Below are 144179 nucleotides of genomic sequence, written 5' to 3'. Positions count from 1 at the left end.
GGACCCGCTGGACAATCCATGGATGCGCCCCTGTCCCTGAGTAAATCCGCGCACACGCTGTAAATGAACTTTTTAGTTTAACATCATACGCTTACATTCTTTAGGCGAAATGAAGTTTTTAGTTTAACATTGTACGATTACGTTCTTTACGCGAAATGAACTTTTTAGTTTAACATCGTACGATTACGTTCTTTAGGCGAAATGAACTTTTAGTTTAACATCATACGATTACGTTCTTTAGGCGAAATGAACTTTTTAGTTTAACATTGCACGATTACGTTCTTTAGGCGAAATGAACTTTTAGTTTAACATCATACGATTACGTTCTTTAGGCGAAATGACCTTTTTAGTTTTACATCGTACGATTACGTTCTTTAGGGGAAATGAACTTTTTAGTTTAACATTGCACGATTACGTTCTTTAAGCGAAATGAAGTTTTTAGTTGAACATGGTACGTTTACGTTCTTTAGGGGAAATGAACTTTTAGTTTAACATCATACGATTACGTTCTTTAGGCGAAATGAACTTTTTTAGTTTAACATTGTACGATTACGTTCTTTACGCGAAATGAACTTTTTAGTTTAACATTGCACGATTACGTTCTTTAGGCGAAATGAACTTTTAGTTTAACATCATACGATTACGTTCTTTAGGCGAAATGACCTTTTTAGTTTTACATCGTACGATTACGTTCTTTAGGGGAAATGAACTTTTTAGTTTAACATTGCACGATTACGTTCTTTAAGCGAAATGAAGTTTTTAGTTGAACATGGTACGTTTACGTTCTTTAGGGGAAATGAACTTTTAGTTTAACATCATACGATTACGTTCTTTAGGCGAAATGAACTTTTTTTAGTTTTACATCGTACGATTACGTTCTTTAGGGGAAATGAACTTTTTAGTTTAACATTGCACGATTACGTTCTTTAAGCGAAATGAAGTTTTAGTTTAACATCGTACGTTTACGTTCTTTAGGCGAAATGAACTTTTTTAGTTTAACATTGTACGATTACGTTCTTTAGGCGAAATGAACTTTTTAGTTTAACATTGTACGATTACGTTCTTTAGGCGAAATGAACTTTTTTAGTTTAACATTGTACGATTACGTTCTTTAGGCGAAATGAAGTTTTAGTTTAACATCATACGATTACGTTCTTTAGGCGAAATGAACTTTTTTAGTTTAACATTGTACGATTACGTTCTTTACGCGAAATGAACTTTTTAGTTTAACATTGCACGATTACGTTCTTTAGGCGAAATGAACTTTTAGTTTAACATCATACGATTACGTTCTTTAGGCGAAATGAACTTTTTAGTTTTACATCGTACGATTACGTTCTTTAGGGGAAATGAACTTTTTAGTTTAACATTGCACGATTACGTTCTTTAAGCGAAATGAAGTTTTTAGTTGAACATGGTACGTTTACGTTCTTTAGGGGAAATGAACTTTTAGTTTAACATCATACGATTACGTTCTTTAGGCGAAATGAACTTTTTTTAGTTTTACATCGTACGATTACGTTCTTTAGGGGAAATGAACTTTTTAGTTTAACATTGCACGATTACGTTCTTTAAGCGAAATGAAGTTTTAGTTTAACATCGTACGTTTACGTTCTTTAGGCGAAATGAACTTTTTTAGTTTAACATTGTACGATTACGTTCTTTAGGCGAAATGAACTTTTTAGTTTAACATTGTACGATTACGTTCTTTAGGCGAAATGAACTTTTTTAGTTTAACATTGTACGATTACGTTCTTTAGGCGAAATGAAGTTTTAGTTTAACATCATACGATTACGTTCTTTAGGCGAAATGAACTTTTTTAGTTTAACATTGTACGATTACGTTCTTTACGCGAAATGAACTTTTTAGTTTAACATTGCACGATTACGTTCTTTAGGCGAAATGAACTTTTAGTTTAACATCATACGATTACGTTCTTTAGGCGAAATGAACTTTTTAGTTTTACATCGTACGATTACGTTCTTTAGGGGAAATGAACTTTTTAGTTTAACATTGCACGATTACGTTCTTTAAGCGAAATGAAGTTTTTAGTTGAACATGGTACGTTTACGTTCTTTAGGGGAAATGAACTTTTAGTTTAACATCATACGATTACGTTCTTTAGGCGAAATGAACTTTTTTTAGTTTTACATCGTACGATTACGTTCTTTAGGGGAAATGAACTTTTTAGTTTAACATTGCACGATTACGTTCTTTAAGCGAAATGAAGTTTTAGTTTAACATCGTACGTTTACGTTCTTTAGGCGAAATGAAGTTTTTAGTTTAACATCGTACGTTTACGTTCTTTAGGCGAAATTAATTTTTTAGTTTACCGTCATACAATTACATTCTTTAGGCGAAATGAACTTTTTTAGTTTAACAACGTACGATTACGTTCTTTAGGCGAAATGAGGCTGTGGTTAAAGAAAATAAACTATTATAATAGAATTGGTTTAATGACAATGTTGAAGGAAACGAGAGAATCCTAGAAAACCCACGAAGACGGTGTTTTTGAACACAGACTTACATGACCTAGAATTCCTTCCACCAGATGAGACGGAAGGGTACTACAACTTTTTTTTTTAACAATTCGTTTCAATCCTCCAGTTGTCACCATCCTCCATGACCTTGTAATGAATGTTGCGCAATAATCTATTTAATCCAATACGACCGAGGCACGAACTCGGAAACTTTGAGAGCAAATAAAAATGTCCTTGCTCGTCATCGGAACTCGGACTCAAAACAGGAAGTACGGTGGATCAGTGGTACAGCGATTATCTTTGGTGCGTGAGGTCTCTGGTTCAATCCCCGTCCAAGCAAGTTTGTGATTTGATTTCAGTTTAGCGTTGACTTCAGCAGCGAGGCTATATGAGAAGTAGATTTACTGATTAACGTGGAATCCGAATTACATGAGCTCCGCCGGGAATCGAACCCCGGTCTCCCATGCCAAAGTCGCGTGCGCTAACTGCTTAGCTCCGATGGGTCTTAAGGTAAGTTTGTGGTCGACAACATCGTTTTCGAGCTTTTATGGGGGTATTCTTGTTTCGTCTCACATTCTCATTTTACCAATTTTTCACCATCATTAACCTGCTTTAATCATCCGTCCCCCTTAGCCTAAAGGAGATAATTATGCGATGTTAAACTGAGAGATTCCATTTCATTTCATTTTAAACCCACGGTAGATTGCGCCCTGTGACCAATAGCCATGCCATCCCTGAGTAAAGTGCTTTTTTTTTTTTTTTTTTTTTTACATCGAGTTACATCTGTTTCTAGTGTCGTGATTGGATAATGCGAGATACTGTCCTAGATCCGAACGTCAGATTAACAAACGGTTTTGTCGAATATCATACTCGAATATTGTATAACAAAGGTATGAGGGGAATCAGAATAGGTATGAGGAGAAAGCGTGTATTGGTATGCAAGTTTTTACTCATATGTATTTCGTCTATCAATAAAAACTTGGTACAGTCATTTCTTACCCCCTTTAGTATTGCTCAAGATACATTTGGATTGTGTGCTTTTTACCCGGTGCCACTGAAGAAGGATCCAAAGTTGATGGGAGGGATTTCTGGAGGGAATTTTCCCCGACATCCTTCCAATTTTTCCTGCTCAAGTACGTTATGAGTCCCAATACATAGCACCTCTGGAAAGCGTGTTTCATGTTGAAGTGAATGAACTATAAACCATGACTTTGCATTCAACAATGTTGATGCAATAACTATTTCACAGCGAGCCTTAGACTTTCTTTATACGAACATGGTTAATGGACCCCAGGAACTTACTCCGTTGCCCATAGCACCTTTTTTTTGTGCATGAACACATCTTTGTTATGTTTATCGAATGGACTACGTTTGATTCGGATGTCCATATGACACGTTCATGTCCGTTTCTTGTTAGTATTAAAGTTCGGAGTCGTTTAGTCAATGAGTGTCTAGCAACTGCGGAAAATAATTCATACATTCGTTAATTTCATTTTTCTGTTTCTATTATCCTGTAATGTTGATAAATACGTGCAACTTTACACGGGGATAATAGGCTTCTGGAAAATATTTTAACCTCTTTCTCCGCTAGGGTACATATTTGAATAAAAGTGCAGTGGTACTATGATCTAGTTGTTCTCTTGCCCCGTGTCAGTTTGAGTCATATAAACTGATTTCTATTTTCCTTGTTCTTTTACTAGATAAATGCCCATTTCTCGCAAGGGGAGAACAAGTTTCATTTTGGACACAAAGGGGAAAAAGACTGGCACCAATCAACTTAGAGACCCCAAAAAGTATGAATTCAACACTAATATCGGTCATTTTCAATTACTTTTACATGTCACCATCCCCACTTACGAGTGCTAACGGGGCCTGAATTTGGATTTAAAAGCATTGGAATTGTCACTGTTCGTCTCAGAGAGACCACGAAAACTATGGATTAGACACTAATATATATCGTTTACGATCATTTTTATACATTTTCCCACTGCGCCTCCTCTAAGTTGCATAGCCAAAGTGAAATGATTAAAACAAAATTCTAGGCCCCAATCTCATCTATGTGGAAAATTTGATCGAGATCGGTCAGGTGGTTTAAGAATTATTAAGTCAAAACGTAGTCTCTTTCATTTGTATTTGTATAGAAGATTTCTGTACTTCCTCACGAAGTATACAATATCTAATAACTCGATATACTTTTAAATTATTATGTTAGTGTTCTTTCCTTCTCGTGCTAATCAATCAAGATTATAAACAAAAGTATTTAATCATCATGTATGGTATTTAAACGTAATTAAAATTATTGAAGTGTTTTCACAGGGCATCACATACACGCAACAAAATTTGTCGTGTTTATAGTACTTTCCGCTCGTACTTGCCCGCACAAGTTACGAACCATTATTATGTTCTTAGCTAATAATATTGTAGTTGCGTATTTAAAGCAGATTCATCATTGCAGTTAGAACATAGCCAATGGCTTTAAAATTCTAAAGTTTAAATGTGTCTAAAAAGAAAGAGAAAACTGGTTACTATGTAATTCAAATAAACAATAAGATACAATGTTCGCTAAATTTTATCTCATATGTTATGATTGGACAACAGTTGCTAAGGGTGTTTTCTCCCTGTAGGGAAATGCTAATAAAAAATACATGAACTGGCATAAATTAAAGGGGTAATTCTGGTTGAAATGGAAAGTTCATATTTGGTATGATTGTAGCTTTTCGAGACTAACCTACAGGAAACTTACCCAAAGTGGCTAATTTTAATTTTTAGGGTCTCTAAAGATGGATAAAGAAATTTCCCATGTTATTTATAAATGGCCTTTTTTTAACCTATAATCTCATGTTGTAGGTATTTGGAATTGGAATAAAATCTTGAAATTCGGTATGCTTATTACGTTTCCGTTAACGTTACCTAAGTAAATCACTAAACATTTTAAAAAATCCAACTTTAGAGTGGTTCTACAGGCAATTAAAAATCTCCGTGTTACTTATATGGGACACCTTTTACATCCCAAAATTATTGGACACTTCCTATAGGAATACAATGATTAAATTCGACACAAGAGTAGCTTTCCGGGACTAACCCAGATGATAATTGCCAAAAGTGAATACTTTTAAGTTTTGGGGGGTCTAAAGGAGCGATGAAGAATTTTCCCATATTATTTAAATGGGCCTTTTTTTGGACCTATAATATCATATTTGCAATTGGAATATAAACTTGAAATTTGGTATGCTTATATGTTTCCGTTAACGTTAACTTAGTAAATTATCAAAAATAAAAATATCCAAATGTAGAGTGGTTTTATGGGAAGTGAAAAACCTTTCCCGTGTTATTTGTGTGGAATATCTTCTATAACCCAAAATGTTTAGGCACTTCTGGCAGGATTAGAATGATAAAATTTGGAATGATTGTAACCTTCCGGGACTAACCCATAGGAAAATTGCCAAAAGTGAATATTCTTAGTTTTTAAGGGACTTAAATGGAACATGAAGAAATTTCTGTTATTAAAATACGCATTTTTGGGACCTATAATCTCATATTTTAAGTACTTCGAATTAGAATGTAAATAGAGGTGCGCACGAGAAGAATCGAGACAGGATTTTCCTGACAAAAATCGAGTCGAGACACGGCTCTTCCAATAGTAAAATATACATTTTTCGAGTCGAGCCATCATTTTTACAGCACATTTTTCGAGACGAGACGGCCACAATTCTTGTATCGTGCGCATTCTTAAATGTAAACCTGAAATTTGGTATGCTTATATGTCTCCATTAGCGTTAACTAAGTAAATTATCAAAAATAAAAATGTCCAATATAGAGTGGTTTTATAGGAACTGAAAAACTTTTCCCATGTTATTTATATGGGACATCTTCTATAACCCAAAATGTTTAGGCAATTCCAAAAGGATTAGATTGATAACATTTGGCATGATTGTAAACCTTCCGGAACTAACCCATAGCAAAATTGCCTAAAGTGAATATTTTTAGTTTTTAATGCTTCTAAAGGTGGGATGAAAAATTTCAATGTTATTTAAATAAGCGTTTTCTTGGGATACAACGTTTTATCTTTAGATAGTTGAAATACGAAAAGAGCGTGAAATTTGATAGAATTGTGGGTTTAAGAGGTGCAAGGCCGTAGACCGATTAAACATGGGGGATGCGGGGTGATGCCACAGCTTGGCCAAATTGAGGAAATGTAGTACAAATGCACGATATTCACCCTTGATGGAAAGGCTTATAAATAAGATATGCGATGCCGTAGGCCTAGCAAATGTGGGTGTTTATAGGCGGAGCACCCAGCTAGCCAAAGTCTAGTCTCTCATAAAAACACATCCAATAGAAATCTAGGTTAAGCTATGATCCACTCGTGTACCAAAAATCGCCAAAATCATCTCGGAAAATGGCCTCTAAAGATCGTAATATTCACATTTGTTTGCATAGACTAGATAGAAAATAGTGGCAACAGTGTTCTCACGTGAGAAGGCTGTGTCCCAACATTGCTAGTGTTCCGTAGCTGGTAAGGGATGTGTGGCAATGGAGTGTGGCGAATGGTAACGACTGTGTTTTATTCAATCAAAAGCACCAGTGCCGTAAAGTAGAAAAGGAAAATGGAAACGCCATAACAGTTTGTTTTGGAAAGACTAACAAGGAGAAGGCAGACTTTGGTAAGTGAACTTCGGGGCTATTTTTTGCGAGGAGGTAGTGCATATTTAAAGAGTTAATATTACAAGCTGGGAGAGCGCAATGGGCAAAAATAAGGGAGGAAAACCGTCTACTCGTCACGTATACTGTTCGACGCACAATTTTATCAAATGACGGCGTGCCAAAGTGAGTAAAGTGTGCAACTCCTATACAAAGGGTCCCGTGTTCGATTCCCGTTCGAGTGAATCCTTGTTTTGTTTTTTTTAACTAATAAAGTAAACATTTGTAACTATAAATAAAAATAATAAAATGAAATCTTTGAGTTTTATGTCCCACGGTTATGCCGGTGAGACTAAAGGAGACGGTGATGATGAGTAATGAATGAAAGAATGGAATGAAGAATACATAGGGTCCACATGAAATACATAGGGCCCGTAAAATACATAGGGCCCACATGAACTTGGGGAGACGGGCCCCACATGATCGGCGCCCTTGACGACAGTCATTGTTTAATAATTGTTCTTGACGCTTCGTGTATACATCTGTTGACAGTGTGCGATTTACAAAGGAGTTGAGGGGGGAAATCTCCTTTGCTAATACTGGATGTTGCTATAACCAAAGCAGATTTCCCCCTCATTCCCCTTATAATTCTCACACTGTCAACAGATGTAGACACGAAGCTTCAAGAACATTTTTTACACAAAGACAGCAGTAACAATAATATTTTCGGAAGATATTAAATTTTGTTCCTAGTTAACATGGAACATCAAAAGAATTTACAAGTGATCGAAAATTTATATTTTATTCATTATAAACATATAGTGAATTAATATTTTACTTATAGTTAGAAATGCCTACTTTATCGGTTGAAGCAAAAAACAAGAAAAAAGTTTAACTCGAACGAGTACCGAACATGGGACCCTTTGCACTCGAGTCGCTAAATTCTTCTCACTCTGCCACGCCGTCAATTGATAAGTTTACGCATCATACGATATAAGCGTCGAGTAGAAAACTTTAAGATGTTTTTTCTCCGTCATTTTTACCCATTACGCTCTCCCAGTTTGTAACATTAACTCTTTAAATGTGCACTACCACTTCGCAAAAAATGGCCCCGAAGTTCACTTACCAAAGTGTGTGTTCTCCTTGTAAGATTGTGTGTGTGGATCAAGATTGAATAGTACGTGAGCGTGGTGCATAACAACGCTTTCAGGGACTTTGTGGCAAACTTTTCGCCAAAAGGAACAACTTCGCTGGAAGCACAATGACATAATCCACATAGCACACGGACGTCCAAGACTGATCTGCAATGGACAACGAGACATCCTGGGATCATCTGAATTTTCTCCCGGGACATCCAAAAGACCTCCGCGGGATATCCAGATGTCCGCAAATATCCTGGAAAGCGGGATATTCAACGGGATTTCAAAGGGATGTCCACTGGTAAATCGTGGGATAATGTGGTCCTAGGTATGTCCGGTGTAGGATTTCCCTGGGATCTCCTGTCCTATCCAGGACGTTCCATGGACATCCTACGTGGAAATCATTTAGGACGTCCCATGCAGACTCATTGTCTTGATAATCCCGGGAACTATATGGGATACTTGGGATCAAAATGGGACGTATTAGGGATGTCGTATGCTATGTGGGAAGAGAAACCATCATCAATCTCATATAAGAGTCCCTTTAAGACACCAAAAATTGACACGCTGACTTTATACGACGCCTTTCACACATGTGGCAGACGGTGATAGAGATGGGACATGATTGCACTGTAGAAATGTAACAGATGTTCTTGTGTGCATTAAGCCAGGTACGAATTATAACATTACCTTCTATTCAGCCCTTGCATATCCAATAAGAATTACAGATGTCAAAATCTTTCAGTTTAACGTCTCTCGATTACACTCTTTAGGCTAAGGGAGATGATGATTAAGGTAAATGAATGTTCATAGAAGAATTGATGAAATAAGAAACTAGAAGATAGTGAGCAGTGGCGCACGGAAAGGGGGTTACTGAGTTTTAGTCCCCCGACCCTTTGTACAAAATATGGGAAAATGTATAAATGAAAATGAAATATTTCAGTTTAACGTCCAACGATTCTGCCTTTTTATACTTAGGAAGACGATGATTAAAGCAAGTGAATGATGATCCAAGAATTGGTGGAACGATAAATTGGGAGGAAACGGGAGTACCCCGAGAAAACCCACGAACATGATGTTGTCCACCACAAACTTATTTGGCCGGAGATCGAACCAGGGTCCTCACGCACCAGAAGTAAGCGCTCTACCACTGAGCTACTTCACACATATAGGGTATTAAGAGAGTAAATCGTCTAACTCTAAGTAAAACATTGCACATTTTCACTGAACAAATATATAATTGTTATGTAGTGAACCGTCATAAGAAATAACACAAAAGCAGAAAAGTAAAAAATTGGCACAAAAATGACGGGTAATCCGGTGACAAACCCAAGACAAAATACACAGCCAGAAAAAAAAAATGGCCAATATAGGTGTAGTGCATGCGTGGTGTAGTTATTAAAGTCATATCTTTGTAATTATAGACTCTTTTTCAGTTTGAGTTCAGATCCTGCCAATGCTTTTTAATTGCTTTTTTCTTTGGATAATGAGCACGCATGTATGAATGTGTGAATATTATAAAACATTTTAAGACTATACAACATACAGCTAGAAAGGAATAATATCTAAACTGTATCATAACTCCTGTTCCTTTATACATGACTAATCTAGAATTCATCACATTATGCGTTTTCATTCATGAATGTTGCTGTAACTTTGCTCCTAACAACAAATGTTTAATATGTTCTATTTAAAGGCCAAAAGACTAATTACATATAGTGAATTCACTGCTTAAGATGGACTATAGTTATTCATGTAGATTTGTTGAGCGTTTCGATAGAATTCATACCAATTCGTAAACGCAATAGAGTATTCTTAACTGTCATGGAGCTATGTGACAAATGCGATAGTTAACTTCTAAGCACATTAAAAGTCTTGTATTGTGCCTCTATTTTTTTTCTGTCCAGATTAAGTATACTTGCCAGACGTCCCGGTTTGACCGGGACAGTCCCGTTTCTGAGGGGTCGTACCGGCGTCCTGTCCGGTTTTGCATTTGGTCCCGATCAGACGGGGAAATTTAGTTTCTAGTCGTAAAGTTATTTAACAACTTTTAGCGCTTTCTCAATATAGAAAAAATGAAATGAAATCTTCAAGTTTAACGTCCCACGGTTATGCCGCTTAGGTTAAAGGAGACGGTGATAATTAGAAATGAGTGACATGAAGAAAGTGGGAGGAAACAGAAGAACCCCGAGAAAACCCACGAACACGGTGTTTGTCCACCACAAAGTCCACACGTCGCGAGCTCGGATCGAACCAGCGACCCCAAGCACCGGAGGTGAACGCTCTACCACTGAGCCACCGCGCCCTCTTTTTCAATATAGGAGTTTAATGGAAGATTCAACAGTGAGAGGACTAATGCTCTGCAAAATGAACTTTTCAATTACATGCAGTGAATTCTTTGATAGAATAAAGAACAATAAATGTTTTTTGAGAAAGGTTCATTCGAGTAAGAAGTATTCAATACCTCAGACTGACTTCTGCATTATTATTATTATTATTATTATTATTATTATTATTATTATTATTATTATTATTATTATTATTATTATTATTATTATTATTATTATTATTACTTTGTACTACAAATCAAAATACTGTCGTTGTGCAAGCTAATATTAATGCAGTGTAAATTTGTTTGAGTTCTGAGTGGTGTGAAAGAATAAATTTTACATTAGAATTTTGAAAAACGTCCACTATAAATTTTCATTATGCATGTGTCTTGTTAAGTTGAGAATTTATCACGAGAATTTTTGATGAAATATTGATATTAACAATTTGCTGGTTTGGAGCTTCAGAAATCTGGCAAGTCTAGGATGAAGTGAAGTCCAGGCACTCTTTTAGGATTTATGGTAACAAAAGTTAGGATTTATGGTAACAAAAGTTAGGATTTATGGTAACAAAAGTTAGGATTTATGGTAACTTTTGTTACTATATCGTAGTGTTGTTTTTAACGCTTATTTAGGCCCTATACCAGATATTTAAGCCGGCATTTTTATTATGTTATGTCAAGTCAAACATGAACCAAAGAACACTCCAGATGTGTTTTGAAACCGGATGGTCAACTTGTCGGAGCCAAGTAGAGGCGGAGGAGCGTGACAATTTTTCTTAAGGCAATTTTTTTTTTAAAAAAAAAGTACGTCCTTTGTTTTCAAGATACAAGATTGAAATTTTGCTCACGCATTGTCCACTTAACTACGTATTTTTAAAGAGATTTTCAGATCCCTATGTGAACTCAGACCAGAGGATCGCAAAAATTTTGAAATTCATTTTCGTAAATACTCTCGATTTTCCTCGATTTTCCCATTTTTGGCGTACACTGAGAAAAAAAAGGACTAGGATTTCTGTGTGGATACATCGTATTTACGCGGGTGCGCTCCTTAAGTAATGTAATTTTATGTATAAAAGTACAGCAGGTGGGAACACTGTGCCAAGTCTGGAGTTCGGTGTCGAACTAGACTCGCTGTGATTGGATAATTTTATTCACATGATTGATTTCGTGTTAAAAACTATTACTCTCGTAAGGTAGGGAGTCACAGATTTAGAAAGAACCAAGAAGGAACAGTCGTAGGAAGGTGGTAGCGACATTATATACATAAGTTACCACCGTCGAAATGGGTATGGCGTTAATTCTAGATTTAAAATGGTGATTCTACAATACAAATTTTTCGCTGGACGGTGGTGTATATCGTACTACGGGTGAAACAACATTACTTAATGTGGTGACGCGCGTAACCTCGTAAAAACAGCATTTACATGCCGACTGGATTATGCATTCTTCTACGCGTATAATAGGTCATGGATGCTATATTAAAAAAAAAAAAAAAACGAGGTATGAACCATGATCCTACGACAAACAGTAAGGAAGCATTAGCTGTTTGACTGAAAATCTAAAATTTACCTCAAAAAGCGGAAATTCTAAAAGGGGTATGTTTTACTATAGTTCCGATAACGACAAAAATAAGAGTGCATAAATATGGAGGGAAATTAAATGTCCATGTCCAGGGTAGGATTCGAACCCTCGAGAGTCCACCTGTCGGCATCGAATATTGTATAGAGGAACAGGTAATGCGTGTTTCTCATCAACCTTTCCTTTACATTGCATGGTGTATTACCCTTCAAAACATTGATCTAATTTTCAATTCTTTTTGCTCCTTTGTCCTCGTTGGGCGTTGTTCAATCATTAATTCTTCCTTGTGTTTTGTTCCTCAGTCATCGATACTTCATTTCCTTTCTTTGTCCGCTGCTCTTAATTCCACAATCACACGCAAAACCTTCTGCCTCTTCCAGTTTCTTAAAAGGAACAGCAGCGCCAAAAAATGCCGTTTTGCGTCATCACAAAATTGATTTTTAGGACGGAACTCTTCCGAGAAGAAATAATTCTTTGAACTTTATGATCAAAATACTCACGCAACAGAAGATAAGAAAGCATTACCTTGTATTATTTTTATATGTATGATAGTAACACCGCCAAACCTTTCAACCTGCTATAAATTATGGTTTATAAAAGTATTTAATTAAAATTTCTAAATGTTAACATATAACAAAATTTATTTATTACTATCATCAATTAAGTCGCTTCGCTTTGTTACATTAAGAAAAAAAATAGTAACATGTTCCGTTAGTCAGTCACCTTTTACTATTACTAACGTGCTCTCTGATATCGGTCATTTTCCATCATTTATACATATATCCCCTTCCCTTCTTACAAATTGTGGGACTGAGTTTGGATTTAAAAAAATGAGATAAGAAGTAGCTACCACTGTTAATCTTAGCAACCCCGAAAACTATACATTCGACACTAATATCGGTCATTTTCGATCATTTATGAGTGTCTCTCCCCCTCCCCCAAGTTTCACTGTCAAAGCGATATGACAGAAACCATCCCAGATCTAAACTTCGTCTATGTTAAAAATTTGATCGAGATCGGTCGGGTGGTTCAAGAGTTATTAAGTTGCATTTCTTTCTATATATCTCTCCCTTTCTCCCCCTCCCCTAAGTTCTACCGTGAAAACGATATGATAGAAACCACTCCGATTTGAATCCCACCTATGTTGAGAATTTGATTGAGATCGGTAGAGTGGCTCAAGAGTGATGAAGTCACAAAGACTGTCACTTTAATTTTTTTACGTATATCTGCCCCTCCCCTCCTCTACATTGTACCGTCGAAGTAAAATAATAAAAATTGTGCTAGACCCGAATCTCACGTATGTTGAAAATTTGATCGAGATCAGTTGAGTGGCACAATTAACAGCAGACTTTAACAAACTTTAGCAGCGGACAATGCCAAAGTCACACTGAGCACACTGTTCATCACAGACTGTTAGATGTTGTTCTCCGCAGCCAGCGTCCCACACGTGTAACAATGTTAACAGCACGCCTTTATCCATAAGGACTGAAATGGACATCGCCAGAGGAATGACACAACGTTACATGTTCTGATGACTCACCCCTAGTAGCAAGAAAGCTTTCTGCCAGTTGGCGCGTGCTTGGATTTTGACTTTCTACGCTTGCACTTCGCATATGCCTTCATACAATCTGTCTTTTGTCGTACTTGCAAGCGTTGCTTTAGACCTTTGCAGAGCATCATAGCATCGCTGGCCGTTAACTGGATATTGGCTTGACTTGACTAAAAAAATGCTTGCGTCAAGCTTGAATGGAAGACTAATTGCAAGGTTGCCCCATGTAACTTCGTTACTGGAATCCAGCTAGCGGCATGCTCACACGATTTCCAATCAAGCTGGATGAAAGCTTGGCCGACTTGCAATTCAAGCTTAAAGCAAGCAACTTGCAAGTTGTCACTGCTAGTAGGGAAGATATTGCTAGTAGGGAAGATTTATATCAATAAAAATAAGTAACTACTCCTGAGAAGTCCTGCTCGAGAATCGGAGTAACTACACGTGGAGTAACCTCCTCCCTCAATTTCGTATCAATAAAATAAGCCACTACTCAGGTCTAGACTGCTCCAGATTTATGAACGTTCACTCGCGTTTCCTCTGCGCGTGGCAGTGAGTCGTATCAATGAAAGAAGTGATTACTCATTCCTCTCATCCGTCGCGCGGTCATTTCGTTGTTTTTAACCTATGGCCTAGTATCCTAAACGCCATGGAATGGGCAAGTAGCAACGACAGCTTCAATCAAAGTGCATTTGTGGATGTTATAAAAGAGTTTTCAGTGGTAGTTTCAAAGTCACAGTTACCAGAAAGTGAACGAAGGAAAGCCAAAGCTTTGAAGGCAATTACAGTGAAATGCAACGAAATATCAAATACATCGACGACTGAGACACAAATCCAAAAGAGAATCTTTAATATTCAAACGAGAAATAAAACAAAAATAAAAAGAAAAAAGAAAAAAACAGGAAACAAGAAACTAACACTGAAACCATGGGAACGAACCTATTGGAGCTGATGGATGTTGATTCGAATTCAGCAATATCAAGATTAACACGACAAGTGCATATCACGTGTTGTCCAAGGTCTTTGTAGATCGTTTGGCTTTAAGAACGAAATCTGACACTTGGCCCCTTTGTTTCCTTTTTAAAAAAGTAAAGCCAGTCACATCATAAAGCACGTCCATCTGATTGCGTTTTCCACATCATACGTGTCCCATTTCGCCTTGACAAAAACAAAATACATTGCCATGTATACACCCTTCCTATCAACGTTGAGTTGAGTTGATTTTGGGTTTAACTTCCTTTTTAGTAGCGAGGCTCGCGGGTCTCCCATGCCAAAGGCATGTACGCTAACCGCTTAGCCAGGAATGAACTCTTCCTATTAGTGTATTCGTCTCAAAAATACTAGGTTTCTTTATTGCCATGTGTGTATACTCAAGTGTTCCGATAGCACCAGGAAATCTATATTGTTCTTGCCAGGGCCGGCGAGAGGGGAGGGCAGGAGGGGCCAGAGCCCTGGGTCCCATGGCTCCAAAGGGGGCCCGACGGTCGAGGATAAAGAATTACTAAATGCCGGGTCTAAACAAAATCATAAATAGTGAATTAATGAGTTTTTTTTTTTTTTTTATCCAGCGAATAGTAAACATAGGCTAAATTCAGAATTCTTATTAATCACTTATTTGGAGATATAGCAATACTGTTTAACATGTAAATTAAGCACATTAATGGTCTAATGAAGAGTTCAAAATAAGCCTTAATGTTCATTTTAGTGTATTTCCGTCCAAAGTGGTAAGAACGTAAAAAGTTATAAGGGAACATGCAAGGGGCCCGGGATTGCTCAGCCCCGGGGCCCGCGACCGCTCTCGCCGGCCCTGGTTCTTGCCACTCTGCCTTTGCTGTTTGCATATTACGCACACTTCCGGATTTTCAGTTTTCGCAATAATCGCATCCATTACACTTGTAGTAGTCATAGACACAATACCTTGAGCCACACCAGAATCCCCTGACATTCCGACCTGGAATCCCGGATCACTCACGTAACGCAAGAAAACCCACATCTTTTCCTTATTACGTAGTGCACCACCCCGAATTTCGGTTGATTTTCCTAAAAAAAAAAAAATGTTGTGCTAATCACTCTACATTTTCTTTCATGAACCTATAATGTTTTTTTTTTTTTTTTTTTTTTTTTTTTGTAATCTCCATTTGCAACATTTCTATGCAGTTTACAAGTTTTTCTACGTAGCAAAACAATGATATACTCTGCCATGTTTCGCACGGAGTCACCTATTTAGCTTGCTCCACAAATTTGTAGAAGTTACTAGCATCACAGAGGAGTCTTTGGTGTTTATTGATATTAAACGCGGAGTAGTTACTCGGCTCGAAAATAGAGGTGTGGTTGCTTCAAAAGAGCGGGACTTCTCCGAGGTCAGCCGAGACGAGGAGTGCTCAGTTCTCTTTTTATTGATACCAATGTGAGTAACTACTACAAAATTGGGAATAATGAGTAATTTCTCCGTTTTATTCATATCACCCATTGTCTTCATCTGATTGTTAGCCGGGTCAAAATTTGCCGTCCTCCAAGAAAGACTGCTCAAAACGTACACAACAGGATGACTGTCCGTTGTGGCTACAACATGGTTTGAGCAACCTTTAAATGGTCATTCGTGGCCCTGGTAGTGCGAGTGGAGGAATTATGACAACTTTTGGCTATCAGCAGGCCATTGCTCATAGCGTACACCCATTCATGGTGGCCATTTTTTTTAACTGGGAATGTCATTCTTCAACATGACAAAACTCCTTCTCATAAGGCAAATGTTATGCTGGAGTGTTTCGAGGAGCTCAGTGATGAATTTCGAGTCCTCACCTGATCTTAACCTAATTGAACACCTTTGGGATATAATTGAACACTAGATTCGAACTCATTGATTGTATGTGCGTGATTTACAGATATTAAGTAACTTATGCATTCAAATGTAGTCCGCCATGCTTCCAGACAGTTACCAAGGAATTACTGTCTCAATGCCAAACCGAATGGATGTTTTTCTGCATGCAAAATGTAAGCATGCCAGATATGTGAGGTAGGTGATCATAACGTTCTTTGTAGTTAGCGTATATGTAAATGCTAAATATTTGATATATTTGTCGCATCAAAATTAAGTGTAATTAATTAACCATCATCAGTGGCGAATCGTTTACACAGTATTCTTGTTAACTTTCGTCTTTGTGTGCTGTATTTATGAATGTTTAGACTTATCTATTCCATCAATATTGATTAACTTTTTTTTTGTTAGCGACATTCCCTGTTTCATAGGATATAAATTATAGTCTACTCACAAATTGGTTGCATGTTAACAGTGTTGTGGGATTTAATTGCTCCTAGTATTCCATTGACGTGTAGCAGACGGAGTAGAGGACCGTTGTGTAATATTTAAGTTCCACCGGAATAAACTATATATAAACTTCTTTAGTCTTTGCGCTGAACTTGATCAGGAGCGATAAATTAATGTATTTGAGAAGTAGCAGTTTATTTCAGATGGGTAGCTTGATTAATGTCAGTAATGTCTTTCGCGAATCAAGGTAAATTTCCTCTACTTGACAGTTATTATTGTTTGTATTGCTGAAATGTGTGCACTCGGTAGTGTTTGCTTTTCCTGTCAGTGTGGTTTTCAAAGAAAGTATTGTTTAAGAGATGTAAAGCGTTCCAAACCATACTCAATTTTGTTTGGAAACGGAGGCACAGTGGCTCAGCAATAGAGCGCTTACCTCTGGTGCGTGAGGTCTCTGAATCGATCCCCGGGGAAGTACGTTTGTGGTGGACAAAATTTCGTCCTTAATTTTTCTCAGACTACTCTCGTTTCCTCCGCCATTCCCATTCCACCAATTCTTCCATTCATTATTCACTTGCCTTAATCATCCGTCTCCCTTAGCCTACAAGGCATAATCGTAGGACGTTAAACTGAAAGAATTTGTTTTGAAAGTTGGAAATCCTTTGGCAAGTGTATATACAGGGCGATACCGTTAGATCAGACAGTTTTATCAATACTACCAATTATATATATATATATATATATATATATATATGTGTGTGTGTGTGTGTGTGTGTGTGTGTGAGAGAGAGAGAGAGAGAGAGAGAGAGAGAGAGAGAGAAATTACGTTAAACTTTCACAATAGAAGGAAATCTGTACCATTTTTTTTATGTACGATTCACTTCTGAAAACAACATAGAGGAGACCAAGACCGTGGTCCTCTATGTTATTATTTGGGGGGCGAAAATATATAGTGGGGAACAGCATATAATGTCAGTCATGGTCTTACATGATGAACTCCGCACCTATCAGCTGCACTGGATTCTACCATGTCCATGGATTTGAGCGCACGATAATAGAAGATCCTGCCTTTCATTAACTCGGAGTTGTATAAGTTCATAAAACACAAAAGTCAAATAAAAACAACAGGAGACGCGACGGCTCAGTGGTAGAGTGTTTACCTCTGGTGCGTGGGGTCACTTGTTCGATTTCGAACCAAGTAAGTTTTTCATGGGCAACATCGTGTCCGTGGGTTTTCTCGTAGTACTACCGTTTCCTCCCACTTTTTATATCACCAATTCTTCCATCATCATTCACTTACCGTAATCATCCGTCTCCCTTAGCCTAAAGGACATAATAATGACAAGTTAAAATGAAGTGAAAAATTTTCAATTAAAAACAAAAAAAATGAGATTTTAGTAATAAAATGCTGATCGACAATGTTTGGTAAGTTAACTGGCTACTATTGCATACAGTGCTTTCTAGAAAATAAAATTTTCTCCTCCGCCCGAAAAAAAGTCTTAACAAAATCCTGTCCTGTAATAAATCAATCAATTCAAAATAAGTGAGTTTCTTTTGACATTGCGAACGTACTTTACATTTCCAATGTAAGGAATTAAATACTCAAACTTCAATCAGTACATCTATAACTACTGGTTGCTATACATTTATAACATCAAAGATAAAACCTGTTCTCCCGACGCTGAAAAAATGAAATGAAATTCTTGAGTTTTGCGTCCCACGATTATGCCAGTTAGGCTAAAGGAGACGGTGATGATGACAGATGAATGAAATAGTGGAATGAAGAAAGTAGGGGGAAACGGGAGAACCCCGAGAAAACCCACGCACACGGTGTTTGTCCACCACAAAGTTCACTTGGCGGTCCCGACGCTGAATCCGTGTCGAAAATCCATTACCCGCAATGCCTTATTGCTTTTGTTCTATGGTGATAAAGGCGGGAGCTCAGAAATCGTTAATTTGAATCACTTGCGGATTGAATAACTGATTATAGGAGGAGATAAACATACTCTTGAGAACCCGAATCGATTGCAAAAAAATTGCATCTCGATATCACTTACCGTAATTGAAAGGTTGGATGCAAGAACCAGGTCCATTTTTTAGGGAATTTGACATTTTCACATGTTCCAGTAGGAAAAAATCACTCTACATTTTGTGCAAGAATCTTGTAGATCCAATGATTATATTCAGTGTTATAGTGCAAAGGAGGTACCTACATAAAGTGATCATCGTGAAGTTAGTGCAAGAAGCAGAGCAGCTCCGGAAAAGTTTCTAAAAGTGGACTTACCTAGTTTTTGCATCCAACCCTTCAATTGCTCTATGGAAATCAGTGTTGAAACCGGAAGTAGTAAACTTAAACCACTTCTAGTTTTGGTGTAGTGTTTGCAGGTTATGATGGTATGTACTCTTGAGATCTTGAATCAATTGCAGAAAGCCGCTTGTTGCTATCTATTACCATTTTTGGTTTTATGGCGACAAAGTTTGAAACCGGAAATGCTTAATTTTAATCATTTTTGGATCCAATAGAAAGTTAACCCTACAATGCATAGTGGGACAGATATGGATCATAGTGGTAAATAATCTGTGCTTTCCTACATAACGGCACGTAGTTGCTAATGCATGTTGAACCAGATTGGGAACGTTCGAATCTAGTTGTAATTCCTAAGTTTCCGTATAGATGGTACTATGAAACGTACCAGAACTTCCGTTACTCATTTTTGTTTTCTCTTGCAAAACTATTTTTTTTATCATGCATTGTATGGTTAAGAGAGGAGAGAATGAGGGGAAATGACCAAAGATAATTAATGCTCATGCAACTCGTAAAATAGTACAAACGCTTGGACAAATTTCTAATTGTGCTTTTTATACTAACTTGAGGACACTGAATCTAATGGACTACTTTTAAACATATCTGCCTACGAGGTTGCAATAAAAATGACCTCAAAGTTAGTATATGATATTTGAACTATCAATCGTACGAACGCATCAATAAATGTCGCGGTTGCTCGGTAGTAGACCGTTCACCTCTGGTGCATGGAATCCTTGGTTCGATCGCAGCTCGCGCCAAGTGAGCTGTGTACTGGACAAACACCGTGTGCATAAGTTTTCTAGGTGTTCTACCGTATCCCCTCACTTTCTTCATTCCACCATTTCATTCATTTCTCATCATCACCGTTGACTTTTGCCTAGCCAGTATAATCGTGGCATGAAAAACGTAAGATTTCATTTTTTTTTATCAATAAATATCTAATTGCACTTTTTATACGATTTTGAGGACATTTAATCCAATGAAACTCTCTTTAACCATAATCGTCCCTAGAGTCACAAGAAAAATGACCTCAACTTTTGAATATTTATATTTATTTTTACTGAAGTTTGAGGTTATTTTTATCGTGACGATGTGGACAGATAAGTATCACAAAAGTCAGATTGGATTCAGTATTATCGACTTGGTATCAAAAATGCAATTAGAAATTTGCCTGAGTATTTACACTTTTTAGTACTAGCGTGAATATTAGTTCTTAACACAATATGACATTTCACATTAGCTACAGTAGAGGTAATTTGAAAATCAGGGTAATAAAATTGTCAAATTTGGAGTAGACTTTCGAAAAACTGTTGGAAGACTTTTGGGTAAAACAGGAGGGTAATTAGTAATAATACAGAGATAGAGCCTACCTTTACGATAGCTGCTATTGTCCAGAGGCCAGAATAGCCAAACCTAGGCAGAGGGAAGGAGGAAAGGATATAGATAGAAAAGCCTGAATCCATTGACCGTGTGTCTCAGTTGCAATGTTGGATTGGCTTTGAGTAGGTGAGTACACGATACATGGTTTTGCTTTTTGTTCACAGTTGCGCTTTGCCTTGGCTGTACTTTCCTTCTGTCAATATGCGGTCAACTTTACTAAATTGGATTAATCACGGGAAAGGGTGCAATGAAACTTTTTATTTCTGAGGTAATAAACCTTATTAAACCACAACGTCACTTCGTTTAGAAATTTGTCATAATGAGAAAAATTGAAGGCTAGAAATATTAACATATTTTGATGGCATAATTTCTTCTTGTTGCACTCATTAAAACCAAACTCATCAGAAGGATGTTTTACACGCAATAACAGAAGGACCATAAAAAATGCAGTAGTGCCCTGCCTTTTGTCGGAAGCTAATCAATAGCTAAGCAGCCTATTGAAGAAAGTTTTGTCAGTTTCATGTAACAAGAACTGAAAAACAGAATTGCCACCTTTAACAAATAAATTTTGGTCATACCAAATTTCAATTGTGTATCTTTCAACTGAATATAGTACATTTCAACTAATTCCTATTATTATCTAATAGGACGAGCCAGATAAAAAAGGTCAGATGTAGTAAAAAATTTTGACAATTACTCTAACCATTTATGGGGTACCGTACTATGGTTCAATGGTAGAGCGGTCACCTCTAATTCGAGGATTCCTGGTTCGTTCCCAAACCAAAGCGCCTCCATAAAAAATGTGGTTAGTTTGCTCGATTAGAGTTTAGCGTTCTTTTCAGAAGTGAAGCTACATGACACGTGAACCTAAAGCTTAATGTGAGATCTAAACCACATTAGCTCGTACCGGGAATGGAAGACACTGAATTTCCGATGAACAAAATCGTATCTGTAAATTTCATTTTCTGTACAACATATCTACGATAACGAAACGAAAATATCCGAGAAAGAGGGAAGGTGTATATTGCAATATCCCGCGCATGGATCTGTTGACTAACAGCCACCACGTGCTCATATCTAAACATCAGCCATGTGCGACCTACTACGACTTACTACAGTGGCAGACGACAGGAACACAGCAGAAGCACTGGTCATGTGCAGGGCCGTGCCGCGGGAGGGGGGCGAGCGGAGCGACGGACCCGGGCGCCGAAGTAAAGGGGGCGAAAAATTCGGGAGAAAAAATGAAAAAAGATAGGAAAAATTGCTCGGAATATATGTATGGAAGCGCAGTCGTATACTCTCGCCCCGGGCGCTGATTTTCCATGGCACGGCCCTGATCATGTATCGACGAAAAATCACCAGCGCCACCTGGCAATTTCCCTCTGTGGGCCACTTGTTATTTTGTTTACACCTATTTACATGGCCATATCTTCGTTCCTATGTGCAGTACACGCATGGGACCAACGGCGTTGTGTTTCTCTGCGTATGCTCTTTTATATTATGCATATTAATGTATATCGTTCCATTTAACAAAATATAACTTTGCTCCAGATACCCCATTTGTCGCTCTTTTTCGAACCACCCCATAGCTCCATTTTACGAGCCCCTACTGCTCTTATTGTTTCTCGCAAAACCTTACATCGCTAGTGTTTCTAGTTTCTTCGCTATTTCAGGTGGTATTTTTAGCTGTCTCACTATATATATATATATATATATATATATATATATATATATATATATATATATATATATATATATATATATATATATCCAGGGTGTTTCGAAACAACACCGACAACGTTTGGGACGTGATTGCTGAAACCAAGATAAGACAAAAAGTATAGACCAACCTGGGTACACAAATGTTTGCTTTCGGAGTTATACGCTGCCTAAAACATGAACAAAATGAAGTTTAAAGGCCCAAAGCTCCAAAAGTATGGGACCTACCGTACTCGGGTCGAGACTTCACTTAGAAACTGATATGTGCACTAGGCAAAAATACATGTTTCAGAATCATTGAATCACGCAACAATTTTTGTGAAAGCAGTTTGGCTATGGGCATATAATTTGAAGTACTCACCATCTGCAGCTACAAAAATTGTTGCGGAAGTACCACAGGATTCTGAAACATATATTTTTGGATAACGTACATATTAGTTGCTAAGTGAAGTCTTGAACTACGGTAGGTCCCATAGAGCTATGAACATTCAAAGTTCATTTTTTCATGTTTTGGGAAGCCTACAACTCCCAAAGGAAACATTTGTGGTCTATACTTTTTGTCTTATCTTGCTGTAAGGACTCACCTCCCAAACGTTGTCAGTGTTGTATTGAAATACCCTATATCTATATATTAGGATGGAGTGAAAAGAGGCCAAAAAATTGTTTTTCGAAATTCGATTTTGGATAGGGGGTAAAAGTTGCATCATAACATAGTACTTTACCATGGAAAATTTCAATTCTCTAAAATAATTTTTAGCCGGGGCGCAATGGGCCTTACGTTTGATAGATTATGCAAATGTGAAAAGAGGCGATTTTTTATAAAAATCTAAATTCGAATTTGGATATGGATCAAAAGTTGCATCATATCGTAGTACTTTACCATGGAAAATTTCAGTTTTGTAAAATATTTTAGCCGGGGCTCGATGGGCGTTAAGTTTCGTAGATTTTGTAAGCAAATACACGTTTGTTTTGTATTTGTGTAATTATTAGACAGCTCTTCGCTTGAAGTAGACTGTAATTTGAGGGTGTTAAGATTCGTTGTCGTGACGAGTTGAATTTCTAAAACTACCGAAGTTCATATTCTATGTTACAGGCTACATCAAGCCAAAATTTACCACTAAGAGGTGGCTGCTGTCGAGTTCAATCCCACCCACCCGCCAACATTAGATTAAATGTTTCATAAGTTTCGTTCACGTCTTCCTGTAAAATACTGCGACTTTGTCTCAAAAGTAGGCATATATCTTCTCGAGTAACTTTTGGAACGAATAGAGAAATCGCTCTCTCGTGCCCCACATACTACAAGAAGTTTCACTATTTATTTTCACTAATCTTTCCACTACTTGCGTATGACATTTGAACTCAGGGGTATCAGCACATGTATTTTCTGAAGCGCGAATTTATTGCAATTTTTCATCTGTCACATGAGTCAGTATTAGCGTTTTGTTATATTACACTCATTCCAGTTTACCATTTCTGAGTAATTATTAGTCTCGGAGCTTAATACTGGCACTTCGAAGGAACGAATTTCAGAAGGTTTAGACTGCTTTCTGGATTGGAATATTTTAGCAGCAGCAAGGATTCGTGTAGTTGATCTGTCGACATCAATCATAACAATGAGAATGTTTTAAGGATTCGCATAGAATGCATTTCTGGAAATTATTTCATTGACTGTAGTCTTGTATGGTTCTTGCAAACATCGCGAAAGTTTTATGGTCAGGAACAAATGTTTAACTCCGCATTTGACAAGAGGTTTCAGTTTGATGTTGAACCATACTGGTGCATATACTTTTACCACGAACTTTGATAGAGTTTTGAGCTCCTCTGAAGGACTTGGCATTGATATATACACCTATAGACGCAAAAGTCTGTAAGCCACTGTTAATCAGCGAACATGCCCAAGTTTCCCAGGTTTCTTAATCTGCTAGGCTTTTATCAGTCGCATCCTATTACAGATTGGAATATTTCATACAAGTACTCCTGATCATAACTGAGATCAGGCACATTTAGGAATGTAGGAGGTTCTGAAGAAACCTTTTCGAAGCCGTACACTGAATTTGTTTCACGATTCACAAATGATCTATTAATAGAGTCAAAGAAAGTGTAAGGGCCAGTACTTACACCACCGATTTCTTTTAGTAAATGACGGAGTGGTAGTTCCATGAAATGAAATAAGCATATGCATCACTGCAAGGGCCTCCTTTAATGGTTTTCGCGCACTCTAATCACTCCTCCTTTTGACCCAACATTAATATTGGTGCCATCGCAGACGATGGCTACCACATCTGATAGGTCCACATTATTTTCTTGTAATTCGTGGCAGATGAAACTAGCAATATTCTTTGCTGATGCTGATCCAATCAAAGCATTTTCGTCATAGCCGAGAAATTTGTTACCCGTTTCTACACGGATAGAATAATGTTCTTCCATCTTCATATCTCTGACTTCCGGACATCGTGAGCGTTTGGTCTTTCTTCCAATCAAAATAGATGGCATGGGGTTTCACTTTATTAACAGTTCTTACACTTATACCATTTTTCACAACCTCTCTTTGAATTTTACTTCTGTCAATTATGTTTTGCGACTGCTCTAGACTCACATATTTAAAATCTTCCAAAACCGCAGTAGCAATTGCTACAATTTTTCTTCTAGTCACGCCGGTTTTCTCTTTCACTTTTGCAAATGTTGGGACGAATTTTCTCATTCGCGTGTATCTAATCTGTGCTTGCTCTCTTGTCTTCTTCAAAGGATATTTCCAACTAAAACATGATCTTCTTCAGCTTCAGTGTGTTCTTTATTGCCATCCTATCTTGTTTCCGAAGATGACAAGTAGTCTGAAGATTCGATAATGTAACTAGTAGAGTATAATACTCTGGTTGAAAGCTTCACCGTAAGATCGCTTTTTGGCTTTCCTTCCTTCTCTTTTCGTGAATGTCTTTGTCCAAGTAATATCAATAATACCGAATATCATTTTTTACTCACCATCCAGCGACACAACTAGGCTAGTTATGGCCCGGGGCAAGAGCTCGCCTTAGTGCCCCCCCCCCCCCCCGACCAACCAAACCAAAAGGCTCCCCAACTATACCTGATATTGGCATCAGACAGTAATTCTCCTATTCCATTCTTTCTTCAAGCGATAAAGCTTGATTAACTGATCGACAAATAATCTGAGAGTAGCATGCTTGACACATTCTTGCAGTCTTAACGAAATAACTGCAAATTGCAATGTTTTTGGAATTATATTGCGATGTGGATATGTGTAGAATGAATCAACAGTATTTTGCTTTAAAATATAATATTTAATTATGAAAAACAATGAAGCTGTTGTGTCGAGTGCACTCGAACATTTTACAAATCTCTTAAATCGATGTAAGTTAAACAAAAACACAAAAAGCTGTAACTAAAATTTAACCTTACGGCCTCTTTTGGATGCAAAGGTTTTTATAATATCCTCAAAATATAGCTTTAAAGCTAATTTATGATCTATGGATATGATTTTAAGGTTGGTAAGTCATTGTTGCCCTCTTAAGTTTCTGAAGTAATTTTTTTATCATCTTTAGTTTGCTAAAAACTCCTTTCCTTGCTTTATAGTGAAAATAATTATTTGCCCAGTCTTGCGCCCCCCAATTCGACGCCCGGGGCACAAGCTCCGTTCCTCGTAGTTAGGTCACTGTCATCACCAACCAAACTATTGTACTATTACCAATACTGCCAAAAGTTCATTGTAGGATATCAGAAGACTTATTAAATAGCAAAAAGCTTATTTATGACAAACTCGCAAAATCCTTATAGTTGATCACTTTTCGTCTTATCATTCCCAAGTTTCAGGACCGTTGCGCCCAGGCTAAAAATAACTTTAGAGAATTAAAAATAAATGTTCTTATCCATTGACAAAGGATGCATCTTTTGCCCTCTATCCACAATACAAATTAAAGTCTACTTTCAGCGAAGATTTGCTCAAGAGTTACATAGTAAACGGAAATTGATTTGCAAAATATCAAATTTAAAGCGCCTTGCGCCCCGGCTAAAAATTATTTTAGAGAATTGAAATTTTCTATGGTAAAGTACTACGACATGATGCAACTTTTGCCCCCTATCCAAATTCGAATTTCTAAAAAAAAAATTTTGCTCCACCCTAATACATATATATATTTCCTAGCAGAATAATGTATAAGTTTTGTCTAATTTAAAGAGTTTTTATTAAGTTTTGAAGCTATGTCATTGTTCTTCGCCGCTTCTTTTTCAAACTAACCTACAGTATACATAAAAAGTTAATAAAATATTAGTATTGCAGTGGGGAGATGGAACATACCTCCTCTCATTTTCTGTTATATACAAGCTGTAGTCTTAGAGATTGTATTTTATAATATGTCTGATGAAGGCAAACATACTTTGCCGCTTTATTAAATAGTAAATATGCGAAGGAGATATTCTTTCATATCTACTCCCGGGGCTACAATGATCTACGGAGTATGGTCGATACCAATCTAAAACCGCTGTGGATTTACCTATATTCCGAAGCCATTTTTCGTCCCTAAGAAATTTTGTATATACTGAAAACATTTAGAGATTTACAAGAACTTTGTAAAACATTTATACAACTTTATTTTTATAATAAAACATGATGAGTTTAAATCCTGAGTCCATTATTTAAGACTTTCCCAAACAAAATATTGCAACATATATATTCGGTTATAATATTTTACCAGATTTCCCTACTTTTATAACTCAACCGTACATGTCACGTTAATAATTACCTCATTTTCGTACTTCCAAAATAATAATATTTTTGTATTAATTTTATCTTATCTATATGAACTAAACAATGAAAACCTTCAAAAATACGAAATATTTACATCTTAATTTCTTGAAGACGAACTTTTCAAATTTTAAGTTTTGTTATTCACTCATCTAAAGGAAAATCTGTTAACGATTACCCTAGAAAAAATATATATCATGAAAAGTATTATTAGTACAAGGTGGACATAATTATGTATATGCTGTGTGACTGTTGTAGTATTTGTAATTCTGGACAAAATGTTTCGATATGACAACACTGCGTTGCCTAAGAGTGGGATTAATGGTCACTGGACTTAGAATCGTTAATGTATACCAGGCAGGTTAGCGGAACGCTTGTCTCTGGAGCAGCGTGTGCGTTGTGTGCGTTTGTATTCTATGGAGTGGCCAGCTCGATGTCCCGATTTGAATTTCACTTGAATTTTCCTTATGGGGTATTTTTAGAGATGTAGTGTATCAACATCACATATGCAATTCGACCCAACTACAGAAACTTATAACAGAATACCGGATACCAGTACGGGTCTGTCAAGCTGCTTGCTCTTCGATTCCGGACCTGTATTGATTCGGATGATGCATCACTGATCAACACCATGACGAATAGAGATTAAAATTCCTGTAAGGAAAATAATGAGAGTAATGTGTTTATATTAATTTTATGTTCAAGTTAAGTTGCTAGTTTCTTTACAGCAGTCTTTCAAACGTGCCTACTTAAGTTTACGAAATATGGCGCGCCTACTTAAAGGTTAAATTAAAGTACGGTAAATGGCATATCGCTTTAGTTTCATTTCGGGCCATCGGTTGCATGAGCAAGTTTCAGTATGCCTTTGGAAGCTGAACGAAAAGATGTGTAAATAAAAGATAATTTTATAATTAACTAGCATATATTACCCGCTTCACTGGGTAGAAATGAAAATTTAAGTGCACAACTCCGTGTCTCATTGTTTAGTACCCGTGAAATATGCTGTTTTCGTTTTTAATGGTATGGACTTAAACAGCATCGGAAAGATCATTGATCACCTGACCCCGAAGACCATAGATTCGACAGTATTGGTCGTTTTCAATCATATATATATATATATATATATATATATATATATATACAGTATATATATATATACAGGGTGTTTCAGATAAAACGTCCAGTGCTTATAAATCCGAAACGGCTGAGAATAAAAAGATGAAACAAAAACTGAGATAGGAAAATGTCATAGGGCGCATCACATGGTGTTATTGTGGAGACCCCCAGGGCCCTCCTTCAAGGGGGCCCAGGGGCCAACTTCAAATTTTCAAATAGGAACATGTATTGATTCATACCTCATTCAATAGTACTTGAAAAACGAAACAACTTCTGTAGGAAACAATTTTCGATTTGGGCCACCGTTTTTAAATAGCCGCAAAAAGTGGGTCCTATATCAGATAAAACGTCCAGTGCTTATAAATCCGAAATGGCTGAGAATAAAAAGATAAAACAAAAACTGAGATAGGAAAATGTCATAGGGCGCATGACATGGTGTTGTCGTGGTGACCCACAGGGCCCTCCTTCAAGGGGGCCCAGGGGCCAACTTCAAATTTTCAAATGGGAACATGTATTGAATCATACCTCATTCAATAGTCCTTGATATATGAAACAACTTTTGTAGGAAACAATTTTCGATTTGGGGCACCGTTTTCAAAATGGCTGCAAAAAGTCCTGTATCAGTTTGAAGTTGGCACCTAGGCCCCCTTCACTGAGTTTCCTGAGGGTCACCACAACAACACCACTTGATATGCTTTATCATCGTTTCTATCTCAGTTTTGTGTTTCATCTCTCTATTATCAGCCATTTCTGATTTAGGCCTATAAGCACTGGACGTTTTATCTGATACAGAACCCACTTTTTGCGGCCATTTTGAAAACGGTGGTCCAAATCGAAAATGGTTTCCTACAAAAGTTGTTTCATATATCAAGGACTATTGAATGAGGTATGATTCAATACATGTTCCCATTTGAAAATTTGAAGTTGGCCCCTGGGCCCCATTGAAGGAGGGCCCTGTGGGTCACCACGACAACATCATGTCATGCGCCCTATGACATTTTCCTATCTCAGTTTTTGTTTTATCTTTTTATTCTCAGCCATTTCGGATTTATAAGCACTGGACGTTTTATCTGAAACACCCTGTATATATATATATATATATATATATATATATATATATATATATATATATATATATATATATATATATATATATATATATATATATATATATATATATATATATATATATATATATATATATATATATATATATATATATATATATATATATCTTTCGCCCTCACCCATGTTGCGGGCCATGGCATCAAAAGTGTCACCGTTCATCTCAGCTATCCCAGTAAATGTGGATTTATATACTTGTATATAAATTTTATATATCCTTTTCTCCAATTCCCCTTAGTGGCATGGCTGATTTTGGATTTAAACTGGATCGGAAATGTCACTGTTCACCTGAATGATCCCTAGACACTAATATTGGTCATTCTCGATCATGTTTAAATGTTTATCCCCCTCCCTTACGTTGTACCCTCCACCTCCCCAACTATCAGGACTGAATTTGGATTGAAACAGCATCAGAAGTGTCAATGTTTTTCTCATCGACACCGAAAACTATGAATTCAACATTAATATCAGTCATTTTTGATCATTTTAAAATTTCTCTCCCTCTCCCCCTCCCCTACGTTGCATCGTCAAAGTAAATAGCCTAAAGTAATTCCTGCTCCTAACCTCATGTATGTTGAAAATTTGATCGAGATTGGTTGGGTGGTTCAAAATTTTTAGGTTTTATTAGTTTTTATTTATACGTCCCCCTCCCCTCTCCCTCCCCCAGGATCTACCGTTAAAGTGAAATTACAGAAATGTTTCCAGATCCAAACCTCATGTATCTCGAAAATTTGATTGAGATCGGTCGGATAGTTCAAGAGTTATTAAGTTAAAAAATAGTCACTTTCAGTCTTATATAAATTGATTTTTATATATCTCTCCCTCCTTCTCCTTCCCGACGTTGCTCCGTCAAATTTAAACCACAAAAACAATTCCAGGCCAGAACCTCATCTATGTTGAAAGTTTGATCAAGATCGGTCGAGTGGTTCAGGAGTTATTAAGTTTTATTTATTTTTATACCCCCCTCCCCGACTCCTAAGCTCTACCATCAAAGTGAGTAGCCTGAAACCAGCCCAACCTCGAACCTCATCCATGTTACAAATTTGATTGAGATTGGTCGGGCGGTTCACGAGATTTAGTCATAAACATAGTGATTTTCAATTTTATATATATAGACTAGATGAAAATACCCATTCTTCGCATGGGGACTGTATTTGGTAGTCAACGCCTGTAGAAGTATCACCATTCATCTCCGCGACCGCGAAAATTGTGGTTTTGACACTAATATCGGTCTTCTTTTTATTATTTTTTACATGTCTCGGTAACCCCAACTCCCGCAGAGGAACCCCGGCTCGCATACAATGGTAGATGAATTTGAAAGTCATCGCAAATGGAAGTGTCACCAATGATCTCCGCGACCGCGAAAACAATGGATTTGCCACTAATATGGGTCATAATCTAGTACTTTTACATGTCCCGGCAAACGACCCCTGAGGTCCCCCTGGTTGGAAATTTAAAAAAAGACGCTTCGCCTTGGTCTGGGGTCTGGAACAAGGTACCCGTGAACCAAAATTGATAACGTTTGGTCCACTCATCTGGTCCCCAGGCCGCACAAAGACAGACAGACACATAGACAAATAAACTCTTCATTTTATTTACATTAGATTAGTGTTTCGTTTTGCTTTTGCATTACCATTGCCATATTCTTCTGCTTTGATCATGTGAATACATCATACATCATCTGGCCAATCAAATAATGTGAATATTAAAATGTCAACTGTTATGCGAAAGACGTTCTATTGATTTTTTCTTCTTTTACTAGGTTCTTGCAATATTACAACATTAGACATCAGTTGACATGCAGGAAAGAAAAGATTGAAGACGTGAGACAAATGCTAGATAATGACTCGTTTCAGAAGATCTGTTGTGGCGTCCGGCTCCTTGATGTCGGAAGCGTGACGTCATAAATATGGCTTTTCTCTCGCTACCGTCATGAATAATGTATTGTAAAAGAACTTGCAGTTATCACTCGATAATGGGCATGTCGCGACAATTGCGTTTTGTACGTTTCATTAATTATATATTAGATCTGCTTCTTTGAAAGCTTGTATTTATTGACTATTAGATATTAACTATTATAAGCAGTATATGCGTCACGGTTAAGACTGTACAGAGCAAGTCAAAATGATGGACTCAATTTCAGAAATTTATTCTGTGAAATTTAATATGCATACGAGGGTTGATCAGAAAGTAAAGTTACAAAGCCTGCAGTAATATGTGTATATATTATTTCATAGAACCAATACAGCCAACAGATTGTACATACATTGAATTATTATTTGACATTATCTCCATATCGGTTGAGAAAGTTGTCACATCATGGGATGAGTTTGAAGATTGCTTCCTGGTAAAAATCCTGTCCTTACGTGTTCAGCCACGTTGTCACGAACTGTTTCACCTCCTCATCTGAAGCGAAGCGACGGCCTCCAAAGTGCACCTGCAAATGAGGAAACAGGTGAAACTCTCTTGCAGCAGCAACGTGATCCTCCTGTTGTCTTGAATCAGTTCCCCCACGAGAGTTATGTTCAAATCTATTGATGTCCTGCTCGACGGTGACGTCACCATTCTGGGACATGCTGACAAGACATTACAGTCTCTCAGTAAACGTCTACCAGCTGCCGGTGAATTTCAGCCGCTGTTACATGTTTCGCTTTCCATCTTCGCCAGACCAATTTTCCAAACGAGTCGCCATTTGTGTTTACCTACACATACTGTCGTAGATAGCGAATGGATGAGACCCTGCGTAGTTGCCAACTCCTTGTATTAAAATTACTACACATTCCTCATTCCTTTATAACAGACGAAATTCCAGAAATATCGGTCATGTAATCTTAGTTTCTGATCCTCCCTCGTATATTATTGTGAGGCATGTGCTGAGAAAAATAAACTGTCAAAGTTATATTCAAACATATGACGCACCTAGAATCAAAAGCGGCCAAACCCATTTTGTTTTTTACCGAAATTGAAAATGAAATGAAATCTTTGAGTTTTACGTCCCACGTTTAAGCCGATTAGGCTAAAGGAGACGGTGATGATGAGTAATGAATGAAATGGTGGAATGAACAAAGTGAGAGGAAACGGGAGAACCCCGAGAAGACCCACGCACACGGTGTTTGACCACCACAAAGTTTACTTGGCGGGCGCTGGGATCGAACCCGGGACCCCAAGCACCAGAGGTGAACGCTCTACCACTGAGCCACCGCGGCCCCCATTTACCGAAATTGAGTTTTGTATCCCTTGTCATATGTTTGATCTAAAGGAATTACATGGAAACAGAATTTTGTTTAAAAGCTTAATATTTCATAGTAAAAAACTAGTTCAAATATGGGACTTTGTACGCGTATATACCGGGTGAGGCATTTAAAACTGTTTTGGAAATATCTGGAAAACTACAAATCGGAGTGTAAAAAAGTTGTAATAAAAGTTGTTCGTCTCGAAGGGGGACATCCAATGATACCACATTCAACCCCCTACCCCAACCCCGGGGGCAGGAGGGGGTCAACTTTGAAATATTAAATAGGAACCACCATTTCTTATTGCATATTCTGATTCTCCATAAAAAAATACGTAACTTTTGTTTCGAATATTTTTTTTCGTTGCGTGATAGATGGCGCTGTAATCGACAAAAATCAAGATGGCTTACAAACACGAAAAACGAGGCATTTAAAACTGTTTTTCAGAATATCAGGAAAACTACAAATCGGATTTTAAAAAAAAAATGTAACAAAAGTTGTTCGTGTCGAAGGGGGACATCCAATGATGCCACACTCGACCCCCTCCCCCCACCCCCGGGTGCGGGAGGGGGTCAACTTTGAAATCTTAAATAGAAACCACCATTTTTTATTGCATATTCTGATTTTCGGTGAAAAAATACGTAACTTTTGTTTCGAACATTTTTTTCGTTGCGTGATATATGGCTCTGTAATCGACAAAAAATCAAAATGGCTTACAAACACGAAAAATGAAGCATTTTAAACTGTATTTTTGGGGAAAACGGATTGCATATTCTGATTCTCCGTGAAGAAATACGTAACTTATGTTTTGAACATTTTTTTTCGTTGCGTGATAGATGGCGCTGTAATCGACAAAAATCAAAATGGCTTATAAACGAGAAATGAGGCATTTAAGCTGTTTTTGGGAATATCTGGAAAACTACAAGTCGGATTTTGAAAAGTTGTTGTAAAAATTGTTCGTCCCGAAGAGGGACATCCAGTGATAAGACAGTCGAACCCCCATCCCCACCCCCCGGGGGTGATAGGGGGGTCAACCTTGAAATCTAGAATAGGAACCACCATTTTTTATTGCATATTCTATTTCTCCGTGAAAAAATACGTAACTTTTGTTTCGAACATTTTTTGTTGCGTGATAGATGGCGCTGTAATCGACAAAAATCAAGATGGCTTACAAACACGAAAAATGAGGCATTTAAAACCGTTTTTCAGAATATCAGGAAAACTACAAATCGGATTTTAAAAAAACTTGTAACAAAAGTTGTTTGTCTCAAAGGGGGACATCCAATGATACCACACTCGACCCCCTCCCCCCACCCCCGGGGGCGGGAGGGGGTCAACTTTGAAATCTTAAATAGAAACCACTATTTTTTATTGCATATTCTGATTCTCGGTGAAAAAATACGTAACTTTTGTTTCGAACATTTTTTTCGTTGCGTGATAGATGGCTCTGTAATCGACAAAAAATCAAAATGGCTTACAAACACGAAAAATGAAGCATTTTAAACTGTTTTTTGGGGAAAACAGACTGCATATTCTGATTCTCCGTGAAGAAATACGTAACTTATGTATTGAACATTTTTTTTCGTTGCGTGATAGATGGCGCTGTAGTCGACAAAAATCAAAATGGCTTATAAACGAGAAATGAGGCATTTAAGCTGTTTTTGGGAATATCTGAAAAACTACAAGTCGTATTTTGAAAAGTTGTTGTAAAAATTGTTCGTCCCGAAGAGGGACATCCAGTGATAAGACACTCAAACCCCCATCGCCACCCACCGGGGGTGGTAGGGGGTCAACTTTGAAATCTTGAATAGGAACCACCATTTTTTATTGCATATTCTGATTCTCCATGAAAATATACGTAACTTTTGTAGTAGTAGAAAAATGATCGATCTGGGCCAACATTGGCCATATTAGAACAACTCAGGAGCCCCTGAGAAAATGACCACCGTGCACCGTGAGCCCACGGTCTTTTACGACCTCAAATTTAGGGGTGAATTTAATCCCTTTTATGAGCACTTTTAAGGGGGTGTATTCGTTCTCTTTTATGACCACTTTTAAGGGGTGAACTCGTTCCCTTTTACGAGCCCCCCGTGGGAATTGACCACCATACAACGTGAGTCCATGGTCTTTTACGACCTCCATTTTAGGGGTGAACTCGTTTCCTTTTACGACCTCCTCCATTTTAAGGGGGTGTACTCGTTCCCTTTTATGAGCACATTTTAGGGGGTGAACTCGTTCCCTTTTATGAGCATATTTTTCAACCCTTATTTTAACATAGCAGAACTAGTAAAATAATATGACTTATTTTCCAACCTCTATTTTAATTATGAACACACAGAAGAGCAGATAACACATAGAAGAGAAGATAACACACAGCAGAACAGATAACAGATAAGAATATGAAACATAGAAGGGGTGTATTCGTTTCCAACCCCTATTTCAACATGACAGAGATGGCAGACATAGCACAGGGGGTGTATTCATTTTCTCCACCCCTAATTGAACATAGCAGAAATTACACTGAGAGTACGTAACACACAAAAACCTCCATTTTAAGGGGGTGTATTCATTCTCTGTTATGAGCATATTTTCCAACCCCTATTTCAACATGGTAGAGACTACGAAACATGGCGGACATAGCGCATCAGACAGAGACTACGAAACATAGTCCATTTTAAAGGGTGAACTCGTTCTCTTTTCTAACCCTTATTTTAACATAGCAGATAGCACAGCTAATAAAAGAACATGGCTTATTTTTCAACCCTTATTTTAACATAGCAGAAATTACACTGAGACTACGTAACACACAACATCCTCCATTTTAGGGGTGTACTCGTTTTCCAACCCTTATTTTAACATAGCATAGAATACACTGAGACTATGAACATACAGCAGAACAGATAATACATAGCACAGCTAATAAAAGAACATGGCTTATTTTCCAACAACACATAGCAGACATAAGACTACGGGGGGGTGTACTCGTTCTCATTTTTCAACCCTTATTTGAACATAACAGATAATACATTCGAACCCTATAGCAAAGATTCTTTTAAGGAGTGAACTTGTTCTAACCTATATTTGAACATAGCAGAGATGATTCTTTAAAGATTGTAGAGGAATGCGAAATTTCCGTGTTTTGTTATCAGTTACATAATAACTTCCGCCAGATGTAGATAATTCTCATTACGTCATTCATCCGGATTTTAAAAAACATTGACCTAGTTTTCTCTTTAACAGACAATACGGTCATTCAACGATAGGAATCTCTGAACGTAATGTAATCAATTACAAAGGTATAAAAAAAGAAGGGAATCCCCGAGGATGACTCATACTATTGCGCAATATTACGCAATGCGGTCAGACAGGTATAAAAGACTGACCGACATGTTTTTTTGTAATCACTTCATGTTTGCCGTGTGAAGCGTAAAGTTCAGATATTTTTGGGTGTGTGTGCGTTTATATTATTAGTGTGGTTTATTAATAATGTGGTTTTGTTTTCTTTTGTAAGTAAGACATTTTATAATAATAATAATATTATATTATAAAAACTCAGTTCAAAATTATTATAGTAACTTTGAGGAGTTAGTTTTTAAAAAAATGGCAACAAAAAAGGTTAAATCAAATACTATTAATTCTGATACTCTATTTAATAATAATTTAAAAAAATATTTTAAAATGTAATACTGATTTAAATGAGGATAGTGGATGTTTTTTAAAGAATAAAAGAAAAGACTGTTTAGATATATTAAAACAGGAACAAGATAATTCAGCATTTAAAGTAAATTTTTCTTTGGCTACAACTTTTGTAAAACCAGTAGATTTAGAAACATGTCGATTCTTTGTAAATAGTGGTAACGAAATTATTTTACCGAGTACAGATGTGAATTCTATAATAGAAAAACTATTTAATAAAATTTTAGTTGAACAAGAAAATAAAGCAATTAAGAAATCAGGGTGGTCTTTATGTTCTGAACCAAACCATCACTTAGAAATTAAAATCAGTAAATATGATCCTCTTTCCGCTTCTTCTTTTATAAAATTACCTCAATGGATTTTATCCAAAAAGAAATGTGTTTTAAATATTCAAAATAATGATAATAGATGTTTTATGTATAGTATTCAAGCTGCGTTGCATCCCGCAAAAGATAATCCACATCGTGTAAATAATTACATACAATATATTAATACTTTATTACCATTATTTGAAAAAAACCAATATAAAGTTTCCCGTTGAAATAGAACACAAGCAAATTTGAACATATGTATAATTTTGTATTTCCTAAGGAACAAATTTCCATTAATATATATGGCATTAATTATGATCATGAAACTATTTTCCCGTTACGTATAAGCGAAAACACAGCTGTAGGTAAACATATAGATTTACTATATTGTGAAGAAAATTGCAACACTCATTATTGTCTTATAAAAAATCTCAATGCGTTATTGAAGAGTCATAAAGAGAAAACTTATGTAAAATTGCCTCAATGGATTTTATCCAAAAAGAATTGTGTTTTAAATATTCAAAATAACGATAATAGAAGTTTTATGTATAGTATTCTAGCTGCGTTGCATCCCGCAAAAGAACATCCATATCGTGTAAATAATTACATACAATGTATTAATACTTTATTACCATTATTTGAAAAAAACAATATAAAGTTTCCCGTTGAAGTAGCACACATAAGCAAATTTGAACATATGTATAATTCTGTATTTCCTAAGGAACAAATTTCCGTTAATATATATGGCATTAATTATGATCATGAAACTATTTTCCCGTTACGTATGAGCGAAAACACAGCTGTAGATAAACGTATAGATTTACTGTATTGTGAAGAAAATTGCAACAGTCATTATTGTCTAATAAAAATATCAATGCGTTATTGAAGAGTCATAAAGAGAAAACTTATGTAAAATTGCCTCAATGGATTTTATCCACAAAATGTGTTTTAAATATTGAAAATAACGATAATAGATGTTTTATGTACTGCATTCTAGCTGCGTTGCATACCACAAAAGATAATCCATATCGTGTGAATAATTACATACAATATATTAATACTTTATTACCATTATTTGAAAAAACCAATATAAAGTTTCCCGTTGAAATAGAACACATAAGCAAATTTGAACATATGTATAATTCTGTATTTCCTAAGGAACAAATTTCCATTAATATATATGGCATTAATTATGATCATGAAACTATTTTCCCGTTACGTATAAGCGAAAACACAGCTGTAGGTAAACATATAGATTTATTATATTTAAACTCTCATTATTGTTTAATTACAAATTTAAATGGTTTAGTTAGACATCAGTTAGGTAGTCATCAAACATTTATTTGTAGACGATGTTTAATATCTTTTTATAACAAATCAAAATTAGATGAACATGACAAATTATGTAAAGAACACACTCCAACCAAAATTAACATGCCGAAACAAGGAGAAGTTTTAAAATTTCGAAATTTGAAATTGTTATTACAGAATGATGTGATAATAATTGCAGATATGGAAAGTTTATTAAAACCTATAAATAAACAAAGTGGATCTCATACAATACAAATTCACCAACATATACCATGCAGTTTTGGTTATATTGTATGTTGGAGTAACAACTATATGAAATCAGATTTAGTTATTTATCGGGGAGAAAATGTATCGATGAAGTTTATGTCTGCTATGGAGAATGAATTAAGAAAAATCATAAACATATTAGATCAACAAAAACCATTAATACCATTAAATAGTTCTCAGTTACAGGAGTTTAACCTATCCACTGAATGCTCGGTTTGCGATAGTAAATATACGAGTAACAATAGAAAAGTTAAACATCATAACCATTTAACTGGTCAATTTATTGCCACGGTGTGCAACAATTGTAATTTACAAATTAAACGTCAAAGTAATTTTATCCCTGTCTTCTTCCATAATTTGTCTGGGTATGATGCACATTTATTTGTGAAAGAATTAGGTTGCACCCCTGGAAATATTTCGGTAATTGCTGAAAGCACTGAGAAATACATAACATTCTCTAAGCACTTTAATTTTAATGGTAGACCTATCGAGTTACGTTTTGTAGACTTATTTAAATTCCTGCCGTATAGTCTCGAAAATTAAAACCTGAGCAATTTGTCTATACAAATCAATATTTTTCCGATGAAAAGTTTCCTTTAATTCTCCGTAAGGGAATTTATTTTTATGAATACATAACAAATTGAGATACATTTAAAGAAACTGAATTTCCTGGAAGAGAGGCGTTTAGTAGCAAATTGAATGGAACACAAATTTCCGAGACTGATTATCAATATGCAAAAATGATTTGGCGTGTGTTTAAATGTGAAAATTTAGGGGACTACCACGATCTATATTTAAAATGTGATGTACTTCTCACAGCAGATGTGTTGGAGAATTTTAGAAAGACATGTTTAAATGCTTTTTGTATTGATCCGATTAATTGTTTTACTGCACCTGGGTTGGCATGGCAAGCCATGTTATATAGAACAAAAATTGAACTTCAACTTTTATCAGATATCAATATGTATATGTTTGTAGAAAAATCGATTCGCGGAGGTATTACTCAAGCTGTGTTAAGGTATGCCAAAGCTAATAATCCTTACGTACATGATTTTGATGCGGAAAAAGAAAAATCTTATTTACTGTATATTGACATGAACAATCTGTACGGACTATCAATGATTGACTATTTACCATATGGTGGTTTTCGGTGGGAGGATAAAATTGACAATTGGCAAGACAAACATAAAATTATCAATTGGCCCACGGATAGTGAATGGGGATTTTTTCTAGAAGTGGACTTAGAGTATCCAAATTATTTACACGAATACCATTCTGATTTTCCGTGTGCTCCAACTAATGAAGTTCCACCGAATGGTAAATACTCAAAATTACTATTGACACTTAAATCGAAATCGAATTATATCTTGCATTATAGAGTATTACAATTTTATCTAAAACAAGGTTTAATATTGGTAAAAGTACATAAAATATTATGGTTTCGTCAATCTAAATGGCTTGCATCTTATATTCAAGAAAATACTCAACGCCGTGCAAATGCTACAATTGAATTTGAAAAAGATTTCTATAAGTTATTAAATAATTCTGTATACGGAAAGACAATGGAGAATGTACGAAAACGAATTGATATAAAATTAATTAACAATGAAAAAAGTGTAAAAAATTAGTAGCGCAAAATCAGTTTCAAAATTGGGTAAAATTGGCTGATAATTTGGCATTATTTCATATGGTAAAAAAATCGGTAACCTTAATAAAGCAATTTACGTAGGAGCGACAGTTTTAGAATTATCAAAATTAGCACTATATAACTTCCACTATAATATAATGAAACCGCGATATGGAGATAAAATTAGAATTGCATATATGGATACTGACTCTTTTATTTACTATATTAAAACTAACAATATTTATAACGATATAAAAATATGAATGACTATTTTGATACCTCAAATTATCCTGAAAATAATTCTTTATATAGCACAAAAAATAAACACATTTTGGGTAAAATGAAAGACGAATTAGGTGGAGTTCCTATGATTGAATATGTTGGGTTACGAGGAAAAAACTATGCAATAAAAACTGGTGAAAATAAAGAATTAAAAAAATGTAAAGGGATTAAGAAAAATATAGTTAAAGAACAAATTACGTTTGACGATTATAAATTATGTATATTTAAAAACGAAACGATCCATAAAACACAATTTGAAATTAAAAGTAAACACCATAATTTAACAACAAATCAGGTAACAAAATTAGCGTTAGATCCGTATGATGACAAAAGAAAAATTTTAAATTGTAATATACACACTGTTCCTTGGGGGTATTATAATAAAGATGTAAAATGTACGATTTGTATATTGTAAATACGATATAATTTTTTTGGATATATTAGTATTTAAAAAATGTCACAATCAGTTCGAGAACAAATAGTTGCAGAATTACATAAAAGTGCAAGACGAAACTATCCTCGAATACCCGTTATAACGAAAGGGATTCATGATTTATGGCAAGCTGATTTAGTTGAAATGAATAGTGGAAAATTGAAAGGTCTAGCAAAAATTAATCGAAATTTCAAATATTTATTCACTGTGATAGATACATTCTCTAAATATGCTTGGGCTATTCCTGTGAAAAATAAAACTGGGAAAGAAATTACACAAGCATTTATAACAGTACTGAGAAAAGCAAACAATAGCCCTAAATTTTTACAAACTGACAGGGGTCGAGAATTTTATAACTCAGAGTTTCAGAAGGCGATGAACCAAAATAACATTAAACATTATTCCACGTACAGTGATGTGAAAGCAAGTATTATTGAAAGATTTAATAGATCATTACGTAATTTAATGTGGAGAAAATTTACACTGCAGGGAAATTATAAATGGATTGGCATTCTGCCGGAATTACTACATAATTATAATAATACTATTCATTCCACTATTAAAATGAAACCTATCGACGCTATTAAAAAAGAAAATGAAAAACATCTATTGCAAAAAGTTTTCTGTGATAAAAAGAAAAAGTAAATTTAAGATAGGTGAATATGTAAGAATTAGTAAACTTAAGCGTCCTGGTTTTGATAGAGGTTTTACACGCAATTGGAGTACAGAAATTTTTCGAATTGCTAAAGTTTTCTTCACTAATCCTCCGACATATCACTTAGTAGACTCAAATAATAAACCTATTGAAGGAAGATTTTACGAACACGAATTACAATTAACGAAATTTCCAAACACATATTTAATTGAAAAAGTTTTGCGAAAGAAAAATAATAAGGCCTATGTGAAATGGTTAGGTCTGCCAAAAAGTGAAAATTCTTGGATTGATTTAAAACATACTATATTGTAAAAAAAGAGAAGTCAAGAATTTATAGGTGAAGCATGTCGTCACAAGTATTTTAAATTCTAGCAATATATCTCTAATAGAGATGGAATGGAAAATTCCTTTTACATGTATGGTAGCAGGTCCTACAGGATGTGGAAAATCATATTTTGTTAAAACATTTCTTAACCATTATAGTGAGTTATTTAAAAATATTGTATGGTGTTATGGTGAATGGCAACCGTTGTATGATACTCTTTCAAACTGTACGTTTAAAGAAGGTTTACCTCAAAATAATGAATTTCAAGCACATGTGGGTCCACATCTTGTCATTATTGATGATTTAATGCGTGAGTGTGACCATCGGATTGTAGATATTTTTACTAAGGGTAGCCATCATAGAAATATAAGTGTAATATTTATAACACAGAATATTTTTCATCAACAAAAAGGAATGCGGGATATTTCGTTAAATTGTCATTATATTGTTTGTTTTAAAAATCCTAGAGACCAAGCTCAAATTAATTATCTCGCACGACAATTGTATCCAGGTAATACAAAATTTATTCAAGAAGCATATCAAGATGCAACTCGAATTGCACATGGTTATTTACTCTTTGATTTAAAACAAAATACTCCTGATGAGCAGCGAGTTCGAACAAATATCTTTCCAACAGATTCTTTTAATTATGTTTATGTACCTGTAAAAAAATAATAATTGTAATATGGTTTATATTCTAACAATTATTTGTGCTTTAATAGCCGTAAAAAATGATTAGTAAGGAAAATGCACATTTGTTAAAACTTTTAGCAAAGTCAAAACCGAAAGCACGTAAGGCAATTTTACAAAATGCAGATCCTGATTTAATTCGCTCTATTTGTGAATGTTCCTATAACGTATTACAGGGAAATGTTCCATTAAATAAAACAGAGATAAATAAGCTAAGAAAATATAAAAGGAACTGAGATATTTGGTGAAAAAAGGTCCGTCATTAAAACAAAAGAAAAAACGAATAATTATACAAAAAGGTGGTTTTCTTACTGCTTTGCTTGCACCTATTATTGGAGGTATACTATCTAGTTTAATTAAATAATTATGCAAAACGCACAAAAACTTATTTTAATCTCACCAGAAAAATTACATCATTATCAAACGATATCTAATCTTGATGATGAAATGAAAGAAATTTTAAATAATAAAAGTTTAAAGGCAGAAGAAAAATGGACAATATATAGAGAAGTCTTACAAAAATATTTAAATATAATTCAAAAACCGGCAGCAGTTACAACAACAGCAACTACTACCACTACTACGGAGGAAGAAGAACAAGAGGACGACGAGGAGGAGGAGGATGATGATGAAATAATATCTACTCTCCCTGAAATTTGTAAACGTAAAGCGAGACCTTTATTACGTAAATTGAAACAAAATCCAAATATTCAATGGGACGATAATGGAAATGTGAATATTAATAATAAATTAATTCCAGGTGCAAATATAGTGGATTTGATATCCGATTTTGTTAGATGTCGTAAGAAAAATATTTCAGTTGCCGGCTGGAAACCTTTTGCTACATTATTAGCAAAAGCCAATATACCCTTAGAGTACATTGGTAATCCTCAACGAATAGATTATATTAGAAAACTAACAGAAGACGAAGAGGAAGAAGAGGATGGTCCTCCACCCCGTAAACGCAAATGGTGTACTTATAAGCAATAATACTAATATTCTATTGTAATCTATTGATATTTTTAAGTATATAGAAAGAAAGAAAGAAAGATGAATGAGCCCTACCTTAATTATTACATACATCAAGCAGGAGGTAATTATAACGTGTATAGAGGTACAGCATATCAAGAAGGTTATGGCATTGGTAGTTTTCTAGGAGGTTTATTTCGTACTGTATTTCCTTTATTAAAACAAGGTGCAAAAACTGTTGGTAAAGAATTATTACGTACACGAATTAATGTAGCAGGAGATGTACTAGATAATAATAGACCTATTGAAGAGTCTTTGCATGATCGATGGCAAGAAGCTAAAACAAATTTAAAAAATAAAGCTCAAAATAAATTAAATCAAGTGTTGGAAGGATGTGGAAGAAGAAAAAGAAAGAAAGTTCATTTTAGTGGTGCTGGTACTGGTGTGAAACGGATAAAAAGATCCAAAGATATTTTTGATTGATTAATTATGGAGCAAAGTGATAGTTTTTATCTCACACTTCCTAGCAATAGTTCTATGGAATATTTTCCTCAAAATACTCTTGCTTGTTATACTACTAAATTATATCAACCTATTGTACTGGAGATGGGAGTGTGGGAAACAGCTGTTGTTGAAGTGCATTATACAAGTTCATTTCAGAATGTTTCCAAATATACAAATAATATTTATTATCGTCTCATGAATACAAAAAACTGGAAAATAACTCAAATCTTACCAGGCCACTATTATCATGTTGATGATATTCTATCTCAAATTAATCATAAAAGTGATATATTAAATTTACAATTAAAAGTCAAAGCATCAGTGAAACGAATTGAGGTTAATAGAGTAATAAAAGATCAAAAGAAGCATATAGAAGTACGCCTATCTCCTGAACTAGCCAGAATACTAGGTTTTGATCATATTCAGCAAGAAGATATTGCAGTTGTTCATCATGCTCGTTATCCACCTGATTTACAAAAAGCGCTACCTACACTTATGTATATTTACAGTGATATTGTAGAACCACAAATGGTGGGTGACACCGTAGCTCCGTTGTTACGTATTATAAATACAAATATTACAGAGCATGGTATTAATAATGTACATATTTTTGATAATCCTCATTATGTCACTGTGCAACGTAAACAATTTGATCAAATTATTATTGATTTAAGAGATAGTACAGGTAATCCACTTCCTTTCCAATATGGCAGTGTATGTGTAAAATTACATTTTCGTAGACGTAATATGGTATTATATATTTTACCATGTGTGAATATTAATAGTAAGAAAAGAGAGAAAAATGCAGTGTGAGTGTATGAAATCAGAATTAGATTTATTTGCTGGTTTACCCACTCAAACCAGTATTATATGTAATAAAATAGTTCCATATAAGCCTGTGGCTTCAATAGCTGATAATGCACCAATAGAATTTGTAGTCCCCGGTCATGGGGATGACTATATTGACTTACCGCACACAATGTTATATGTTAAAGGTAAAATTACTAAATCAGATGGTTCTAATTTAACTTCTGCCGATAAGAAAATCGGCCCTGTAAATGATTTTCTCAATGCAATGTTCAGTGAAGTGCAATTATATTTAAATAATCAAATTATTTCCTACTCTTCACATACATATCCATATCGATCGTATATTGAAAAACTACTAAATTATAATGCTGAAGCTAAAACAACGCATCTTCAAACATCAATGTGGTTTAAAGATACTGCAGGGCATATGGACAGTGTGACCGATGCTAATGTAGGATTTAAACAACGTTTTCTTCTCACTGCTTTAAGTCAGTCATTTGAACTATTGAGTTATATTCATGCTGATATATTTAATCAGGAGAAATTTTTACTTAATGGTGTACAACTGCGCATTAAACTAATTCCAGCTAAACCTACATTTTGTCTAATGGGTGACGCAGATGCTGATGGAAAAGTTGTAATTACAGATGCAACATTGCTTTTGAAAAAGGTTGATGTATCACCAGCAGTTAAAATAGCACAAAATAAAGTATTACAAAATCCTAAATTTAGAATAAAATATCCTATAACAAAAGTGCAGGTGAAGACAGAAACTCTGCCACAAGGAATTATGGATAGTACACTTCCAGATCTGTTTTCAGGCATAGTGCCTAAACGTATTATTATTGGTTTTGTTACTAATACTGCTTTCAATGGTACTTATCAAACAAATCCATTCAATTTTCAACATTTTAGTATGTCATTTTTTACATTGTATGTTGATGGAAATCCAATGCCCTTCAAACCTTTACAGCCAGATTTTGATAATAAGCTATATGTACAAGCATATTCTACGTTATTTACAGGTTCAGGTATTTATTATTCTAATCAAGGTAATAATATTTCACTCGCTGAATATCCTAATGGTTATACTCTACTGGTGTTTGATTTAACTCCTGATTCAAGCGCAAGTGCTGCATTTCATACTAGTCCGCAACGGCAAGGAAGTGTACGTTTAGAGGTTCATTTTAAAGAAGCACTGCCATCTCCTGTAACAACAATTATTTATGGTGAATTCTCTTCAGAATTAGAAATTGATTTCCAGAGAAAAATATATATTAATTAAAGAAAGAAAATGTTAAATACAATTGAGCTTTATGAAGCATTACAACAAAATTTGCCTAAAGATCATTTTATTGGTGTGTATGCTGCTGATGAGTTACCTTTGTTTATTCATACATTTCCAGCCGCCATAATTATAAATACTGATTCTAGTGATAAGCCTGGTGAACATTGGGTTGCTGTTTATATATCTAATATGTGTGTGGGAGAGTATTTCGATAGCTATGGTATACCTCCCTATATACAACATCATGTAAGTTTTTTAAAACGAAACTGTCTGTATTATACATGGAATAATAGACGTATTCAAGGTGATTTATCTCAATTTTGTGGACATTACTGTTTCCTATATTTAGCATGTCGTGCATCTGGTTATTCGATGCAGGATTTTTTAAACAAATTCTCACTCACTACTATTGATCCTAGTGATATTATGCTTTATTCATTTATGAGAGTATGATGATGTTATTTTTTTAAACTCCGCCATTGCCGGTCCCAAGCCCTGGATGAGAAAGGAGGAGGGTTGGGGTGTTGCTACCCCCGTAAAAGAAAATAATGTTACATTAAAATAGGGGTTGAAAACGAGTACACCCTTAAAAGGGAATGAATCTTACGTATTCTCTGGTCTGCTGTGTGTTACGTAGTCTCAGTGTAATTTCTGCTATGTTCAATTAAGGGTGGAGAAAATGAATACACCCTCTGTGCTATGTCCGCCATGTTTCGTAGTCTCTGTCATGTTGAAATAGGGGTTGGGAAATATGCTCATAACAGAGAATGAATACACCCCCTTAAAATGGAGGTTTTTGTGTGTTACGTACTCTCAGTGTAATTTCTGCTATGTTCAATTAGGGGTGGAGAAAATGAATACACCCCCTGTGCTATGTCTGCCATCTCTGTCATGTTGAAATAGGGGTTGGAAACGAATACACCCCTTCTATGTTTCATATTCTTATCTGTTATCTGTTCTGCTGTGTGTTATCTGCTCTTCTATGTGTTATCTGCTCTTCTGTGTGTTCGTAATTAAAATAGGGGTTGAAAAAGTGCTAACGAGTTCACCCCTTAAAATGGAAGTCGTAAAAGAGAACGAGCCTTATGTGTTATCTGCTCTGCTGTGTGTTACGTAGTGTTATGTGTTATCTTCTCTTCTCTGTGTTCGTAGGGGTTGAAAAATATGCTCATAAAAGGGAACGAGTTCACCCCCTAAAATGTGCTCATAAAAGGGAACGAGTACACCCCTTAAAATGGAGGTCGTAAAAGAGAACGAGTTCACCCCTAAAATGGAAGTCGTAAAAGACCATGGGCTCACGTTGTATGGTGGTCAATTCCCAGGGGGGGCTCGTAAAAGGGAACGAGTTCACCCCTTAAAAGTGGTCATAAAAGAGAACGAATACACCCCCTTAAAAGTGCTCATAAAAGGGATTAAATTCACCCCTAAATTTGAGGTCGTAAAAGACCGTGGGCTCACGGTGCACGGTGGTCATTTTCTCAGGGGCTCCTGAGTTGTTCTAATATGGCCAATGTTGAGCCAGATCGATCATTTTTCTACTACTTTTTGTATTGAACATTTTTTTCGTTGCGTGATTGATGGCGCTCTAATGTACAAAATAATGATAGGTTACAAACATTCGGCAAAATTAAAGTAAGTTACAAAATACACATCAGATTAGTAAAGTTAATACTTGTGATATTTTCGGAAGTACTACCACATTACACCATAGTTGATTCTCCCTCTACAATCTCATATTAGAAAGGCAGTTATTCTAAAATCTGTAATGATAAACCGGTGTTTTATAGCAAAAACACTTGATCCTCCAGAACTTAATACATTATTATGTCCACATTGTTTATGTAATTTCTGTCACAGATGTCACTTAAAGAGAGAGCATTTGGAAACACTTAAGGTTTGTTTTTATCAATGTATTAAAATCTAGTTTTAGCGTTTCTCAGGAACAACGACGTGGATGTAGTAATAATTTGTTCCCTTCGGGATGCTTTTTTAATATGAGTTCCCTTGCCTCTCACCATCCGAAGCAGGACGTTTGGGCGTAAGGCCGTTTCGGCGCAAGATGTTTTGGCTCAAAGCAGTGTATCTAAATAGGTTAATCTACTTACATGGGTTATAATTATAATGTATTTCATAACGAGAACCCGGATGTTTTCGCACTAAATGCATTGAAAATAGACACTAATATCACAAATACTCTGTCATAAAAAATAACTGCACAACTTAAGAAATTCAGCAAGATGAAATTTGACATCAATTTTCTAAAAAAAAACAAATCTTCAAAAGCTAAATTTTCGTTACGTTATTACAGTATGCCCTATGGTAAACAGTCTTAGTTGCATTAAATGCTTAGGCCTAGTTTTGTTCTAGTAAATTGTTGTATATGCCTAATGCAGAAGGAAAAAAATCTTATGTTACATTTACCATGATATTATCATTGCATGACGGAATTATGGGCCAAACCCAGCAAGTACTTTGCACAAGATTTAAGCCATTTTATAGAACATTACTGGGAGATTTACGAGATTTGGGACTTTCAGGTTGAAACCCACCCAAATAGCACGATTTCTTATTTTAAAAATCTAATGTTAGTCATTCCTATGTGTATAAGCTGAAATCCTAGTCATTAAAAAAAAGTATTTGTAAGTAAAGCCTCTCTCAAACTACTTTTCTGGATCCGCCATTGTTCATAAGTTATTTTCCAACAAGAAATTCATTCCAGCATCTTCCTAAATAGGAAATTTACCTAAATTTAGAATGCAGGCGGTTCCAGTAGTAATAATTTCCTATCTAAGCAGTATTTTGGACCGGTGCAAAGTAACCCCGAGTACAGATTGAAACTCCCTTCTCCCAATTTTACTTTTTTATGACTTTAAAACATTTCACATTTCAATTTCAACTATTGCATCAAAGTTCCATTATACACGGTAGTATTCTACGAAACTGACTTAACTTTGACGGAAAATCTTGTACGTGATATCTTTCAAATTTTGGCGGAATTTACAGTGACTGCTTTCCATACCTCTACAACAATGAACCCTCTCGCTAATTGGAATTGATGTTAACCGCCAACATTATAGCCAAAATACAGTTAGATGTTCTATCTTACGGTACCAGTTGAAACTTTCTGTTTTCTGTTCATTTTTTTTTTTTTTTTTTTTTTGCCGACAGAGGACTGTGAAATTCTTCATATTTTGTGCAAAATAATCCCTGATGTGCAAAGTGTCTTACGGTATTCTACAATATCAACAGTTTCAAAATTTCTGTACAGCAGTACGAATTTTTCATCTGCCCGAATATATTTTCTTCTTTCCATGGGAGGGTTTCTTCTCGAAGCATTGCCTCGTACACTAAGTTCTGCTTTTTTCTGTCCTTCGAAGTGCATCAATAAACTGCCAACTCGATCAATATCGTTCCTTTATGTTAGATATATTATGAACGACAGAAGTTTAGTTTGGGGTGTCACAGGCTGCCTACAGTATATTTTATTTAGACCACTCCTCCTATTTCAATCAATACCTAGTGCCTATTTTTATGAAATCTGAAATAACTTTCTGTTAATACAATAGTCTCAACTATCCGGCCTAATGGGCAGATCAAATAACAAAAAAAGCATTCAATAAATACTCACTTCCTGAAACACCTATCCATAGCATTAAAAACTTAATTTTTATTACAAAAATAGCTCTTATTCATTACTTAATAAACATTTCCTACGTTTTGTAACATTCGTTTTAATAATTTATTATGGAAAAAGAAAATGCAAAAATGAAAATATGTGCAGTGTTGTATACATTTTAAGTCACATTTTTAAAATAACTAAACGTTAAGAAAAAAAACTTTTTTTTACACAAATTACATGTCCTTATTACGTATATCTTAATTTATTTCTTCCAAAACTAAATCGCATACTACGGAGCAGGCCGGTAGCCAGCCCAAAAATGTAGGGGAACCCGGCTGAAGTTAGGAGGGACCCGATCCAACCATATTATAGCTTTTTTGCAAGCCTGCCGTGAAAATTTTCGTGAGGCAGGAAAACTTTACGGGGGAACCAATCCCCTAGACCCCTGAATACGGGCCTGGTACGGAGATCTGATACTAGAGATGCGGATAGTCGAGAATCTGCTGCATTTATTTATTTATTTATTTTTTACTGGTACAGATAAGTTGTGCATGACGTGCAGGAACTTTGCTGTGTTCAAGATGTTATTTTTAGTTTTTGCAAAATTGTTGTGGAAGTTTTTTTTTTTTAATTTCCAGTGCTTATTTTCATATTTTAGTTCCTAAACATCCGGATTCTAGTTATGAAATACAGTATATGTAGGTAGGAAACCTATTTATATAAAAGGTTTTGTGTCCAAACATTTCGCGCCCAAGCGGCCGCACTTAAACGTCTCGCCCCCAAATGTAATGGACTCTGACCATCGAGGTGCTTGTTTCAAGGCGAGTCCTCTTGCCTCTCACCATCGTGGTGCTTGTTTTAGGAGAGTCTCCTTGTTTCTCACACATCTCCATTGTTTACTGAAACAAATGTTCGAAATGGTGCCCGTTTTCTGCAACACACATTGCAAGTGTTACATGTACAGCGAGAGTCTGACCATGGATGCTTCATAGACTGTAATTTCAAAGATAAAGAATGTATCGCAGAAAATAGTCACCATTTCGAACATTTTCTTATCACTTGTCAACGGCGTTTAGGGATGGGCATGAGCAAGTTCGAGAGAGTTTTCTCTGAAACTCAACTCGATTAGAAATAGATTTCTTTCAGCTCTACTCGAAACAAACATATTTGAGCTCGACTAGAAAAATTCCCTCCAATTCGACTCGAATTCGGGTCGAGTTTCGAGTCGAGTCGACACAAAACGAGCCAAATCCTGTGTGTAGTTTCAAGTACTCTCTTCAAGTATCATACATAGACAATATAATTATTATCAATAATACTATTGCATATAATAATAATAATAATAATAATAATAATAATAATATTTATATATATTTATATATTATTATTATTATTATTATTATTATTATTATTATTATTATTATTATTATTATTATTATTATTATTATTATTATTATTATTATTATTATTATTACAACACCGTATATAAATATGAAAGATAGGCGGTTTGTGTCTCAATACTAGAAACTAGTTGTCTTCCGACCTCGGTAGTCGTGAAGCTTAGGAAGCAAGGACATCGGGGTTTGAGATCCAGAGGAGGAAGTATTCCGGCTCGAGCCAAAAACTTAAAAGTTATAAGGCGCCGGCTAAAGAAGTTCAAAACTGCTCGGACCGGGCTTAGGCCTATCAACCGCTCAAACAGCTCGGCTCACATCTCATTCACTAACGAGCCGAACCGAACAATAAGCCAAGCTAACAGTTCACCCAACCGACCCTGCTCGAGTTCTAGACTCAATTCAACAAAACAGAGGAAATGGCTCATCCCAACCGAGCCGATGGCTCACGTCAAGCGAGCTGGCTCGAGACATCGGCTCAGTTGAGCCGAGGCGAACTAAGGTCGTTATAAAAATCGCTTGTCGTCTTGTTATCGACACGAGACTAGAAGCGACCAGTGTCCCCTCTCGTGAGCAGCACAAAAAGTATTCCACATTACTCCTTACATCTTACATGACTTTCACTTTGCAGTCTCATATGGCCATCATTTCAAAACGAGTTAAAACGAGCTGAATGAGTGAGCTATTTATCAAACCCGATTCGACTCGGAACTCGAGTTCATAAACAATGACTCGGCTCAGAACTCATAGTTCGACTTGGCTTATCCCTAACACTTTTTACCAATTTTGATGTTTTGAACATCACTGCGCTATCTATCACGCAAGGAAAAGAATTTAAAAAGAAAAACAAAAGTTATGTTTTTTTTACATGGAGAATGGGAATCAGGAATAACAGAGTTATTATTTAACATTTCAAAGTTGACCCCCTCCCGCCCCCAGGGCTTGGGGTAGGGGGTCGAGTGTGGTATCATTGGATGTCCCCCTTCGAGACGAACAACTTTTATTACAACTTTTTTAAACTCCGATTTGTAGTTTTCCTGATATTCTGAAAAACAGTTTTAAATGCCTCATTTTTCGTGTTTGTAAGCCATTTTGATTTTTGTCGATTATAGCGCCATCTAGCACGCAACAAAAAAATGTTCGAAGCAAAAGTTACGTATTTTTTCACGGAGAATCAGAATATGCAATAAAAAATAGTGGTTCCTATTTAAGATTTCAAAGTTGACCCCCCTTCCGCCCCCGAGGGTGGGGGTTGGGAGTCGAGTGTGGTATCATTGGATGTCCTCCTTTGAGACGAACAACTTTTGTTACAACTTTTTTAAAATCAGATTTGTGGTTTTCCAGATATTTCCAAAAACAGTTTTAAATGCCTCACCCGGTATATAGAGTTTCACTGCACGTTTTGCGAGATTACCCAAAACTAAGCGAAATGAATGTGGCGGAGTTTGATACTAGGCGCCTCATATCATGAGCGTTTTATGTGAGCACCTTGCGTAACACGCCACACATCAAGCCGATAGTCTAAGTGTTCTATGTGAGTACGTCGCCAAACACGGCACACATAAAGCCGATAGTCTAAGTGTTCTATGTGAGTACGTCGCCAAACACGCCACACATCAAGCCAATAGTCTAAGTGTTCTATGTGAGTACGTCGCCAAACACGGCACACATAAAGCCGATAGTCTAAGTGTTCTATGTGTGTACGTCGCCAAACACGGCACACATAAAGCCAATAGTCTAAGTGTTCTATGTGAGTACGTCGCCAAACACGGCACACATAAAGCCGATAATCTAAGTGTTCTATGTGAGTACGTCGCTAAACACGGCACACATAAAGCCGATAGTCTAAGTGTTCTATGTGAGTATGTCGCCAAACACGGCACACATAAAGCCGATAGTCTAAGTGTTCTATGTGAGTACGTCGCCAAACACGACACACATCAAGCCAATAGTCTAAGTGTTCTATGTGAGTACGTCGCCAAACACGGCACACATAAAGCCGATAATCTAAGTGTTCTATGTGAGTACGTCGCTAAACACGGCACACATAAAGCCGATAGTCTAAGTGTTTTATGTGAGTACGTCGCCAAACACGGCACACATAAAGCCGATAATCTAAGTGTTCTATGTGAGTACGTCGCCAAACACGGCACACATAAAGCCGATAGTCTAAGTGTTCTATGTGAGTACCTCGCGTAACACAGCACACATCAAACCGATAGTATGTCTCCTACCAAGCCTGTTGTAACATGCTCGTCAATATCAACAATGGCTGCTGTGATGCAGTAACACAGATCATCCAATGTTGTTGGAAGTGGTAGTACATAAACATGATTCTTTACGAAACCCCACATGAAGAAATCATATAGGTTAAAGAGAGGAAGTCGTGAGATCGAGATGACCAACGAAGAGACCGATCATTCGTTCAACATAATTTTCCTTAAGTGTACGTTGCTGACGCTTAGCAATAGAAAGCAGAAACACTTTGTGGAAACTAAATTTTGAAAATTACCCTTTCGAAATGCATGTCTCAGAAGAACATATGCTTTTTTAGTTTTCACAGAAAAAATTCTGAAATCGGGTCCATCATTTTGACTTACCCTGTATGTGTTACTGTTAAGTATATATATATATATATATATATATATATATATATATATATATATATATATATATATATATATATCACCATTAGAAGACAAATCGTAACATCCGCAACATGTATATTTTTACATACACAGTGCAGGGCTAAATAAATATAGAATTTGTTCCATATAAAAAAATCTAATAATTGAAGGATTGAATGCAAGAACCAGGATGTCCACTTTCAGAATTTTTTTTACCGTAGTTGCCCAGATCCTGCTTTAACTTCACGGTGTACCTCCTTTTACATTATAACACTGAATATAATAATCGAATCCACATGATTCTTGCACACAATGTAGAGCGATGTTTTCCTACTGGAACATGTGAAACTCTCAAATTCGCTAAAACAAAAAAATAAAATGCACCTAGCTAGTTCTTGCATCCAACCCTTCAATTACGATTCATACCGAACTACCTATGCGTTTGCACATCAAAAATCCGTCTTTGTTATATTTTCGAGAACTACCCCTCAATCATGTACTTTTCTTCACCATGATGTAATCTACATGTTGATATATATTTCATCGTTGGATAATATTAACAAATGGTAAAACATATTATTATCGTCTTCTGTAAATTTTGTATTGTTAATGCCAATACTTATTACTCGACTCTTATCTTTAGAGTAAGCGGTCCCAAGTTCGATTCTAGATTGGAACACTCCGTCGAAAAGTTGTAAAAGCCTTTTTTAAGTCAGCCATCCTGACTCAGGTTTATCTAGGGTTTGCCTCATTCACATTAGGTCAATACCCGAGTGCACAATCTTGTTTTAGAAAAAAATAAATTGACCACCTCGAATACCCGCAATGCACAGCAGAAATGGTGGTTGCGGATAGTCACGGCGTTTCTTCTGATTACAGTTTCTTCTTAAGAATCATTGTTTCATGTGATAACTCATTATAAAGTAACTAAGTACATGCGATTGAAGTGAGTTTTGAATTATTTATTTATTTAACTTATAACTATTATATCGTTCACCAAACATTGTTAGGGTTATCAAATCTAGGAAGCTCATTGGGGCAGATCATGTAGCGAAAATGGAAGGAAGTAGGAACGCTTTCCAAGTTTTAACTGGAAATCTAATCGGGAAATGACCATTAGGAAGACCTTGGCGCTAATAGCAGGACGATATTAAAATGGATCTCGCAGAAATAGGAATACAAAGTAGTAACTGGATCCAGTTGGCTAAGAATATAAGTCAGTGGAGAGCTTTTGTGAACGCGGTATTTAACCTTCGGCTTCCATAGGCTATAGACTTGTTTAGTTAGTTATGTTTAAGGTTAATAATAATAAATGAGATTTCTACTAATTTGGCAAATAACTCAGTCTACATACGTGGTATTGGAGTATAATAAAAATCAGTTTTTTATTTTGCTTCTCTAAAGAAAAACTGATTTAAAATTGTATCCCTTAAGGTTTTGAAATCGTATGTACAGTCTAATTCAAACGTAATTCGTAGCACGATTTATGCTACTCTAGAGAACAAGCTGATCTTAGTTTATTGCTTGCAGAACACCATAAACCAGGTATGACATATTACAGACCATCTGACGGTATTCGGACAAGATGAGAGAAGTTGTACGAATGAGTTCCTTGTATGGGGACCGTAGTCTGTACCTGCAATTGAAGGATGACGTTAGCAAACGATTATTGTCGTCAGCAGGAAAGTGAGTGAGGTTCACTGTGGCTGTGCTTGTTTCGAGGAATTGGCGCTTGCATGAGGATGCGACTTGTCGTGCTCCATCAGCGGAGGACATGATGACAAGCGAAGGATTCCAATATCAGACATGGAATGTTGTATCAACATGACGCATCGGGAACGCCTAGACAGAAGGATCGTTAAAGCTGTCCCAACTACAGGAAGACAACTGACAGTATATAATCTCAGCTACCGTGGTGGTGATAGAACATAAACCAGTCCACATTTCGACATCGCCCTTGCTCGAACTTCTTTAACACTTGCTCGTCGTTGAGGCAAATAGAGGAGACAAATATTCAGGAATAAGAATATTTTCTGCCTCGAATATTGATGGCCGTGTCAGAATTCGGGTAAGTGGGAAAATCCAGAGTGTGTTTGCACTTGCCGTACATGACTCATAATTGGAATTCTAGTACACAAATTTTTCATCGTCTCCGACCGTCATTGAGAAGGGCATGACTAGTGCATAGTCAATCCTGTTCTCCGATCATTTCGGGACCCCATTTTCAGGTAGGATAATCCATGTTCCTCACACTTACAGGACAATCCGTTCTACAATTTATCTTCTATCTTGGTGTGTTGGGTATTCAAATCTAGAACCATCAATCACGTGTGGGGCACAGTAGGACGGACCCTAAAGGGCAGCCGCACACCAGTAACTACCATCACCAAGTTACTACAAGAATAGGATACAGTTCTATAGACACACAATCATATGTGTAACAGAGGCTAAGTGATCGAAAACCTACTTGTGTGGCCGAAAGGTGTAGTCAAAATCGCTATTACGTGAATGCTGTGTTTTTGAACAACCCTATAAAATATAGAGAATGCCCCAAGGATGCAATCTTGGGATCCCTACCCCGTACTCTTTACTTCTTGTGTACCAAACTTTTGATCGGAATTGTTATTTATTACTGGTTGTTCTTAAATGTGTTCTCAGTACTTAACATTGACTTGCAATTAGGTTTGTATCAAGCTGACAAAGGAAGCTCTATTGTATCAAGATTTTACCTTATTTTAATCCATACTGGCTTATCTCAACAAGCTAAAGCATCTACCATGTGCGTGGTCAGGGAGTGTGAAGTTCCATCGTAGAATCTAATACGAAGCGATGAATCATACGAGCGTAAAATATTTGAAGGGTGTGAAGCAAGAACATAGTAAGCCACAATTTTACTACTTTAGGAAATTAGAGTCTTTCTGCTGCGCAATTCATTTTCAAAGCCAGAAAATTAATTTTTCACACAAGACTATACATGAAGGATTAAACTGACAAGGTCAAACGAAACGGTATGCGTTGCTCTCTATCGGGTGCTGCAAAGCGCAGCAATTGCAAAATTGTGGGTTACCCTGTTATTGCCTCACACCCATCATTTTTTTCACTGAGTGTTTACTTCGCAGAAATACAGCTTTGAAGGCGCGGTAACGATTACCTTTTGAAATATACTTGTGCTTCAGAAGACGGTTCTTCTATCATATACTTTTTCTCCGCTTACTTATATTTTTCTAATATTATTTCGTTGATTTGTTTCAAAGAATCCTTGTATTACCTTAACGTTTACCTGTGATATCCCTAACGATATACAAACATGACATCTTTCTTTTGTATTCATAGCGCTTATGTTGTCTGGAAATACCTCGTACTTTGTTTATTTTGTTATTGGAGCATTACTTATTGTAAGTTCACTCATTGATTTAAGTACACTTGGACAGACTACCCTGCAGTTACCACCAAGTTCTGATCATATATATATATATATATATATATATATATATATATATATATATATATATATATATATATATATATAAGGTGTTCAGAAGGTAACTATGCAGTGCATAACCTGGATTCCTATGATGTCACACAAGACGTTGGTCTTCAATCAAACCGGACCTGTGAACAAATACAAATACCTGGTCAAATATGTACCAAATATGTTAAACAATGAAAAATATTGTATTACTAATTGACAATCATATCAGTCATCACTTAGCACACCACAACATGGCACTAAAATTACTTTCGGTATATATATAACAAACGAACACTGGCGAAAGCTTCAACACACACTGAGGATGAGCACAGAAACAGTCCCAGGTTTCAAATTAGTGTAAATTTAATATGCGAAGGAATATTTTGCTGAAATTTTGAACAGTGATACATAAACTCAAAAAGTTTTTGTAGCAATAATTGAAATCACTAACACTCGATGTGCGCGGCACCTGTAACGCGGGAAATATTGAGGCGGTAATCTAGCTCCAACCACACGTTGTGAAGCATATCCGGTGTGACGGAGTTGACAGCATCACTGATGCGTTCTTGGAGATCGTTCAGAGTTGCGAGTAGTGGAGGTGCATACACTTTGTCCTTCACAAATCCACACAGAAAGAAGTCACAAACAGTGAGGTCAGGTGATCTTGGAGGCCACTTGCAAAGAACTTGATTATTGACTCCAGAGCGCCCTATCCATCGGTTTTGGCTGTTCTCGTTTAGAAACCTGCGTACACCACGATGCCAGTGTGGCGGCGCTCCATCTTGTTGTAGAACGAAGTCGTCCATCTCTGCATTACTAAGTTGCGGAATCAATCAGTTACGTACCAGTGCTAAGTAACTTTCACCTGTAACTGTTTGTTCCTGAAAGAAGAACGGACCGTGCACCCGACGCTCTGATACTGCACAAAAAACATTGATTTTTGGTGAGTCACGTTCCACATTTACAGTTGCATGAGGATTATGGGTTCCCCATATCCTTACATTGTGTCTATTCACCTTTCCATTTAAGTGAAATGTCGCCTCATCGCTGAAAATGATATTCGTCAGAAAGTTTTCTTCGTCCTCCGTGAAATTTTGCATAGTCTCACAGAACTCACGGCGCTTTACCTTGTCTTGTGGGTATAACTTCTGAACCAACTGCGGTCGGTACGGGTAACACCGCAAACGCTTGCGTAAGATCTTGCTTACTGTTGTTTGTGGCATCTGCAACTCTCTGCTAGCTTTACGTGTAGACTTCTGTGGGCTGTGTACGAAGGCTGCTCTTACGCGCTCCACAGTTTCCTCGGAGACTGGACGTCGCTCTGAATGTTCTTTTCTTTGATCACAAACGCGCCCCGTCTCAATAAACGTTCTATGCCACTTCACAATGGATTTGTGTGTGGGTGGATCAGCATTAAATTGTCGTTTGAAATCACGCTGCACTTTCACAAAACTGCTTGTTTTTGCAAAATGTAAAACGCACCAGCTTCGTTGCTGTGGGGTGAACGCCATTTTCGATGTTACTGCCCTCTAGCTGCCCTGTTCAGAACTAGAATTCTGAAAAGATAGATGGGAAAATACTTTGAGCTTTCTGAGCTCTGTACAAAATTCCATATAAATATCCAATTAAATGTTAATTATATGGCACTTTAAAATCAGGTACTGTTTCTGTGTTCACCCTGTATAACGTGTTAGATATCCGAAACTGTAACACGTTATAGTTTAAAATACAGTGTGCGTTGAAGCTTTGGTCTTTTTTTTTTTTTTTTTTTTTTTTTTTTTACATATCCAAAGCCATAGATAGTGTTGTTATATATTTCATATATCCGCCATTAGTGAACCTACACTATACCACTATTTATTTGTTTGGGAAAATCCAAATATAATTTGTTTTATACGTTGTGTATCATATATACCTAGGAAAAAATTGAAACTTCCGCTTTTGGTTTTCCATCAATTTTTCTTATCTATCAAATTTGCAGTCCCTTAGTAGATTCTGCAATTATTAAGTGCAACATATTTAGTAGTGCGTTTGATCAGATGCTTGCATTGCATATTGTGATTAATTTTTATAGGCTTCCATTGCTTGCAGTATGCAACCCAAGTTACACTTGTGTTATTTGGGTTGCCTATCATCTACTCTTGCCATAATATGAAATTAAATCCTCCAGATTTCGTTCCACGAGAAGCTGAGTGAGAGAATGAAGTGGTGAGCGCCGTATCACTGAACCACCGCGGTATCATACAAAAATTACCGCATCCATTACATATCTAGCTTTACTTCTGAAACTCGATAACCAAAGCCGCGTGCAACTAAAGAACGCTAATTTACTTTTGGCCTACCGACGTTTGTAATGCTCCACAGAATACTTCCTCACTTTTAATTGTCGCTGTTACTATGAAACAACCATATAAACCTATGATATCATTGTAAGTAACATATTATAATAATACAGATTATTATCTATTAGTGTTATTCCCGAGTATTTTTAAGGAAATAATAGAAATATTATAGGTATTGTCGGTGATTATAGCGCTTTTTTTTTTTTTTTTGAAAGGGTGGTTGACGAGAATCTTAATTATAAAAGTGCTGTGGTAAAACATGCATGTTAATAAAATATTTATTAATTGAACATGAACAATATAGCCTATTTTTTCGTCGGGGGTAAGGTGAATCATCCATATAAAAACGTAGCCTATCTAGGAGTAAAGTATTCCTTGTGGATTACTTTTATATAAATAAGATTTATCATTATTATGATATTTTAATGAAGTATTTATTTATGAAATACTAGCATCAATTACCCACTTTTCTGGGTTAAAATAAGAAAAATAGTAATACGTTCCGTTAGTCAGTCACTTTTCACTATTACTAATAGACAATGTGTTTTGTCTTACATTCTTCAACCTGAACATATAAAATTTCGGGATTTCCAACTCGAGACATTGCCACATAAAGTTGGCAGTGTGAAAAACAAAGGATTCTCTCCCCATTCCCCTCTCCCCAAGTTGCGGGGTTGAATTTGGATTTAAATTGCATCGGAAATGTCACTGTTCGTCTCAGAGACTCCGAGAAACTATGGATTCGACACTAATATCGGTCATTTTCGATCATATTTATATATCTTCCCCTCTTCTCCCCTAAGTTGTACTGTGAAAGTGATATGATTGGAACCATTCCAGGTTTGAGCTTCATATACATTGGAAATTTGATCGAGATCAGTCGGATGGTTCAAGAGTTACTAAGTCACAAACATAGTCACTTTCATTTTTGTATATATAGATGAACAAAATCGCCTGAGTCACTTTTGAGAAAATCACTGAAAAATACTCGCCTTCAAGCGTAAGCTACCACTTGTGGATTTCTCAAGACAAATGAGTTATGTCAAACTGCCAGATTATTTACGATTTTTTATAAAATATTAATACAATTACCTGAGTTGTTTTCGAGAAAATTTTCCGAAAAAGCGACACTAAAAGTAAACTTCTTCTCATGGATTTTTCCGACCAAATAAATAATGCCGTGCTGTCAGTTTATCAACGAAACATTTCCTCATGATATACAAAGAAAATCGCCGTTGTCATCTTATGAGATGGTCCGAAAACCTCACCCCAAAATAATTTATCTCTTACAGATTTTCATGCCAAATTATCAGTGTATTAGTGACATATTTATTTACAAAATACTAGTTGGAATGCCCATTCTCTGCACGAGGAAAATATGTTCATGTAAAGTGTTTTAACTCCATCCTTTTCGTGGGAATGAATTCGAACTTAAAAATTATCGGAAATGTCACTATTCATCTCGTGCATTGGACACTAATATTACACGTTTTATATTATTATTACATGTCACCCACTTCCTACTCCAGCCTGTATCAATGGAGCTAAACTTGTACTTAGTAATAATTTTAGCAACTCCAAAAGCTGCGAATTGTTCACTAATATCGGCCGGTTTCGATTATTTTCTTGAATGTGAAAATTACAGCACATGTGAATATTTTTTTGCTTATCACTATACCATGACTATTCCAAAAATCCTTCCAAGAACGGAAGTGGTTCAGATTTAATATAACTTCCAATTTCAATACTAATTCTCACAGTGCATAATGGTAAGATAAATCGAAATGTGGTTGTCTGCAATCGATGCAGCATCCCAAGAATAGGTACAGTCTTCTCCACTAATCCTCTAATCAAATTTTATGTAGTCTTAATTAGCCATTTCCAGTTTCAATAGTTATCGTCATGGAACAAAAATGGTAAGGAATAGCAGCAAGTGGTCTTCTGCAATTGATTCAGTGTCTTAAGAGAACATATTATAACTACTCGCAACCCTCCAGAAAAGTCGGAAGTGGTTAAAATTTACTACTATTTCTGGTTTCAACACTGATTTTCATAGAGCAAAAATGATAAGATATACCGAGATATAGGTTTTCTGTAGTTGATTCAGTGTTCCAAGAAGAGGTTTCATCTTCTTTAAGAATCTATTCAAATCGAAAGTGGTTTAAATTAACCAATTCGAGTTTCAAAATATATTGTCATAGAACATAAAATGGTAATATATAGCGACAAATGGTTCTGTGCAATCTATTCAGAGTCTCAACAGTACATATTATAACGACTCGTAACACTCTATCAAATATGGAAGTGGTCTAAATTAACGATTTCAGCCTTTATTGCCATAGAACAGTAATGCATAGCGAGCAGTGGCTTTATGGTATGGATTATGAGTCCGAGGAGCAAGTTCTACCTTTGATCTTATTAATTTAGTGCAATCAATAGTTATAGATGTAATACTTCACGTCTAAACATTGAAATTCAATAATTTGGAAGTCTACCATAGTTTCACATTGTTAAACGACACTTACCCGGGATGTACTTGAACCAGAACCCACAAAGTGGGGATTATGTATATAATTCCTGAAAGCTTGGATCAAGGTAAGATCAAAACCGGTTACCAAAGTTGGGGAGGTCTCATGCATTCCGCTTGGAGGCAGCACTTTACTCATTGTCATTAAAATATTCAAGCGAGTCCATAAAATCCGTTGCAACCCCCGAAAAATCTGAAACTGTGAGACAGAGATGAAAACAGAAAAACATGTCTTTCATTATTTCAAAAGTGCAATTATCAAAGTAAAATAAATTGCCCCAGGGTCCTCGCAGGGTTCCAGACGGGGTCCAACTCATTTTTTTTAAATGGAAAGGGGGTCAACTTGTATATCGTATGAAAGTTGTTGTTAAATGAAATAAGACAAATCAAATCTCGACTCTCTACGATAAGCCTATGCAAAATAGTAGTGACTCAAAATATCAACACAAGCTTCATTGAAAAGTCTTTGACCACTCGTAAGAACCTGAAACGGTGGGATAGGTGTAAAAACAAAAACACGGATATGTCATTATTTCAAAAGTATAATGGTTCAAAGTAAAAAAAATGTTTCAGGGTCCCCCGCAGGATCTCAGACGGGGTCCAACACGAAATGTTGAAATGGGAGAGGGGTTCAAGTTGAGCTTTCACATGATGTACTTATTTGCTCCCCTTGCCATTTGAAACTTTTGAGTTGGACCTCGTCTGGGAACCTGCGGGTGACCCTGGGACATTTCTGTTTTACTTTTTTGTATTCTAGTTTTTATTTGTTTTGTCTTGTTTTTACACCTGTCTCACCGTTTCAGATTAATTGGAGTGGCCATAGACTTTTCAATGACGCTTGTGTTGACATTTCGACCCACCGCCATTTTGAACAGAATTATCATCAAGAGTCGAGAGTTTTTCAATCTTCTTTTACTGGACATCAGCTTTCATACTGTACTCAACTTGAACCCCTTTCCCATTTCAACATTTTGAGTTGGACCCCGCATGGGACCCTGTGGGGGACCCTGGTACAATTTATTTTACTTTGATACTTTGTACTTTTGAAATGATGAAAGACATGTTTTTCTGTTTTCATATTTGTCCCACCGTTTCAGATTTTTCTGGGTTGCAACGGACTTTATGGACACGCTTAAAGATTTTAACAACAATGAGTAAAGTGCTGCCCCCAAGCGGAATGCATGAGACCTCCCAAACTTTCAGGGAATATATACATCATCCCCACTTTGTGGGTTCAGGTTCAAGTACATCCCTAGTTAGTTGTTTTAATTAGACGATTTTACTTACAGTATAACCTGGACATTAATGAGTGAACATTTCAACTATTTTGTATAATAGTGCAAATTAGTAAAATGTCCGTTCCTTGCATTGTAGTAATAAGATTTCATAAATATAAAATGGGCAGTTTGAATATTGTACAAATTGTCCACATTTTTTTCTTTAGATACAGAATTCTTGGAAACACATAAACATGTATTCCTTTATTTTTAATTAATAATTTATAAATCTAACTTGAGACCACTAACTTAAGTTAATCTTTGAATTGGACATTTTCTGAGAAAATAATAAAAAAAATATGTGAACAGTATATAAATTAGGATTAGGAATATATTTCTTGGCTTTCAGAATCTATGGTGATGTTAGCCCGTCACGTATGTGGTATGGTGTCCCTCGGCGATTACACTATCCGAGGAAAGAGAAGGAAGAAAGGATTGGGGAAGTGGCAAGGGACCTGTACATTACGTCGTACCATCCCGACTTTTACATGATGTGCATGAAAAAACAGGAAAGCATTTGCTCAGAATGGCTGGCTTGTCAAAACTTTTACATTTTTTTCAACCGAGTGTCCCTTCGGGAAATTGAACCCGGGACCGCTAGCACTAAAGACGAATATACGAGTATATAAATTATTCTGTTATAAATTTTCCCTTCTTACGAGTAGAATTTTCGAAAACTCTGAATCCTGTACTCTTGTATCACTAATTAAGAGTTTATATACTGAATTTCATACCTCCGGATTGTTAATTTCATTCTGGATGTTTGAGTGTAAAATCATAAATTAGAATAGTGCAAAAACTTTCCCAATTTCCCCTTTCAAGAGCTTCATTTTCGAAAACTGAAACACATCTGCAGTTAGAACTTTCCTTTTGAAAATGTATGTAGATAACGTACACGCTTTTGGCACGGGAGACCGTGGTTAGAATCCCGGCAGGGGATCATGTAGTGTAAATTTTACGTTTCATATAACTTCGATGCTGAACAGGGTGCTAAATTCGCATATCCAATTATTTGAATTAGAAATTTCATGTTAATCACTTTAGGAATTTCTGAGAATCTATTGCCTAAACAGAATCTCCTTTACCCCATCTCAGGGTAGGTGTTTCAGAAGCTTATCTCTTATTCTTCATTCCTTTTAAAAATTAATTTTCTGACCAAATCTCATGTTTGTAGCAATAGTATGACTGGATTTCTATGAGCAAGTCACGTTTACTCATTTATATAGCATAAATAATGCATTACACAATTATTTCCAAGATTTATACATATATAATTAAGACAATATATATGCAAATGATATGATAAATTTTGTACTTGCAAATAAACATTTGTGACTCCAGGAGATATTTCGGTGAAATTAATAAATATTGTCACCAAGACAGAGATATCAAGGAAATATGAAGTGAAAAATCCAAAGGAGTATCTACAACAACAACAAAAAAAAAGAAAAGAAAAAAAAGAAAGAAAGAAAGAAAGAAATTTTTTGATTGAATGAAAGACAGGAGGATTTTTTGGATCAAGGGCAACAAAATCTTTGAAAGGCCACTAAATCGTGTTTTCATATTTTTTTACGGAATAAGCACATCATACTGAGTAAATTGTTAGTTTTGGTTTGGCTACACTGTATTTAGTTCTCAAAGTATGGGGCGTACAAAAAAGTTTTGATTGGATGACAGATATTGAATTTTTTGGATCAGGGGCCACAAAATATTTAAACGGCCCCTAAATCGAGTTTTCGTATTTTTTGCTGAGTTAAAGGATAGTTTTGGTTTGGCTACACTATTTGTAGTTCTCGAGATATAAGGCCTAAAAGAAAATTTTGGCCTGAAATTTATTGGATCTTTTGATCCAAAAAAGCACTAAATTTTACATCGATATTTTATTGAAATTTTTCAATTTAACTCGCTTTAATACGAGTATAAGTCAGAGGCGGATGTGAGCCAGGGGCCTAGGCCACCCCAGTTTTCTTTTAAGTAACAAAGATAATTGAAGCTATTATTTATACATTTTTGAAAGTTTATAGTAAACTCATGATATCCCTATCATAGTCTGGGTTCTGGCTACCCCACCCCTAGTTTTTACGTTCTAGATCTGCCAGTGGTATAAGTATTAGTATTGGGTTTATCAAGTTCTTGTTGGGAAAGAGACTTTTGAGATGAAGTGAAATTAAAAGAAATTCCTAGTTGAAAGTTATGATGATAATGGATGAAATGTAAAAAAATGGAGCAACTGCGAGAAAACTAAGGTACATGGTGTTTATCCCTCACAAAGTCCACTTGGCACCAGGGTTGGAAAAAATACAGTTTTTTTTTTAAAAAAAGGAACAAAACATATGGTACTTGTACCGATTGTGGCCCGGGTCACTAATATGGCCCATCCACCATATCTATGCAGATTTACGTTGGTGCTACTAGATGACAATGTAAACTATGTCCTCTGAGTCGTGCAAATATGTTTACGCTTGTCATGAGGACATAGTTTATATTGTCATCTAGTAGCACCAACGTAAATCTGCAGAGATATTTTCTGTGGGCCATATTCGGGACCCAGGCCATAATCGGTACAAGTAACATATGTTTAAAACATGAAAAAGATGTTCAAAATGTTTTAATCATGTTTTAAAATACACAAATAAACATGTTTTAAACGTTTTGAACAGTTTGAAACATGATTTTAAACATATTTCAAAATCGTGTAATGACGTATTTATTAATACTTTTTTCGTGCTTTTGCAACTGATCTTTTCATTTATTTTATTCTCGTTAAGACAATACTGTGTAGGGTACAGAATATATCAGTATAGATTAGTAATTCTCAACTTATTTCATATCACGACCCCCTTTTATTACACCCTCTTGCCAACGACTCTCGTAAGTACCTTCTTGGTTGTAATAAGTTTTTTAGGTAGATTTTAAAATCTACCTACTGTAGAGATTTCACACAATCTATCAATATACATGCCAAAACAAAAGTCCTCACCATTCTTGTGTATTGAGAACGGTTTGAGGGAGAATGTTGAAACCTGGAAGTGGTCTGACACATCAGATGGAGCTATCAAGCATCATGGCGGACATCTTTGATTGGTATTCGAAATTAAAAATGCAAAGGGAGTCATGTTACATGTTTTAAGGCTCAAATTTTACCAGAAATACGGTTATTTTCGCCCTAAAGCAAGTCATTTCGTAGTTACTGCTTCTGAAAGTTTTCTAGATATACCTTTAGGGACTAAGGTCGCGTTTCGTGGAGGCGGGTGAGATTTTTGTTGCAAAATTTGATTACTATTTCAGAACACTGATGGCAATAAAATTATTTTAAAATAATAAATTTTCGAAAAGTAATGTTTGAAACACACTTCATGTTGTGCTAACTTTAGAATACTTTCTTAATTGGTTGTTTTTGAGTCAATAATTTACTGAAGAAAGATAATATTTTGGGCGTTCAGAGCACAATGGATCCAAATACATTTTCAATTAATTTTTAGTTTTGCTCAGCAAATGAATTATATTTCAAACCGTAATATATTCACAGTCAAGAGACAAAAACAAATGTAACTAAAACCATGCGAAAGGGCGTGGGATAATTTCATATGACAGCTGCTAGACAGGGGCGTCAGTGGGACACAAGGGCAACCGCCCCATTCCCACTCTGGATTTCAGATTTTGGGGCATTAAAGCAGTTTTAGAAACCTTTTGAAAAGCAAAGTCCAACAGAACAAGCTTGAGGTCCTTACACCGAATAGATACGGAGAACATACAGATGATTAAAACCGGAAAGTTGGTTAAACCACATTTCCAGAATTTTAAGCAGGCCCGAAACTCGAAAGTAGAGCCACATTTAGAATACTTGGGCCAAAAAAAACATACAAGAGAGCAATATAAGTCTATAGCTCTTTACGGCCAATGGAAATGGATTATAACTCATCAAAATCCGTATTTATTCGGAGTAACGACCTCAATTTTTTTAATGTTGGACTTTGCTCAGCAAAAGGTTTCTAAATCTGCATTGCTGCCTCAAAAATCTGAAATTCAAGGTAAGGGGCGGACGACGACCTCTAAACGAACACCCTTCTCTAGTGGCAATTATATAAAATTATAGATTCCATCTTGTCATGTAGTTTTTTTTCTCTTTCATCTCTGATTAGTGGTTGTGAAAATATGACGTTTTCCTTCAGTGTATTCTTTTGGACATACCCTGCACTTATTTAACGTAATTATGAATCATTGACTATGGCATTCGGAGCTTGACTTGTTAATCATTTCCATGCTGAGCGTAAACAATATAATGTTAATATCTTAAATTTATGAGCAAGGAGAGGGAAATTAGCCCTTCTCCCCCATTCCATCAACGCCCTTGTCTAGCGGTTGTCCTATGAAACTCTAGTCTACACCCTTTCACGTGTTTTTTGTTTAATTTATTTCGTACCCTTGGCTACGAAGATACTACGTTTTCTGAGCAAGAGTGAACCTTTCTGAAAATGGACTTGAATCTTTTGTACTCTGAATGCCCCATATCAAAAAGTATTTTATGAAAACTGAGTTGTAGCCAAATTTATCCTGCAATCCAAGTTTGTTCGCATAAAATTAGTTTCTTTAGTTTGATTACAGTCTTACATCAGTAGTAAGGCTATATGAGAGAGAGATTTTTGTTTAAAGTGGGATCTGAACCACTAATTTTAAAATTTTACGTCGGATCGCAGTCAAAATCTATACAGCAAATTCCGACGTCTCGTGCCTCTACCCTCAAAATTTAATGTTAAAAGACCGAAAATTGCACCGTGTAGCGTGGTGCATACATATAGACAAACGAACAAATTGAGATAAAATTGCCCCAGACACTGTTGTTCGGCACTGATGTTGCAATAAGTATCACGCTTTAATGGTTAGTTACGCGGGCAACTGCCATACCTTGGGCTTTCTTGCCTGGTTCCTTCATACAAGATATGCCAGAGTATAAAGTGTTTAAGAAAATTTAGAACTGAGATGGGGAAGAGAGACGAAATAAAATTTTCACAATATAATGAAAAATATATTGTTGATACAAAATTAATTCTTACTAACGTTAGAATCATCAGAAGCAATTTTCGGATCATCACTTTTACCTTTTGTTTCGGTTTCCAGTATTTCACAGCACTGCATTTTTCATAATGATTCTTCATTCTTTGAACTAAACCATTTCTTTCTTACACGTTTTGCAACGAGCTCGTATGGTTGTCTGGTGGAGTTTGAGTTACATTAAAAAATTTGCTCCAAATGATGTCCTTTTTTTCTTTCCGTAAAACTCATGTTAAACAATTCCACGTTTACGGAGACTGAGAACCAACATATACTGTATCAACGAATGTCTGCAATATTTTAATTTCAGAACTGCAATTTAGCAAATAACTTTTTATTTGTTTTCTGGTAACATCACAAAAATTTGTTTTCATGATAATTATTTTATTTATTTTTAAATATCAGTTCTACAAGTAGTTCAACCTTCAACTACGACACTTTCTCGCAAGTTAACTGAGAAGCATTTAAACAGTACAATATACGTTAAAAATAAGGGGAAAAAAGATAGAAAATAAATTGTAGATCACCACATTGACGTTTTGTAGCCAGGAGAAATCAAAACATTCACATGGGAGAAAAGTAGTCTTCTGAATGGGATCACTTTTGACAATTTTCTTTCTCTGGAAGAATATTTTACAAAAATAAAATAAAATAAAAATAAACATATGTTTAAAACAAGTCTTAAAAATACGCGTGCTTAAAACAAAATGTTTAAAACGTATACTAAATTTGTTTTAAACAAAATCAATTGTTTAAAACAAGTTTTAATCATTTGTTTTAAACATTTTGTTTTAAACAAAACAACCCTGATTTGCACGAGCTAGGATGAAATCATGGGTCCCACGCACCAGAGATGAGCGCCGTTCTACTCTTTAAAAAAAGTTAACTGATTTACCGAACGTTCCTCAGTAACTCAATTGTTCCTATTATAATTACCACCATTTTACTTTCTTTTCATTGACCTTTAAGAACAAGGACACGAACACAGAAACATCTATGACAGTTAAAATTCCAAAGGCTCTCCTACCGGGAATTGAATCCTGAACTACATACACCAAAGGCACACGCGCTAGGAACTTTTTATAAAGTTCAACCGATCATTTCCCAGTTTCCTGAGCACCCGAGTTTTCTTCATAGAGGGTTTTTAACCATTTCTCAAGGTAAGCAGAATCATGAACACGAACATACCTACATAGCACACGGAACGTCGGAAACTGATCTTCAATGGGCAACGGGACATCCCAGGATCATCCGAATTTTGTCCCAGAACATTCACAGGACCTCCGCGGGATATCCAGATATCCTTGGGATTTTCCTGGGATCTCCTGTTCCATCTGGGACCTCCCGTGGACAACCTACATGGAAATCCTTTAGGACGTCCTATTCAGGACGTCCATGGGATGCCTACTCATTGTCTCGATAATCTCGGGAAATACATGGGATAAAAATGGAACGTCTTAGGTACATCGTGTGCTATGTGGGTATCCAGGACAGTTAAAAATTCAAAGCCTCTTCCACTGAGAATCGAACCCTAAACCATGTACACCAAAGGAGCGCGCGCTAGTCATTAGACTAGCAGGGAGAGCTACCACTCAGCCACTGGTAAATCTCACTTTTGGGTTAACCAAGAGTGAGTGAAAAATAAATCAGGATCTTCGGCTGCGATGGTCCAGTGGTAGATGAGATCTCTGATTTCCTACTTTCCTCGTTTCATTTATCATTATAATTGAGAGCTCCATTAGTCCCAGAGCAAAACCGTGGGACGTTAAACTCAAAGGAATGAGAATTTTCGAAATGCTTGATAGTTTCCATGATTAAAGAAAGCGTTTGTTTCTGCAGCAATGAACCCTAAAACTTCTTCAGTCACACAAGAGTTCATTTGCCTATTGTATTTCACTGGAAATCAATATGTGTAATTTTATTGTCAATTAGGTTTCTAAATGTCAAATTGCCACCCTAAATGACAAAAGAAAATCAGTTGGCAACTATGGGTTTCTTGTCCAAGTACGCAGTTCAGAGAGAAAAAAAGAGTAGCGTCTCAAACTAAACGGAAAGCGATGGTCCCTGAGGGGTGAGGCAGGTGGGTATCAGAGAGACGTGAAAGCGGGAGGGGAAACACTTGTTTAAAGGTTTCGCCGCGGAGACATTGAGTCTGCGAAAGAAGAACAAATCGTACAGTTCGTAGTTTAACTACTGACGCTACTTTGCATGAGGTTTCGAAAACTAATGGCGTGACATTTTAACCTCCTTGTTAAGTGACTTCCTTTATATTTATATATACATGTACATCATCTCTTTTGTTCTAACAAATTGCTTGTTTTATTCTTGGATTAAATCTTGATTTGATACTAATTTCATAACTGATACGGATCTAAACTATTATTGTATTTCGCATTGCATGCAAGATTATTTGGAGAATTGGCTTCATCTGTTTTATGTATATATACATCATTGTTTTTGTTCTTTTCTGAACGTGAAAATTGATCTCTAAACAAAGAAGAAATATTGGATATCTGTGACGTTATAAGGAGAAGTTGCTCGGGAAGTGCATCAGTGTTGTTTTCTGTTTACGAAATTTACATACATATTCTCTCAGAGTGCTTGGGCCAAATATTGTGAAATATTAAATATTACAGCCTAAGGGCAATTGTTTAAAAATGTGTTTATTTCTTAATTAATTTACAATGAAAAGCAGAAAGTGAAAATAAAATTATTCGTGTGATATGTGCCTAAATATATGATAGTATAATTAAGCCGTTAAAAGAATCCAGTTTAAAAGGGCGTGGAACTTTCAACTTTTGAGCTGCAAGCTGATTAGAATTCAGGACAAGAGAACCAGTCATCTTTTGAGAGTTCCGCAGTGCAAAAAACGAAACAAAATATTTGGCAATCATCAGTTGCTTACATTTACCATATATATACCAGAGCTTAACTGTTTATATTCTTGATTTCTATAAAAACAAAAGCCATACAACTTTCAACAATGTAACTATTGTTACATAATTATTGTTATGAAACTATAAAGAGATTTATTTGTTAATAAACTTCTACACGACGACGTGAAATATGTTCTTTATATATTATCACGCGTAATTGTTTTACAAATCAATAAAAGATGGGTGCTAAGAAGACGAAACTAACGCAAGAAGAGCTTCAGTACCTCAAGGATGAAACATACTGTAAGTACAGCACAGTACAGTACAGTGAAGTAAATGTTTTCTGTTGTAATTTTAGTGGCTTATCATTTTATGCATCACTATTATGATGTTCGTCTTAAACAATAAAAAATAACTTTTAGCAAAAAATGAAATGAAATCTTTCAGTTTAACGTCCCACGATTATGCCCTTTCGGGTAAGGGAGACGATGATTAAAGCAAATGAATGGTGATGGAAGAATTAGTGGAATGGGAAAGTGGAAGGAAACGAGAGAATCCCGAGGAAACCCACGCACACGATGTTTGTCCACCACGAAATTCACTTACGGAAGCTGGGATCGAACCAGGGACTCCATGCACTAGAGGTGAACGCTCTACCACTGAGCTACCGTGCCTCCCTAACTTTTAATATTTAACAATTCTTTAGTGGAAAATATTTTTTACTGTTTTCTTAAGTCAGTCACTGTATATAAATTTACAAATTTAAAAACGTAACGTTCTATTAGCTACTTTAAAATCAATTGTAGACATTCACTTTAAAATTTTTTACTTCTACCTTAATTGGGGACGCAGTGACTCAGTGGTAGAGCGTCGCTGGACCTCTCGTGCGTGGTGTTCGTGATTCGGTCTCCTGCCAAGTTTGTTTGTGGTGGACAACATCATGTCTGTGGGTTTTCTCGGGGTACCTCCGTTTCCTCTCACATCCTCATCCCACCAATTCTCCCACCATCATTCACTTGCATTGGTCATAGTCTCCGTTAGCCAAACAGGTATAATCGTGGGGCGTTAAACTCAAAGATCTTATTTCATTTCACATTTGTTCCCTAATTAGCACAGATCCATCATTCGTACGTCATTGCCTTATAACTGAGTTAGGCATTTGATCAACACCACATATACGATTCACAAATGCGACATTCGGAAAGAAAATGAACAATTTTCAGATATAAGGATTATTTTTGGAACGAGACGGCTCTAATGAGATTTCAGGTGCTGATATATCAGAAAATAGACGTTTTAAGCTACGAATTTGTCAAGATCTATTGAAATAAAGTTAATGTATATGGGACGTTCAGAACTCAAGGGATGTAAGTCCAATACACTCCCTTTAAATACATGAGAGAGTGAACACCTTTTTTTAACATTATATAACAGTTATTTACAATACATGGACATCAACATTTTAAGCATTGAAATGACCTGGTAGAGGCCTTAAGAGGACCCATCACTGCGAAATTAAAATACCGCTAATTTTACAGTAATTATGTGATATCTTCAAATAGATAAAAGATAACCAAAATGTGGAACAAGATCGCCCTAGACAATATTATTTTACATGAGATACCGTCAATACGATTCACTTATCTGCTTTCGATTTCCATCCATTTAGAAAATTGGCATTTATTATCGCTTTTCTAAATGGCTTCAAACTGAAAGCTACCAGGTGACTCATGATAACGGTACCTCATGCAAAATAATATTGTCTAGGGCGATCTTGTTCCACATTTTGATTATCTTTTATCTATTTGAAGATATCACATAATTACTGTGAAATTAGCGGTATTTTTATTTCGCGGTGATAAGACCTCTTAAGTATAATATACCACCGAAATGACCTGATTTAAACTTTTCTTTAGGAATATATTATGTGAGAAACTGAACAAACTCGTCTGGTATTGCGTAGTGTAGTCGCTTATGCTTTTGGTCGTAGCGGCCCCGGGTTCGATTCCCAGTAGGGTCGCGGTTGAACACGTGTAACAACTTTCTCAAGGCAGCCAATCTGAGTGAGATTTTCCCTTGGTTTTCCTTATTCATAAATGGTAAATGCCGGGTTGGTACCTAACATAGAAGTTCCAGATCGCTTCCTTCCATATTCCTTCCTTAATCCTCCCTATCCCGGATAGTGTGCCCACCGATGCTGGTCACCCCTCATATGCGACGGGTTAAAGGCCATAGATAAAGGTAATGCCCAAAAATATATGTGTGAATAAATAAATAAATAAAGTAATCTGTATGTCAAACTAATATATAAAATTGAAGGTGACTATGTTTGTGATTTCATAACTCTTGAACCAGCCGACGGATCTCGATCAAATTTTCAACATAGACGAGGTTTGTGTCTGAGATGGGTTTTATTATTTCACTTTGGCGGTGTAACTTACGGAGGGAGAGGGGAGATATTTAAAAATAATCAAAAATAACCTATGTTAATGTCCAATAGTTTTCGGAGTCGCTGAGATGAATAGTAACACTTACGATATCATTCAAATGCAAATTGAGCCCCGTAACTTAAGGGAAATGGAGAGGTGATATATATATATATATATATATATATATATATATATATATATATATATATATATATATATATATATATATATATATATATATAACTAGTTGAGATGCTCCAATAGCATTATGGAGAGGTGGAGCGGGAAGGATAACTATGATTGCTCCTACATGTAAAAGTAAATCTTTTTATCCACACCTCCTTCTGTTTCTCGCAAAATATCATCTCTCTATGACTAACGGTTCCCGAGAAAAGGCTTCTCAAATCTCCCGAAATTCGAACTTTTTTGGCCAATATCTGGGAAACGGTAGCCAGTTGACCAGTAGCCAATTGTCCATTGGCCACCGGTTGCTATTTGATACCAAAATGTTCACCATCCACTTAGGTATTGATCAACACCAACACCATCTCTATGACTTATGGTTCCAGAGATATGGATTCTTAAATCTCCGGAAATCGGCCACTTTTTGGCCAATATCTCGGGAACGGTAAGAGTGACGCGAAAAATTCCACACTTTTTCAGATAGTTTTTGATGCTCTATGGAATGGAAGGCTCAAAATTAAAAAGATCGCAAATAACAGACAGACAGACAGGCACACAGACATAGAGACTTCAGTAACGAACTTTTTAAGTTCATGGAAAATAATTGAAAGTAACCGATATTAGTGTTGAATCCATAGTTTTCGGGCTCACTGAGACAAACAGTGACCCCCTCCCCGAAATCCCGACTTTTCAGTATGTTTTGTCTAATTTTAGGGCAACTTTAAAAATATTATTATTAGTGTTGTTGCTATTATTATCATTATTATTATTATTATTTTATTATTATTATCACTGAAGTTTTGTCAATGTGATGGTTCGCCCTCTTCCAAAAAGATTAAGCGCTTTCTTCATGGTTGTTTCAGTGGTAGAGCGCTCTCTGAAACAAACCAAGCTCCCGCAAAGTGGGCTTTGGGGGGACGAATACCATGTGAGCGGGTTTTCTCGAGTTCTCCTGTTTCTTACAACCTTCTTCATTTCACCATATCATTCATTCTCATCATGACTTCCTTCCACCAATAATTGTTCGGGTTGAAGACCTAGTTGACTGGAAGTTGTGATACAATATATGGTAATTTTTGAATTGTTTGAGTTGATGACTACTAAAGAACAATCTACTACTTTGCCACTTGCGGTAACCCTCTGTAGTTTGACTTCAGCTTCTAAATTATAATTATTGTGATAACGGAAATTCTTACACCTATAAAATAAACCGTCAGCAAAATATTGGACTCATTTTAGTTGTAACTTGAAGCGAATTATGTGTATAGGTATACATTTTTGCCTTTAAGTGATTATCCTGAAAAACTAATGACCACGAAAGTGTATACTTATATGCGATCTATAGAATTCATTCTTGTTGATTATACTTGACATGAGGATAGGTATTGATTTTTTTTGTTTGATTTGAGTTTAGTGTCTCTCTCACAACCGAGTCCATAAAAGATGTGGACCTACAAGTTACCATTGAATTCAAGACACCTTGAACGCCATCTCTTGTCTCAAAGGTGCATACACTAATCAACTAAATACGAGGGAAGTCAGGTGAAAGGCATTGCATTGTTGAATATGACTGTGAAATAATTTCCTCTGCAAATCATTGATTCCCAACTAATAGTACATCAAATCAGGGATTCGAACTTAGAATTTATGTTGTAACCCAGTGGGGTACACACAATTTTACCATGGAACTCAAGCCCAACGTTAATATCGGTTTAGGACAAGTACATTGTTTCTATGCATATCTTAGTATAGTAAATTAGTTTTTTTTTCTTTTTTTCATAGTAGGGGACCCGAATATGGCCCACCTTAACTTCGTTCATTTTTTCCATAAGAGAAGCTATTTCTTCGTGCGAATTGACTGAACTATCAAGCTTTGTGATTATTTAGGCAAATTAAAATTAATCTGATTCCGAGAAATGACATATAAAACTTTAATAATTAAAAAACTAAAATGTTGCAAGTGGACAATATTCTGAACAACAATATTCTGGTATTTTTAATATGGCCCACAAGGTATTCCTAACATGGCCCGCTATATAAAACAAAAATGTTGTGTTAATACATAAGTATAATGCCAAAATTTGTGAAGTGCAAAAGAGTGCTATTAAAATGCAAAATAAGTACAAAATGTAACAAATATTTAACTATTGAAATAAAACGGTACAGGGGAAACACGACGAAATCCAAAAGATGCAAAATTGATCCAAATAATATTGGGAATACTCCATGCCTTTCTGGTGTATCATAATATCAATATTTATGAAAATATGAGTACCGTAACATAGGGTGTCAAACCCTGGAGGTGACATGAACTCAAAACAGGGAAAAGCTTCAAGTGCTGCCCAAAATGGCCCACCGTGACCACATTGCGCGATACTTGACCTCTTGACTTCTGTGGTCACTTGCTACTTAAACAATGCAATGCATTGCGTCACACATATTTTATGTTTACGTTTGAACACATAGCCACATTTTCCAAGCATAACACTGATTAGGCTCTCAACAATACATACTGAAACAAAACGTTATTTACCTTGCTAAAATAACAAGAGAATAATTTCTTCTTCAGTTGACATTATATCAGGAGTTACTGCCGGTCCCGCCACTCGAAAAAGAAAAACTGAACCATGAAAATATGTTTTCACTTGTCACGAGGGTATAGTTTATATTGCAATCTAGTAGCACCAACGTACGTCTGCAGAGATATGGTGGGTGGGCCATATTGGGGACCCGGACCATATTCGGTACACATGCCATAGTATCTTATAGAAGAGAGAGTTTAAACTCGGTAATCTCCCTTTGCGTACACCAATGAAGTATACAGTCATCCGATCTTAACCAATATTGGGACGAAAGTAGGGTTTGACTTGAGTGGCTTGAGCACAAACTGTTTACATGTGTATATCTTTGATTCCTTAATTATGGGCTAAATTTGTAGTTTTATCTCAGTCAAATTTTCGCAACAAAGTAAAACCACTATTATCTATTCAGAACAATAACTAAAGGAAACTAAACGCAATAATTCGGTTGAATGTCAATTCAAGTTTAAACGTTAACTTTTCTGCTCGACTATCGCGATATCCTCGACAGGCTCAACAACCTTAATATTAAATTGCGCTCGCATATCGGACGTATCTATATGTTTTTCTTTTTTGAGATACGAACATTTCTGACACACAAGAGGTAGAATCTTTCTTTCTGTGAAATGATTTAAGTCAAACTTCCTTGTAAAAAAAATGGTTGATAAAACAAAAAACATTTTGGATAATCACAAACTAAAATCAAATACGAAAAAAAAAAACTTTTCTTTTCGTGATTCTGAAAACCTAACTTTTCGTAGATTCGTTCCTATGACAGTAAGCTGTCGATTTGGATTGGACAATTCTTGCTAAGAAATTGTTTTTCTCATACCGCCATAAAACGAAAGATAGAAGAAAAGCGAAGAGAGGTACAAGAACACAAGCGATCGATGATTTGAAAAATGTAAGAAAACATTAGAAGCTGAAAGAGGAAGTTAAAGATCAAAAAACGTGGAACAAACATTTCCATGCCCGTACCTAAGAAAGAACGAAATGAAAATCTCATTAGTTCCACACTGAGAAAAAAACACATGTGGCGTACGTAAAAACGTAGGTTGCATATGTGAATCCTGTAGTTTTTTGACTTAACGTACAGGAGACGCATAACTGAAAAACTATATTTTATACGTACTTCAAGTATAAGTGTTCCGAATAAACGTGCTTTCCGTACGAACGGAAGAACTGCATATAGACGGTCAGGATCTCACATACAGATGGAAGTATGTAACATATAGCTGACGTACGTAATATACGTATATACACTATGTGATCAAAAGTATCCGCACACTCCCCAAAACGTACGTTTTTCATATTAGGTGCATTGTGCTGCCACCTACTGCCAGGTACTCATTATCAGCGACCTCAGTAGTCATTAGACATCGTGAGAAAACAGAATGGGGAGCTCCGCGGAACTCACAGACTTCGAGCGTGGTCAGGTGATTAGGTGTCACTTGTATCAGAAGTCTGTACGTAAGATTTCCACACTCCTAAACATCCCTAGGTCCACTGTGTCTGATATGATAGTGAAGTGGAAACGTGAAGGGACACGTACAGCACAAAAGCATACAGGCCGACATCTTCTGTTGACTGACAGACATCGCCGACAGTTGAAGAGGGTCATAAAGTGTAATAAGCAGACATCTATCCATACCATCACACAAGAATTCCAAACTGCATCAGGATCCACTCCAAGTATTATGACAGTTAGGTGTGAGGTGAGAAAGCTTGGATTTCATGGTCGAGCGGCTGCTCATAAGCCACACACGACGCAGGTAAATGCTAAACGACGCCTCGCTTGGTGTAAGGAGCATAAGCATTGGACGATTGAACATTGGAAAAACTTTGTGTGGAGTGACGAATCACGGTACACTGTGGCGATCCGATGGCAGGGTGTGGGTATGGCGAATGCCCGGTGAACGTCATCTGTCAGCGTGTGTAGTGCCAACAGTAAAATTCGGAGGTGGTGGTGTTATGGTATGGTCGTGTTTTTCTTGGGGGCTTGCACCCCTTGTTGTTTTGCGTAACAATCTCACAACGCAGGCCTACATTGATGTTTTAAGCACCTTCTTGCTTGCCATTGTTGAAGAGCAATTCGGGGATGGCGATTGCATCTTTAAACACGATCAAGCACCTGTTCATAATGCACGGCCTGTGGCGGAGTGGTTACACGACCATAACATCCCTGTAATGGACTGGCCTGCACAGAGTCCTGACTTGAATCCTATAGAACAACTTTAGGATCTTTTGGAACGCCGACTTCGTACCAGGCCTCACCGACCTACATCGATACCTCTGATCAGTTGAGCACTCCGTGAAGAATGGGCTGACATTCTCCAAGAAAACTTCCAGCACCTGATTGAAAGTATGCCTGCGAGAGTGGAAGCTGTCATCAAGGTTAAGGGTGGGCCAACACCATATTGAATTCCAGCAGTACAGATGGAGGGCGCCACGAACTTGTAAGTCATTTTTAGCTAGGTCTCCGGAAACTTTTGATCACATAGTGTATATGTAATATACGGAAGACTGTAAGATGTCATAGACCTACATCCTGCAATGGCATGATGCAACATTTAAAAGTGGAAAATATGTAACATATGGATAACGTATGCTCCGTACTAATTTCCGTAGTAAACATATATTTTTACAATATACCGCTGTTCGAATAACGGATTTTTCTCAGTGCAGGACCTGCCAACAGATAGAATATTTAACCTCGCACTATTTAGGAATTTTTGTAACGCAGACTACCAAGGGGGGTCATTTTGTGCCCACCTTTTAAGACAAAATATATCTTGAAAAGGAAAAATTAGAAACTCTCAAAAATCTACAGGGGCTAAAGTGAGTAGTGCAAACGATAAGACGAACAACTATTTACTATGCTGCCACCTAGGAGTGGCACTACTAAATATCAGTCACTTCTCCTTCCAACGGGAAGGGAGGATACTTTGTGTTAACCAACTTACGAGTCCCTATCACTGCGAAATTAAAATACCGCTAATTTTACAGTAATTACGTGATATCTTCAAATAGCTAACAGATAATCGAAAAGTGGATCAAGACCTCCCTAGACGATGTTATTTTGCATGAGGTACCGTTATCACGAGTCACCTAGTAGCTTTTCGTTTGTAGTTATTTAGAAACGCGAAAATAAATGCCGATTTTCTAAATGTCTGGAAATCGAAAGCAGATAAATGAGTCATGATAACGGTATTTCACGCAAAATAATATTGTCTAGGGAGGTCTTGTTCCACTTTTCGATTATCTTTTATCTATTTGAAGATATCACATAATTACTGTAAAATTAGCGGTATTTTAATTTCGCAGTGATGAGGCCTCTTAAAATAGCAAATTTATGAGACACACTAACGTGAAACTCTCAAAATGAACAGCGCACGGGGTAAGACTAACCGCCAAATTCAGAAAAGGCGGTTTATTATACTGCCATCTAGGAGCGATACTACTAACTATCAGTCATATCTCCTACTAAGTTTGTGCTCATCAACTTAAAATAGTAAATTTTACCAGACAATAACGTTCAATTTGAGCCACAGTAAGGTATAAGCTCTATCTAAACATGTTGAGCAATAACATATTTTCTTACAATTTTAAAGAAAAGATTAGAAAAGAAATTACAAAAAAATATAATGAGGTGGGCACAAAGTACCCCTACCCCTGTTGGTAGTCCGAGGGTTAGTAATAGATATAACGGGAGTTAAAGGAGTTAAACAAATTTACTTAAAAATATTATCTTAAATCAAAGAAGGACAGATTGTTTTCTAGAATAGGAACACGCATCGTGAGTCATAAACTATCCTATAACTACCGTGTCTATGTGAACTTAAACTGTTTTGTAATTTAGTGAGACTCTGGTAAGAATTGACCTTTTGAATTTTATGAAAATACCCAACTGTTTGAAGCATCATTGTCTGGGAAAGAATATTTGATAGCCACAAACAATCTGCGACCCTTGTGCTTTTCCACCGTGAAACGATACTGTTGACATTTCGAATCTGGTCCCCCTTTTCTACCTCCCAACGATCCACCTCCACCTTTTCTTATTATTTGCTTTCGCTCGTCGACGAGCAGACTGAAATGTCAGTCCAACCTAAAGAACTACTAAATCGAATCCTCTTCACAGATTCGTATTCAAATTTCCATTTACAGAGGCAATCATTCTTGTCAATAGTTTAAACAGAACATAAATGGACATCTGATTGACTTCCTTTGAAGTCAGATCAACAAGCATTGATTATTTATCATTGTAATTGAGTATAAAACGTTTTTTTCTTTTTTTTTAAATAAAGCTATCCAAAGTCGACAGGTACTTCATATTTCTGTTTGGTTCGTAATAGAGAGAAAAATGAAATCTTTAAGTTTTACGTCCCACGTTTACGCCGGCTAGGCTAAAGGAGATGATGATGACAAGAAATGAATAAAATGGTGGAATGAAGGAAGTGAGAGAAAACGGGAGAACTCCGGGAGAACAAACGAACACGGTGTTTGTTCACCACAAAGTTCGCTTGGCGCGATCTAGGATCCAACCAAGGACGCTATGCAACAGAGGTCAACGCTCTACCACTGAGAAACCGTGAATCCCCGTAATAGAGAGGATCTGCCATCAGTTCCCAGCAATGGGTGTTCCATGTAAATGCAGAAATATGGTCGCTATACCTAAACACAACAGCCAAAACAACTATGTAATTTTAAGCATACGACTTCGCAAATCCTTTATTTAATTAGTGGTCACTGTGACTCAGTGGTAGGGCATCACCTCTGGTGCAAAGGACCTGCGTTTAGAGTCTGAGCCAGGTGAATATGTGGTTTATATCATCGTATCCGTGGCTTTTCTCGGTTTTTCTTACATATTGTAATTCTAATAGTTCTTTCATAATCTTTATTTTCGTTAATCATCTGTTTCATTTATTGATTTAATTTGCTTTGAGTTTAGCGTTCCTTTCTGCAGCGAGGTTATTTCCCTAGAAGCAAGAAAGATTTCGGCCAATTGGCACATGCTTGGATTTTGGCTTTCTATGCTTGCACTTGAAACGCATGCTTTCATACAATCTGCCTTTTGTTGTACTTGCAACGATGCTTTAGACCCATTACAGAGCGTCATGTCTTGTCACTGAATGCAAGGTTGCACCCATGTAACTTCGTTACTGGAATCCAACTTGCGGCATGCTTGCACGTTTTCCAATCAAGCTGGATGTAAGCTTGACCGACTTGCAATTCAAGCTTACAGTAGGTTGTCCCTGCTACTAGGGTTGAGATGTAGAATCCGAACCACATGAGCTCCTGCCGAGAATCGAACCCGGGCTTTCCACCCCAAAGAAGTGTATGGTAACCGCTATGTTTCTTTAGTATAAATGGCACAATCGTGGAACGTGAAACTAAACATTTCGCTTTATTTGATTATCTGTGTAAATTGTGGCTCAGTGGTACATAGATAATCATTAATAGACAGGGTTAAGCGATCGGTCAGTGTCTTTCATTAAGTTACAAAGACCTCTCAAGAGCCAAGATTTACTACCTTTGGTTTGTGTTTGTCCTGAGTTCGATGTTAATGGAAATATATGGTACCAATGTCACATTAAAATCGAAGCCCATCTCTCATGTTACCTTGCTGACACCGTACTTATTAGAGTTTTACTTTCTCTTGTTTCTCATCCTTACGCTACATCGAGATCTTGAAGCAAGGGACCTACTGTTAATGTGGGCTCCGAACTAATGCTACCGGGTAAATAGATCAATTTTCACAGTTCAGGTCGTTCCTCACCACAATAGTCCTCTTCTATGAAAGAGACTTATGGTTACAGAACAACACCATCGCACAGTGGGACAAAAATCTCAAGAAAGTGCTCAAGACTATATACGTTAGGAATAATTAAGGTGAAAACAAAAAATTGGCATAGTTGCTCGGCTTACCCATAGGGTCAACGTTTAGTTGCATCAATTCCATTTGATCTTTCTAGAAGATTGAGAAAATAAAAAGACAATGTTGAAAATACTGAAAAGCGACTTTAGAAGATTGAGAAAATAAAAAGACAATGTTAAAAATACTGAAAAGCGACTTTAAAAAAAAAAAACTAACACCTTCAATGTTGTAAAATCTCCAATGTATATTAACATTGAAGAACTGCCTCCCCAGCATTTTTTTTTTTTTTTGGTAAAACAATGTTTATATGACAAACGTAACCGCTTGATATCACTACCTACGTAGTCGAGCCTGCTTCTTCCCTATCACTACGTTGAATTCCTACTAGATTCGACACGGACACGAAAATTAACATTAAAGACAGTTTAAAACTTTGTTCTTCAGTGGGGCTCGAATCCAGGATCATCAGTCTAATGCCTGAGATGGTTCGATTATACCATATCGACGCTATTGAGCTACTGCACATAATTAAATGTGTAACAAAGTTTCTTTTAAGCGTCTCAATCGCTCCTATTGCTTGGGTCCAGAATCGTTAAATACAAAGGGCAGATTCACCATAGTAAAATAATGTATGTATTCCACGACAAATTACTCAAAATTTATCCTATCATCACGAATGCAGTTCGTGTTTTGTTTGAGATTTAAGGGTTACTAACTTAGTTGAAGCTGACATGAGAAACGACTGAATTTGTAGTTATTCTTTAACCTCTTCGGACCCCGTGTCGCCAATAGGCGACATGTGAATTATACATGATGTATACACTGAGTCCCCATGTTGCCTATAGGCGACATGCACTCAGCGGACAAATGACAAAGATATAAGAAAGAATAACTGAAAATTGGCTAACAGGGTATACAAATTACAAAGATATAAGAAAGAATAACTGAAAATTGGCTAACAGGGTATACAAATTACAAAGATATAAGAAAGAATAACTGAGAATTGGCTAACAGGGTATACAAATTACAAAGATATAAGAAAGAATAACTGAAAATTGGCTAACATGGTATAAAAATTACAAAGATATAAGAAAGAATAACTGAAAATTGGCTAACAGGGTATACAACCGAAGGTAACTATAATATTAGAACATAACATTTCTACTCAAAAAAAATCGCTGGGACCGAGGAGGTTAAAATAATTTTTACCTCTCTGAAAGAAAGAAAGCGTCACATTTTCACAAAATATTGGCATGTGCTTAAACCGCTGCTTGCCATTGGAGCCTCTTGCTTGGGTTGAATTTATAGATAAGGGCAAATTAACCCTTAGATCGAATAAAATGTCTGAGGGCAGGTTTCTTTAGAACACGTGAATTTTCTTTAAGTATGTCTTGTGCTTTCTTCGTGGCGGTGAAGAAATCATGAAATCATTTAGTTAAAAAATAATTTTAGAAAAAAAGTACTTGTTTCTACATTCCTTGGCACAGTAGTTGGTTTATGTTTCATGCGTTCACATGTTAAGATAAACCAGAGCAAAATAGTTTTTTTTTTTTTTCACTTTAGGAATTTCGATATTTTTTTTCCTTATATTAAAGAGAACGTTCTGAAGATACTTTACAATGACAGTGATGGTAATAACAATAATTCTGAAATGAAACTGAATATTTCAGTTTAACATCCCACGATTATGCCCTGTAGGCTACCGGAGACGGATGATTAATGAAAGTGTGTCATTATGAAAATAGCTGATGGAATGAAAATATCGAAGGAAACGGAGTAATATCTTCGAGAAAACTCATGGTCACGATGATATGCACTACAAATACACATGATTTGGGATCGAACCGGAGACCCCTTTCACCAGAGCTGAGGACTTTACCGCTGAACCATCGTTCTCATAACAATATTTTTTGTTAGATTTCCTTGACACCAGATAAAAAGTCTATTGACGTAATTTAGTTTCTGCCACCATGAACATTTTCACTTCTTACCCCATAGTATTTGTTGCTTCGTTGCATAGTATATGAAAGGAGTTAAGTTGAGTGTAACGTCCCTTTTCAACTGCGAGGCTATATGAGACGTGGATCTACTGATTAACGTGGAATCCGAACCACATGAGCTCCCGCCGGGAATCGAACCTGGGTCTTCCCCGCCAAAGATGCGCACGTAACTATATGAAAGGAGATTTGTTAAAGTGTATCAGTATGATTTTATGGCACATTCACGTTTTAACGCGTTGAAAACTACTTTCCTAAGGGTACTTAAACGGGATATAAGAATTGCTGTGTTAGCATACGTAGATATTTTTATGGCTGTATCAGTAATCAAAATATTATGTTCTTGTACAAGGGGTGTTTTCTTGTAATTTTCTAAGGGTTTTTATTCTGTAGACTGATATTCTTTTGACAAAATTCGATGCATATACTATTTAATTTTAGTTAAATCACCATTTTCGTTACGCTATATGCGTATTGCTTTTATTAAAGAAACCTGGTAGGTAAAGGGACGTCACTTATTGAGTCTGATTGAAGATGAAACTGCGAGAATTCGCACTCAAATGAAAATGCTTAACAAGCAGAGTGTAGTATTGATTCTTCTCCAGATGACGTCGAAAAACTTAAAACTAATGATTCAGCAATATTAAAGAAAACAGGACACCTGTCTCATTTTTGACTTAAATAGAAAAAATACGGAAGTATTATTTGTAACGAAAAATAGATGAATGCCATGGAATATGATATATCTACTACCTGAACCTGTGCTATTTACACATCGCACAGTTCTAATATGAGCGTGAACCTCCTTCACACTTTTCACTATATATGTGCAACTCCCTTTACGAACAGGGGGCTCGGTGGCTCAGTGGTAGAGCGTTCACCTCCGATGCTTGGGGTCCCTGGTTCAATCCCAGCTCGCGCCGTGTGGACTTTGTGGTGGACAAACACCGTGCTCGTGGGTATTCTTGGGGTTCTCCCGTTTCCTCCCACTTTCTTCATCCTACCATTTCAGTCATTCTCATTATCACCGTCTCCTTTAGCATAAACGTGGGACGTTAAACTTAAAGATTTCATTTCATTTTTTTCCCTTTACAAACACAAGTAAAGAACAGGGAGACTCCCAAATGGAGTAAATTGCTATAGACAAACATATAAATGTGGCACTTTAATATATAGAATGTTAGGGTGAGTTTGCGACAAACTTAGATAAGTGATAGATGTTTCTTTCTTCTTCGTATAATTCCATATCCGAGTACGCCTCATTGTGGTTCCACAAGCTTTCCAAGTCCCAAGCTTGCAGTAGGTTTTGTCATTCAGATTAAAGCAAAGCGCCTGAAATGTCCATCAACCCTCTATACGTAGCTTCACTACGGGTTGCCTTTCACAAGGGTGTCAATCTTAACGTCCTAATGACAATATTAAACTAATAGGTCAAAACGACGCTTAAAATATGGAATAGAAAAATAAAGACAAGTTTTTTTTTTTAATTTGAATGAAAACTGGCAAACCTACACAAAGTTTGGAATCGACCATCGAAAACGGCACGTTTCTAGCTCTTGTGGTTTTCGAGATCTCATTGCCGAAAGGATTGGCCAAAAACATGACAACTTTTCTTGACCACAAACATATAAACCTAGCATTTTAATATACAGGGTGTTTCAAAATAACACCGACAACGTTTGGGAGGTGATTCCTGACACCAAGATAAGAAAAAGGATAGACCAACTTGGGTGCACAAATGCTTCCTTTCGGAGTTATAGGCTGCCGAATACATGAAAAATGAACTTTAAATGCCCATAGCTCCAGAACTATGGAACCTACGGAAGTCCGGTCAAGGCTTCACTTAGGCACTATAGTACTCGCGCCGAGTCGTGAAGCTTGGGCTCTAAACCAATCATAGAAATATTTTGCTTGAGCTCCGATACGTCGGAAAATTCATAAAGCCGCTTCCCGAGCTCACTCTTGCGGAAACGTGAAACAGCTGAAATTCACCAACAATATTGCCAAACTTTGAAGACATAGTAAATGAGTATTTAAATAAAGCATTTAAAAAAAACAAATAATAACACTGCACAACAATAACCAGTGTAGCAATTATTCTAAAACGGTAACAATAACACGAATAGTAACAACGAACATATAACGCAACAACAACAAAACAATTAACAAAACGGAACTTGACGCCAATCTGACAACATGGGAAATGTCTTTCGTGTAGCGCGAGACACGACACTGACAAAATGTGATAGGTAGGGGTTGACGACCGGAACACAATCCTCGCGTTCTATTGGATGGTGAATTCGGTCGATCTATGTCAAGCTTCACGATTCGGCGCGAATACTATAATATGTGCTCTATCCAAATATCCATGTTTCAGAATTCTGCGGTACTTCCGCAACAACTTTTATAGAGGTAGTTGGTGAATACTTCAAATTATATGCTCGTAGCCAAATTCGCTCTGTAAAAAAAAAATGTTTCATGAGTACCTTAAGATTCTGAGACATGTATTTTTGGGTATTGCATATATTAGTTCCTAAGTGAAGTCTTGATTCGACTATAGTAGGTTCCATAGGTTTGGAGCTATGAACCTTTGAAGTTCATTTTTTCATGTTTTCGGGAGCCTATAATTCCGAAAGAAAGCATTTGTGCACCCAGGTTGGTCTGTACTTTTTTGTCTTATTTTGGTGTCAGGAATCACCTCCCAAACGTTGTCCGTGTTGTTTTGAAACACCCTGTATAAATTAAAAGTCAGTATACAGGTCAATCCATTCTCAGTGATCAAGCTTGTGCTGCTCGGCCATTTTCAAAAATTCTAATTTTTTCATGAATTGTTTACGCTATATCAGGGTACTTCAAAACCACAATTAATTAATTTTACAACATCCCATGCCGACACAGCGGCTGTTGCCATTTTGCGTTTTTTTTATTATTATTATTTTAAGCGTTTACGTTGTTTTGAATATCTCAGCATATATTTGTCCTAACAAATTGAAAATTGCTGGACGTCTCCAATTCGTGCAGAGCTAAAACTCTGATCTCTTAACATTTTTTTTTTTTTTTTTTTTTTTTTTTTACCTAAAACCACTTGAAGGGGGTGAAATCAGGGTCTACAGTAGCAACATTTTTGGACATTGAAGACATGTTTGGGAAGAGGAAGCAACTGACGTAGAGGTCTGAATTTGTGTGTGCATGTAGTCCGGGGACATAAGTTAATACACAAAAATTATCAGACCTGTAGATGCTCCCAAAGACCTGAAAAAATCGTACGTAAAGTTGGGGAATTAAGCCAATTCGGCATTTTTCACTGTCCAATATCTCCAATGGCCCTGGATAGAAAAATCTGAAATTTTGAGAATAGTTAGTCGTTTAGTATACCATAACACACAACAAAGCGAGTTTTGTGTTTTTGAGCAGAAGGGGGTCAAAGTATTAAGTAATGACGTCATACTCTAGGAGGTGTTTCGTTCATAAAATCTTTTTTTGGACATTGAAAACATGTTTCGGAAGAGGAAATAACTGATGTAGAGGTCTGAATTTGTGTGTGCACGTACTCCGAGGTCGAAGTATTAAGGAGGTCAAAGCATTAAGTGATGACGTCATAGTCTAGGAGGTGTTTAGTTCACAAAATCTACTGGAAATTTGTTGTGAAGTAAAATATCCCAACGGGAATTGATCATGGGACTACGCGCACAAAACGCACGCGCTCCACCCATTAAACTAATGAGAATAGTATACGAGCAATGATTAATTAATTGTTAATTGGGATGTTGAGTACCCATTCTCTTTCTGGTCGCATTTCTTAATTGCTTCCTTCTCGAAAGTACCCAAGATCGATTCTCTTGTCGATACCTGTCCCGGATACAAAATTGAGTAATGAATGGGATCCTACTTCAAGCATTAGTTCTCATCTTGTATAGTTCCATGCTGAGCCACTGCTTGTGGGAAGTGGCATCAATAAGTGTTTACATTTTATCACTTCAATCTAGGGGAAGAAAAGTTACTTAATGTATTAATTCTTGAATATAGCTTTCGGAAGCTGCATTAAACTTTTCTCCCTTATTTTGTACAGATAAACTTTATTTCTTTTACCGATGTTGCTTCCTCCATGAGCCATCATTGAAACGGACTTTAACAGTAACTCTAATTTTCACCCAACCTCTCCGCTTGACTTACTCAATCTTCAGTTTCCTATATTATCTGCCAAATCACAAGAAAATAAACAGAATATCTTACTCCACTATTTCTGGCTCAATTATTCAATTTTGAGGAAAACTAAATGCAATATTAAAGACAAATTACTCTTCTTTACATGACAACATTCCATTTCTTTATTCACTGAAATAGTACTTGTATTTATCTTTTCTGCCCAAACATGGCGTCGGATATCAGATTTATCTCCGTTTTACACAGTATGGTTCCTCCATTTTGATCATTGCTCTCTGATAAGAAAGGAAAGACGATAACACTTCGATAATGAACAGGTTTGTCACAAACCAGTTTAGCCATGCAGTGTAAGTGTGCTGTAAATTTGAAGGACGAGGCAAATTTATAGGCGAGGCGAATTATATATATATATGCTCGAAGAAAGCAGGAAAGAAGTAGCTATATTGAATGTAGAGAATCTTCACATAATTAAGTATAATTAATTATTCTTAATGAGTGGTAAATCCATCTAGAAGTTACCCAGACACGTGTTGCCTACGTCATAATTAGAGTCCGGACTTTTATGTAATATCAACCCCCTTAAGAATATGTAATATTACATATGTTACATATTTATGAAAACGTAATATTAACATGCGTATGAGTATGCAATATTTAAACGAATTATCAAAATAAAAAGGAAAATCTACTACACTTTATCCTGCTTAATAGAAGTCCCCCAATGAAATGAAATGCTTGAACAGCTGAGACAGCCATACGTCACTGACGTGACTGATTGCAGGACAATAAAAATCAGACGTGAATGAAGGAAGATGTGAATCGTCTAGAGAGAAACAGGATAGCCCCGAGAAAAGCAATGCATACGGCATTTGTACATCAGAAATCTCATGTGGTGTGGTGTGGTCCCGTTTCAAATCTAGAACCTTTTACACCAAATGCGCATCCGTCATCACGAGCCAATCTTGAAATGAATTATACGCAATATACAAATTTAAATACTAAAAGCAACTTAAGACGAAATGTATTGTTTAATATATATATATTATTTCATGCATGGAAAAGCAGTCCTATATCTTTTAACAATACCAGCTGAACTAAGATTGAAGAATATTTCCACTAATGAACATTTTTAATTTGAAATCAAGTACTTACAAAAGATGTGAAAGCAGTTCAACTGTGTGTTGTTGCACAATGGGTTACAAGGTACATTTCCAAATGATCAGAAGTAAAATTTTGTCGGCGATCAGATAAAATATCTGGTCTAGGAATTAATTCGTGCGGTTGGTACGCTCACATTGAAGCTGTAGTACAAACACAAAATACATAAATACCTTAAGAAAAATATTGTCCATCGCTAGCCACCACTTTCGCCCATCTGTCAGGCAATGTACGGATTCCGTGGCGAAAGAAGTCCTCATCCTTGGAAGCGATCCAGTCAGAGACCCATGTTTCGATATCTTCTGAAGAAGTAAACCGCTGTCCAATCAAATCGTTGTTCATGCAATCGAACAAGTAGTAGTCCGAAGGAGCAACGTCTGGTGAATACGGCGGGTGGGGTAAAACTTCCCAGCCGACATTTTCTAAATAGGTTTTGACCGGTTTTGCGACATGTGGGCGAGCGTTATCATGTTGAACAATAAGTTTATCATGTCTGTTCTCCCATTCTGGTCGTGTTCTGGCCAGAGCTTGCTTCAAACGCATTAATTGTCGTCGATAACGTTCTCCATTCATAGTTTCACCCGGTTGCAGCAGCTCATAGTACACCACACCTTTCATATCCCACCATATGCACAGCATAACCTTTGCACAGTGAATATCTCGTTTTGGTTGTGATGGACCTGGTTCACCTGGTTTCACCCAGGCCTTTTTTCGTTTAGGGTTCTCGTAATGGATCCACTTCTCATCACCCGTAATAATTCGATGCAGAAACCCCTTTCTGCTCTGTCGTTGAAGCAGCAATTCGCAAATGGTTTTTCGTCTTTCAACGTCTCTGTCTTTCAATTCATGTGGAACCCAATGTGACATCTTTTGAATCATTCCCATGGCTTTCAAGCGTTTGGAGACTGTTGTTTGATCAACGCCTAATGCTGCTGCAAGTTGTTCCTGCGTTTGACACGAATCCTGCTCGAGCAATGCTGTCAATTCTTCGTCTTGAAATTTTTTTGGCTGTCCAGCTCGCTCTTGGTCTGCCAAGCCGAAATCACCACTTCTAAACCGTGCAAACCACTTCTGACACGTTCGCTCAGCTAGAGCATGGTCACCATACACTTCCACCAAAATACGATGACTTTCAGTCGCACTTTTCTGCATGTTAAAGTAATGCAGCAGGACACCCCACAAAAACACTTTATCAGGCACAAATTGCGCCATGTTCACTTAACTACAAACTGGTGTTGTTGACGCTTTAATCCACTGCCCTATACTACGAACGATACGCGATGACAGGGGTTTGCAACACATGTGTGGATACACGGAACTGTGGGACGCTCCGTTCGTTGCACCATCTCTTGTCCACCCGCACGAATTAATTCCTAGACCAAATACTTTTGTGTGCAGAGAATGATCTCTCCACATTAGATGAGGTAACAGGAGCGTATTTCAACAGGGGGATGTAGTTGAGGGAAATATCTTCAGGGAGAGTTCTTGTTTCACCACTGAGAATCTCACACACTGCCAATAGGCTGTCGTAACCCGGGTTTCTTTCCAGCACTGCATTTAGTTTCTTTCGAACTTTTTCTCCTACATCTCCACACACAGCTTGTAGCAGTCTCTTTGCATCCTCTATGATTTCTATGGATTCCGGAAGAGGCCGCCAACAGTCTCTAGCTTTTTAATGCTTGTAGATAGCCAACCAAAATTGCTGTTTATGTATGCGATATTACACGCTACTTTTGAGTCATTAAACAGTTTCTGAGCAATGCTAACTCACACAGCAGACTCCGATGGAAATGAATGAAAAACAGGCATATTTTTTTTTAAATGTTCATTGTAGAAATGTACTGCCTGTATCCAAGTGTCCCATCGAGTTAGTACAGGCTCCGGAGGAAGTGGCACGTCTGGCATTTGATCTCTGCAAACTTGAACACGTTGTGGCGCCTTAACAAACATTTTTTTATTCGTGGAAGAAACTAGTTGATTTACTTAGCAAAAGTTGTCTCTCACCTCTTCAGCAACACGCTGAAGAGCATGGGCCATACAGGTGAAATGAATTAAGTGAGGGTAAAAAACTATAAGTGTTCTAGCCGCTTTTAACATGTACGCTGCACTGTCTGTATAGAGAACAAGAACTTTTTCTTCCTAAACTCCTCCCACCCACAACACTTTAAGACCATCGTTTACAAAGCGAGCAATCGTGGAATGATTCATGTGTTCCAGCAATTTACTCGCAATAAGATAGGATTTAGATGGAGCATCTTCACTTAACTTTCCAATCTCTAAATTTGGTACATAACGTCCCAAAACGTCTGTTCTTTCGTCCACAGAAATTCAAATATATGAACTACCTATTTCTGCTCTAATGGTATATATAGCTTCCCTATAACAAACTTCGAGATAATACTTTCAAAGAGTGGATTCGTGACGAATTCGAAGTCCGCAGTACTTCTCCACAAAAGCACGGTATTTTGGCACTTGAACTTTGTTCCAAGGAATGTTTGCTGCTATCATTGCTTGGCACAAGTCTTTTAAAAACTCACTCACTGAACTATCTTGATGCATTTGCGTCAAGAGTACTTTTTCTTTTTTTTTTTTTTTTTTGCAGTTCGCAAATTTTTACTTCTTGCATGGAGTGCACTTTGTACATGTTGTTCTAACTGAGATTTCATTGAACATCAAATTTTTTTTATCACACACTTGGCTCACCACCACTTTACCGTCCGTAGTAAACGCATCATCGATAGTTACCCACGACCGCAATTTCGCGGATAAAGTTGAGGCAACCGGAGCCATTTCTAACTTCGACGGTCAATACAGAACACGTGCGTTTTACAACTGCAATACTAGAGTACTGTCCTCCTGTCATTCAGTTGAAGAGGCGAAGTTCTTTGCAAGCTTAGGTTACCTGCTATGATATTGCCATTGTCACTAGCTTCTTGGAACGAACTCTTGCAGTAAATTCCTGGAAGCACACTAGCATGCAGTTTTAACTTAAATTGCAAGATTTGTTTTCATCTTTTTTTCCGTCCGACCTCCGACAACAATCAAATAGATTTCATTTTAGGAATTTCCTGGTCAATCGCCTGTCAGACACGTGTTCTGTCTTCCTCCAGAGTTGAAAATAAAGGGCGCTGCTAATGTACCCCGGAGGGATGATTTTTACTTGTTTCTTCTTATATTTCTTTTGTAATCGGCGAAAATTCTACGAAACATGTTTTGACAAATAAGAAAAGAGAGAGATTTTTCTCTTTCGGTAAAGAAACGAAAAGATAGACATGACAAAATTGTATCTAAATGCAAGCCTTGCACAGTTGCAGAGTTTATGTTTTTTTTTTTTTTAATTAAAATTTCAGTAAACGCAAAATTTTAAGTCAGTTTTATGTAAAAAAAAATGTAGAAACCAGAGAAATATGTAATATTGGTCAAAATATGTAAAAATATGTAATATGAAACTTGAGTTGAAGCACTCTAGAGGTATGAATCACAAACATTTAAGGATTTGACGAACCTACATATGAAAGAAAAATATGTAATTACATACAAATCCGAACATAAGTCATAATAGTCAGGCTGTCTGTTCCAAGCTTATACATTGACGAATCGTCGTAAGCATGGCAATCTATTAACAGTTGACGAATGAATATTATTTTTTCTGATTATATAGTTTTGTAACATTACTCTTTCCGTCTTGTGAATTTGATGTGCTGGAAAAAGGGACGCCACATTGTTATTATTTTCTGTGCATTTAATACATAATTACTAAAATTCTTAATTGTTGAGTAGTGAATCAGCTTGGTACTCAACCTAAATATTATTTGTGACATTATGAATTTTACTGGTACATTTGTTTATCATAACTATTGATTTCTCATACATTTGAAAGAACTAGTATGTGAGTATAAAATCCAGATAATCAAATTTAATGTGGGGTTGCTCGGTAAAACATCATAAAGAACCAGCATCCTACTGTTCTTATAAGCTATTTTTTTAATATGCACTAAATGTTTTACACTAAAATACAGTGTGTTTCATAATTTTCCAGGGTAGATCAAGAAAACATTAAGCACATTCGAAATAACAATTTTGGTTGTATATCATTTAAAATACATTCTTTTTGCTTCAATATTAAAATTCAACGTTCTCGAGGCTTGTCAAACACTTCCAAAAATTTGTGATGGAAATAATGGTAACATACTTTGTCTACACACTTTCAACATCTTTAACAGCTGAAAATTATGATGAGAGAAGCTAAGCTAAATATTTTGTATCATTTAATGATATAGTAACATCAAAATTAACCCAGTAAGTAACTAATTAAGCCTAGTAAGTAATTAAGCCCAGTATAGTATCAAAAATTTCTTGGGTAGATCTTAAGAGTCTTCATGCCGGCGAAATTAAAATACCGCTAATTTTACAGTAATTATGTGATATCTTCAAATAGATAAAATATAATCGAAATGTGGAACAAGAGCGCCCGAGACAATATTATTTTACATGAGAAACCGTTATCACGACTCACTTATCTGCTTTCGATTTCAAGCCATTTTGAAAATCGGCATTTATTTTTGCGTTTCTAAACAGCTGAAAACGGAAAGCCACTAGGTGACTTGTGATAACGGTACCTCACGCAAAATAATATTGTCTAGGTCGCTCTTGTTCCACATTTCAATTATCTTTTATCTATTTGAGGATATCACATAATTACTGTAAAATTAGCGGTTTTTTAATTTCGCCGGGATGAAGATTCTTAATATATGTATAAAATGCTACAAGATAAGAAACAGTTCTTACAAAGGGAAAATTTCCTTACAATAGCACTCTAGAATACGAAATATCAATCAGATATAAATCTGTATTTTTACTATGTGTAAGTAGTAAGATTTTAAGTTTCAAACTTGAAATTTATTCCACTTTCTATGTTCTCGAACAGAGCATTAACATTACACCGGAACATAGCAAAGTAGTTCTCGGAACCATAGTAGACAGTATACTGTTTGCAGATAATATGACACTTTTGTCGTGGAATCTGAAAAGAAAATCAATAAAATGTTAGAAAACTTGAGTAAGGAATGTGGAGAATATGGGACGAAAATAAATGTTAGAGTAACAAAAAGGGGTGATGATTGGAATGAAGCAGTCGGTGTCAAATATAAAAGTAGGAGGGGAGAAAATAGAACCGGTTTAGTAGTTTTTTGATAGTTGAGTACTATTATTAGTGATGATATGAAGTGCAAACACGAAATAAAAGGAAGGATAGGCATGGTAAGAGAAGAATTTATGAGGAAGAAAAGTCTATGTTGTGGGTCGTTGAATAATGATTTAAGAAAAGGACTCATAAAGTGATTCCTATGGAGTATTATAGTGTATGGAGCAGAAATATAAACATTGCACAAAGGCGATGAAAAAAGACTGAAAGCTCTTGAAATTTTGGGTGTAGAGAATAATGCAGAAAATTAGCTGGGTTAAACGTAAATCGATTGAAAGAGTGTTAAAAACAGTGAGGAAGAAAACAACAATTTTAGGTGTAATTGAGAAGAGAAAGAAAAACTTGTTGGGACGTTGACTGAAAAGAAACTGTATCATGTGGGACGTGTTAGAGGGTATGGTGGCAGGAAAGACAGGGAGGGACAAAAAACACGTTATCAAGCAGAAAAATTGCACGTGAAACCGAGGAGAGTAGCTTAAAACTGTGGAGCATGGAAGGGGCTTCTCAGTAGCTACAAGTGACCTGCCAATAATGGCAGAATACCTATGATGATGATGATGATATCCATCAAGCTCTACAATATAGAATAATAATTTCATGTAATATTTGATTGGAAGAAATAAAGTGATATTCTTAAGCCTTCTGATTTCAGTGATCGGTCTTTGAGCTCGATTCCTACTTTAAAGACACGTTTTGCAATTTAAAACATTTCTTATTAATATTGTTATTAATTTGTGACAAAATTAAGTTATTATCCTTACTAAAAATATTTTATAATTATTTTCTTTTCTTTTCAGTTACTGAAAAGGAGATTAGAAAATGGTAAGTGTCAATATTATAATTTTTAACTTCTTTGTTGTGATGCTACCTTGAATAACAATAGTCTTAACCAAAGAAACAACTTTGTAAAGTTTGCTGTTGTTTAAAATGTATTGTGTTTCGTATTTACTTTGTGATATAATATAACATAACAAGTATACTGCATATCATTGGCATAAGGGAGCAATACCAACCCTTCTCACAAATCAGTGTTAGATATTTAAATTTGTTGCCATAAAAATATATATTAAAATCAATATATGAAAATATACTGTCGGAAATAAACTTCAAAATGTCTGATACGAATTCATGATTTAAGCCCAAACTTAATATACAAGAAACAGAAGGTGGTAGTAATCGCAAGGTAATGCCAGTGGAATATCACAAACATGCTACAGAAGAGTTCAAATGTGCATAACATTCATTTCAATAGTATATATAATCATCCATATCGGCGACACAAGCTACTGATTTGGGGAATTAAATTCGGTTGCATAAATGCTGGAAGTCTGCCTATACTATTCCACGTTCGTTGCAGATCTTGAAGTGGCTGGGCAATTGTGGATTTCGAAAAATGTCTAATGATCAAGTACCGTTCGATCTTTTTCTATATATGATAAATGTAGCTTAGATTCGGAGACCTGACAGGATACAGCGGCTTTTATTATGCAAGATATTAAGGTGGCATTAATTATCTTTCTGCTCAGGGTATTTCCAGTGCATTAAGGGTACACTGGGGTAAAACAGGTTTATTGTGGTAACCACACATCTATAAAACTGATAGAACACTGACAGATTGTGACGCACAAGTGACAATTTAGCAGGAAACTACCCAATCTTTCACAGCCTTACTATCTGCTTTGGTTTGAAGTCACTTAATTGAAAAATAGGTGTACGCTGGCATCATTTTGGCATCATCGAAGCTTGTTACAAAACTATAGGAGAAAAATGTGAACGGGTCTTCCCTGTTGTGTCGAGTATTGGTCCCAAGGTTTTCTTTAAACGACATAGATACGATTGGTTAGTTGAACTCTGACATCACTTTTCAGTGCTGAAGCTACATGACACTTGAATCTACATTATGATGGAATTCAATCCACCGTTGTGAGTTCAAAGTTCTTCCACCAAAAATCGAAACCGGAAGTCCGTCACTTGACACCACAGTACAATATAGGAAAGGTTAAGTGGGACAAATTTATGTTATCTTCCGAACCTAGGGCTGCTCTGGATTATAATGAGTTACACAATGAGCTTTGTTAGAATGTACACATGCGTTTGTGAGGTAGTTATGTTCTTTCCAGATGCCGTGTGTGTGTAGAAGAGGTAATAGTGTCGAAAGCCGAGTACATTTCATCCTCAGTAGTTGGCGGTTCCAGAATTTCGAGCTGGGAAAGATGAAGTCTGTAGATATCCCTATTAGATTTATCAAATTTAGGAACCTCCCTAGATGCAAAGTTCACAGAACAGCAGTAGTGAAAAGAACGTTTTGATAATTAGGTTGAATGTGGTTGATGTCAATAAAGTATAGAACATCGAGATGGTATTTTCCTAGGAGGATAATAGAGGTGATAGCATCATGTGGTGTGGTGTCTGAGAAATAACGTGTTGATTTAGTAACTTTGTACAGGACGCAAGCAATGTGTGGCACAAGGAAGTTCTTGAGTTGACCCTTCTGGAAAGCGAATCTACTATAAATGTTGATATCACACATTGTTATGAAGCTTCGAAAGTTGTTTGCAATATAATGAAGGAAGGTGTATAGTATTGCATGACTATGGCGAACGTAGATGGTCGCCAAGGTGATGTACACTCTGCGTAAATTCTTGAAATAGACAAATAGACGGTTGTAATAAGATATTCTGGAAGGCTTTGGATGGGAACTTAAAAACTACGATAGGATAAGTGAGAGGCAAAACCAATGAGTACCCCGTCATTGGCACGTTGGACCTGAGTTTGATTTTCTTCGCGGAATATCTGATATACTGAAAACTTACTACAAGAAATGCGTGGTGTTAAGTGCGTTTCGTGTAATAGAAATGCTAATGAATGCACCTCCACTAGAAGCTATACGAAGTGTTTGTTGAATGAACTGATGTTTAGAAAAATAATAACGATATCAATAATAAAAGCGCAACGTTAAACAGATGTTACCAAAGGGGGATATGAAAAAGAATTCGCTGACCTCTGTAAGTGGCATTGAAGGTAGTATGGAATATTCAGGGTGCAACAAATTGTACTTGTTGTACGTGCTGCCGTACAAAGCGGTGCACGTTTTGTCGCGTTAATGTGATGAACTGAAGAAGTTAAGTGACTGTCACAGTCCAATTATCAAGTTGTAGATCAGATGAAGGAACAGATCGGTCGGCGGATTGCTGGGAGTACGGAGTGGAGTCACTAAGTTATTTTTAACCGATGAAGCAGCGGTTCGAGCTTGATACTTAAAATTGTAGGTTGGATGATGCTCAGAGCAAGCTGAGCACTATGGTGGACGTTGATTGTTCGTACATGTTTATGTTGAATGTAACCCTGCACAATATCCACATTTCAGCATATTCTAGCAGATGGTGGTGGTGTGCGTGATATATTCTTCTTAGTGTTCAAAACGAATTGGAATTGGTTGAGCAATGCGTGAGGATTCAACATGATGCCGTTTGAGATAAGTATAGACTCCGTTATTACGCAGGTGGTTAATTGAGTGCTACGAGGAAGATAACACACGGTCATAGAAGTGGGACTGCGTTCATTGCGAATGCGGATGCATTTGGGAATTGAATGCCCTCCTTCCGTAAGTTCATGAAAGATACCGTCGTTTGTAAACTCGGGATGATACCTTGCATGGCAATAGAAAAAGCAGGTGTACAATGTGGCGGAGTTTGACGTTTGCTCCACTGATCAGGAAGTTTAGTAAGTTGGGCACTGTTGCCGAAATTCTTAAAGATGAACTAATTACGAATAACTGTAGCCAAGAGCGGTCCAGGGTTCGATTCCTGGTGGGGGCACTCGGTCAAAAAAGTGTAAAAAGCTTTTTCAGGCCAGTCATCGTGAATGAGGTTTTCCTGGGTTTTCCTCATTCACACCAGGCAAATGCTGGTGTGATTCCTAACTTATAGGTCCCATTTCTCTTCCTTCCTTCCCCAATCTTTTCTTCCTTCCCTTTTCCCGGATAGTGTGCTCGCCGAGGGACGTTAAACCTCATACGTGACGAGCTAAATGACCATAGATGCCGAAAGCCCAGAAATCCGAATTCTAAATCCTGAAAACGATGCCAGATAAAAAGCTCTTTCGCTAAAATGGTTATTAAAAAACATGCATTTATTTTTTATTTTTTTATTTTTTTTATTTTTTTATTATTATTTTTTTGTGATAATATAAAGTCTATAAATGTTCATAAATATTTAAAACTATTACTTGGACATTTTACAGTTCTGATATTTGAAGAAGGGGTGTAGTCTGGAAAAGCCAGATGGTAATCATTGATGCTCACTGTTTCAGTATTAAAACAGTTCTTGGATTTACAGTATGTATATTTTATACGTTAGCCAAGCGTTGATCTGGAGATTTGATGACCATCCCATTGCGTGTTTCGACAATTTGTGAGATCTGAGTTCAACGATAGTATTTGGTGAGCTGAAGATTGATATACTTTGTGTCTTGAAATTTTTTGTTGAAGTTGGTGGTCAGGAATGAGTTAACTGGTTGCTTCATGGTATCAGATAGTGTGGAAAATTCTTTGTCAAAGATTTGAAGTTTATCATTATCGGAGTTTGAAATGCTATCTCGACGATGATGCTTAGGAGATAGTGTGTGATATTCACTATTGATTGCCGAGCGAGATCCTTTTGGGCTGTTGTCGGTGCGATGTGAGTTGTGATGCCTACACCTTAAGTCTACCACAACAGAGGATACAGTAGGGCAAGCCGTGACTGTAGGAAGTTCGAGGTGCTGTCCACCTGTCGCCATATTTGGTGAATCCAGTTATGAACTCCAAACCCACTGGGGGCCGCGGTGGCTCAGTGGTAGAGCGTTCATTACTGGTACATGGGGTCCCTGGTTCGATCCCAGCTCGCACCAAGTGAACTTTGTGGTGGACAAACACCGTGTGCGTGGATTTCCTCGAGGTTCTCTCGTTTCGTCCAACTTTCTTCATTCTGCATATTTCATTCATTTCTCATCATCACTGTCTCCTTTAGCCTAACCGGCATAATCATGGAACGTAAAACTCAAACACTTTATTTCATTTTCCAAACCCACTGGCTGATATGAAGAATGAGTAACAATGAGAAATGATATAATTTGTAGGTAGGACTACCCTTGGGATAATTGCCCAGGTGAAGAAACCCTTGTGTCGGCATCGGTCGTTCCGACTACACTTGATTGGATTAGTCTGACAGTTGGTTCGGAACGGAAAGGTAATAGTTCAACACTCGTCACCGTATAGCAGGTGGCGCTTCAGAGCTAAACTCTGGTAAAAATGTGTTATTTTAATATTATTGTACCCATATCAGAAACATCTAGTAACTGAAAGTTAGTATTAGTTTTTATAAGCTTTATGTACTATATTTGATAATTACACCAAGTAACATGCAACGAAATCATGCAAACCTTTACGAAAGTAGTGTTGTCATAGTATGATATATCTGACAGCATTTGTATGAATAGCAGTGCAACGATGTTTAGTTTTTACTTGTGCTAGGAACATATTTCACATAAGATGTTACTACTGTTATTCATGGAAATGTCGGTAAATCTATATCTCACAACACTGCTTTCGTGAAATATTACAGAAAATATAATGCGTTATACGCAGTGCTGGATTTAGGTTTGAAGGGTCCCTAAGCTATTGAAAGTGACTCTTTATACGTCATGCTTTCTTTTTCAACGACAAAATGTCGATTGTCTTTGTTTAAGGTTTGAGTATATGCTATATGATAATTTATGGACTTGGTGGACATCTAAATGAAAACAAGGGCCCATTACAAACAGGAGCCTCATTACAATTGGGGCTGAGAAATAGATCCCTATTACTTGCTTCATAAAAGCCTAGTTAATAACAATACAAAACACCATTGTTGTATGTGAGTTTTATCTTATTTGCTTTTTCTTGTTGTTTAGAAATTACATTATAATAAGTTTTTTCTTTATATTTTTTGGGCCCCCAAGTGAGTGGGGCCTTAAGCTATAGCTTGTTTAGCTTAAACGTAAATCCGGCACTGGTTGTACGTTACTTGGTAGAAGTGTCAAATATTTCGCGTAAAACTTTGCTGGTACCAAAAAATAAAACTAATAAAACTTCTCACTGTCAGTTACTAGATATTTCTGATATGGGCAACAAAATATTAAAATAACACACAATACTTAATTGATTTTCATATTTCTCACTGGAGGCCTTGTTCTCAGTGTCAAGTCTGGGCTACAATTGTTACATGTTTGTGGAAGCAAGCACAGTAAGTTTCAGCAGTGGGCAAGAGAGTGAAGAAGATTACGAGGTTCACCCAAGTGAAGACTGCATTACCCTACACACCAATGGGCATATTTTTTGGAAGCTTAGCTTCATCATTCATTTCATTGTCTTCACTGTAACATTTTACATTACGCAGATCGCCATCAGCCCAAACGTGGCTGATGGCATACCAACCTGTGATTGGCAAACATTCTGCGCGTTGTCTCTGTTATAACTTTCAAGATTTGTCACATCTCAATTAACATATTGCTAATTTCTCACTTGTTCTTTCTGAAAGAAAATGGGAAAGATGAGAGTAAACAACTGAAATCGATGTTTCGACTGTTTTAATTGTTTCATGGCCTACACATTCGAAAAAAGGGTTATTTTCTACATATATTTGTGTGTTCTTCAGTCATCAATTTTTCCGTTCATCAATTCATATGTAGGATGATAAATTTTAAGACCTTCATGAAATTATATATAGAGTCATTTCTGGATTTCATGCTTTCTCTCCAAGAATAAAGGTAATATGTTGTAAATTGAAAATCAAAATTAGGTTTGTTCAAAAACAAGTAATCTAATACAATTATTTACAAAGATCAATTTTAGAAATCAATCTTTCATGTACCTGATAAACTACCAGTATTGAAATTATATTATTTTTTTTTTCACATATGATCTCTAGTAGAGATTAATAAGTGTTGTCGATTTTTAATAGTGGTGGGAACAAAGACCGGTTATTAGGTTTTCGTTTTTAGAAAACCGGTTTCGGTTTTCTTCAAAACCGGTTCCATTTTTTTTTCAAAAATTTGTTCTATTTCTGATGAGAATAGTGTTTCGTTGTTCTCCGGAAACCGAATCCGTTTCCACAGAAATAGTTTTATGTGTTTTCCAAACGTTTTTACCGAAACCAGTTTTGAAGAAAACCGATTTTGTTGAAAACCGAAACTGGTTTTAGAGAAAATCGAAACCGGTTTCGGTGGGGTCGGTTTTTCGGGTTTCGGTTTTTCTAAAATCCGGTTTTGCCCATCCCTAATTTTTAACGGGTAAGATTTTCCAAACCTCCTTTATATATTTACACTGTGTGTCAGTCGGGGAAACGAAAAATCTCCGGAAATGCTTGATGGTTCACCAATTATTTTGGTCACAATATCGAGTGTCAAAAGTTGGGAATCGAATTCGTTCACGGAAGTGGCATTCAAACCGGAGATGGTAGAAACTATTCATTTTCCGGTTTTAAGGTTAACTGCTATGGAGTAAAATCATTAGTAGATAGCAAGAAGCAGATTTCTGCAACCAATTAAGAATCCTAAGAATATGGTTTTCTCCATTCTAATCTCTACTAAAACTCCAAATGGTAGAAATGTATTACTACTTCTAGTAATTGAGAAAATATCACGCCACACAAACCAAATTCCTTTTCGTGGTGTCCACGTGACATTACTACTTATTTTCAAATGTGTTTATGATTTTACAATTTCGTAGTAATGATGGTTGTTAATCTGGTACAAAAATTCCCTTACGAGTACAGACATTCTCTCGTCTTCATTTCATGTAAAATGTGATTATGCAAGGTGGGAATTCCCATCTCGCATAAAATGACGGAAATTCTTATCGTGGAGACATGTGTTGCTGATAAGCTATTAGGAGAGATGGGATTAGGCAAGAGAGAATTGAACAGATGTCAGCAGATTTATGTTTCTGATACAACTACACAGGCGATAGCAGCGTTGCCAAATCGGTCGAATATGTATCAAATAACCTTCTGTAATAGTTCCAACGCTAAAAGGGTTGTTTCTTTCTTCTTTATTTTCGTGAAATTTCTGCTCCTCCTAAGTTTTTAAAGCAAACTATAACAGTAAACAAGTAACATATTGATGATAAGATTAGTATTTTTTTAAAAAAGAAATTTGTACTTTGAAATGTAATTTCTTAAGATACAAATTCCCCAACAGTATTTATTTATTTATTTATTTATTTTATAGGTACAAAGGATTTAAAAGAGATTGCCCTAATGGAAGTCTCACAGAGGAGGTAAGTTCTTTTCTTTGATTTCAAAAATAAATTCGTGAAAACTTCATCCATTTCAAAGTCTACAAGATTGAAAGTTGATAGAATTTGATTGAGCTGTCAGTTCGTTTGAATCTAACAAAACATTATCTGAAGGACTGTTAGCTAATTTAAGGTGGCCACACAAAAGTTTCCTGTAGTATTCTTTTTTATATATATATTTCAGTTACAATCGTTTTATTTTCTGTAAATCGTATTATAATGGCGATATTTTGTCTGTGAATAACGCTAATTTTTAATAATAAGCAATCGCCGCTCTGATGCGTTCGCTACGACAATGCAATATTTATCAAGCTTTACTACAACCCTCAGATCTCATTCCCAACCCACAATGAAGAGTATTATCATTAACATTCACAATTAAATTAAAATAATAGTTTAATTACATATATGAAATTACAATTATTTATTCCATGTCAAACAGAATTTAATTAGTAGTTACCAATGATATGAATGACATGATCCCTGAAAACATGAAAGTTGATATCGACTGTGTGATCGTGACCACAATGTGATATCGACAATGTGTTCTCCGAGATTCAAGGAACTTATTCGGTTCACTTGTAGTAAAGATTGGTATGACTTTGGTACGGTTGGTAAATTCTTGACACCGACGCAATTATGCCTCAACTTCTCTGGCGATGATATGATTGTGCATTGTGTGAAACCCCGGAATTCGTCCTCTGTGTCTGGTGGGAAAAAAAAAAAGAAAAAACTTTGCTTCAAAAGAACATAATGCCTACATGGAATAATTGTATAATTGAACATGGCAAGCCTTGTAATTTGGATGAATCTTGTGGAATATAACAATTATGTCACTTGACACATAAGTATTTTACGTGAAACAATACGTTTTGCAAATCCGCAACAGTTCGAAACTTACATACATGTTTATTATTGACTCTTGAACAAGTGATTCCTTGCAGGTTTAAAGAACATATATATACAGGGTGTTTCAAAACAACATCGATAACGTTTGAGAGCTGATTCCTGACAACAAGATAAGACAAAAAGTATACACCAACCTGGGAGCACAAATGCTTTCTTTTGGTGTTGTAGGCTGCCGAAAATATGAAAAAAAATAGCTTTAAAGGTCCATATCTCCAAAACTATGGGACCTACCGTAGTTGGGTCAAGACTTCACTTAGGAACTGATATGTGCGCGATGCAAAAATACATGTTTCAGAATTCTAAGGTACTCACGCAACATTTTTTATAGAGGGAGTTTGGCTACGGGCATTTTATGTGAAGTACTCACAACTACCTCTATAAGAATTGTTGCTGAAGTACCGTAGGATTCTGAAATTCGGATATTTTGATAGGGCATATGCTAGTTCCTAAGTGAAGTCTTGACCCGACTAAGGTAGGTCCCATAGTTTTGGAGCTATGGGTCTTTAAAGTTCACTTTTTCATGTTTTCGCCAGCCTGTAACTTCGAGAAAAGCATTTGTGCAACCAGGTTGGTCTATACTTTTTTTCTTATCTTGTGTCAGGAATCACCTCCCAAACGTTGTCGGTGTTGTTTTGAAACACCCCGTATATATAACACATACCCAAAATTTCAGAAACCATATTACTCCGGATCTAGGCAAAAGTTGCAAAACTTTCAATGGATTATAGTGTTAGAGGTTAAGGTCTAGCTACCCACCGAATTTGATCAAAATAGGCCTGGAACAACTGTGTTCCGTCCCTTATTAGACAATTGTCAGGATAATCCTCGGGATGCGCTCAGAGGATAACCTCTAATCTGCCCAACACGTTCATAGCACCTTATCCCATATTATTATTATTATTATAAATATTATTATTATTATTATTATTATTATTATTATTATTATTATTATTATTATTATTATTATTATTATTATTATTATTATTATTATTATTATAAATATTATTATTATTATTATTATTATTATTATTATTATTATTATTATTATTATTATTATTATTATTATTATTATTATTATTATTATTATTGGGCAGTAGGTCACGGAAAGAAAAACGTGCTCATGCAATGTAACCATGCGATATTGACGATTTTAATAAGTTCATTACAGGTATAATGTACGTGTAAATAACATGCCTATAAACATCCTTCGTAGCACTGTAAGACACATAGGTTAGGTTACAGAACGATAATGAAGAAGTAGAGACCAGATGAGGTAAGGTGAATAATGTTATACATGGAACTTATCTATATGCGTGTTTCAAATGTAGAAGTGAATTTTCTCTGGTAAAAATGGGTCACTCGTGTCAAAGCAGCTTCACCACATTAAGAAAACATCAAACTGAACAGAAAAAATCAATTGACTTCTACAATATGAGCTTACTTCTTAGAAACATAATTTTACATTCTGTAATAGTTTTCATGTTTACATAAGAATCAGCAATGCATGCTTACATCAACAAAGTTTTAATGATAGTGCCCGTGAGCGTTATCATATTTTAATAAGAAAAATACGAGGGTGATCATTTTTTTTAATTGTCATTATATTGGTTTGCTTCAGTATAAGTATCGTAATTTAAAAATATGAATGCATAAAAACAAATTCCATTTGTTAATTGCTAGTGAAATAAAATTCAGAAAGCTTATTTAGCGCGAGAAACCTTCTCATTCACTGGAAACCGTGATGTGTTGCAGAAGCACTGCAACGACCAGACCCTTTAACTTCTAAGATAGGGGAAAGGAGACTTAACATTCGCTCCAATTCCCGCGCTGAAGGAATCTGGTCGTTGTATGCTCGCTGCAACACAATATAAATTAAAGACTCTGTGACAGATTATTTTTCGCTTTTTAAAACTGATTAACGAAATGGACAGTTACAGAATTAAAAATGGGAGTATTAGAAGGTATTTTTTCTGTTCTTTACTACTATTACTAATAATATTTTTTCTTGAAATACTTTGGTCGTTGCGCAACGCTGCAACACTAAGATTAACCGCCACTGATTGGATGTATCGTCTGTCAGAAAAAATGTGTATATTGTATAATAAGATGTCACAAGGACAGCCAGATATAGATATTTTTAGTTAAAAACAAAATTTTCATTCTATATAAATTTGCAGTATCCTCTATGTCGTGCTATGTGTATTTTAACCTATAAAAGGTATATTTTGCTATCATATTACTATTTTATTATATATGTATTTTAAAGTGTATTATCATACAATGATAGAAAACTGTAATTAGGCATTTTCCTGTTGTTTTTCCGAAATAAATTAAATCTCCCATGCGAAATAAGTGATATCATATCTAACCGATGAAAGTATAACTTTTGTTGCTAAGCAAGAAAATCCATCTTGTGCTCCGGAGCTTCGGCCAATTGAACAATTTTGGTCAATTCTTAAAGGTCTTGGGCATCAAAACGGGTGCGAAGCCAAAAATGTAAAGGATCTTAAAAACAGAATACAGTATTGTTTGGATAAATTAGACTTGGACCTCATATAGCGGATAGCAGATAGTGTACCTAAAAAATTAGATCACGTTCGACGCACTGGAAGAATTAATTAATCTATGTTATTTCTTTTAGTTCATTCTGTACAAGAGACTGCAATAAATTAACATGTCATATTTTTTCTTTTTTTTATTTTTATACTGAACCATATTTAGTGGCAAATTTTAGGAATCACCCGTTAGTATGCAGTAAGTTTTAGGCTAATCGAAATAAATGTTTTTCGTATTGTGTTGTTCACTTTTGAACGATTATGTGTGTGTTTCTGTCAATGTTTTGATACAAGAATCTACAGATTGAACTTTTCCAACTGCGCAAGCAACACATACTACCTTGATCAAAAACTTGCCGGAATTCACTCACAAAATTAAAAATAAGAGTTTATTTCTGAAAATTTATTTTATCCCCTTCGATGTAATCCCCATCGACTGGAAAGCACTTATGCCAGCGCTTGATCCATTTTCGGTATGTCCATCAGAACCATCTTCGATTTTTATATTATCTCTTCTTGGCTGCTACAACGTGTTCCCTGTAATGGTTTCTTGAGTCGATCAAACGGGAAAATGTCGCACGGAGCTAAATCCGTTGAATTCGGTGGCTGCGGAGTGGTATTCGTTACGTTTTGATGAGAAACTCGCGGATAATGATAGCATTGGTTGAAGCTTCCATTGTCATGTTGCAAAATTCACGAGTTGTTCTTCCAGAGATCTTAGATCTTTTCATTTTAGGCCAATTGCTTCACGTAAACTGCTCATAACGCCCAAACAATACTCTTTGTTGACTGTCTGACTTTCTGGAAGAAATTCATGATGCATAACACCGCTATAATCCATGAAAACCGTGAGCATCAACTTTTTCGACTGAAATCGACGTGCTTTTTTCGGTCTTGACCCATTTAATGCTCACCACTGGTAAATTGCTGTTTTGTTTAGAGCATCATTGTCGAAACACTTTTCCAACATTTTCAAGGTCTATGCAGCATCGAATCCATCTTTAACCTAAAATTTAATAAAACTGGTTGTTGCAAAATTGACTTCATTGCAAAAACCGAAACATGCACCCAAACAGATGTACTCAACACTGTGTCACTTACACAAACTAGGATCTTCAAATTGGGAGTGAATATTGCTGACAGTTGTGGCAACCCACAGGAAAAGAAAAGGTCAAATCAGATGACTGAGAGCGCCACACGGTGGTGATTCCAGGAACTTTTTGATCAAGGTAGTATTCACTTTACTTTGAGTTTTGTGTTTACGTTCTTTGCGTTCTTATGCAACAGCGAAGTTATAAACAAGAAAACCTAATTCTTGTGGGCCTCAAACCACAGCACAAACCATCATACAACAGCATCCTTAGGGTATAGGCAATTCCCCACGACACAATACCAGGTTCAAGAGAGCTGGAATAGAGAGCCGCGCAACCAGCATCGATCACATTCACTTTGCGCTTTCACTGCTGATTGAAAGAACTTTCGCTATAGAACTAACGAATTTTGTGTTCCGATTCTAAAAATTAGCTATCGTCGAAGGCAAAATAGTGTGGTAAGAATGGGCATATTATTTTGAAGATGATTTTTGAATAATGACTAATATATTCGCCAACTACTCTGGATTCAAATGTCATTTAGCTTGAAGTTCACGTAAACTTTAGGTTATGTCCTTTGTAAAATTTGGAAAAGGACGTGAAACTAGAACCAACCTCTCCGCATTAGTATTGATTATTAGTGATTTAATCTATGAATATATAAAATAATAAATCCTTTGACTGACTTGCTGATTCACTCATCAACGTATTTCAGAAACTACTACATGTAGAAGCTTTAAATTTTTCTGGAAACATTTCCTTTGTAACTTAGACTGAAGATGAGAGTTAATTTTGTCAAATACGTATCCTAAGGACGGACTGGCGGCTTGGACTTTTTTTTTTTTTTCGTTAGCCAGATCTCCAAAATTATTAGATATTTAATCATGAAATGTTGTATATGTGTTCTCCTTGCTCTCTAGGCTATAAATAAGGCAAATGTTTGGGAATCACATATTATATGGAGGAATGAGAGCTAAAATAGCTTTTATAATGCTCGCTAGATTTCTGAAAGTACAAGCGTACAACTTTGAAACTTTGTATAAAAAGTCTTCTTGCAACCTAAGCTCTAAATAAAATGAGAAATCGGGAATTGTTTACTATAAGGCGGGATGAGTGACTTCATTGATTTTTGCCATTCTCCAGATATCCGAAACTTTAAGGTGTAGAACTTTGAAATGCTGTAAATGAGGCAAAGTTTTGGAACTGTATATTCTTAGTGGTTGCGGGGGGGGGGGGGTCAGTAGCCTTTCGTGTGTTAGTGTTATTCACTTGCATTCAGTATCGAAGACGAAGAGAAATGGAACATAGGGAGAGTAAGACATTAAAAAAATGCCTGCGGTAACACGCGGGGAAGACGTTATATTTATTAAATAAGTGGAAACTTCTACAATTGTCTTTAAATACAAATAATAACCTAGGATATACTAAGCGTATTCAAATGGAGTAAAATAACAGCTCTTATCGACACAGTTGATCCCATAGGCAGAAATACTTGAACACATTAGAAGGCCAGCGATCACAATACTTTTCAACACAATTACTATACTTGTCCAACCATTTGCTCTATTGGTACATCCAAACGTTGAAATCATTCTAAAAAAAATTTGTGTGAAGTACCTGAAACTATGTCATGACAGCTTGCTAAACTTCCAGATCTATGATGAACGGTCTTCCACCCACGTGCTTCTTCAGTGGTCCGAAGACTACTCCAGGGGAAAACGAAGTATGTATCCATGTTTGCTCTAGCAGTTTTTTGTCTATTCTCCATATCAGTGGGACGGTATGCGGTGGTATGCCTTACCGCCTCTGGTTTTTCAGTGATGAAGGCATACCACCTCTGGTTTTTCAGTGATCAAGACATATCCTCACTGGAGAGTAGATGCTAAATATCTTTAATAACTCATTTTTATATACAGTAATTGACGAATATGTTTGCAGCACGTAAAAAGATTGTTTTCTTATATATAAATAATTTCTAAGTTAACAACACCGACATTTTCGTTATCTTTTTCCTACCTTTTGTTTTTAAAATTAGGTGCCTTTAAAGAGGTTCATGTAGTTTATGTGTTGATGTCTCACATTGAGTTGTTTCATTCTTATATATGTATGTCTTCTTGTCTTAATGTATATAAAGGTCGTGTGTTGAACATGAACGAATTTAGGGGTTGTCTGCTGTGGGGAGCGGATCTTCTGGCGGTTTGGAATATCCCTCAGTCGAGTGGGGCTCGCGAGTTTCCCGCAGGCAACTGTTATGTTAGAAACTCTCGTTTTGAGTATTTTCGTGCATAATTCTCGCAAATACAAAATAAGGGATTTTTTAATTATTTTTTTTTTTCAGAAAGTTTTTGGCGGGGGATCAAAGTCTCCATGTCCCCCGTAACTACAGAGAAGCTCTCCAATGTTTTTTCAGTCATTATGTAAATAGAAATGCAATCTTTTAGACAACATACCCACAATGTATTTCAACATTTAGATAGCCGGTATGTTGAGTCAAAATCATAATAAAACATACCACCTCTGCTTTTTTTCCACTTCGAACACTGCTCTATATGCGTTCTAATGTTATTGAACTCAGTACACAAAAGCCAAACATGTGTCAGTAACATACCGTACCCTACATCTGTAACTCAGACCTCACGAAAAAGTTGCAAAAACTTGAAACGAATTATAGTGTTTCAGGTTAGCGTCCACCTACTCATCGAGTTTGATCGCGATAGGCCTGGGACAACTGTGTCCCTTCCTGTGTAAGGGTTGTTACACTCTGCACTAAATATATTGTTAATTGTGTGATTGTACAAGCAATATTTTTGTGTGAAAGCTAGTCCACAAGAAGTTTGACTTTTTAGGTGCGATTGATGTTTCCTTTGTAATTTCAATAGCGGAGCAGGCAATTGACAAGCATTACATAAATTTGGCATATAGTTCAATCAATAATTGCAGAAAAGACCCGAATCACACTTTATTCTGAAATTCAGTTTATGAACTTTTCCCGTTGTGTAGGGCTTTTTTTTTCTACAAAGGGCAGATATCGAAGCTGTTACAGAACTGTATAGTTAACTTTATGCTGTAGGATGAGCGGGAGAAAGATCTGATGTCTTGGTTTTAAATAGATTCTCATTAATATCTTAAAGCTACTCAAAATGGACTCAGGTCCTTTTTTTTTTTAGACCATTAACTTAGTTAATTCTAATGACTCTTGGAATATACAGTGGTGCCAGAATAGCAGAAGATTTTTCCGTAATAAACCATTTGAGAATGCTCGAAGAGCATTGCCAGAACGAAGATAAGAAGAATTAGTTTTTCTTGAAATTTATATGAAATTGTATATTAAATTTATTTGATTAAATTCAATAGACAATACAGTATAGGTAATTATAATAACTAATGACGCAGTAATTATTGAATCGATAACTTGTGTTGGTATTGAACCAATATTGGTATTGATCAACACCAACACCAATATTGGTATATATCAACACCAATATCATCTCTCTATAACTTATGGTTTCCGAGATATGGCTCCTTAAATCTCCCGAAATTGGAACTTTTTGGCTAATATCACTGGAACGGTAAGAGTGACGCGAAAATTCCATCACTTCTTTCAGAATGTTTTTGATGCTGGGGCCGCGGTGGCTCAGTGGTAGAGCGTTCATCTCTGGTGCTAGGGGTTTTGGGTTCAAACCCTGCTCCCGCCAAGTGAACTTTGTGGTGGACAAACACCGTGTGCGTGGGTTTTCACGGGGTTATTCCGTTTCCTCCCACTTTTTTCATTCCACCATTTCATTCATCTCTCATCATCACCGTCTCCTTTAGCCTAACCGGCATATCAGCGGGACGTAAAACTCAAACATTTCATTTCATTTTTTTTTTTTTTTTTTGTGTGTGTGTTTTGTTTTTTTTGTTTTTGATGCTCTATCGAATGGAGGGCTCGAAATTGAAAAATTCGCAAATAACAGACAGACACACAGACAAAGAGGGGAGAAACATAGAGAATTCAGTAATGAACGTTTTAAGTTCGTTGAAATCTTGGTCATTTCTACTTTCGAGCGATGAAAGAAGAGAATGAAGCGTGGTGATCGAAAAAATAAAAATATTTTAACAAATTTGCACGTTTCATGGATTCTACCTACGTATATGCCGAAAAAAAAGTTATTTTTCGGTATTTGTCCATCTGTTATTCCATTTTTCTGTTCGTACTCGTGTACACTGACCTAGAGGCTATACCGTTTAACTTATCTGCATCAAATTTAAACTTCTTTCCTTTCGTTTTTTTATAGACCCTACAAAGTGTTTTTTTTTTTTTAAAAAAAAAAGGGTAAAAATGTAAAAAAAAAACGATTTTCTCGAAAATGTCTCTAACAATTTTGTTCATTTTTCGTAACCAATATTTCGTTAACAACCCTATAAGATAGTATAAACCGTTTATTTTGGAAAAGCCCAAAGGAGTAGTTTACTGTTGGGGGGTTGAGTTTTTTCTAGGAAGATTTGCTCTAGAACGATTCAGGCAATTTTGTTCATATTTCATAAATAATGTTATCTTAATAAACCAACGATAGTATAAATCATTATTCAATTATTTTTCAAATATCACTAGAAGTAGGTTTGCTCGTGGGGCGAATTTCTTCTATACAAAGTTTCCTGAAAAGTCTATTATAATTTGGTTATATTTCGTTAATGAATGTTTCCGTAGTAACTACAACATGGTATAATCCCACTTGAGAAAGCAAGAAAGTATGGTGTAGTGATCCGTACCCTTTATTTCCTGGTTCTGCAAGCAGAAGAGAAATGTTTTACATGTTAAAAATAACCGTGAATTTTGGTAATATTTGCAAACACTTCATTTTGAATTTAAGAGAACTTCTAGTGTGTTTCTAATGAAAAACATAGGATTTTTGAAATTATAATACTAGACACAATATTATACACTAAGACTATATTGAAAATATACTAAAAAGTTTCTAGACTTTGAAGCACTTGTTACTCCCAAGGTTACCTTCCCTATTATTGGCAATGAATTTAAAGATGCCTCGAAAGCAAACGCGGATTTTTTATTGTCAAGTAACCATAGATTTCCTATCATTTACCTAACATTTAGCAAAAATTCTTAGGGTCATCAAATTGTATGAGGCTCAGGTTGGCACGTCATGTGGCCAGGATGGAAGAAAACAGGAACACTTTCAAAGTTTTAACTGGAAATCCAATCGGAAAACGACCATTAGGAATAGCTAGGCTCAGGTGGGTGGACAACATTAAAATGAATCTCGCAGAAATAGGAATACAAAGTAGAAACTGAATCCAGTTGGCTAAGGATAGAAGTCAGTGGAGAGCTTTTGTGAATGCGGCAATGAACCTTCGGGTTCCATAGTCCATAGAGTTAATTATTTAGTTATTTAGTAACCATTGCTTGGTGTTTTAGGAAGTGCATCTCAAAAATAATGTTTCTAGAAAACAACTACATAGGCTTGATTAAAAATGGCATACAGGATGTCCACAAAGTTTGACTGAGGGCTATTTTCCCAGAAATGGTCCAAAGTTGGAGATTTCTGCTAACAGGTAGTGCATGTACGATGCGGGTCCATTAACGGAAGTGCTCGAACTCAGGGGTAAAAGTGGACCTAAAAAGGTAGAGGGACGGTAGATAGCGGCATGATTTCACGCCGTCCTCCTGCCTATCTTTGCTCATTGTAATTTTTTAGAAAGTGGGGAGACTCCGTTCATATTTTTGGAGGTGGGGGACGGCGTCCCCTGCGTTCCCCTCACTTTTACCCCTGCTCGAAGTAAGTTGGTGCCCTCTGGGGGCTGGACAGAAGGGCAACTTAAAAATGTTGACTGGGAAGGTATTTCAAATAGGATGGCATTCGAAATCTCGGAATAAACTACGTCTGGAAACGTTCATCCCGTATAGATGCAAGAAAGGTCTCACGAATGTTCACAGGTCAAACTACAAGTAAAATGTCTATCACTATTTGACCTAAACCCAAAATATCTGTTTCCAAATATAGCTGTTTTAAAGTTGAAAACCATAGCTGAAATCGCTTTGGCATTATTAATTAATGCCAATACTTTTTATGTTCTTTCTAGTATTTTAATATGTTTTTACTCCTATACATAATTTTACTGTTCTTGGGCTGTTCATTTTTCTGTATTAACTTACAAAAAACTCCAATTCACGGAGTTAGTAACTTCTCCAGCAACGACGACAATATATATGAAAATGAATGCGAGTTTCTGTATAATTTCATAACACTATAACTACTGAACCAATTACTGTATTATAATATTTGGCATGATTATCAACTTTAGTTTTCCAAAGGATCTTATGATAATACATTGATACTTTTATCATGAGAGTGAGAAAAGTACAGATTTGACAGCAAATGTAATATAAAACGATCGATGTTAGTTTCAATTCCATAGTTTTAGGGGTTGCTGAGATGAATAGTGGCACTCCGGATCCTGTTTAAGATCAAGTTCGGCCCCTAGTGACATGGGGACGATAAGAGATGAGGGGAAGAGTGGGTGATATTAAAGACTGTTGTCATTACATTATCACTAAAATGGATATCGTAATAGGAGAGGGGTTCAAATACTTCCAAAGACTTGTTATATCGGTGCAAGAAACGGATGTTTCAGTTAATAGTAACATCAAAATGTTATATTTTCCATTATATTGAACTGTCAATCATTGTCATAATTTAATTCAGTTATACGTACTCATATGTAAGGTATCAAAATGACGGACAAACTTATTTACGTAAAATGGAACAAGAAGATAAAATAGGTCAAAAAGGTAGTGTCTCATTTATTCGTTCATTTTCATAACTACTTTACACATACAAGTCAATTTACGATAAATCATTTAAATATCAACAATAATGGAAAAGCCGGGACTGGTGGGTATTCCTGTAATCGAGATGTGTAGGAGGAGAAATAGTGTGGTGAGGAAGGACTTGCATTGTGAGGGTTGGTCTTGTACGATTGTCTGTACATCCGAAAATTAAATGCCTTCAACTCCCAGTCGTGGTTAGATGTCCATATTAATAGTATGTAGGGCAAATATATCCAATTTCGTATCATTCCTAATTTCCCAGTAGTAGGCCGCGGTGGCTCAGTGGTAGAGCGTTCGCTTCTGGTGCATGGGATGACATTGGTTCGATCCCAGCTCGTGCTACGTGAACTTTGTGGTGCATAAACACCATGTGCGTGGGTTTTATCGGGGTTCTCCCGTTTCCTGCCACTTTCTTCGTTCCACCATTTCATTCATTTTTCATCACCGTCTCCTTTAGTATAGCCGGCATAACAGTTGGACATAAAACTTAAAACTTAAAGATTTAATTTCGCAGTATCTCATAAAATGAAATAATACAAATTCTTGAAAGGTTGCAAGAGTATTTTTCATCATTGATAATCGAAGAGAGGCATCCTGTTATAAGAAGGTATATTTCCTTCTCTGTCATCTGGAGGATTTCTAAGAAACTAGATGAAATATAACAAGTGTTGTGGGTGTTTCGGTATGTTAGGATGTGAAGCAAAGCTCCCAATTTTACCAGTTTTTCATAAACAGATTTTAGTGTTTATTTAAATCATCTGTGTGTCAATGTGGGAGAGTAATAACAAGGATTGTTATGTCAGTCTCAAAATTTCCCAAGAAATAATTGAAAGCCAGTTACAGGCTTAATTACAGCGAGTTTTTTTTTTTTTTTTTTTTCGGTACAACTGAAAATGATGAGATAAAAGTAAACTCTTTCGCTAGAAACGTTATCAAACAACACGTAGCAGTGTTGCGTTTTTGTTGTGAGAATATAAACTTTATAAGCGCTCGTAAACATTTAGAATTATTACTAGAACATTTTACTGTTCTGCTACTTGAAGAAGGGGATGTACTCTGGGGAAGCCAGGTGATCATTGATGCTTACCGTTTCAGTATTAAAACAGTTCTTGGATTTACAGTATGTATATTTTATACGTAAGCTTGTATGTAGTCTATTTACAGTTACAACTATGACAATTGAGATTTCTGTGAGGTAAAAATGACAAAAAAACAATAGGGAAGACAGATATTTATGTCAAAAAATTTGTTTATTTCTCACTAGATCTGCCATGTAGTCTAGTTATTTATTTATTTATTTATTTTTGAGTCCTGCATTGTTTATTTAATTATATCTATACATTTTTGTCCTATTATTCAATATGTCTTTTATGAGGGTCATTATCTTCGAATACTTTATCCTGTGTAGTTACATTTGCTTACTTTAGCTAATTTCAAGGATTCAAAGATCTATACAAATATACTTTACTGGTATTGATTTTGAGACATGACATATAACCCAGTTAGAAATGAATTTGAAATGAAATGAAAAATGAAATCTTTACGTTTTACGTCCCACGATTATGCCGGTTAGGCTAAAGAAGACGGTGATGATGAGAGATGAATGAAATGGTGGAACGAAGAAAGTGGGAGGAAACGGGAGAACCCCGAGAAAACCCACGAGCACGGTATTTGTCCACCACAAAGTCCACACGGCACGAGCTGGGATCGAACCAGGGACCCCAAGCACCGGAGGTGAACGCTCTACCACTGAGCCACCGCGCCCCCCTAGAAATGAATTTGTTACATATGAGAACACTCAGACATTTTCGACATCATACAAATATACTGTATGATGTCGAAAATGTCTGAATGTTCTCATATGTAACAAATTCATAGACTACCGCACTAAGCTTTCTCGTTCTCACTTCTTAAATTGACTCATATTGTGTTGTAGTTTTTACGAAAACATTTAGTAATGAAATCTGAACAAAAATTTAATAGGCGTTTTCAGAAAACTTGGTGTCCAAGAAAACTCATCCCATGATCAAAGTACTCCTGTGGTTCCTTTTAAAAAATGAAAAATGTATAAATCATGTTGTGAGCTTATAAACGGAAGATTTATCTATGAGGTATGAACAAAATTATCTGAGTCATTTTTCAGAAAATCAACCCGGAGAACTCACCCCCTAGGGTAAGCTCCTCTTGTGATTTTTTAAAAATGAAAAGTGATTTATAACATATTGTAAGTTTCTTAATAAAACATTTACTTTTGAAACAAGAATAAACTTGCTTGAGTCGCTCCAGATTAAGAGAAACCCTGCAAAAGCTCTTCTCTAGAAGCAAATTTTCCCTTCTGAATTTTTAAATTTAAAAAGAAAAATCATACCATATTGTAGATTTGTTATTGAAACATTTACTTATTTACTCAATTACCCACTTTGCTTGGTTAAAATTAAAAAAAAAAAAAAAAAAAAAAGCAATGTGTTCCGTTAGTCACTTTTTACTATTACTGAAACACTCCTTGATAGACGATGCTTTTTGTGTTACAGTCTTCAACCAGAACATATAAATTTTCGAGATTTCCAACTCGAGGCATTGACACATAAAGTTGTCCGTCTGAGCTAAAGTTTCGGGTCCGAATTCCGATTTAAACTGCATCGGAAGTATCACCGTTCATCTCAGTGACCCCGAAAACTATAGGTTCAGCACTAATATCAGTCATTTTCTTCGATCATTTATATATATACATATATATATATATATATATATATATATATATATCCCCTTCCCCTCCCCAAGTTGTACCGTCAAAGTGAAATAAAAACCATTTCAGGCCCGAACCTCATCTATGTTGAAAATTTGATCGAGATCGGTCAAGTGGTTCAACAGCAGTCACTTTCATTTTTATATATATAGATTGCCTTAGTCGTTTTTGAAAAAATCGTCAGACAAGAGTAAACTACCCTCCTCTGAATTTTTAAATGAGAAGTGATTTATTCAGCTTGAAGCTTTCTTAATGAAACATTTATTTCTGGAGTGTGAACAAAATAGTCTGAATAGTTTTCGATAAAATCGTCTGAATAGTTTTTGATAAAATCGTCTGAGAAAGCTCACTCCTCAGAATAAACTACCCCTTGTGGATTTTCCCAGAGAAATTGTTTATACGATATTATAGCACTGATAATTAAATATTAATTTATGAAAAGTGAAGAAAATCGTTAAAGCTATTTCGAGAAAATCAGATTTTTTAAAACGTTTTACTGTTCAGTAAGCTATCCTTATTTTGGGTTAGTTATACACTGGGTAGATGAGTAAAAACATGTTTATAACTAGAGACCGGATGTATAGGCATTAAAAACCTGGAAAATAGGCAGGCAAATAGGCACTTAAAATTTTTAAAAAATAGGCAGTAAAATAGGCACTAAAATGTAACTCGACATAATGAAGATAAGTACTCAATAAAATTTAAAAAAATAGATTCAAGTCATAAATAATGTTCAAAGAATATAGAAACATATCTGATTGTTAATACCTTCTTTTACTATATATATAAAAACAAAGCTTGACATGTATTCCATGTATATTTGGTAAATACAGTATATACAGCACTTTATCACTGGACATAATAGTCGAAATTATATACACTTTATCAGTACATACACCAGTCCAAAGTTTTACAGCACTTTATCAATACACATAGCAATCCAAAGTTTAGCGACATCTTATCACTACATACAACACTTACATTTTTCGGAAGAGACAGAATCCTTTCCTGAAATACTAAATTACATATTTTCTCCCAATAAATTCTTATTTTGAAGAAAATGTATAGAATAGACAACATTAGGCACTAAATCAATTATTTAGGCAGGCATGGTTGAAGTAGGTGAAATAGTCCAAATAAAATTGGCTTCAATTGAAACTATAACTCCTCATATAAACTTTAAAACGTTATTTTTGATCATATCTTTAATATTAAAAATAAGCAATTTGCCTAAGATCCGGTCTCTATTTATAACATACGTATTATGGATGAGAGTTGAACTTCTTGCTGAGATTGTTTTCATATATCTTTTTTTTAATTTTATTTTTTCAGGGTTTTATTACGATATACAAACAGTTCTTTCCAAATGGAGATCCCACCAAGTTTGCCAGTCTGGTTTTTCGTGTTTTTGACTCTAACGGGGTAAGAATAATTTCTTTAATTTCTATTTATAAAATTATTTTGATTACACAAGAAGTGTTAACTCTACTGATTTTGTGAGTTTCAAAATTATTCTTATTTCTTCAAGTCCCTAATGTCATTGGAATAGTTATTGTAGATTTTGTGTCATATATATATATATATATATATATCTGTATTTATTCTTTACGTATTTTACCTCAATTTTTTTCTGTCAAGTGTAAATTCTAAATATATTACGTACAAGTAACAATCAAAATACAGATATCAAATATTCCTGATGATTAGAGGGGTCCTGTCACCACAGCATGGTGTCTTTAGGATGCTGATCGAGAATCAAGCTTCTAGATATGAAGGTTATCTGCGAATATATTGAATAAAGCAGTCGGGGATATACAAGGTCAAGTGGAGGTCTTTCAGCTTGAGAGTGTGGCGTGGAACTACAAACTTCATTCAATATATACAGGGTGTTTCAAAACAACACCGACAACGTTTGGGAGGTGATTCCTGACACGAAGATAAGACAAAAGGTATAGACCAACCTGGGTGCGCAAATGCTTCCTTTCGGAGTTACAGGCTACCGAAAATATGAATAAATGAAGTTTAAGGGTCCATAACTTCAAAACTATAGAACCTACCGTAGTTGGGTCAAGACTTCACTTAGGAACTAACATGTGTCCTAACCAAAAATACATGTTTCAGAATCCTGCGGTACTCACGCAACAATTTTTATAGAGGGAGTTTGGTTACGAGCATATAATTTGAAGTACTCACCTCTCTAAAAATTGTTGCGTGAATAACGCAGAATTCTGAAACTTAGTAGGTTGGTCTATACTTTTTGCCTTATCCTGGTGTCAGGAATCACCTTCCAAACGTTATTGGTGTTGTTTTGAAACACCCTGCATATTATTTATTTATCCATAAAGAGCCAAAGGTAGGAATTCGATTTAGTTAGAGATGTAAAATTAGATGTGTACATTCTTGAATAAAAATGAGAGAATACGAGTTTCAGCGTTTTCAAAAATCTGGGCAAAACATTTGAGTTGCCTTTTCCTTCCTTACATACGTATTAAAAAAAAAAAAAAAAAAAAAAAAAAAAACTTTATTAATTTCTCTCGAGCTCTCTTGTAGTTAAGCAGCTAGCGTACACATCTTTGGCGTGGGAGACCCGGGGTTTGGGATCTCCCAAATTAAGCAAAGCTCCATATTTAGTACTTTGTAAACAAATATAAAGAAATTTTAATATTTTAAAAATTGTCTCTTTTCCTCTCTTAGAAGGGAATTTTTGAATACGCTGAAACAAATTTTCTGTTATGTTTTCTTTAAAAGAATTTATGTGCTGAATTTCACATCCCCAACTATGGAAATGCTCACATTCAGTACTTCCTGAATAAACAAAGGATAATTTGGGTAGAAATGTTCCCGTGTCCCCCTCAGGAGAAAACTTTCCAGAAACGCTTAAACACGTATTCTCTTATTTTTAGTTAAGAATTTATTAAATTCTCCAAAGCTTTCGACAAAATTGACATCCATTTGTTTCTTTACAAGCTATCCGACAGATTTAATCTTCATGACAAATTCCTGTATCTGCTAAAGGATTATTTCACTGATCATATGCAACGTATTGTTCTGCGAGATGCATCACCCAAATTTGTCCCAGTTCTTTTTGGAGTTCCCCAGGGTAGTGTTCTAGAACCACTGCTATTTCTTCTTTACATGGATGATCTCCCTTCTTTCCTGTTTTTACCACCTACGAACATTCTTCTCTTTGCTGACGATTGTAAAATTTTCCATAAAACACCTACCGTAGATGATGTCGTACGACTTCAACAAATTCTTGCTAAACTTATGAATGGTGTGCAACCTGGAATTTAAAACTAAAGCTCAAAATTTTGTGCTCTTAGTATTTCCGTGAAGAAAAATAAAATTTGTCGCAGATATTGTATTAATAACAGTCGCGAAAGAGTCGCAACACATAAAGACCTCGCAGTATTATTCGACGAGAAACTTACATTTGCTGATCCCATCACCCTTACTGTTAAGAGTGCTATGAGAATACTGAGTATTCTTTAGAGATTTACTGAAATTTGCAATCTCAAATCACCCAGTATTTTCTTCAAAGCTTTTGTATCGTCTAAAATTGAATATTCCTCACCGATATGGAATATGGCCTGTGCTTCAAACTTATCCCGTTTTGATTCTCTCCTTAGCTTTTTCTTGCCATTGTCAAACAAAATGTTCCTTCAGTGCGTAGTTTTCATAAAACAGAGCTCCTAAACGAACTCAATATTCAGACTCCACTTACTCGATGTATGGTGGCGAACTTGCTCTTTCTCCATAAAATTATAAACTGCAAAACTAACTCCGAATTGTTGGTCTCCGTTTTCAATTTTCGCGTACCTTCTCGCCTTATTCGCAGTCATACGTTACATACGTAACACCCAGATTATCAATTAGGCAACGTTCCTTATACTTTAGGCTGGCGTTATTGTATGATAGTTTATTGTCAGATGTTGATATTTTTTACCCTGAAATCATTTTATAAACAAATCTCTGTAAATAGGGTACATATTCTATCCATATATTCTTTTATTTTACTTTTCTTCTTTCTTTTCTGTTATTTCTTATATACTTTGTTACATTATTTCACTGTAAAATAGACATTGATCTCTATCTGAAACATTTATAAATAAACAAATCCCTGAATTCGGCACTTTGTGGAGATATAAAGATAAAAATGTATATTATTAAAAAAAAGTTGCCCTTTTCCTCCTTAGGAGTTTTTTTTTTTCTTTTTTTAAATCTGAAATACGTGTTTTCTTATTTTTAATTAAACTGCTAAGTGCCGAAATTCAGGTCTCCAGCTTAAACAAATCTTTACATTCGTCATTTTCATATTTAACAAAAGGAAATTTGAGTATTTAGAAATGACACTGATGTTCCTCTTAAAAGTGTAATTTTCAAAAACGCTGAAACGCATACTTTTTTTATATATATAGTTTTAATGAAGAGTGTAGTGTAGAGTTACATATCTCTGACGTCAGGGATTCGTGTGATATACAATTCTTGGCAAAATGTTTGGACCCCTTTACTTCCCTTAAGACATATATTTACAAAACTGCTTCTGTATCCCTTGTTTTTGTGATAAAGGAAGTATTCTGTCGAACTTTCAAGTTTATTTTTCTAATAGTATGACCTGAGGGATGTAATGGAAATTCCTCAGTACAACAATTATTCATTAACTTCAAGAAGGCCAACGATCCGGTTAGGAGGGAAACATTGTACAATGTCCTCACCGAATTTGGTAGGACTATACCAAAAAAAGATGTGTTTAAATGAAACCCAAAGTAAAGTTCGAGTACGCAAATTCTTGTTCACGACATTTCATGTCGAGAATGGCCTGTAGCAAAGAGATGTATCCTGGCCATTATTATTAATTTTTATTCCGAAATATACGAATAATAATAATAATAATAATAATAATAATAATAATAATAATAATAATAATAATAATAATAATAATAATAATAATAATAATAATAATAATAATAATAATAATAATAATTCTTAAGTTAGTTAGTAAGCTTAAGTCTTTTTTCTCTTCCGATATTGCACTTTCTTTTTTGTCTTAGTTACGAGCTTTAATTTACATGTCATGTGTAATCTTTTACATTTTTTGTATGTTTATATCTGTTATTATTAGAGTCTTATGAATGAGTGTATTTTACTTGATGTATTCAACTTAGAAATATTTCTTTTCAATCTGTAATAGCAACTACATATTGTCGTTCAGAATCTTTTTTTTTTTTTTTTTGTTATTTTGTAAACTGCTTCAATTATACTGTGAATAATGATTTATTTTATATTTTGTACGATATACCTGTTCTATATGGTATACTATTTTATATGCAAGTTAGTTACGCTTATATCTTTCACTATTGTTATTTTTGTATTTCTCAGTTTGTAATAGATACTGCATGTTTTTATGTTATCTTTTTTGAACCAATGTTTTATCCATTTCACCTATTTTTGTAAGATCAGTTGTATGTTGTTAATTCCATGCTTGTAAAATCCTTTTTCCTTTGGGACACTCCTGGCTGTAATGCTGTTTATTCCTAATAAACATATTTCAACATTATTATCATTATTATTATTATTATTATTATTATTATTATTATTATTATTATTATTATTATTATTATTATTATTATTATTATTATTATATCTCGGTTTAAACCGATTTCAGGTTAGTAACCTGGCGGCCGTCTCTGGCAAGTGCAGATTATTTGAAAAGTTCTTCGTCTCCAAAGAACTTTTTAATCATATGACAGGTGTCCACTATTACTAATTTTTGTAGATTTCTTAGGTGTTTTGCGTTTATTTCTTCAAGTTGTGTCACAGCACTTTTAGGGACAATAGCTGTAGTTGAGGTAATGATTGGTCTTACTGTAAGTTTCTGATATCGTATTTCTACAAGTTTTTTTTTTTTTTTTTTTTTTTTTGTCTGTCAGGTTTTCATATTTGCTTATTTTCATACTGAATGTTGTAGGTGTGTTTTGAGTCAATGATACTGCTACTCTATGAGAGTTACTTCTTGGTTATTTTTATTGATAACAGTGATGTCGGATCTGTTTGCAGGTACCGTTACATCTGTTCTGATTGCTCGATCCCAGTAGAGTTAGTATTTATCATTTTCAAGTTTTATTATTATTATTATTATTATTATTATTATTATTATTATTATTATTATTATTATTATTATTATTATTATTATTATTATTATTATTATTTCCTTAGATAAAATCATTCTTCGTTTTATTGATTTTAATATATTACTAAAAGCTTACTTTTGTTAAAGTAGATGATGAACTAAAATTTCTAGTTTAATTTCCTCCGGGTATGCCTTTTAAGCTGACAGGGACGGATGATTAATAAAAGTAGATCATAATGAAGTAATTGGTGCAATTAGTATCTGGAAGGAAGCGAGGAAACCTCTAGGAAATACATGGAAAATGTGTTGTACAGTACAAACTCTCATGTCCTGGAAACAAACCAGGGACTCTTCGCATCAGAGGTTAGCGTTCTACCACTAAGCCACGGTGTCCTCCTGATTTATTTTAGTTCTGGTTTCTGCTATCAGTCATTGCAACAATTACTGTAGATGTTGTATTGCGTATATGTTTACGATTTACATTTTTATGTACTGTTTACGTATTTTGAATTCATCCTTTCCTGTTAAGTTAAAATTATTACAATATTACTACAAGTAACAGTGCAAATATTGGTTTCAAAACATTACATCAATATACCCATTTTTCTTATATTTTTATTTGATAATGGCTTATCCATCGAAGGAGTTAACTTATTTTATACCAAAATGTCATACACGGTCCACATTTAAAATAATCTTGTTTGTTACCTTTTTAATATATCACTGAAACCTTATTATTGTTTAGGATATTCATTATCTCTGACGTCTTCTTTCTCCAATGTAGGATGGATCTATTGAATTTGCTGAGTTTCTAAAAGCTATGTCAATTACATCGCGTGGAAGTATGGACGAGAAACTTCACTGTAAGTAGAACAAATAATTTTTGAATTGTACTATCTCGCATAAATTTCCATGCCAGATGGTTAAATATTTAATCATTAAAGTGCTAAATATTTGAAGTTACGTAAATACTTGATAACAATCAAGATTTACAATTAACTGTATTTCTGTTCACTCCAAACTTAATTTTAAGACACATAGTATTATTCCAGAGAACAAACGATAGAAAAATGGTTGTATATAGTACAATGTTTGCTACGACATTTTGCTTGTAATATCCACTGATGTTCACGTTAATCGAATTGCCTACAAATTAGCACGAAAACTTGTATGTGCTTCCAAGTTATTTAGTGGTACAGCAGATGATAATTTTCAAGAAATTGTGTTTAGAATTTAGATTTAGAAAACTGCAAAATTCCGTGTAAATGACACACAACTCGGACAGAAACAGTTGAGAAGAGAAATTGGTTTAACTTTTACTTGCATTGATTTTCTAACATAAGTTTTGCACATCTTCGTGAACAGAGGAAATTAATATTCAGTTAATATTTACTTATTTATTTATTCAGTACAACAGGCTCTAGGAAGAGATACAGTGTTTTTCCTATATCTATATATTTACTTTCATTTGTATCTTTTAACAAAATTAAACATTTATGAACTTTTGTTATCATATATATTTTTAAGTTTATTCCCTATATACTGTCTCTGATGATCAAAAAACATCTATATCAGATATATTATTCAATCACATTGTAAGAAACACACGTCGTCTATATAATGGACTTAGAATATCTGGCTAATAAAGAAAATTACTCTTCAGTGGCAAGCACTGACTTAAAAAAAAAAAAAATCAAAGTTTGATTACAATGTTTGTTAGGTAAACATTTTCGTATAATATTGTGTGTGTGTGTGTGTGTGTTCTCATACTGACTCATATCAATCTGTTATCAAATTAGCTCCGTGAAAATATACAAGAGTAATAAGTTATATCTGTAATAAAAATTGGAACTTTCGTGAAAGTATTTTAATGCGCAAAAAAGTTAATGTGTCACTAGCAAAAATTAAAACGACGTCTTCTGAGGAAATAATAGCAGAGATCCGCTGAATGGAGGATTTGTTTGGAGCGTCTGTTCTGTACTTTTTCTGTGAAGACTATCTAGTTCAAAACATAACTGCTGTTGTGGATGTGCTCTCTTACAATGAATATACGCTGTTACAACATATAGCATGTGACTACTCAGTTATTCAGCACCGACAACGAAACAAAAACAATTCATGAGATTCGTCACAAAATGGCATAACATTTTGAACACATTGGTGTGAACTTAATAGTTTTGAATATAATAGAGCTTTAATTCAATAACAGTGTTAATTTGTTCATAAGTTGATTCAATATACATAAATAATTAATTTACTTTTTTTTTTTTTTTTTTTTTTTTTTTTTTTTTTTTTTTTTTTTTAGTTTGGAATCCTCACTAGTTATTTATGAATGAAAAAGAGGTTCGATATTATTCATTACATACATGTATTTTATATGCATTCTGCTTTTCAAATCTTACTTTTTTTTATTTTCAGGGGCGTTTAAGTTGTATGACTTAGATGGTGACGGTTTTATTACCAGAGACGAGATGTATGACATTGTGGATGCCATTTATCAGATGGCTGTAAGTATGGTTATGTCACATTCATAAATTTTTCAAGATCATATTAGCATATACTCACTTGCACGCAGCTAATCATGTTTCTGAATCATGTTTTCTTTATCAACACTCTTTATGATGCTCCTGAATAAAAAATCGTTCAGAGCTTGTGCATTAACTGTATAATTGTAACAGTCTTGAAACATTAATCATTCAATAGCGGATTGAATCTGGCCAAGATACCCTGAAAAACTTTCTCTAGGTAGTTTCTAGAGTTGAGCTTCTGTTTTTATAATCCAGGGAGATATTCCAGGTACAACATACTTTTGGACCACAATGCATAACATTGCATAATTTCTCAAATTTCGTTTTTGAAGTCTCATATTTACCAATTATTGTCTTAAACATGTATCTTTCTACAAATAAATATCGAATTAATGGCAACACATTAACAAAATGTATCTTAATGTGATGTTGAGGTCTCCTTAGTCTATAGTAGAGCTTGTATTCGTCAGGAATTGAAGCGTATATAAGGGTGTTTCAATTGGAATCTCTTTTACCCAAATATTTTTCTGTTTCCTCCTCTAAATTTATACGTTTACAAAAGGTGCCTAATGACTGAATGTCTAAAGCAAATGAAGAACTGTTATATTAAGTTGGTGCAAAAAAAAAAAAAAAAAAAAAAAAAAATGTTTGTTCAGTTGTGTCATTTCCGGAGGCCAAAAATGAAAACTACAAAATCAGGTTAATCAAAATAGTACTCACCATCTGCAACCACACAATTTTGTCATTGGATTTCGTGGTGAAATAAGTCATAGTCTGCGATGTGAAGTACATCACAACCGCATGTAGCACTACCCAATCATCAGAATAGGTCTACCCTCCCAAAAGTTGTGGAGATACCGGAAGAAGTGGTATTCAGTGGGAAGGAAATCGAAGAAACTGTTTGAGAGCTAGAGTTTCATATTGTAACTCAAAGAGAGAGGGTGACAGAATTATCGTGCAATACGAGGACAAAATGTCTGTTGACCCTTGCTGCATGCTTATCGTGAAGTTTGCGATTCAGTTCATGGAGTTCAGAACTATAAGGATCTCTACTGATGGTTTCTCCTCGCCTGAGAAAGATATGATGGGTCGCTCCCACCATAGATCACTATACTAGTTGCAGCACATTTTGTGGGTAGAGAAGTGGTTTAGGAGACCGTCCTGAACAATAATCATAATCCAACTATAATCCAGAACGTTTTCGATTATAATAGGAAAAATACTTTTCATACGAAGTGACAATCCAATACAGAAAACCTTCCCAGTTATTCCTTACACTCATAGAACTGCACACCTCCATGTGGATATTCTTATTGGCAAGTGTCTAAGTCATATGGCACTCATATGTCCAAATTATATACTTTACTCATTGCACGAAGCCGACGAATGGCAGTGGTATAGTGAATGCCTAACCCGTTCACAATGACAGAATTCTTTCCGAGAGTCCGCTTCCTCAGTGTTCCTGATTGGCTTATTCTACAGGATTCGTTTTGAAATGGTGTCACTGGAATGGAGTTTGACAAATCAACGATAAATGGTGTGTTCATTCCTACTTTTTGCCCAAACGTACTGTTATTTATTTATTTATTTTACAATTTTATTTTATTTTATTGCTTGACGTGCAGAATGAGAGAGAGAGATCTTTAAGTTTTACGTCCCACGGTTATGCAGGTTAGGCTAAAGGAGACGGTGATGATGAGAAATGAATGAAATGGTGGAATGAAGAAAGTAGGAGGAAACGGGAGAACCCCGAGAAAACCCACGAGCATGGTGTTTGTCTACCAAAAAGTCCACACGGTGCGAGCTGGAATCGAATTAGGAATCCCAAGCACCGGAGATGAACGCTCGACCACTGAGCCACCGCGCCTCCTTGACGTGCAGAATGTCCCGCTTCAAATTCATAAAGAAAAATCACTACCGATTGCGGGTTCTCTCTGACACACTTTCATATGACCCTCTCCAACAACACCCTGATTCCTGACAGTCTGGGATCGCAGCCTAGTTGCTGCACAAGCCGGCTGGAGTGATTGTGGTGTTAGATTCGTGACCTTGGGCCATTCCTGTGTTCTCTCGTTGAGATGAGTTTCCTGCCAGACATTAAAGAACGCAATTCATTCCTACCAACCTAATATTAGAAGATGGAACATTTATTATTTTCTAAATTAAAATGTAAATATCCACTATATCTTATAGGTCAAAAGATTAATGTTTGATTATTCATTTTCAACATTGACACGCATGCTCGCGCCACACAGGCGTTTTATATTAGATTGGAGGAAGGTGAATTAATCTCTAATTGCATTTGAAAGCGAAATATTGTAATGTATATCATCAAGTAACTTCCAATGGCACCACGATAGAAATATTTTCATCGTTGGCAAAAGAATCAACGATTGAAATTACAATACAAGTAGTATAAAGTAGAGGGTATTCTGCACACAATGTTTGGTTAAGGTTATTAGTTGATTCTTGAATTAATAGAAGAATAGAAATTTCAAAATGGATGGCAAAATTGAGAAATGAAAAAAAAAAAAAAAAAACAGGTATAATAGCGAAAATAATAGGTACGAAAATGTTTAAAATTTATAAAAGACTATAATTGGTATACTAATCAAATTTAAAAAATATGGATTTTAAGAGATAAGATATTTCTTTTTGCAATTAATACTCACTTTAAAATTTCTGGAAATTTGCAATTTGCGAAACTCGTAAGGGTGACATCTAACAAGTCATTCATTACTTTTCATAAGTAACAATGAAACAAAATGATAAACGCAGAAACACTATCACACTATATTTATATGCAGTTTCAATAGCAGTTTTGAAAACGTTCAAAGCACAGGAAATACTAAAATGAAGTCGCTTTACCCTACAGTTCATTTTTATTTAAGGAACTTATTTCATACTTTTTGTTCTCTAAAATTATCAACAGATTCTGAAGACTTTCAAGCGAAAGACTTTGTCTCTGTCAGATAGAATTTAATTTAGATGTGAAAATGATTTTCTCCACATCTACAGATGTCACCGGAGCATACTAGAACAAGTAATTTTAGATGGATTCATGAGTTAAGTTGAGTTGATTTTGAGTTTAACGTCCCTTTCAGCAGTGAGGTTATATAAGACGGGACTTACTGGTTAACGTGGAATCCGAACCAAATGAGCTCCCACCAGGAATCGAACCCAGGTCTTCCACGGCAAAGGCGCGTACGCTAACCGCTTAGTCACGAAGGAGTTCTTAGACGGGTTCATGTTATTGGAAGCAGTTATATTAGCATAACCTTCCATAACACTCTTGAATTCTTGAGTTTTCAAATATCTGAATTAGCATTCACAGCACAGTCACACTTTTTCTCCCTCTTCCCCAGGTATAACACTCAGAACATTGACAGTATCATTGAAGGTTTTCAGAGAACTAGATCATATATGTTTTTTTTCTTTCTTTTTTTTTAAAAAAATTCTGGAAATAGAGTCTGGCAACTTTGCAAAATGTGTTGCAATGAAAGCTAGGTCCGTTTTAAGGAATGCTTCTTTAGTTAACTTTGCTAAGGAATGCTTCTTAATTGAAGACTCAACATCATCATTAAACGTATCAATGATTATTTTGACAAATTTGGAGTTATTAAGCATAACAGAAAACATCTGTGACCCACGTACCAATATAATTAAGACAAGTTGTTTGTGGTAATGGAAGCTAAGGGGCTAATTCATATATATATATATATATATATATAAAACATTGGTTTGCAAGTGAGCTTTCAGCAATACATTTTCCACATTTTACATGAGAAAATAAACGTCGGGAAAACGATGATGTACTTCCCCTGTAATTCTATTTAGTACGTGTGCGAGAGAGGTGACATGCAGCATACTTAGTAATATAGTCTTAAGCGCTTTGTTGTGCTTTTCATGTGTTACGATACTACACGTCTGAGGCTCTTGATTCGATTCCATGGACGGACCTTTGGATTTACTCATCTACTTCATTGGATTATTTTTATTTATTTTTGCTTTCCGTAGTGAACTTTGTGTAGTTGAAAGCTTTCTGGAAGCATTTGTGTATACCTTTTTGTTTTATTAAAGATAAGTGCAATGGCAGATTCCTTTAACCATAATAATGAGTCAACATCCTTGTTCTTTACCTTTGCCTTTATGCAATCTGTTAACTTTCTACTTGTGTCTGGCTACGTTTCATTTCTTTCCCATGTCATTATACTGCCTTTGAGGACATTGCTCACACATCCAGCTTATTTGTAAATATTTTTAGCGTCCAGTTAGCACTCCTCTAGCTTCAGCCCTAAGATATTATCATGTAATTACGTCGGTGTTTATTTCAAAGTTGGAATTTGGTGTTTACTCCTTTCTACTGAGGTTCAGCTTCGTACTTCGATTTCCTCAAAAAACTACAATGAGGATCATGAGGTGATTTCTCTAGCTTTTGAGGTCTACGACTCACGAACGATTTGTCATACTTGACGTCACGAACACGTTGCTATGACGAGGTCTGAATATTATGGATTGATCATATTTGATATGGAGGATGACAGGAGGTGTGGTTTATGTTTCTGTCCGCGAAACAAAACTGGATGGTAGGAGTATGTTGGGGAACTACGATTGGGATTCTCAGACGAAAACAAGGTTAACAGAGAGGAGAGTGTGGAGAGTCGTCTGTTGAAGAAGGTAAAGTAAAGCGTCGAAACATATAGTGACAACACCAGACAAACACCATCTATTCTATCTTTTACCCATATTCATCTGCTGCACTTTAAAATATGAAATTTGTGTTCGAATATTAATTTTTAATTACATATGAACTACATTTTCAATATTTATAGTTATGATAAAGTTGTAATATTTTAATTAATATTACATTCTTAATCCAGCTTTTAAAGCTGGTGAAGGAGAAAAGTCCCCTAAGTTTGACTCTATTATTCAGTTAATGACAAAAGAGATAGACATAATAAAGCTCAACACAACAGCAAGCGAGTCATGTTTCATGGTAGAGATGCGTCGGGTTTGATCTCTGTAGTACTCGTGCAGCTGAGGTAAAAAAAAAAAAAAAAAAAAAAAGACGTTTTCACTTTATTCTTCTGACAACATTCATTAGATGATTTTTCTTATATGTTGCCATATTTTGCTGAAGACAATGTGTTTTTGCCTGAATTTTGTGATTTAGATGCTACTGAATCTTTTTGAGCCTATTATAGTATCTTCTCCGGGCCTTGTACATTTTACGAGACAGTGTTTTGATAAAATTAACAAGCAATTACAATTTACTCATTCATTTTCTAGTATTGATACTGTATCATCGTTAGAGTCTGACAAGTTTGAGTCTACTGTAGACACGGCTGTAGCGGGAAGTCAGGATAATATTGGTATTTTGAGTCATATCCTCCGGCCAGAGCCGTTTTTTGGGCGTATAGGGGATATTATTGTACGCTAAATCCATCAGTTTGAAGTATTGGCTCAAGTTAACAATTGAACTGATTTGAAGAAAAAATGGATACTTGGTTCGCTCTCAAAGGGGTCATCAGCCTATTGGTTTGATACTACGTCAATACAAGTAGAATTTCCGGAGTTGACATATGATCAGTTTAAACAGGACATAGCAGCTGCATTCAAGGACGCGCTTTTGCCACAATTGACAGAACAGGAAATGTGGATGCGAGAACGGAATGACGGAGGGAGTATTTTATCGTACGTGTATGCTAAACGCAATATAATCTTACGTAATGATAAGGACGCGCCAGTTGTTAAGCAAGTGCAGCTTATAATCAATGGGTTATCTCCAGAATATATGAGATTGGCGATAAAAAAAAAAAAAAAAAAAAAAAAGGAAATATGAAAACCTTAGTGTAGGATTTGTTGGACGAAGAGAAGGCGCGAGTGTTGTTGGAAAGAAAGGCAATTGAAAAGCTTATTAAGAAAAATCCGTTATTAGTAAATTCTCAACTCATGCAATGCAATCCGCCTGAGAATACTCAAGTTCAATCGACATTTGTTCCACAAACTCAGCTTCCCCAGGCTGTAGTACGGACTTTACCGTCTCAAACGACAAATTCACAGGATACTGATCAAGCTAAAGATCAGCTCGCTGCTATACAAAAACAATTAATGCAATTGTTTTTGAAACCAGAAACTAATAAGAGAACAGATGATTAACGTTCGTTTTCTAGACGTAATACTAATAACAGTAATAGTAGCAATATACTTACAGACGTAATTAAAACAGACAGGGCAATGGCCAAAGCTTTCAACAAAATCGTTCTCGTGGTGGTCAGAATAATAATTCAGGAAATAACGCATCTCAGAGTCGTCCTATTACTTGTACTAAATGTGGGAAAGAAAACCATATTGCCCCTCATTATAGAAGACATTTAAACTGATCAATAGAGTTTATGATGCAGTGCCATTAGAAATTCATCGTATTAAAATCCCTATTCAGATTGAACGTGCTCTTCCTAATGTTAATGTGACCATCAATGGAAAGGAGAGTCCTTTCTTACTGAATTCTGGATCGCAGGTGTCTTGCATTAGTCAGGCCATGGTCCCGCATTTTAGTAAAGTTCAAGCAACGCATAGTTTTCTGAAATGTGTGACAGGGAATACTTTATCAATTGCCAAGGTAACTTAGGTTTGATTCGAGCTTGGCTCCCAAGTTTTCTGTCACCTTTTTCCTGTTATTTCAGCGTATTCCCACCCACCCCTTTTGAGGCAGGATTTTTTATTAGCGTATAAGCAAATTTGAATTTGCATTATCTATCATTGGAAGTCACGCGATTTGGTAAGATACCTAAATTGTTTCTACCCACAGATAATAAAGTCAATTTTGTGTCTAATGAATTTGCTACGCTCGTATCTCTGTATATGCGGTTGTCCGTGAAGCATGACTAGTTTGCTATTGTGTTCAGCTTTATTATGTATCTCTTTTGCCATTAAGTGACCAATAGACGTCAAACTTAGGAGACCTTTCTCCACCGCCAGCTTTAAGAGCTGGAATAAAAATGTAATATTAATTAAAATATTACAACTTTATCATAACTATAAATATTGGAAATGTAGCTCATAGGTAATGAAAAATTAATATTCGAACACAAATTACATATTTTAAAGTGCAGCAGATGAGGATAGGTAAAAGATAGAATAGATAGTGTTTGTCTGGTGTTGTCACTATATGTTTCGACGTTTTACTTTACCTTCTTCAACAGATGACTATCCATACTCTCCTCTCTGTTAACCTTGTTTTCGTCTCATAATCCCAATCGTAGTTCCCCAACATACTCCTACCATCCAGTTTTGTTTCGCGGACAGAAACATAAACCACACCTCCTGTCATCCTCCATGCCAAATATGGTCAATCCGACCTCCTCATAACAAGGTGTTCATGACGTCAAGTATGACAAATCGTTCGTGAGTCGTAGACCTCAAAAGCTAGAGAAATCACCTCATGATCCTGCATTGTAGTTTTTTGAGGAAATCGAAGTACGAAGCTGAACCTCAGTAGAAAGGAGTAAACACCAAATTCCAACTTTGAAATAAACACCGACGTAATTACATGATAATATCTTAGGGCTGAAGCTAGAGGAGTGCTAACTGGACGCTAAAAATATTTACAAATAAGCTGGATGTGTGAGCAATGTCCTCAAAGGCAGTATAATGACATGGGAAAGAAATGAAACGTAGCCAGACACAAGTAGAAAGTTAACAGATTGCATAAAGGCAAAGGTAAAGAACAAGGATGTTGACTCATTATTATGGTTAAAGGAATCTGCCATTGCACTTATCTTTAATAAAACAAAAACGTATACAGAAATGCTTCCAGGAGGCTTGAGACTACATAATTAATGTTTACTTTGTAATAATAATAATAATAATAATAATAATAATAATAATAATAATAATAATAATAATAATAATAATAATAATAATAATAATAATAATAATAATAATAATACAATGAAGTAGATGACGTAAATCCAAAGGGCCGTCCATGGAATCGAACCAAGAGCCTCAGACTTGTAGTATCGTAACACATGTATGCAACTTTGTATGTGGCAAAAAGAGGAAATTTATCGTGTTTTACGCATTCTGTCTACAGACTAGTCTTCGGTTTTGTAAAATGCTGAGTAAATGTCGTATTATTGTTTTTAGAACATCTGATGCAATCAAATATGATTGTGTACCTTCTCCTTCCAAAGTTCCAATTACAACATTAGTAATGGAGTGGCCTAGAATATTGCATGTTTCATTAATTGAAAATCTATATATTTTGTAAAGAATACTTTACTCAATAGCGCTGTTTTATGTGGTATCAACGTGAGTCTTTCTGAAAGACAATTCACTTGGATCTTTTTGTTTGGTTATTTCTCGAGAAAGATTTTAAAGGAAACATTCTCTAACCTCCATATAGGAATGTCCACGTTAATTAGATCTTTACATAGATCATTCGCAAAGCTCTTAGTATGTGAAGCAGAACTCTTGAATGTTCTAAGAAGATTCTGAACTTTTATACCAAAACAAATCTGCATGTCCTTGTATATCTGATTTTCGCAAGACTTATACGGTGAATGTCAAAATAACGCTTCTCAGCGAAAACCACAAGTTCACATAATTTGCAAACAGTATAGAACCATCTGTTCCAAGTACAATACACTGAAGTCACTCAGAAAATATTCTATTTTCATTTTCCTTGAAAGGTTTACTTTCAACATCTTGGAATACTGAAATACACCCCAATAGCATCTGCATGCCACACACGCGAACAACTCACAATAACTGCCCATATCTGGCTATATCATTAAATTAAGCATCTTTGTTTATGTTTATCCTTCACTATCACAAGAACTGAAGACACAATAAAATTCCCCTTTCACTTTCCACATTTCAACGGCAATAGACTGTAGTTATCATCAGACAGTGTGATCACTTGGCCACATAAGAGCGAGCCAAATCATTAGTATGCTGTCATTCATGCGTAGATAATGAGCAGTGAAAGAGAAAATGAAAAATGGAAACAAATTGTTTCTAAATTGTGAAATTACACTCTCCCTGAAATTTACATGAAAATTGCAAGAGATGACATTTATGGAATTTTCAATTTATTCCGAGATTTAGTTATTAATAGTGTTGTGTCCACTCTAACTCTCTGATGTATTTAGAATTTAAGTTGAACACCTGGGTATATTTTTATTTAAACATTTTCAATTAATTTAGTTATGCTGATATATATTTTCGTCCTTATTGTCACTATAGTACTATATATGAATAACGTAGGTAAATGTAATGTTATGTGTACAGTCGCTTCTTAGTGGAGTTTGTGTTGTCAGTTGATAAATTGAAAAAGAGCTCCATTGATGAGTTGAAAACGTACCATAATATTAAATAATTTGTTGAGAATAAAAATTGGTATTTTTCTCTATACTAAAATCACATTTTGTTCAGTATATATATATATATACAGGGTGGGCCATTTTAATTAATCCACGGAAATATCTGAAAAATGATAAAACATAGAAGAAATTTTTGAACTACACGTTATATATTGCTAAGGGGGAAAACCAATTCCGCCAAAAGTACCCCTCCGCGCCCCCCCTAAATGGGGGTAACGGGGGGTAACTTTGAAATGTCAAATGGGAACATGGGTCGAGTAATACCTCGTTCGAAAGGTCTTGGAAAACTAAGTAACGCTGTACCAAAAGATGTTTCATATTGTGCACCAGTTTCAAAATGGCCGCCATGATATGGTTCGGAAACTCCAGTTCCCGTAGTATGAAAACCATGGAAGGTAAATGAATGGAACAAAATTGAAATACGTAAATATCATAGGGCATATCGAATGATGTAATCCCTGTGATCCCAGTGGCCTCCCTGAAGGGGTCTTGTGGGCTAACTTCAAAATTTCAATGTCCGACCGGACAACGGTTCGGGCGTACGCTTGACCTACCCAATGCTGTTTGGAAGGCAGACTTCATGCATAGAGAATTGGTGCACTAAGTTAACGTGGATGGCCACAGTTACATTTTGATTAACTATTAGCATTCATGTCATATTGTGAGCTTGAGGGACGAAACGTTGTGTACGTATATCCCCGAAATGCTTTCTAAATAACCAGCACGCATTGCATAAAAGTTTCTCTTTTTTTAGTCACTACAGCGTCATCCTTACAAACAAATGTTTCAACCACACCATACCTATTTGTAAGGTTAGCCTTAATTTACGAATTAAAGTAGAGTTCTTGTTTGAACTTTCACTTTACTTTCCACCCCACTCACATACAGAGCGCAGGGAGAGATTATTTTGCAGGACTTGGATTTCTCTCTATACATTATGCCAATTTTACTCTAATATTTTTATCTCTGTTTTATTATTCTCGAGCCTTGGAACGCCTTCGTGGTTTTCCTATTTAATTTTCGTTATTTTCATTTATGTCTAACCGTATTCATACTATGGGCACTAGACGTTTTCTTAGACACAGTCACCATGTCTTTGCGATCATTTTGAAACGATCATGTAGAAAATTTTCTTACAGAAGCTGTTTGATATTAATTTGTCTATGTAACGTGATGTTACTCGCTTCAAGCTGCTATTTGAAATTTTCAAGTTGGCCCCGGATGCCTTTCAGTTGGCCCTTGGAGTCACCCCGACAACACCTCTCGATGTGCCTTACGTCAGTTAGCTACTCCAGTTTTTCTTTTGTTGATTTATCTCCAATCGCTTTCATACTACGGGTACTAAACCTTTTCTCTGACACGGATACTATGTTTCGGCGGCCTTTTGAGAACACTGCCATTTCACATCAATCGTTTTCTCCTGCAATATGTTAGATTTTGCAAGATTTATCGAACGAGGTACCACTCGACTCATGTTACTATTTGAAATTTTGACGTTAGCCCCCAAGACACCTTTAGGAAGGCCACTGGGATCACAGGGACCACACCGTTCGATATGCCCTATGATATTTACGTATTTCAATTTTGTTCCATTCATTTACCTTCCATGGTTTTCATACTACGGGTACTGGAGTTTCCGAACTATATTATGGCGGCCATTTTGAAACCGGTGCACAATATGGAACATCTTTTGGTACAGCGTTACTCAGTTTTCCAAGACCTTTTGAACGAGGTATTACTCGACCCATGTTCCCATTTGACATTTCAAAGTTACCTCCCGTTACCCCCATTTAGGGGGGGCGGGGAGGGGTACTTTTGGCGGAATTGGTTTTCCCCCTTAGCAATATATAACGTGTACTTGAAACATTTCTTCTATGTTTTATCATTTTTCAGATATTTCCGTGGATTAATTAAAATGGCCCACCCTGTATATATATATATATATATATATATATATATATATATAAAATGCATTCTATGTGTGAATATATAGAATATATATTAGATTTTCTATGATAAAAAGGCCTTGTGTCCATCTTAAACACAAACTAAACACACTTTCTTACAAGGCTGTCTATAATCTTTATTATAAATTAACTAGAAATTTACAGTTTCGGAAGTATATCACTCCCTTCTTCAGACTACTACTCCAACTGAAATCACAAATAACATTCACAGAGGGAGTGATATATAGTCTGAAGAAGGGAGTGATATACTTCCGAAACTGTACATTTCTAGTTAATTTATAATAAAGATTATAGACAGCCTTGTAAGAAAGTGTATTTAGTTTGTGTTTAGATTTTCTAATGTACGATATAACATGTTCTATTGGTTATGCATGGTAAGTGCAAATTGTGATAATATAAACATTTTTGAAAAACGGATCATTTGAGATTTGCTAGAAACATGTCAGGCGTTGTTTGCTACAATTCCTACAGAACACAGGAGAGAGACAAAAGCTTCAGAAAACTCACATAAATGACGCTGTGCTGTTCAACACAGACTCACACGTGCTGGAATCAAAATAAAAATCCCTCACACTATTCGTGTAAACTCTATAACTATATGTATATGTATATATTTCCGTATTTACGTGTATGTGTGTATGTATGTTCTGAGGTACAATGTCTGTAATTGTTCTACTAAAATTTCACTTCTCTTGTTTCAGGGTGTAACGAACGGTGGGCCCCAAGCCGTCAGACAAAAAGTAGACAGAATATTCGACATAATGGACAACAATGGTGACAATCAACTCACAGAAGAAGAGTTTAAAGAGGGCAGCAGAAATGATCCACAAATTGTGAACGCCCTTAGCTTTGGTCCTCTGTAGAAAATAAAAAACATTGCAAAAAACAAGCTACAACATTTGCAGTTCATTATTTTATTATTATTTTTTTTAAAGTAAATAATTGGAAGTTTCGCAATGAAGATCTGGCAATGTGACTTGATTCTCATTTCAGTAAAACCATAATACATATATGTGATATGTTTCTGTATAATTACTACCTGTCTCTATCGCCTTTAGTACCAATTATGTAAAACGATTTGTTAGACGCCATTCCAAGCCCTTGTTAACAATGTGATCACACAAAAAGTTTCAATTTTCTTTTACTCTTTGATTTTGATATTTTAGTCTCTCTTATTTCGAACAAAGGTTAAGGAACTTTAATTTAAAATGGATAAGAGTTGTGTTGTTGTAACCAATTTAAAATACAATTAAATCAATTCAAGACCATTCACCAGTTCTCAACATACTTTATGACGTCCTGAAATATATAGCAATAATAACAAGAATTAATATTCAAATAATGATCTTATAATTTATCTGAGTTAGTATCTTGTAAAACAATAGATAGTCATCAGTTTTAACCGTGAGGAAAACAAATGTTTCTAATGCTGACGTCCCCATTCTTCCCCCAAATCCATCAATCAAACAATCAAACGAGAAACGTACTGAAGCATTTACTATCGTCAAAACGTTTTCGATTGTCTGAAAATACGTCTTCAAATGAAGTATAGCGGGATACTATTTCACGATGAAGTTATCAGAAAAATAAACACAGCCTCGAAAACATTTACTGTTTAAAACAAGAGAAATAAGGAGGCGCTACAAAAGAATGTATTTAAATTATTCTTTTAATATTTTATTTTATATTATATTATTATTGGCCTAACATTTTATTTTTGTTATATTTAGAAAAAGTAAAAATAAATAAATAAATAAGTAAATATTGAGTGACTGTTGAACTCTTTATATGGATCAGTCTTTGACTTGATATTTCGAAAGCTTATGATTCAAACTTATGCGTTAGAAATTACGGAAAGCAAATTACAATGCAACATAAAAACGAAAATAAGACACAATGACTTACAAATTACTGTTATTAAGAAATGTAATTATGGTTCTACCTAAGTGTTATTATAGATATTGTAACTTGGATACAAAGAGATGTACGCTGCACAAAGTTTTACACGTCAAAATGTGAATATAGTGTATATACACCGTGCAGAGCAATAGCTGTAGTTAGAAGTATCCTCACACATAAAAATAGAACCTCTCAGATCTCAACTGATGATAACAAAAAGATGAAATTGCACTTTTTGTACTTTTTTGGTTTCTAGCATAAGTAGGTTGTCTTGATACATGTTTGTGAAAAGAATTACCCATATTCACAGGTTATAAAATCTATTACATTCTCCAAGAACAAATTAACATACGAATTACCAACATCCATCGAATGTTTGTTGTAACCACAACCAAAACATGTAGTTTGCTAACAGAAAATAGTCATTATAACCCATTGCCATTGTATGGAAGGTAGAATTGTCCATATGTTTATCATGGCTCAGTTGGCACGTTGGTAATATTTCTGTTTCCAATGTTGTAACTCAATTGAGCCTATTGTTCTTCAATGATGTGTATAATCTAGCTTTTCAATTCTCCAGTAGTTTATATGTGCTAATGTAGGCCTACTTTTTCAGAAATGTTAACACCCTTGATGTTGGCAGCCAGGTAGCATTACCGCTGTGTGACAGAATTCTTCATGTAAACTGCGATCGAAAACAGAGCTTTAATTTTAATTAATTCCCCAAAATCTCAAGAGGAATTATCTAACAGGTCCGTTGTGGATTATTTTATGTGTTGTCTTAAACATATTTGTTCACTGGAAACAGTGAGTGTGTTCTGTATACAGTGTGCAAGTTTTCATTGAAAAAACTATTATCAAAATAAGAGATTTTTTTTTAAAATTCAGGATTAACGATATTTAACTAATATCTTGAAACACTTATCATTGTGGTACTTTAAATAAAATTGCGTTATTGATAGCAACTACAGGCACTGAAGACAACGGATTAACATTTTTGTATTCTTCATGTTGGTGTGATCTTTTGGCCTATTTCTCCAGCTTTCCATCGGGCTATGGACTACAAGTAAAATAATAATTACTTAAGAACTCTTGAAATGAGTGTTCCACAAAGTGTACTAGCGAAGTACCAAAGAAAAGTTTCTAATTACTGTTAATATTTGCCGAATACTCTGAAAGTTATGAAACTAAGCAAGATATATGTGCATGCTTAGTTTCAGCTAGTGGAAATATATTTTGAGTAACGTTTTGAAATTTGTGGCATTTTGCACATGAACGTTAGTAGTAGAAAGCAATTGAGATATCCTACCGAATAACTAAGTATGACACATTTTGGAATGTGCTGATTTACCAGTGGAATCAAGTGTGATACAAAGCATGATCACACATACTGAAAAGTTCGTTTTTCATGGCAGTAGTAGGCTGGCAAACTTGTCTCTCAACGTAAAAATACAGGAACAGGAACATACTACAGGTTTACTCCATTTTTCTCGAATTCATTGAAATGTGTCACATAACGTTATTCGGTGGAATTCTCGGATTGTATAAAATTTGTAAACAGAAAAATTTTATTATTATGTAGTGAATTATTGATGTAATAAAATAATAAACAGTAAATAAAGAGCATATAAATTGACAAAAGTTTCTTCGAACTATTACTGTAACAAATACTAGACATTAATATGAGAAACTATGGAGAAGGAAATAATTTTTTGCAATCTAGAGAAGCATTAAAAAAAAAAAAAAAAAACTGTATCAGAAAATATTTTCAGTTAGAACGATATCAATGATGGTGTGACACTAGTTTGAAGAAAATAAGAAGAAAATATATATTATAAACTTATTTCTGTCTATACATATACCCATTTTCTTAGCAATATACGAGGTCTTTCCAGAGAGAAACCAAATTTTGTAAACATTTTAGTACTTTCCGTTAATGGAAGTTATTCAGTTTTATCTCCTTCAAAATAGTTTGCTACACTATAATACATCATTCAAAGCGCGCCTTCAGCTGCTAGAATACATCTTGGAGCTCACTTTTTGTAATTGTCTGAAAATATCGAAGCAAATTTTTGGCTATATCTTCTATGAATTGGAACCAACGATCTTTCTTGATGAATTTCAACTTGGGGTATAGAAAGAAGTTTGTAGGTGTCATATCAGATGAGGAGGGTGATTGAAGTATAAAACGTATTGTTCAAAAATTCCTTAACGAGGAAGCCGAATGGCTAGAAGAATTATTATGGTCCAACATCCATGTTCCATGTTTCCACGCTTCAGGTCCCTACTTCCTCAAATCCTCTTATAAGTGCACGTCACTTCTAAATAATATTTTTTGTAGATGTTTTGAAACGTGGGATATATTCATAATGAACAGCACCACAAAAATCAAAGAAAACAATAAGCCTCCATTTAACGTTTGAGTAACTTTGTCTTGTTTGTTTGGGTCTTAAGGAAGATTTACGTACTATTGGAATGACTATGCCTCTTATGGAAAAGCTTACTGAGTGTATGAGACAAAGGACACCACATATTTTCACCAGGCAAATTTGCAGGCTTTTAAACAGTAATATAAGGATTACTTTCACAATCATACCTATTGTAAGTTCCAATAAGTTTCAAATAGCATTGTAAGTTCCAAATAGCATTGTGTTTCATCTGACGAAACAATGCTACCAATAAATTCCGGTTCACGTGTAATCACCTCCTAAACCCATGTACAAAATTGTATCCTGCGATCTGGCCATCATTACTTCGCTGTTGCGCCTTGGAATTTACACACGCAACTTATCTTTCTGCAGTATGTGTAACACATTACAAACACACCATTTTCACGTGACATTTGCCATGAATTTGTTTGTGGTGAATGCTGAAACAGCTCCAGCACTGCAACTGGGGATTCAGCACTTGTAGCCATGATCGGCCTTTCTCCACATCACACACAGTTCCATGAACCTCGAACTGAATAATAACACGAGTTCTCTGCTTTCAGTCGAAATTTAATTTCTTCCTCGATATGATTTCGACCTGTTAATATTGATCCTAGATATTTAAAAGTATCTATTTGTCGAAAGTATTATTTGATATTTTGACGTATCCATAGTGTACAGTGTTTTGATCTTGAAGAATTTCCATGTATTTAGTTGTCTCTCCATTTACTTGTAAACCCATGTCCTGGGAAGCGTCTAATAAGATCACTGCATTTCTTTCTATTGTTCTCCTATCATCTCCTAACAGATTTACGTCATCACAAAAAAAAGAAAGAAAGAAAGAAAAAAAGAAAACTATAGTAATTATGTAGGGTTTCCTCATTGTCGATCTAGTGGCAAGTCATCCGCACGATTTTTGATCCACATGGTGTCAGATTCGTTTCACGATGGTAAAATATTGAACCCATTGCAGTGATGGTATACCGTACGTTTAAATTGTCAATTCCAATCTCATAGAGCCTCAAAACTGAAAAGGGAAAGTAGACCAGCAAATAACAAAATATTTGTTAATGAAGCACTGTGACTTTGTGGAGATTTGGCGCCCTTTCTGATGGTGGCAGAAAGGGCCAGTGTGGGCTGAACTTTATGATGTAGTATCCGAGTAGTGATACCAACCGGAAACATAAAATTCCATCTAGAGAGGCTTTTTTTTTTTTTTTTTTTTTTTGAGTTTTACGTCCCGCGGATATGCCAGTTAGGCTAAAGGAGACGGTGATGATGAGTAATGAATGAAATGGTGGAATGAACAAAGTGGGAGGAAACGGGAGAGCCCCGAGGAAACCCACGCACACGGTGTTTGTCCACCACAAAGTTCACTTGGCGGGGTCTGGGATTGAACCCGGGACCCCAAGCACCAGAGGTGAACGCTCTGGCGTATATATATGGCGCAAAATTTCCGGTCGCCAGGTCGCCATTGGTAACTAAAAATTTAAAGCTGGCGACCAGTGTTCAGTAGAAATGGTTTCTACCTAAACACAGAGGGCTACGCAGTTTCTGTTTTGCATGCAAATAATTGTCATTGAGTGAAAGAAAACAACGTATTCCCAACGGACATGGAAGGTAAAATCTTCACAACTTTGTAATTCGTTCCTCCTAGTCTGGTTTTGAAATGTTACGTTCTGATGTAATCTCTTTCTTTGTCAAACCAAAGGCCTTCGGGGGATGGGGTGGCTTCTCATAATTTGTACACAAGAGATACTGGCGACCATTACTTTTGAATTGGCGACTGCGACCGACTTTGAAATTTTGCGCCCTATATATATATCTAAATAAAACGATTGTGTGTCACACATTTTCTTCAATATATGAGTAAACTACCCGTAAATTTTGATCTTCTACGTTTACTAAGTAGTTGACGAATAACTTTATTTTTTAATTGAAAAAAGACTGTTGAAAACTTGGTGGAAACAAGTACATTTTGTCGTCAGGATTCAGTATTTACATTTTTTTTTTTTTTTTTTTTTGTCATCACATTGTAATGAACGTAAGGTTGTTAGAAGAACTTTATTCTTCAATCGTTTTGTGTAGAACATTTTCGAGGTTGGTTGTTTCTAATTTTGCATTTTTTCCCGTTAGTTATATTCTTTGTATTTAAGAAAGTATCAGAGCACAATTTACATTTCTTGAAGTTCCTTTTTGGATAACCAAAGCTACTTCTGCACTAGTATGCATTTTCCAGTTTAAAAAAAGAAAGAAAATTAACATTGATTTTAAAAAAATGAAATTATTTTTTTTTGAATTTTACGTCCCAAGATTATGCCGGTTAGGCTAAAGAATACGGTGATGGTGAGTAATGAATGAAATGGTGGAATGAAGAAAGTGGGAGAACTCCGAGAAAACCCACTCACACGATGTTTGTCCACCACAAAGTTCACTTGGCGGGGCTGGGATCGAACCCGGGGCCCCAAGCACCAGAGGTGAACGCTCTACCACTGAGCCACCGCGGCCCAACAATGATTTTAAGATCATTGAGGAGTCATTCATCTATTTTCCATTCATAGAGTGTTTTGTTGCTGTCGATGAAAAATCCCGTATTTGCTGCCAATTGCGATGAAAATTCCCTTTATTCGTTTTTGAAAAATTTATGTAAAAAAAAAAAAAAAAAAAAGATTACAAAATGGGGTTTCTCTCACCCATTGGCATTACTATATGCGAGCTCAATGCGTAGTGACTTACCAAATGTTTGCCTTGAACGAACTGACGCAACTAGACAGATAAAACTGATTCATTGTTTCTTCCATAGATGGCACTAAATGCTTTGAACAGTTTCTTACCAGTAGTGCG

General features: G+C 35.7%; 1 protein-coding gene across 1 annotated transcript; it reads left to right on the top strand.

Moving 5' to 3' along the window:
* Nucleotides 1-70239: 70239 nt before the first annotated feature.
* On the top strand, nucleotides 70240-140525 carry LOC145673742 (frequenin-2-like). The gene is made up of 7 exons (XM_081743486.1): nucleotides 70240-71267; nucleotides 95350-95374; nucleotides 102800-102848; nucleotides 118329-118418; nucleotides 123911-123989; nucleotides 125545-125633; nucleotides 137709-140525. The coding sequence occupies exons 1-7, from the start codon at nucleotides 71204-71206 to the stop codon at nucleotides 137868-137870; spliced, it is 558 nt and encodes a 185-aa protein (XP_081599612.1). The 5' UTR covers nucleotides 70240-71203; the 3' UTR covers nucleotides 137871-140525.
* Nucleotides 140526-144179: the final 3654 nt, after the last annotated feature.

This window comes from Thermobia domestica, chromosome 17 (assembly GCF_964235325.1).
Source record: "Thermobia domestica chromosome 17, izTheDome1.hap1.1, whole genome shotgun sequence".
NCBI lineage: Eukaryota > Metazoa > Arthropoda > Insecta > Zygentoma > Lepismatidae > Thermobia > Thermobia domestica.
The sequence above is the reverse complement of the archived record's forward strand: the minus strand, read 5'-3'. Positions and strand labels throughout refer to the sequence as shown.

What these genes read in the sequence shown, in the direction of transcription:
- LOC145673742 (XM_081743486.1), top strand. Translation starts at nt 71,204, where the DNA reads ATGGGTGCTAAGAAGACGAAACTAACGCAAGAAGAGCTTCAGTACCTC. An exon ending in CCTCAAGGATGAAACATACT is followed by an intron (nt 71,268 to 95,349) that starts GTAAGTACAGCA and finishes TTTTCTTTTCAG; the next exon opens with TTACTGAAAAGGAGATTAGA. An exon ending in ATGGAAGTCTCACAGAGGAG is followed by an intron (nt 102,849 to 118,328) that starts GTAAGTTCTTTT and finishes TTATTTTTTCAG; the next exon opens with GGTTTTATTACGATATACAA.